Source organism: Lonchura striata, chromosome 4 (assembly GCF_050655825.1).
Source record: "Lonchura striata isolate lonStrDom1 chromosome 4, ASM5065582v1, whole genome shotgun sequence".
Classification (NCBI taxonomy): Eukaryota; Metazoa; Chordata; class Aves; order Passeriformes; family Estrildidae; genus Lonchura; species Lonchura striata.
The window spans coordinates 30,585,148-30,729,326 of record NC_140706.1 but is presented as its reverse complement, the minus strand read 5'-3'; the positions used below and the strand labels follow the sequence as shown (position 1 = coordinate 30,729,326).

General features: G+C 34.6%; 1 long non-coding RNA gene across 1 annotated transcript; it reads right to left on the bottom strand.

Moving 5' to 3' along the window:
* Positions 1-53,071: 53,071 nt before the first annotated feature.
* On the bottom strand, positions 53,072-119,960 carry LOC146767574 (uncharacterized). The gene is made up of 2 exons (XR_014954772.1): positions 108,574-119,960; positions 53,072-104,950 (listed from the first exon to the last, which is right to left on the bottom strand). It is a non-coding gene; the product is annotated as an uncharacterized LOC146767574 (long non-coding RNA).
* Positions 119,961-144,179: the final 24,219 nt, after the last annotated feature.

Sequence of the window (144,179 nt, the reverse complement as noted above, 5' to 3'; positions counted from 1 at the left end):
TGTTTTCCTTCCCAGTAAGACTGTGAACATTGCAAACAAACAAAAGCTAAATTGAAGCTGAAATGACTGCAAGGCAAATTTGACAGAAGCTTTTCATCTGAGCTAGAAAATTGTGAAATTTAGATATGAGAAGGCATTGTCAGTTGTAACAAACAACATTACTAAAAAACCCATGAATTTCTATGTAATTCCTAGTTGTAGTGGAACACATCAAGCCTTTCACAACTAATTTGGTTGCTATTAGATGGAAATAGTTTAATAATAAAAATTAGGGATTTTTAGCATTTTTGGAAAATGGAAAATAATTAAAATTATTAAATAATCTTAAAATGGATTTTGTGCAGTCCTGAGTAAAAAGGAAAAAAATGGAATTTGACTGTTCTGAGGACTACATTTAAGTTCTAGTGGTGTCAATGTAACTATAGAAATATTTTCCCTGAGAATGTTTTTTTCAGAAATCTATGCTTTTGACTTAATGCTTAACTTCATGGTGATGATTTTGAATCTATACAATTAAAATTATATTTCTATCAGATTTAGCAAACATTTTCAAAAAGGCACATCAAAATGGTCATCTCACACCTGCTGACTAGAAGCAGATTTATACAGTGCTTGAATTATAGTTTCATTTTGCTTCCTTCTAGAAAATATTTATGCATGTGTTTTGCATGTTATTTTTCCATTCAGTAATTAAAATATTTTATTAAGATCATTTAAAAAGCTAAACAGCTGGTGAATTATAAGAGTCTAAATAAAAGGAAACATTTTTCCTGGATTTTTAATAAATTTTAAATATTTTTTCATGTTTTATGGATTCTATTGAGATTTGGGTCAGGTGGCATCACGATTGAATCACTGTCCCTAAATTCATTTGAAGTTAACATCAACAGCAATGCCAATTGCTTCCAGATGAGGTTCTGTTTCAAAACTGGATTCTGAGTAATATGAGTTTTGGAGAAGGTGCATAAAGAATGACACAGATAGATCCAAGTTTAGCAAAACTGTAACTTTGTCCTCCTTCTTATGCCTGGTTGTACTGTATTATCAAGATTGCATTTAGTTTTGGTGCGGATCATGAGTGAAGTGCTCACGATAGAAATTTGGCAATTACAGCATAGTACCTATTTTCAGAACTGTAATTGATAAACAAGGTATCTCTAGGAGACAGGCTCACTCCATCAACAGATCTGAGCATGAGGTTTACAACACCTCAGGCTTAGTAGGCAACAGAAATCTCTGAAGAGAGGTACTCAGGAAATTTTCCCTCTCTCTTGGACTTAAGCACCTAAAACTAGGTCTGAATAAGGTGCTTTGTGAAACTGGAATGCATAACCCTTAGCTGCTTTTGAAGCAGAGCAGAAAGCAAAAAAAATCTTATTTGCCTAATCCTTACAGGCCTGGGGCTTATAAACATTCCATGTTGAAAGTTTCACATATGCTCAAGAAAGTTAAACAAAGGTTATATTAGTCACAGAAGTAGTTCTTCAGACCTGTTAAACTCTACATGAAGAAAAAGAAAGACCATTGGAACAGAGTCCTTAGCCTAGGGCCCAGAGCAATGAACTTGCAAGTTTCATTACTGAAAATATAGGGGGTTTCCAAAACTCCAGAGTACTGGAGCTATTCAGCTGATTTTCTTATTCTGAACAAAAGAAGGAAAAAATTGACTATATATTAAAAAAAAATCACAAATTATCAACAACAAATTCAAAGTAAAATATAAATTTCCCCTTGTCAAAAATGTTGATGTCTAAGAGAAGTTCATATTTATTTTTCTAATATTTCAGAAAAGTTGAAGTAACTTGCATTCATTTTCCCTTGTTTAGTTGTCTGGAGTAATTTTTATTCCTTGTCAATTTTTGGATTACCATGGATAAAGGAGTATTTTCCACAGGTACTATCCAAAAATTTTGAGCACAATGTAGAAATAACCAAAATGTAGAAAAACTGGAAGAGAAATGCACAAGAAATAAGATGCTACATTAAAGACGATTGCGTTGTATCTCAAACATGTAAATGTTGTCTCTTTTGTACTGATCATTGCATCAGGACTGATAGCCACTTGGAACTAGTGTTATCTAAATTCCAAATTTTGCTATTACTCTCTGAAAAAATAACCCTTAGTCTGCTAAGAATTGGTCAAGGAAAGTGAACTTGAGGGCTGAATTTTCAAGGAGACTTACGATATCTGATAAGATGAGAGAAGGCATTGTCAGTAAATCTGGTTCATTTTTTTCATAAATTATATATTTACCTTGAGATATTAATACATATTGATACATAGCAGTTAGAAATATTCATAAATATAATTTTAATAATATAAACACAGATTAATTGGCTATGATGATGCTAAGATTAGATGCTATTAATTAGATGCTATGATGAATATAGTAATATAGGTACACATATACAATCTACATTCTCTTCTATAGTTACCACAAGAACCTACTTGACTAATTTATGGATGTAATATCTATCACATTTAGGCATAGATATTTGTGCCTTAGTGCAAAGAAAATCTGTGCGAAACAGCTGCAGTTTTCTGTTCTTAAAGGGTACAGCATGTACTACTTTAATTGTATGGATGTTTTCTCTCAGGTGAGATTTTGACATTTGTATCTTCATAAAATCACCAGGACAGGTGATAACTGCTGCTCTGAAATAGCTCAGAGAAGCTGTTTGGAAGGTTCTCAAGAAGACATCATGTGGTGGCCAAATGAGCATTTTGACATCAGTTATTTTTTCTCCTTGGAAATGTCTGAGAAGAAGCCAAAGACTTGGCTACATTGTGATCCTTTTGGTATGAGCTGAAGGATGATGCAAAGCAAATGTCAACTTTCCTTTGGAAACCAATCCTGATTTCTTAAAGGAAACTGTGTTCTTCTACATAGCTTAGTATAGCAGTTTATTCGTGTATATTTTTATTCTGTGAAATCTGGTTTTGATATATACAGTACATATTATAAAAAAGTTAATATTAAGGACCATTAAAAGAGAACTTAGAGAGAGAAACTTAAAAGACATCCAGTATGAACTGAAGTTTGGTTTTGCCTAAACAAGTCCTAAGACTGCCAGCTCCTTGTTGAAAGTGTCACTACCTCCTTTTGTGCAGCACTGAAAGTATTGATGCAATTCTTGACTTGATGACTTCATACCATCAAGGTACCTTCCACTGCAGTGTAGCAACATGCTATTAAAATAATAACTATTAAAATAAAACACCACTCATTGTTTTTGTTTTAATTGTGCAAAATTAAAACAAAAGGAAGGAAAATGAGCTGGTTTAAAGACTGAAGGATGAAGTTAAAATCTTTGTATTTTCAATACTTTTAAGAACAACTAAGATAAAAGTTTCATTAATGGCAATATTTTAATAAAATTAAGATATAAAAGAAAAATAATGAAACTAAGAGAGACTGGATTATTTTTGGGTTTCATTCTCCTTTTTGGTTGGAAGCACTTTGAAAAATTGATGTTGTAAAGAATCTAAAAGACTATTTTGAATATGTCTCCTATGACATCCAAGCAGATCACACTAAAATTAATCTTTAGTGGGGAAATTTCAGATTTTTTTAAAATCGTCTGAATTCATAATTAGATTAATGTGGAAAGTAGAGCAAATAGAAAATTCTGCACAGGACATAGTAATGGAAAATATCTTGTTATGTTCATAGTCTCATTAAATGGTTTGGTTTGCTTTGGTTTGCTTTGGTTTGCTTTGGTTTGCTTTGATTTGCTTTGGTTTGCTTTGGAAGGGACCTTAAAGGTTGTCTGTTTCCAACCCCACCTGCTATGGGCAGGGACACCTCCTACTAGACCATTCCCTGATCTCTAGTGATGAGAAATACAGCACATAAATCCTATATGGTAAAAGAGAATATAAAAAAACCATTCTTATCTTTATATTTTGGAAATTGCTTTTAATCCTCTGAACTATCCATTACTTTGGGAAATCATGGAATCTTAAAGATTATATTAAAATTTTTGTAAGTATGTTAGGGAAAATAATAAAATCAAATTCAATATTTATAAAATGTTAGGCCTAAAATAAATAATTGAATTTTAAAGCAAAACAGTTTTGATTATGTATTTACATAGATGATGGCACTCAGGGCAATGACATGGATAAATTATACTTTCATCCTGGTACTTTGCTTGGCAACTGTTACTTTCACAAACAGACACTAATAGCTAGTTTTCAAGATGAACATTTATTGTTTATACACCAGTGTAAATGATTCTATGATATTTTTTTAAGCTGTAAAATCACACTAAATCACAGGTGCTCACAAAATGCCTTTCCAATGTGGCAGAATTTTTGCACAGATAATTGCAAAGTGTTCATAGCAAGAGCAATATTAAAGACATATTTCCCACAAATATGGTTTTATAATTTCCCCTATTACCCGTTATAGTGAAGATGTTTTCATATTTTTGGTTGGGGTTTCTTAATGTTCTTATAAAATAAATAATTTAGAGATGGCTGAATCTTATAAGGTGGCTTTCATAAAAATTCTTTTAAATTGGAAGTCAGATCCATCGCATATTATGCATCTCCTATTTGTTATCACTGGTTTTTCCTGTCTGTGTGATGAAATCTATTTGCTTTTCATAGCACTTGAGATAGAAATGTTGCTGGGTAAGAGCTAAACAGAGAGACAATCTGCTACAAAAGCCAACAGAAATTGCAGCAGCTAGAAATCAAACAGATTTGAATAAGAGAAGAAACATGCGTATTTTTCTGAGTTTAAACAACAATCTTCCATCTTTGTCTTCCACAAGGGGGTTCAAACTCTTATCTTTGACTTAGAGGTGAACGAGATATGGTGTAATTCAGAATTTCAAACTCTGGGGTCAAGATACTTAACCTTGAGCTCACTGAGAGGATAATCAGGTACTTCTGATGAGGCTGGCAAATCTGACATATGGCCTGTGTGAGAGAGATGAAAGGTGGGAAGAACTCAGAAGGAGTTATAAAACAACAGGAGAATAAATGGTGCTGCAAGTGAGATGTTAAAGTAGCATTATAGCAGAAAATGTACTGAGATAAAAATGAGGAGCAGCTTAACCAATCAGTTGCTTCAGAGGAGGTCAGGGGAAAAAAAAATAAATACCAATCAAACTACAAAGCAAAAGAGAGATGTATTTATTCTTGGGTAGGAAAAGGTGACAGACATTCCCAGCATGTGAGGTAGGCAATTAATCTTAAATTTCTGTTAAGTACTACCATTGCTGGCAGCCTATGTAGCACAAAAAGAGAGAAGGTCACAACTCCCCTTGGGAAGGATTTCTGCTTTTTTATCACACTGGAGGTACCAGTGTGATTAAATCACACTGGTACCTCCAGAGCTCCACTGATTCAAGAAAATAACAGGTGAAGAGAAGGGGGTATAGGGAAAATCAGAAATTTCAAAAAATATTTGCTGTGAATTAAGCCTTTTCTCTCTGTTCTCTTCTTGGCTTATGTGTGTTTGTTACTTTGACCCTTTAGTGGATGCTGCATATAAAAGGGACAGAATTTCTCTTAAGAAAATTGATGTACAACATGAATAGGATTTTTTTTTTCTCCAGCAGAAACAAAGTTCCACCTATTAGAAATGAAGAATGATAAGGATCAGGGAATTAAACAACATCATCTTCCAAAACAGAATTGTGTTTATTGTCAGCTACTTTATACCCAGTTAGGAGACAGTTCTGGGAGTCTGAGAGTTTTTTAGATCTGTGCTTGATGGAAAAAAAAGGACACTCTTCTCATTCTTATTATTTCCCCATTTCCCAAACCAAGAACCAGTGACATGTTCCATATGTGCAACAATTGCAAAATTCCTAAAATGTGTTCATAGTACAGCAAAATTCATCAGTGCATCAGCACTGCAGATACAAGGATATTGTTGCTTATGTTGTGTTTGGAGAACATTTGTCATAAAATAGAATAAAATAAGATTGTTTTCCCCTGAGCATTTTAATTCAATGTCTCATTAAACTTACAGTTTTCTGCAAAATTGAGTAATCAGTTTGAATACTGAAAGTCTATTCATCACATAAGAAGTTACATTATGTTTTGTGGAAACATATTTCATTTGGAATTGGAAGTAATCTTTCTCATCCAAGACATAAATATATTTCAGGTTTTTATCATCTGAAAAGGTAAAATTTTCCAAGCCTACTGAATTGTAGTAATAATCTCAGAGTACAGAAATAAGGGTTAAATTCACTTTTGTTTTGAATAAGTAAATGAAAATATTTTTCATTATCAAAACCTGCACATTTAGTAATGGGAAATTAAGAGTTCTTTTCAGAACAAAATACTAATTCCTGGTTTAGAACATATTTTCCTTAGTGGAAAAGCTTCCAAAACAGAATGGGACAGGTGACTAGCATATGATTTAAAGGTACATTACCTTATTTTATGAAAATAAAAATATGCTTAAATGCCTTAAAAAAAAGATAGGAAAAGCCCTTTACACACTACATATTTTTCTTCATTAAATATATATATATATATATATATATATATATATATATATATATATATTATAACTGTTTATCCTTAGTGATATACCTTTTTTCTGTTCAAATCTCTAACAGAACCACAGACTTAGTCAATACTTAATTCAGTCCTAGTTATGTACTGAATTGATTGATGCAACTCAATTAGTCTTGCTTAAGAAAGAACCAGGCAGGACTGTGTTATGGAAGATTAGGAAGAGAATATAATCACATACTGTGAAGACATTGTCAGTGGGCAACTGCCCATTTATAAGGGCAGTTTATAATGGCCATAGACAGCTTTAATGGATATAAAATACACATGAAACAGAGCGCTTCCTGTGCAATAATAAACTTACTATGAGAAACTAGAATTAAACTAAACATTATGAAGAATAGGAAAAGAAACTTTACACATATGCCAAAAAAAAAAAAGTATTTCCAGTTAATCAGATGCTGATTACTGTGAAAAAAAAAATTGTAATCCAGGGAAAATGGATTTTTACTCAAGGGCCAGTCTGGCATAAACACATTCCACTGATATTAATGCATTTGTATAGAATACATTTGATATAATGAATAACAAACTGTCTCTCTGCAAGTATTACTTAAGTTCTAAAATAAAATATTCATCTCCATGTCTGTGTCCCTTTTATGATTGCTTTCTACTGACATCTCAGTAACAGGTTTTCTTCCAAGAGAATAATCAAAGAAAATGGGTCAGCTTTTACATAGCCCTCTTCACAAGAAAGTACCAAAACTCTGCATGATTTCATTGCCTCTCAGAACAATATTTATTTGCTATTTTATAGTAGCAAAAATTGAATCTAAGGAGTCAAATGACTTATGTGGTATACTTAACAAGTTTGTAATTGCACCTTTAATAAAAAAACAGCTCTTACAAAAAACTTTCTTCAACTCCACAACAGATAATCTAACTTCCTTCTATCTTATCAAATGGATATATGATCAAACACTAGAGCAAAAAGTGCTTTTTTTCCTGCACAGTCTGTGGAGATACATTTGCAAGATTCCACTCCTGAATGAGAGTGCTGCAGGAGACTCGTGGCTAAAATAATCACTGAAAGAGTTTCTGTGTATAAAAAACTAATAACTTCATAAGGGCTGACTAATGGCAGCTGAGATAGGACTAAAATACATGTTAATAAAAATATCAGCAATTTACCCTCAATATTGGTTGAGTCAGGCTGTTATTTTGAAGCAAAACACATTTTTTTCATGTTGTTTTTCTCATGTACTAGGTGTTTTTGTTGGTATTCTTTCACAAAATCAAGATGCTGTGAGTCATATACATTCTGTGACTGTAGACAGCAAAATGAAAAGTCACGTTTCTCTGAAACATATCTAAATATTTATGTAGATAATTTGCTGTCTATCCTGAGGCTTATATGCGCTGCTTGAATATATACACATGTGCAGCTCTCTTAAAAATTGGTTGAAGACTAGAACAATAAAAGGAAGCAGTAGATGAATTATAGTAGGGAGTTCAAAATGCTTTATGGACTTGGAAAGGGCATTTGTTCCTTATTGTGTGGCAAAAATGGAACACTATACTTTTTCCCTAAGAAGGTGGGTTTTCAAACTCCTGGCTTCAATGTATTACAGCAACTTGTGAAAAACAATTATGTTTTGAATGATTAAAAACTAGTAACCAATTACAGAATATAAACTGACTGCTATTTTAAAAGAAAAGCCTCCAACACTGGGGTTTGGATAAGAAGGGAGAGCTCATGGCCCTGGTACATACCTAAGACTATATTGGAAAGTTCACTAACTGCTAAATATTCTATATGCTTATCTCTGCCAGTGAATGTGCAGTTGGGTATATCCTTGGCAAACTCCACTATTACTGTTTGTTCACTGGCCTGTAGTATCAGTAGAAGGGACAGAAGGTTAAAACAGGCTTTTTTTTTGCAAAACCATAAAACTCTAGGCTACATGTTCAAACAGGAAATGGCAAAAAGAAGCTGGTGACAATAATCTCAAATATATTTAGAAAAACCTAATAAATGAGGAAAGAAAATAAGGGCAGAAATAAGGACTGATCTTGCAAAGCATGTGTCTGGTTCACATGTCAGTAAGTACTACACCAATGGGTCTTCCTGGGCTTTACAGTGTAGGTGATATATGTTACCAACACCTCTGTTCCATTATGCATTGTTGTACACTGTGATTCATTCCTTGGGCCAGCCTCACTCCTTGATGGAGTTATACCATCTACTGTTTAACTACTGTAGGTATATTTTCCAGCTTGCAAACTATTTTACTAGTCTTTAAGACCAATATTTTATTATACTGACATTTTCTTAAACTTTCTCATATATGGAAAATGCATAATGGTGAATGCAGTTTAATGCAGATCTAATCACAATCATGATCATACAAAGGAACTGAGTGGGCTCAAGACTGTGGTTAATGATTACACAGCTGTCTAATCACATCAGCTGATTAAAAAAGCAAAAAGCAAATCCTTTCTGAAAGAGGACAAGGAAAAATAGCTCAGAACACATGAACTTCAAAAACGAGAAACTCCTTTTGTCTAAAAATGAAAAGTTATGGAAGGAGATTTTTTCCATTTCATTTCGCCTAATTTGATTTTAAATAATGTTAAATACTCTCAAAACTCTGGCTAATACACTCATATATTTGAATCTACCTTAAAAGACATTTATTTTAAAATATTAAGATTTATTAATATTTATTACATTTACAGTCACACATTTGTGAGCACTACTTGGGATGCCTTCTGAGCCATTTATATTAATAATATTCCTCTTTAGGTGATCGTGAGTTTGTTGGGAGATCGGGACATAGGGCTCTCCTTTTTAGTTTTGCTATTGGAGATAATTTCTTTTTCTCTAAATGGCTCTTTGATGTTTTATGATGTGGATAGTTTTCTTCTCCTCAATGGCACCTGAGCCTTACAGAGTCCCATTCTCTACTGTTTCCAGTTCTGACAATATGAGTGTATAGTTGGCAATACATAGAGTTTTGTTACTTCAAACATTGTCAGTGCCAGACCATCATTTGTATATTCAGAATTTTCAATTTGGTAAAGTCACCTTATTTTTCTTTTCTACTTTAAGGATCTCCAGCTTCAAGAAGTCAGATATTATGTTAAAAAGAAGACATAGAAAATTATTCCTGAAAAGTATGATTTGAATATGTAACATATGTGTTTAATTCTTTAAAATTAGCTTTCCTCCATCTCCCCAAAGTCATTTACCGTATCCTTATGCAATAACCTTTATGATGTCATCAGCAAACAGGAGCAAGAACAAAGTTTAGGATTCCTTTCCTGCACACCAGGTATCATAAATGGGACAGGTAAGGCCTGAGGCTTATTCTGGGATTTCAGTGTGAGAAAAGATGACACATTTGATACTAAACCTGCTGTTGTCAGTCTTTTTGGAATTGGCTTAAACAACTGGGCTACAATATAAACAGTTTGCAGAGGATTGCTTAATCTTTCAGTTATCTCCTTTCCTTTCTCTTTTGTTCAGAAAACCTGATGCTATCATTTTAGCAAATGGAATGTCTTTTTGTGTTCTTATTGCAAAAAGCTATGAGAATAAATCCTTGGTTACAGCCACATGGAATAGTTTTTCCTTGAGGTTTCTACTACAATTCTTCACACCTATTCATTAATATTCTCCTTAGCTCAGATATATTTTCAGCCAGAACAAACTGGTTTTTTGTTTTACTTTTGTGGGTTTCTCTGGGTTGGTTTTTTTTTTTTTTGGTTGTGGTTTTTTGTTTGTGTTTTTGTGGTTTTTTTTTTTTTTTTTTGGGGTTTTTTTTTTGTTTAGGTACAGCAATTTAACAATTTAACACAGCTAACCAATTCAACACTGTCACAGAACACTGTCAAATTCAAGGAAGTTCTTGCTATTCACTAGATGTAGATATTTACAGAACTAACACAAATTCCATTTACTACCTCTATAAAGAACCAAACAAGGACAGAATTTGAAAAAAATATTTATGCATTTATTGATCCTCAAAGATAAATTGATCATGAACTCAAACTATTTATACTTAAGGAAATTAATGCAATACAAGAAAATTTCAGCAGCTTGCAAGACCAATTCTGAGTGGACAAAATACACAAAACTTACAGAACAGAGGGAGAAATGACAACATCAGCAGACATTAATTTTCCTGTTTAGAATGATTCCTGAAATGAAGTGCTACTCAACAAGAGGAAGCATTTCAGACTTAGCCCGTTAGTGTTTGTGGAAGGAGTGACATTAATAACCCTGTCTTCATGGGCTGCCTGACTTCATTTACAAAGGCCTGTACTGAAGCCTCAAAGTAAGCTGTTAGGAATTGAGTGGGAAGCAGGCAGAGGCTGCTTTCTCCTCTGAGGCTTCCTAGAGCATCTGGACAGACATGCAAGACAAGTTGCTGCTACACAAGAGAAAGTCCAAAGTAACTTACATGCCCCATGGGGGAGGACAAAACGGTGATGTTCTGAGTCATTCTCTGCTCCTCAGGTGGCACAGCTATGTGTCACTTCTCATGACAGGCAGATCATAAATTTAAAATTTAGCTCATACAAATACATCATTTCAAAAGCCTTCAAGCTTTTCCGTGTGGTCTTCTTCTAAAGGAATCAAACTCTGCTGAAAATCGTTCATCTTGTCATAAATCCATCTTTGGCTTCCCTACTGAGACTGCTATAATTATTATCAGCTGTGATTTCAGTGGTTGTTATATAGTCATTTCTTACCAAAGACTAAACCAGTACTATCAGCCCCTTTTACACAATGCTCGGACTAGATAGAAGAGAATATATCACCTACATGATACATTCAAAACAAATATATTTATTTTATTAATACATATTTTAAAATCAATATATTTAAAATTGAGTTTGGTAGTTAACTTCCTTCTGTACTCTAAAAAACATGCCCAGCATTGGTAAGAGATTATATAATTTTGAAAATTAGTCCTTCCCATTTCTTTAAAGGATTTTACTATTTGAGGCAATGATTTTCAGGAGTTTTGATCAACCAGTTCGTTTTAACAGTTCTGTAATTGTCTCAGGTTATAAAAAACACACATTAATCTTACAATCATCTGGTACAGAGGCTGAGTAATTAACAGCAAAAACAAAGAAGGTATACTGAAAAGCATAAACTACATTTTATTAGACACTTAAATTTTAATAGCAATACAGTAAGAGGGTCAGGCAATCATTATTGTTAGAAAGAATTAATTCATATGAAATCATATAATATTTAATCAAGATACATTTTAAGTGGCAAATATATTTAATCTGCTGGGAGGAATTTGGATTATTAATAACTGGATGATTTTTCTTTTTTTTCCTAATGGTGCAATTACACTGAATGTTTTGTAAGACCTTTGCACATTGTGTGCGCACGTGGAAATCCAGTTCTGGGCCCCTCACTACAAGGAAGATACTGAGGCACTGGCACATGTCCAGAGAAAGACAAAAATCCTGGTGAATTGTCCTATGAGGAACAGCTGATGAAACTGGGGTAGTTTAGCCTGGATAAGAGGAAACTTGGAGGCTTTTATCATTCTACAACTGCCTGAAAGGAGGTTGTGGTGAGGTGGGGGTTGACCTTTTCTCCCAGGTAACTAGTGGCAGGACAAATGAAAATGGCCTCTGGTTGCACCAGGTGGGGTTTAGGTTGGATATGGAAAAATTTCTCCATGGAAAGAGTTGGAACAAGCATTGGAATAAGCTGCCCAGGGAAGTGGTTGAGTCACCAGTTCTAGATGGATTTAAAAATACATGTAGATGTGGCACCGGGGTACATGGTTTCATGGTGGGCTTTACAGTGCTGGGTTAATGGCTCACAGAATCACAGGATATGCTGAGTTGGAAGGGACCTACAAGGATAAATGAATCTAAATCCTGGCACTACAGATCACCATGCCCAAGAACCACACCAATGAGAGCATTGTCCAAACACTTCTTGAACTCTGTCAGGCTTGGTGGTGTGATTGCTTCCCTGGGGAGCCTTTCCAGTGCCCAACCACCCTCTGGGTGAAGAACATTTTCCTGAATTCGAGGTAAACCTCCCCTGACACAACCTCAGGCCATTGCCTTTCTCCTGTCACTGGTGAGATCAGTGCCTGTCCCTCTTCCCCCTTCCGTCAGGAGGAAATTTTAGACTGCACTCTCCTCTCAGTCTCCTCCAGGCTGAACAGAAAAGCGACCTCATCCACATCTCACATGGCTTCCCCTTAAGGCCCTTCCACATCCTCACCGCCCTCCTTTGGACACTCTCTGACTGTTTCATGTCTTGGTTGTATTGCATTGCCCAGAACTGCCCCCAGCACTGGAGGTGAGGCTGCCCCAGTGCAGAGCAGAGCAGGACAATGACAATCCCCTCCTGCCTGACTGGTGATGCTGGGCCTGATGCACCCCAGGACACGCCTGGCCTTCCTGGCTGCCAGGGCACTGCTGACTCAAATGATATCTGCCAACATATATATGTTGGACTCTGACATCTTAAATCTGTTTTCTATCTGATATGATTCTTGTTTCTATGATTATTTATTTTCTCTACCTTTCTCTTTCACTGTGTAATGCAATCAAGTTAGGAATGCATATATTTTAAATATTTTAAAATTTTTTGAGTTTTTGTTTCTTATACTGTGGATGTGAAGCACTTAGAAAGTACTGTGTTCCAACAATATTTTCCCTTAATATTTTTCCCTGAGTCTGGAAATCCTCTTGAGTGTATTCATCCCTTTTGGCTAACATCCAAATCTGTAACAGGCAGTTGAGCAGTTGTGGACATATTTTATTTTTTTTATATTCATAACAATAGTCAGTGGCTAGCTTTTATGTATACAAGTAGATAATATTTATAAATTAAAGAGATACTCTAAAAGTCTGCATTAAGAGACTTCATAAAATAGTTTTTAAATTAAGTTCTGCAGGAATGAGGTTATTTAATGCAATTTTTGTCATTCATGAGGGAAGCATAAAATAGAACCATGCCTATTTCAAGTGTTAATGTGGACAGATAGTAGATTTTTGTAGTTCTTTTTAAAGCAAAATGACAGTTGTCAAGAAGATTAGAGTGGAGGTGGTGGTAGACAGAAAACAAAATTTAAACACTGTATAATGCAACATTCATTTCTGAAATTTTAATTTTTGTAGATGCCTTGATAAAATTAAGAACTTGACTTTGAGAAACCCCAGATTTTCACAAAACCATTTTAGGCCAGTAATTTCAAAGGGAAGTTTAAACTAGCTCTGTAATTCAAGTAGTTATGTAATACTGTGACACATATCAGCCAGATAAGCAAGAAAGTGACATTGTCCATGTTAATTTCCATTTCTATTGATAGATACTGAAGTATAAAACATTATAAACAAAATCTTAGATTTTTATTACGGATTAAAAAACTGGATTGTTCATTATAAGTCTCCATGTAGGACATTCTTGCTTTTACCATGTCACAATGTCTCCAAGCAAGATTGTTACATTATCAGTGAGTGAGGAAAATGAAACAAAATGAAGCCTAAATTTAGGCTTTGCATTGGAATATCTCATCCTATTTTGGCCTTTTCAATGGCCATATTCAAGTCATTCATATTCCCCAAACCAATTTTTATGAATCATGTATATGGAAAAAATGTATTTTTTCCTCAGTATTTGTGAGACTTTATGTATAGTTTATATAGATCCTATTGTTCCACTAATGAATGCTTACACATGTATCTTGACCCATAAAGTGAAGCTTGGATTTTAACTCATTTCAGAGAGAGAGTTTTACTGCACCAATAAAAGTGAGCCCTTTTTTAATGGTCACACATATAAAAGTTCATTCATTTAACTAGACTGTCTTGAGCAGCTTTTTACCTGAGACAATGTAAAAATCACCTCTTGAACAACTTTTTTTAGGTGTTGCACTGTCTTTACTGTTTGAAATTTCATTATTATAGAGAAACTCATTATTTTCTAAATGTTACATGGAAATAAGATGGTATTAAGTGTCCCAATAGGCAACTAGAACATGGTTGTCAGAGCCTTTTAAAGGTCTTTGTCAGTGTCTGAAGTTTTGCACCTCAGTGGTGTCAGCATAAGCTGCTGTACAGCACACTAATGGGTTCCAAGGGGGTCTGTCAGATACTGCTCACTTTGTGATCCTTGCTATAATTAAAAAAAGACCTTTGATAATGATGTTTAAACTCCCATGTTCTGCCCTATTGCACCGAGACTGAGCTCTCAAAGGCCTGTTTTTGGCTACAAATATATAATAAAGGATTGCTTTCCCTATAATTATGAAGAAAGAAACAGTGGCTAAAATCCAAAGAGTAAAACTAATTTCGTTATGATGAAAGTTTAAAAGGTGATAAACACTTTGAAACAAATTGCCATTTTTGCAATGTACAGGATTTTGTTTCAGACATGCAATTTTTTGAAGTGCTGTATCAATCTCCATATTTTCAGTTTATCTGATTTCTGACCATGATGCTAAAATATCATGACAGATAGAAGCAAAGCATGACTTGTCAAAAAGTAGTATCAGACAAAGACTACAAAAATTCCTTTGATGGACTTTGCTAATGAGTGTGGGATTAAGTCAGCAGCTGAAGATACTCTCCTGATAAATGCTAAAGCATCACAAAAAATAAATGTTTTCCACTATATACAGAAGACATATATAGGGGATGGTCTCAGAAGCAGAGGGGTTTAGATACATCAAGGAATATGTTGCAAATATATTTCTTTAACTTCATATGGCACCTCCAGGAGCTTTGCCTCACAAAAACTGCACTCATTTAGCCCTTGCTACTGCTGTGCCAGCATTTCTATGATGAACCCCTATTTCAGTGGTTTATAAATCCCACTCATAATTTCATTCCAGCTCTGCACCAGACCCACAGTCTAACTTTGTGTGTTAATGATCTCTTTATAATTTCAAAAAAATTCTTCCTCACAGAAATATACTTTTTCTCTGATTTCTCTGTGCAAACAGTGAAAAGTTCCTTTTGATCACTTGAATATAAAAGGTACTCAACTGAACCTGCTTCATAATATATTCACATAAAGTACTGAAACAGTTTTGAAAAGCACCACTATCCTTTCTTCTTGAGAGAAGAAACTAAACCACAGCTTCTGGGGTATCTTCAGTTCATGTAGACTTATCTGAACTATTTAAAACTCCCCAGGGCAGTTCTCTGCTAACAGCAAAATCATGTCAGTGCTGAACACAGTATAGACTGCAAAAGTTACTGATGTCCTAAATACTGTTCTATTCCAGCATGTTTATTGTCCGAACAATCCTTGATTTGGGAGGTTAACATCTCTTTGGGGATACTTACAGGCACTGCAGAAGAAGTATCCTCTATACAACACATATTCAAAACCCTTAGCCACCTGCCTGAAGTTTAAGGGAGTTGTTTCCTTCACTAAGAGCTAAAATAAAGAAATAAAGAGCAACATGAGGGAGTAGTGTCAAAATTGATTTGAATAATATGATTTAATAAAGTCAAGACTTTATTAAATTGCTATTAAACTGCTACTTAAGGGAAAATTACCGTATATAGTGGAAACACTAAAAATTGTTTTGTGCCTTAACTCTGTTGGGCTCTGGACTGAACTTGAACATAATGATTGCTATTTGGCTTCTTTTCAATAAACCTTTAAAGATTATATACAACTAACAAAGCCTGTGTTGGTCAGGGAGTTAAAACAAGAACAAACTACCAGAAAAAAACCTTAGAAGTGGTTAAGCTGAATAATGCTGAGTGATGAAACATTTACTGTACAAGTATTTGACTATTCATGAACAAAGGCAAATAAATAAAAGCCATTTTATGCAAGCATTATTTAAGTAGTATTATTGAAAGCTGAGGTACCCACAACAGACCAAAGAAATATGTTTAAAATTAACTGAAATTTGTTAACTAACAAGTAAAATATATCTATATATATTATATATAGATATAAATTTATATTTCCTATAACTATGAGCCGCTACAGATAAAATCTGGAAGCTAAACATTAGGGCAAACCACTATTCTTCTGAAATAAGAACCAGCTGCGTGAATTTTGACAACAAAACTTAGTTCTCAGAGTGATGAATAAACCATTAAAAAATCTGTCTTTCTTTGTGCAAGTGTTGCCTTTGCAATACAAGAAGCAGTAGCAAGTAATCTTTTGATTCTATTTCTGGAAGCTTTACCTTTTGAATCGAAAGGGATAAGTTGGCTACTTTTTCGATGATTAGCAAACTTATTACATTATAATTCGCAGTGTTGGAACAATGTACTGCAACAAATGTAAGCTTGAGCACCAGAAAAAACCTAGGAATATGCAACTCAGCATGATCTACTTTGTCTTACAGAAAATATTTACACTTTATCAGTCTTTCAGACTTTTAGGATGACACACATATGATGATTTTGGAACCTAAGTTAAGATGCTCAATGAAAATCTGTGTAAATTTGCAATGTGCTAGAGCTCTCTCTATATATATATGCTCTAAAATAAATCTTTATTTCAATTCTGTTTTCTTTAAAATGTTATTAACTTTTAATCAATCTTATTCATATCAACATGTTAATTTGGATATGCACTACACATTCCTGCTTCACTAGTCCCAGATTCACACTTGGGCTAATATATGATAGTGAGTTCTATTCCTTGAAATCTGAAAACATTTTCACATTTCCATTTCCTGGTTGAAATAATTGACAGCTCACAGATGGGCCAGTTATTTTTTGCATGCTTTCTATTCATTAGCTGAAAGTTAGACCAGCTCTTTTTGGAACAGTGCTTTAATTAATGACCAACAAAATCATGTGTGAGACAGGATGCAGTTGCTTCCCCTCACTGACAGTAAACATAGAGGCAACTACTGTAATTATTTTCCTGCTGCAACTGTAAGAAACATACAAATACCAGGCTCAAAATTATTTTCTTGTCTTCGTGCATAGTCAGAGGAGAAATATTCCATGCCTGTGTTTAGTTAATGTTCTATTTATAGACAGTCCTGTCCACATTTTGGCTGCTTAACAAATTGTATAGTAGACAGATAGTTTGGCATTAGCTAGATCCCTGATGATGCAGCAATATATGGGTAAATGGAGTCCTAATATTCATGGAATGTTATTGGTATTAGGACCAGAGTATTTCCCTTTTCTTCTCTTGTTTTTCACCCACAGCAGGTACAGGATTAGCAATCAGTCATCACAGTGATTTGTGGGCACATTAGGTTGGTACACTGAAACAACTCTAAAGGGAGTGCATATGCTTTACATAATTATAGGTGTGAGCAGCTTTTGTTATGATATTCTAAAATAGGAAAAAGAAAGATGAAAGGGTTTTTATAGAAGTGCCATGTCAGAAAACTATCATAAGTCTTAAAAAACAGAAGGGAAGGCCGGCCCCTTGTGTTTCTGAGCTATTGAACTGAAAACTAATGCTCCCGGTGCTGCTGGTCTTACTTAGTCCTAACAGTAGTTGCTCACTAAAACCTCTCTATATGCAAAGTTCTTAAAGGCATAATACAAAATCAGTGAACGATTCTTAAAAAGAATACTCTTAACAAGGGTGGTTCTTCCCACCATCAGAGTAAGAGCTTAACTTTATGTCACACTTTAAAATGTTACTGCATTTCTCTCTATACCAGTGCCATGCAAAAACTTCACAATCACTTTTCACTCACTGGAAGTCACACTCCACATTAACCTAAAAAGCCTGGAGTGGGCAGTGTCTTAGCATCCACATTGCTGCATGATGGAAATTATGGATTACTGCAAATACCAATCTAGCAACATAACCAGGGGTAGAAAGAAAACTTTCATGGTGTTTCACTTCTCTCCCCAGAAAAAAACAAAGGGTAATGTTGGAAATACTTTGAAATAACTGTCTGATGTTCTGGGTTTGAGAGAAAATTCTGTCTTTACCCTAATCAGCCTGGAACTTGGATGAATAGGAGGATGAAATAGGCACAGATTTGAAATAAAATGACTGAATAAAAAGATAATCTTCTCAGTTAGGGCAGGCACCTCTCCAGTTGTCACTTTCTTGATTTTTCCTCAAAATGAGAGTGCATTTCTGTTAGAAGCAATTTCTTAATCTTCTTTTCAAGTGAAGTATTTTTAGGGCATGCAGCAGCAACAGAATCTTGTCTTTGTATGACCTCCCTTGTGTAAGTAGCATTTTTATTTTGAGTTGTGTTGCAGTTTACTTGCCACAGTTCTTTGGAAAACAAATGTCTGCTTTTGAACATCTCTGGTTTCATACAGAAAACTCAGTAATAATATTATAGTTAAACTTTGATCTTATAGTTTATACTTTTACTGTGCACAGCTGTACATTGAACTGTTGGGGAAGTACTTTATCAAGGCATAAATTATGTAGCTGCATTGAATCCATGTGTTCATTATCTCTATCCTACTAGCTACAAGAACGGGTAAATGAATTCCAAAAACACAGCAAGGATGTAGTTTCAAAAGTGTCTCTATTAGAAATGCATACTTTTTTTAAGGGGCAGGTTTGCAATTGTATTACGTGGGCCAAAGAATTTAATCCAAAAAAATACAGAAAGGAGATCCAATAAATATTTTAGTATGTTTTTAAAATTACAAAGGCATTTTGCTAAAATGGTATTTCAGATTCTGAAAAATAAGTCAGATGAGGGGGAAATAAATGTAGTTTAAGTGATTTAAAATTTAATTTTATAAAGCAACTAAATTCAGAAACCATGGAAAATATGGACATTTTGACTGGCAAACACAAGCAGATAATGATCTTAGCTAAGCATTGAATTTTATAGATCAGGAGTGCTGATTTTCTGTTAATCTTGGAAGGCTATATAGAAGGGGTAAAGGTAATATTTGACAGTACTAAAAAATATGTGATTCTGAGAGTAGCAGTCTATATATTCTATATATTCTATATATTCTATATATTCTATATATTCTATATATTCTATATATTCTATATATTCTATGTATTCTATGTATTCTATATATTCTATATTCTCAGCTGTATTCATTGCACTTCTGATTAAGCAAAATTACATGGATCTGTCACATACTCTTTCTCCCTTAATGTTTTCCTCTTTGAGAAAAGTATGCAGTTTAGAATATCTGCATTTGGCTTACTTTAAAATGTGCTTCAGTAAATTCTTTTTACATTTTTTTAATAAATGCAAATGTGGGAAAGGGTAATACATAGAAAACTCTCACGTTTTGGATCCTAAGTGTATTGTAGTGATATCTCTGGTTTCTAGAGGCATTCTGGGAAGGGAACATTATCATAGATTACACATCTGTTCATGTGATACCCATTCTAAGCAATGCAACAAATTGGTGAGAATAGGCTTGAGGCCACAGAATCAAAGCCAATTGCATTAATTTGAGGAAAATGGAACTTCTTAAAATCAACTTGAAATAAGAGGTTTTGTTGATAAATAAAGATAATCAGGTTTTAATGTACTTGGATTTTTATGCAGCTTCATATCATATGTTAATTTAATTGTATATTAAAAATACTCAAAATTATGAGCTAGATCTGGGAATATTTGTCATAGCTTAACTCCAGCTGGCAACAATGTACCACATAGCTATTTGCTCTCTCCCTGCCCCATCCCAGTGGGGATGAGAATCAGAAAAAAAGAAAATCTTGAGATAAGAACAGCTTAATAATTTAAACAAAATATAATAAAATATTGCTATTACTAATGATAATATAAAGAATATTAGAGAGAAAGGTGAGTAAAACACAAGAAAAAAAAGTGATACACAATACTGCTGCTCACTTGTTGCTGATTGATGTCCAGCTCAACCTTGAGTAGCCACCTGTGGCTCCTGGCAGCTGCCCTCCCTTCATGTACTGGGTCTGCCCTTCTATTTTATGGAATGTAGCACTTAATATCCTTTGGCCAGTTCAGGTCAGCTCTCCTGGCCATGATCCCTCACAGCTCCTTTTGCACTTCATCACTGGCAGAGCCTGGGACACTGAAAAGTCCTTGACTTGTGGTAAGAACTGCTTGGCAAAAAACAAACATCAGTGTGTTTCCAACATCATTCTCATACTGATTCCAAAACTCAGCACTGCACCAGCTAGCAAGAAGAAAACAAACTGAAACCCCGCTGAAACCATGACCAACATAAATGGGACATTTTCATCAAATGAAATATGAAATATGGTGTTTCTAGTATGTCTCTGAGATCAGATCTTCATTGTGTATTATTTAACATTTCTATTAAAAAATGGTGTGAAGACAAAAAAAAAGAAAACCACAAAATCATTATTGAATGAATCTACAGATGACAAAAAGAGAATGTAGACAATAAGGAAGCAGATAATCTCCAATAAAGAATTGTTAGAATATTTTGGGATACAAGAAGCATGTATCCCTTTAGAGGAAGATGTGAAGTGTTGTGCATAATGTGTTGATAAATTAATTGCTGGGTGAATTCAAATGATAATATCATATAGCAGATGGTATGCATTTGGCACTCCTTTTTATTGCTGGATCTTGGTGTTCAGATTTCTGCAGCTAGGAAGGGTATAGAAATAATTTTCTAACTCAAACAAGAATGATGAAAGTGATCAAAAGATTGCAAATTATGCTTAATTAAATATGCCTTTAGTGAACAATGCAGGCTTCTCAGAGGAATAAATGGGGGTTGGGTAATATTGTCACAGATTGGGAATACTGGTGTAGAGAACAGAAACAGGTCATTGCCTGTGTAACAAATTTTAATAACATTGACAGGATCAAAAAGTTTGTTTCAAATAAGGCCTTCTTCTTTTCTTTGGGTTTTTTTTTCCCTTTTCCTCTTTTTCAAAGAAAAGAAAAAAAAATTAGGAATGACTTACAGTGCTTCTTCGAATCTTTAGATCAAGGCAAAGTGGGTTTTTTCCAAAAGTTATTTTATTTCTGACTGGATTTGTTTCAGGAAAATTTTCTGACATTTTTAATGTAAGTAACTCTTTATCATTATCATTACTGTTATACATCAATGTATTCTATCCCGTGGCCAGTTCTGTTTTACTTAAGGGCACATTAATCTTGACTATACAAATGTATGTGCATCTAGAATTATTATAATAATCTCATTCAGCTGCACTGAAGAAATGTGCATGAATCAGCTAAATAAAATAATAATTAAATCAATGTAATATTAGGCGAAAAAACCCAAAGAATCCAACATTAAAGACTGAATTAAAAATCTTCCTTTTAAGAAATATAGTACAATATTTTTAATTTCCTTTCTGATTTTTTTTTCTAAAACTTATAGGATCAACTTCCTTCATAAATTGAAGTTTAGAATTTTGCTCTCACAAAGGGGAAATATTAAAATTTTGATATGCTAGTATGATTTAATATATTAGGTTTTCTTCTGATGCAAGGACCAAAAGGCAAAATATTCTGTGTTTAAAGAATATTGACTAGAGAAGATTGAGATCCAGTGTCACGTCATAAGAATTCCACACCCAGATAAGTCCTGCAACAATGCAAGCAGACAAATTTAAAAGGACTATAACAAAGAAAATGCAATTATGTGGATTTATATTCCTGAGTGAATTCACGACATCATCCCTTACTGCTGGTTGAACCTGGTCCTCTGACATACGCATTCAAAGTATATATATGTGTTTTTTTGTGTGTACTAATGCCATAAGAACTACCATAGATGCCTTAAATGCAGTGAAGTGCAAAATAGCAAAATCCAATTTAATTCTAAAATTCATCCTTTGAAAAATATGTGTTTTTCTCAATCTTTCTCTCTTTCAATGTTTACAGTTTCTTCATTTATTGTTACAATTTTTTATAAAGTTCTGAATTTTTTCAAATATTTAAGTATGTATTCTTTGTCACCTTCAGTCACAAAGTTGAATGTTCTCAGGGAAGCTAATTACATATAATTCCACATACACATACTTCTATATTTTGATTTTATTTGTTTCTCCTTTTAAATGCTTTTGGTTTGGTTTGGCTTGAATTTTTTTTACATATATTACATTGTTATGTGCATACACTACATATATTTAACTCATATACCACTAACCTGGGGCAATTTGCTTCTAGAGTGTCACTCAACTGTGAATGAAGCATCCCATGCAAAAATTGTTCTTTAGTCTGTTTTCACAACCCCTTTTGTTTCCAAAATGTTTTATCCAAAACAGAAGTTCAGAAAGCTAGTATGGAAAGGTTCAAACAAATACTGACGTTAAAAAAAAGAGCTAGCTTCAAGAACCTCAGTTTTTATGCCCTAAGATAGAATTTTTTTATACGTAGTCTCTATCTTGTGAAATTTATTTTTAAATTCAATGAAATTAAAAGAAATACTGCAAATCAGCTTTGTACACATGTGACTACTAGTTCAGGTGAAAAGGAGTGAGAAAAGGAGTGAGATTTGATCCACACATTTTTGTATATGGACAATATTTCTGAGGACCAAGAAAATGCTCTGCAGAATACTTGGACCATGGCAACAACTCCAGCTATTTAATCTAATGGGAAGCATTTTCCTGCTTCACTGGCAGAAAGGGTGAACATTTTACTCTGCATCTTAAGTAGGATGCTCTGCATGAAAATGGCGTTAATAAAGGACAATGGAAAGATATTTTTAGGGCAAAAAGATTCTTTCCTAGTTTTTTTGAGAAGTTTTGCTTAGTTATTTTACGCCAGTGGAATTGATAAATTTGGTCTTTGTCAGCATTTGGGACATTATATTTGTCTAGAGTGATAGATTTAAGGCAGGTTTTTGTGTGGTTTCTTGTTTTTTTGCATTTCCTGGGGGTGATTTTTTTGTTTGCTTTGTTTGTTTAAGTTTTTTGTTTGTTTGTTTGGCTTTTTGGGATTTTGTATTGTTTCTCTTCATTGCCTGTTTGGTCTTGCTATCAGAATGTGAAGAACTTGACTAAATGACAGAAACAAAATAGCAATTCTACAACATATTAAATACTTAAACCACTTATTTTAAGTTGCAAGAAATGCTATTAAATCAGACTGCAGCTTCATAACTGAAGGGCTTGGAGGGAGGAAAGGATGAGAAGACTTCCAAGAAAAGGATATTTTATCTGCTCCTCACAGGGCAGACATAAACTCTAACTGAGCCTTATCCGTTATACTTCACTACACTCTCTGGGAATGTCATTTTTGCTATTAAATAACATTCAGCATATGCACATTTTAAATTATCTTATTAGATGTTAAAACAAAAAGTAGTTCTTCAGGTAAGGACATTGACTCTAACCTTTTTACTTAAGACAAAGCCAAGAATTAATATGAGGACCACAAGATTTTTAAAGCCTCTGCCCTGCCTCCTCCCCAGCTGCTTTCTCCACTATGTAAAAATTCAGTGATTAAGGTACAAATCCTCCATTTTATAAGGATCAAAAGAACATTTTTCAGACATTTTCCTGGTGCTGTTCAAATGTGATGTCTCCTACAGCATTAGACACAGGTAGGTAGAGGAGGTGAAAACACAGATCTCATGGAGGAATTCTAAGTAAAATACCTGTATTTAAAGTCTTCTGCTGATTGTAGATTTTCATGTAATCATCTTTATCATGCTTCCACACAGAACCACAGTGAAGGGGCACGTGGGTGCCAGCCTCAGGCATTCAGTACAAGGAGATATAGCTCCTCTAAAATTAGTACAGTTCTTTGGCAGTTTTTAAGCAGGATTGAGGCCTATATGATTAAAATTCAGGTTTTAAAACACCACCAGGAACTTAGCTCATAAATAAGAGCTTCATATGTACCTGATTTTTATATATTAAAACTGCTACTGAGTAGGTTACAGAAATCTCATCTTGGACATCAAGGAAAAGCAGACTGGTACCCTGCTGGAATTAGAAACAATGGAGAAGTTCCTTGTGTAACAAAAATGCACAAATAGATCTTCACCCCTTCCATACAGATGAGCACTTCAATCACTGCACTTTGATGCCATGCTCCTTTTTTGCCCTCTTGGAAGAAGATCTTTCCTGTCTGTTTGGTTTGTTGGGTTATGAACTGTGGAAATTCAAAAGGGAGAGTCGAGTCGTGAGGCCAGTACAACTCAAAATACCTGCAGGCAGTCATAGCAGTACACAAGTAAAAGACAATAGACTGAGCAGTCCTGAAGAAGAAGAAGGAACTAAACATAAAACTTCACATCCCAAGCAGGAGCCTGTACTAAATGACTTGTTGCATAATTTTAGTAACAGTTCCACCCTAAAAGAAAAGATTAAGATACTTTTCTTTAAAATGCATTCTTTGCTTAAAATTTTGCAGGGAAAAAAGTGAGAACTACATAATGATTTTTTTCTTAAAGCAGATGGAGATATTTTCTTGTATGATAAGATCATGACTTGCAATTCTTGATAATGTATGAAAACGTTTGTAATATTGAGGTGGAAGATAAGACATTTTGCCATCTTTTGTATTTTCTTACCTAGTTAATAAAGTCCAACTAAAAAGTCTGTCTGGCTGTATGGAGCCTGTCAAACTAGCACATAGCAATTCTAGGCATTTAACTAGGGTTTTTAATTCAGAGCTAGGAAACAGATGATCTAATCTTCCTTTGTAGTTTAGACCTTAATGGTTTTCCAGGACCACAGAATAAAAACAAACAAAGCCAAAAAACAAAAAACAAAACAAACAAACAAAAAAAACCAAAACCAAAACCAAAACCAAAACAACAAACAAAAACAAAAACAAAAACAAAAACAAAACAAACAAACAAAAAAAAACTAAAAAAAAAACCACAACTGGGAGCTTCAGCCTGACAAGCTATTTTCCTCTTCTACTGTAGTACAGAGTTATGTAGCATTACTGCAGTCATGCAGCTGAGACATGCCACTCAAGATATGAGTGGATTTTTATTTTTGTTTTCCTGAATTCACAGAGGTTTTCTCATTTTCATGGTCTTTGCCACCCAGACATTCAGGCTAACATGAGTTAATGATTGCCTTGCCTTCAAGTGCACTGCAGGTACCTCACTGGGTAAATCTGCCTGTTCCCACTGCACCTCTCTCAAAAATAACTGAGAAGAAGGGTTTCCATTTAATCTTTTTTTTTTTCTCTGAAAATTAAAGATAAATTATTGTTTTAAATGGATTTTAAAATAGCTAGTACATGCTACTCTTGGGTACTGTAGGAAAGACGGAAGTTTCAAGAAAAGTTCAGGATGTGATCTTGTAAAGTTATTCAGTGATTTATACTTTAAAAATGAAAGTGTGCGGAAAAGTATAAAGTAACCAGAATATTCAAAAGTAATATTTTCTAATTTTGCTTTTAAATAATAAGCTTTGAATTACATATTGTTAATTATTAAGATTCCTTGTTCTGTACTTTCATGTTTTGCTGCTCACTTTGTGTCATATAAGGGATGTAGTTGGTAATGTATTTTTTTTATTTTGTACCTAGCATGTTATTTTGTTTGGATACATAATATACTAACATAGCCTGACATGTCAGCTGAATATATAGACACGTAGATGAAATGTAGATATCAAATTCTACAACAAAAAATATAACACACAAATAAAGAATGTTGTGTTTTGTTTTTTTTTTCTGTTTGTTGTTTATTTTTCTGTTTTAATAAAGAAGACTATTGCATAATGCAAAAAATCTACAATCTTAGAAATTATACTGGTATTTGATTAATTCCTGATTAATTAAGAATCTTTGATAGATTAGGATATAATCATAACTACCTGTGTCTTCAAAGGAAGAAGATCAAGAAAAACACTTATGTCCTCAAGATTAAAAAATAATGTCCTCATGTCCTCAGTAAAAAAATAAAGAGTGTCAGCATAGATAGCAATGTGTGTGAATACGTGAACACACCTGTTAGTTCAAAAGACAAGAGAAATGGGGTATGGACACCATGTGCAGTCCAGGTGTGAATGTGGAGCTGGAACATTCGAAGTACTCCCACATCTTAAAGTTTCATAGCCTGTAAGGATTTTTGTCCATCAGAAATAATGAGTAAACCTAAAGTAACAAAGATATTATCAGAAGAATAATAGTAATAAATAGACTAATACAAATAAATAGTTCTCAGTAATTAAGTCATACAACACTTGCCAAACACTGTTTCTGTATTCTGCCTATTTGAAATATTTTTTTTCATACTTTCTTTCTTCCTACCCCTCTGGCAAAAGAAGTAATCAGAAATAATGGTTCTAAGAAAGCCACCCTAGGACTCCTGCTCAGGACATCATGAAAGAAAGTTAGAAAAGACATGAATCAACGAAGCATCACAAACCATTCTCTATTCACTTTTTTGAGACTATTAAACACTTTGTCATAGGTACACAGCATTCAATAAATTGACACATATGTCTCTTCATGTGATCACATCATGGCAGTCAGCTTGCAATGTTCTTTCTTCCTGAAAAAATACTTTATTTGTGTTTCTTGGGGTAAATGTGTCATTCTTGTGTATTCAGAATTACTTTGAAAATCAATGGAAATTAAGAGAATATTAATGCAATCTTATATTCATCTCATTCTTTGTCATACGTAGTTTACACTTATTTCTCTGGCTTTTTGCACAGTATAAAGTGAACAAAACTATGACAGGATGAATAATAGTTTTCACTTTTTAAAAAAATACTAAATAATTTATTATTCTTTTCAAAAACATTTTTAAAGCATTTAAAAACATTTAGATGCTTTTCCTTGCATACAGAAATAGCAAATACAATAGCATTGTATTCTTGTATATTTCTATAAAATTCCTATTTGCTCATAATAAAAGAACTCTGTGGCATCTCTCTGCAGCAGAGGGTTGTTTTGGTCTTTGAAGATATGCAGAAACTATTTCTTCTCTTTAGAATCCTTTTTTAGTTTTCTAGTTTCAACATTTTCTTATGTCCAAACCATCACTCTCAACCAACTATCAGCCTGAACCATCTCAAGCTAGTTTGCCACAGCTTGCCACACAATGCAAAAAAATGACTGTTTTCCCTTGCAGAATCACAGAATGGCCAAGTTTCACTCACAATAGTTGAATAAAAATAAAGGAACCAAAATTATATGTTCTAAGAAAAAAAGCCCAAAATTATACATGTTGCTGTTTAGAGTCACATAAATAGTCTTGTAAGAAGTTCACGTGTGTTGATAAATTGTTGAGCTTCTTAGTTTATCTTGTTTAATTGTATACCTTATTTATGGATATCAGTAAACTATTTTCTAGAAAAAGTAATTTACTTGTATCTGTTGCCTCAATACTTCATCTATGATAATCACCTCAGTAACAGTATTGTTTGTTCTTTCCAGATGACTGGAATATTGACAACAAAATGAAGCAGAGTTTTTTCATTCTATTTATACAACAATGAGCATTCTGAGATTGTTGACATTTTCATAAATATCCAATGTAAAATAATATTTTTCAACAGCCTTGACAAAGACATAGCCAAAATTTAGTCACACTTTTCTGTCTCTAATCAGCAAAACCAACAAATATCATCAATTTAAGTGAAAAAAAAAATATAGGTTTTAAAGTATTACTTGCTTGAAACACTTTAAATCTCTTTTTGTTTAAGTTTTTGTTTAAGTTATGTGCTTCACTTGAACATAGTCTTCACACTAAACTGATATTTCCTACTTCAGTCCCCAGGTTGAAAGACCAGAAGATTTGTTATAATTTTTTTCAATGCTGACACTTTTCTTGACATTATGAATTTAACCGTGACTTTGGTTTCCCAGAACTACAAGTATCTATAAGTGTTTTCTGGAATTCCTTTTTGATTGTTTGCAATTTGTTGGGTTGATTTTTTTGTTGTAGTCTTGGGTTGGCGTTTGTTGGATTTTTTTGTTTGATTTGGGAATTTTTTTGGGGGTTTTTTTTGTTTGTTTTTTAAGGGAGTGGCTAGATTTCATTTAAATACAATGCAATAAAAAATTATGAATGGAGGACCGAAATGGTGGAAGACCTTACTGGCATTCTAATGTGCTGAACATAGTGCTCCAACACTCTAACGACTTTCCGGGTTTGCTTTGCACATGTAGCTAATTTCAGAATGTTGAAATTCAAACAGCAGGCAATTAGAAAATGTAAGTTTCTTACATCACAGTCTGAGAATATTGCCTTTTACTCCAGCATTTTTTAAAGCTTGGGAAAATTATGCCTTCTGTGTTCTTGTGAATCATAATTTAAATGAAGTGTACACAGTATCTGCATGTCAACAGGCTAGATAATGACAGTCCATATTTTTTTCTAATATCTGGATCTAATTTAAGCACAGCATTAAGTTCTATATTTAAATGTAAATTTCTTACATTCTCCACTCTTCTTGCCATGACTGTCAAGTGGCATAACAAGTTATGCTTAAAATCAAATTCTCCTTGTTTCTCTTGGTGGAGTTTGGTGCTTAGACATTCATGTAGGGAAGATTTGATAGTAAGAATGATGACTTCTAATGTACTCCTTTGGCAATGAATTAAGGAGGATTTAATTAAATTCTCTGTCTCATTTGTCTATCTGTCATGTTGAACTACTATTTTCTCTTGATGTCTACAAACTGAAGAATTTTGGAGCATGCTCTTCAGCTTAGCATTTTTAAACAAACAACCAAACAAAAATCCAATATCTTATCTCTTAGATGAAATTTGTAAATGTGATCGTGTAGGTTACGAATTCTAAAGGGTGGATTTCTATCCTTACTACATCAGATATTTTAAAATTTCAGCTGTTTTTTCCTGCTAGAATGACTTCATGGAAGTTGAAAATGTGAAAAATCTACATCATAAATATGGGGGGGGGGGTGTAACAAAGGAAACCCATATCAATAGTTTTTTGCAATAGAACAATCAGGTAACATTCTTTTCCCATATTTAATGGATATGGATTAGTCCCTTCAATAACACTTATTACTGTAATGTTTTAGAATGCTGTAGCTTTCAACAGATTCAATGAGAAGTAAAAGTATACAATACACAAAAACTGCAGGTCTAATTCTAAATTAAGTTACAATGAAATTAAGAGAACCTATGTCAACTGGAAAACAAAATTTTACACCCCAGAAATAGCAAAAAAAACCAGGCTATATAAGTACCAAACTTTTGGAAGATTAGTAATGGTACATGTCTCTGTCACATTCTATTATTAACACCATCCTCAATAATAGGATACAATATGTATCATAGTGAAATTACTTTTGCATTGATTAGTAACCCAAGAAATGCAGTCTGTGGCAACAGCAGTCTATGTATCTTCTATGTATATTGCTTCTATCAAATTTAAAAGTTTATTAGTATCATTAATATATATTGATTTAAACTGTAACAGTAGACTAATGGTGAGCTTTTCTGATAATGTCATGTATTTTCATCACTATCTTACACATTTCATGGTGGATTAGACTGTATTCATTCAGCATAAATGAATTTTACAAGTCTAATTTGCAAATTTCTAAATATATTGGGTGACAAGAAATGTGTACAGAAGGCTTTTTTTATCTAAATTAAAAATATTTTTTTATCAAATAGTAAATTAACACCCTAATAGATTGTGCTAGTTTGCATTTATAAGCAAGGTGTAAACATGTATGATTATTATACTTGTAGATGCATGACTGATGATGAAAATCTCTCCTAGTCTCTCACGATGATGATCAAAGGGATTGGTTAAATGTGTATCTGCTCAATAAAATCTAAAATATTTGTAGCCATCAGATGTATAAATGTGAAGATTAATCTGTGGGTAAATGGGAAAAACTAGAATTATGTATTACAATTTCAATCTGCTTCTACAGAAATTGTATTTCCTATCTATTCCAAAAAGCAGATTTTAATAGGTGGTTGGAAAAAATACATTCTAAGGTATTCTACTTTGATTTATTATCTTTAATGCTTGTTTATGTAGCACATATATTCTCCAGAACATTAAAATTGATAAAACCTGTAGTCAGGAACCAGCTATGAAATTTAGGCATTAAACAGATTCTTAGATTAGCAGAAATATATAGAAATATAAATATCTATGCCCTTAACAAATATTTTACATACTGAAGAAAATTTAAAAACCTAAACCAACAGAAATTTGATGAATGTTCTTGAAATTAATTAAATTTGTCATTAGTGAGGTGTCTTTTTCTAGCATAGATTCCCCAACGTTTTATGCATGATTCTTTCCCTAAGAAAAAAGGCAAGATACATAATGAATTCTGATATGGAGAGGTTTGTCTCTGTGCTCATTCAAATTAAAGAGAAAAGAAAACAATCTGGGTTTTAGGATGGTTTTATCAGACCAGTTGTAGATGGAACATTTTGCAATCACACAGTGTGTTTAAATCTAGGGAAATGCATAGATACTCCTGATTATTCATATTGCTCTGTCCCATTATGTAAAGCCTTTGCTTTGCCTGTTGTCACCTTCAATAGGCAAAACCTAATGCACAGAGAGGCAACATCATTTTTAGGAGAAAATTAATATCTGAATAAATTGAATTTAGTTTCGTGATAGTATACTCTAGGAACAATTTTGGCTTTATTCAAAAGTTCTACCTTCTGAAATAGATCTATTTGTCTTTATGGGGGAAAATAGAAAACTTTCAAGTGGCCTTTATACAGTGTAGAAAATCATTCCAGCAGCAGTTCAGTGTGCAGACTTAGAAGCATTTCCATTATAAACTTCTGCTTGCTGAGATTTATAACCAAGCTGTAAAATTCACTCCAGACTGGAACTTGGCATGAAAATTCTCACAATCAAGTATTGTATTTTTAGCATACTTATATAGAAAAATACTTCAAAGAGAAATTGCAAGGTACTAAAGAAATACTGAGGCTTCTTCATAAAGTTAAGTCAAAGCCAGTTTGCCAGGTTAAAAACCCCACCCCAAAACTTTAAAAATACTTGAAAATTAAATTAAGAACAATATTTACAGAAGGGAAGATATGAAAATTCTAAACCTTCTGTTTGTGCAGGAATTATGTAACAATATAAGAAGAAGCAAAATTTTTAATGTGTTGATATCCTGTAATTCAAAAACAGTGTCTAGCAGAGGATTGAAAAGTGAAAGAAGGGAAGACAGAAAAAAAGAAGCCTTGTCTGAAAATGTTCCTTCAGGATTTGTTTAAAGAATATCTTCCCTGCAATAACCAGTCCTTATGTATCTTGGACCCAAAACACCAAGGTAAAAGAATGTTGGAAGCAAGACTTTCCCTTGGCCAAGGAGGATTGCGTTAGAGAACACCTAGAGAGACTTGACATCCACAAGTCCAAGGGCCCTGACATAATTTGTCCAAGAGCACTGAGAGAGCTAGTGGACATTATAATGAGGTGGTTCACAGTCCTCTTCGGAAGGTCATGAAGAAGGGCAGTGCCTGAGGACTGGAAGACAGAAAATGTCCCACTGAAGGCAAAAAGGAGGATCAGGGAACTACCAGCCAGTTGCTCTCATTTCCATCCCTGAAAAGATGATCTAGCATTTCATTCTGTAGGCTATCTTTATCCACATAAATGACAAGAAGGTGATCAGGACTAGTTAGCATACACTAAAGGTAAATCATGCATGACCCACATGTTGGCCTTCTATGGTGAAACAAGTACCTGGATGAATGAGTGGATATTGTCTACCTTGACTTCAGCAAGGCTTTCAACACTGTCTTTCACATCAAAGTCAGGATGTATGGATTAGATGAGTGAGCAGTTAAGTGGAATGGGAACTGCTTGAATGGCGGATTCCAAAGGGTTAAAAGCATCAGCACAGGGTCTGGTTGGAGGCCTATAATTAAAGGTGCCCCCCAAGGCTCAATACTGGGCCCATTGTTTATCTATGACTTGAATGAAGGGGTAGATGCCTCCTCAACACATTCACTGATGACAGAAAGCTGGGAGGAGCAGCTGACCCCCTAGAGGTTCAGCTCTTCAGAAGAACTTAGACTGGAGATGGGCAGAGAAGAGCCATCTGAAATGCAACAAAGGCAAAAGCAGGGTCATGCAGCTGGGGGGGAATAGCCTTCTACGCTGCACAGGCTGGGGATTGACCTGCTGGAATCAGCTCTGCAGAGAATGACCTGGGGTCCTGGTGAACAACAAGCTGTCCATGAGCCAGCAGTGTGTCCTGGTGGCCGAGAACACCAATGGGATTCCAGGGGGCTTTAGGAAGAGCACTGCCAGCAGGTCAAGGGAGGTGATCCTGCCCCTCTGCGCAGCGCTGGTGAGGCCTCACCTGGAGTGCTGTGCCCAGCTCTGGGCACCTCAAGTACGAGAGCCATGGAGATCCTGGAGTGGGAAGGAGAGGCAGGTGGGGGAGGGAGGGAGCAATAAAGATGATTGTCCTTATGACAGAGGGCTGAGGCAGCAGCACCTGTTCAGCCTTGAGAAGAGATGACTGAGAGCTAACCTCATGAATAACTATTTGAAATGTAGATATCAAGAGGGTGGAGCCAGGCTTTTCTCAGTGGTGCCAAGCAACAAGACAAGAAGCAATGGGCAGAAACTGATTCACAGGAAGTACCAGCTGAACACAAGGAAGTACTTCTTTACTGTGTGGATATCAAAGCACTGGAACAAGTTCCCAGAGATGTTGTGGAGCCTCTCCCACTGCAGACCCACTGGAGATATTCAAGAACTCTCTGGACACCATCCTGTGCCCTGTGCTCTAGAATGACCCTGCTTGAGCAGGAAGGCTGGACCAGATGATTCAATGTGGTACCTTCCAACCTCACCCATTATGTGATTCTGTGATTCTGAATTTCTTCTAAAAAAAAGTAAAACAAATAAAATATCTTCTTATTTTTTTAGCAATATCTGGTAGATTAATTCACATGTCAAGTCACCTGGGTGGGTGATTTCATTACAAAATTGCATCGGTGTGATGTTAATGACTATCATAGTTTAAAATCAAATACTAATGAAAAAATTAGAATCAGTTGCACAAACTTTCCTATCAAATAATTAGAGGAGTGAGTAGTGAAAGTTTTGCTGAAGTTAAAGGAAAAGTAAGACTTTATTATGAAAGATTCCCATTATTTAGGGAGAAGAAAAAAAGGAAAACTTAACATGAAGAAAAACAACATAAATCAGCTCTAATACTTTATTCACCTAAAACTGAGCAGATGTTAGCTCATTTTGGAGTTAAGCTAGCATTGAATATTTACAGAACTATTCATATTTCACAAACTACAGGAAATTAAATTCTTTTTATATAGCAGCATTAATTGCACCACCATTACTTTGATTGTTGGTGAGTTCCTCAAAGGTTTAAACTTTAAAAAGATTCAATGTATTTTCTAAATTCAATAGTATTATCAGTCATTATGTTTCTAATCATGCCATATGTGTACTGCAGCATAGTCATGGTGTGGAAAAACAGCAAGGTGTAGTTATCTTATGCTTTTTTGTCGTGTGTTTTGAAGACTGCAGAAACAAAGGAAATTGCTGATAAAAATAAATTCCATTAAACTGGTTTATATGAAGATATTGCTTCCTTTTCATTCATTTCAAATCATGAGAAGAACCAGAATTTTGTGTAAAAGAGACTGGAAATAGGAAGTTCAAACTTCAGTAAATTAAAGGTAAAATTTCAAATTTTTGGCATCATGTGACTAAATATTAGTTTCTAAACTATTGTAATAGTCTAAAGAATAGTACAGGTTCTAATTTATTTGATTTAGAGGTGCATTTAATTTATGCTGCATGCGAACCTTAATGAATCTTGAATGTACTGTCAGATAGTCATAGTGGCATTTTCACCTTGGTATTCAACTTTGCATCATGTTTTCTGAAGCAAGCAGCTGATGCTACTCATGGAAGATTTAAACAATGCCATAAAAAGAGATAAGAACAATTACGATATCATTAATGCAAAAAAGATGTCTACATAAAAAGAAAAGCAAAAAGCAAGGCCTTTTTAAAAAGAAGAAAATTAAACTCATTTAGGATCTGAAGTTATCTCTGAACAAAAAGAGGGAAATACTGATGCTATGATGGCACAGATAAATTTTCTGCTTTGCAGATTCGTTTTTAGGTGGTATGAATCAAATATACACTGAGAGAGCAACTTCGAAAAACAAAGGAATAGTTGGCAAAGAGACTTTTTCACCAACTTGGCAGAACTGAGCCTATCCACAATGCTTCATCCTAGCTGAGAGTTACTTTGAAATTTTTTCAAACTAAGTCTCTTTAGCTTCTCCAAAAGGAGATCGCGAGCTGCAGCTAGTGTTGCAGGAAATGTCACCTGCCTTTCCGAAAGACTAGCAATCAAATAGACCATTTTGTTCAGCTAAAATAACCCAAAACATAACTTTACAATAGCTCATTCTTTATTTATGTAGAGTAAATAATGCATAATTTTAATGCAATTAATTTATTTTCATTTCTTCTTGTTTACCTTGTAAGAAAAGGGAATGTAATGAAATGCCTTTCTGTTTGTGTTCACAAAGGAGTACAAATTCTAGCTAGAGGAAACTAAGTGATGCAGTTTATTGCAGCAGGGATTGTAGCTCATGTAGGAGTTTTTAAAAGACATTAAGGTTTCAGATATTTCTCTAGCCATTTTTCTCCAAAAGAATAATAAAAACCCAGTAAGAAAACAGGGGGGAAGAAAGATCATTCTCAGATCCCATATTAATTCTCAGAGTTTTAAACAAGTAGAAACAAGCCTATGAAATGAGCATAGTGGGGATGCTTTGTGTCTGCTTATTTGCTCTTCTCCTGTTTTAATCATCTCTCAAGAGACACAGGTAATAAATACTGCCTGTGATGAGAACATTTTATCACACCATTGAAAGAAAGTTATCTCCCTTGAGACAGTCCTTGCCTTGTGGGTATTTATGTGTATGGTGATAATGTCACTTCCAGCAAAATTACGATTAATTATGTATCATTGTTTGTTATTCTAAAAAGACCAGGGAGACTAAGATTTACACGATTATATATTTGCAAAGGCAGTTTTCTCTGTCTCCTCTAACATTAACATTCAGGGAATGTTATGATGTCACAATACATAAAGGCAATAAAATCTACAGGTCAGAAAAAATACACTTTATGCTTTGCTACTAATGTAAAATATGCACCTGAAATTTTCCATTCAGAAAAGCATCCTTATTTAGAAAAGCTAGCCCAGCAAGTGTCTTAGATTTGCAGAACACCATGAGGCTAATGGTCATGCTAACAGGGCTGCCTGAGCTCAGCTTCAGCGTAACAGGCCAGGTGCATTCCATATTGACTTGCCCTTTCTTTTAATAGATTTGCTACAAAGACTAGCAGAATTGGAAAGCAGTATTTGTTGGAAATTCTTCTCCTTTTTTCTTCCTTTCAATATGTTAAAGATTTGATTTAAAACTTGTGAAAGTCACATGGAATATAGAGTGGATAAATTATCAAGCAAGGTTTGTAAATGTTAAATACCTTGGACTCTTATAGTGTTTGGTCATCATCAGTTTTCTGACAAGAATTAAGATTCATCCAGGCTTGATCTCTGGATAGTATCAGAGCCATTGTTTGTAAGTATAAATGCAAGCAGCCACTGACACCGCCCAGTTTGTGTACAAACACACGCAGGGATAGCTCCCCTAATCCCGGAGATGCAACTTCCCAGCCCAGGGAACGGCCCAGCCGGAGCCCTGCTCAGACGCTGGGGCATTCCCAGCGAGCCTCACAAGCCTCTGCATCCCCAGCGCGCTTTCATCTCCCTTCACCTCGGGCTGCAGATGTGGGAGGCAGCCGGGCGACGGGAGTTCAAAGCAGCAGCCCATGAACAAGCCCATCCAGCCTCTTCCAGCGGGGAGGCTCCTCCCGGCAGCGAGGCCCCCTCCCCGAGTGCAGCGGGGCGGTGCCGGGCCAGGTGCGGCTGGCGGCGGCTGCGGGCCCTCCCCGCAGGCCGCGTCTGGCAGGGGCCGCAGCGCTGCGGGATCAAAGCGGGCGGCGGCCGCGGGCTGCCCGCCCCGCCCCGCCCGCTGCAGCTGCGGGCTGCCGCGGGGCGAAGCGGGCTGGGCCCGCAGAGCTGGGCTTGATCGGGAAAAGGGAGGGAGACTGCCGCGCCCCTGCGCTTGGCATCCCGCGCACCGTGGGTAAAGGGCCGGGAAGGGAAAAGAGGCGGCATAAGGACGAGCTGTCGGCTGGGGAGGTGGACAGTGCTGGAGGAAGACCTGAGGAGCTGCAGCCCTGCACCTCTCCTTGCATGGTGGCGTGAGAAGTACGCTACAAGGCGGCATGAAACTCGCTGGATTTGGATATCCAGCCAGGCTCGGTATGAGAGATGGGAAATGCTCAGAAGAGTTTTGGACATCTGAGCCCTACTCGAATGACGCTTTGTCATCCTGAGTGGAGCACAAATTACTCCTGCTGTTTCCCTGCCAGAACATATTGCCTTACTTTATTTAGCCTCTTATGTTTTGGTAAACATAAGCTACTCTTGTGTAAAAAGTAAAGTAAATCTCAGAAAGTTTTATCTTTTTCAGGTAAGAAAGTTCAATATTTGATGTCAACAGAAGAAATGGATTTTGCAATCTTTTGAAACTTCAACACACAGCTTGCAAAGACCAACAATAAATATACTGGAACTTTAAAAATGTGGAATGAATTTTTTTTTTTTCTAACAAAGATGGCTTGAGTGGAATTTTTTTTTTTTTTTACTTTTTCAGTTTGTGAAACCCTGTGTAGGTTTCTACAGTTGGACAGACTGAAAAAGTAAAAATACTTTTACATTTTTACTGTAAAAATGTAAAACATTACATTACATATTACATTCATGGCAGTGAGCATTTGAAAGAGAAATGAGATTTTGGTCGAAGAAATAAAAAAGATAACACTGAACCATGGAAAAAAATTACTTAAGCATTTCAAAAATTTCCATTAAAAACAACATCAAATGTACACAATATGTCTTCTCTAGATGTAAAAACTCTAAGCAATTAAAAAAAAAAAAAAGAATCTAAAAACAATCCCATACAGCTTTCAAAGGCGCAAAAAAATCCTGGTCTCATAAAAAAAAATAAATAAATACAACTTTTGCAGTGTTACAGCAGGCAGAAGGCTTATGTATAAGAGTGAAAAGGTGAAGACATTTAAAATTGAGCCTATTCTCAGGCAATGCTTTTTTTTCCTATTTTTCTCTTTCTCTCTCATTGTCTATTTTTTTTAAATAAGTGCTATTACTTTGAAACTCTCCTGGCATTTTGCAAGCAATATAAAAGGCAAACAGTGTTCTTTTCTGTAAATTGCTCCTGTCTAGCCCTCTGTGTTCTTGCTTAAATGGAATATGCAACTACTTCTAGTCTGCTTTTTTGAATTTGATAATTGTTACATTTGCAGGCAAATAAAGTCACCAAAACTTCCATAAAGGCAAATGAACAATTGCTACACAAAGAATGCTTCAGACATTTTTCTTTCATATTTCATATTTCATCCTTTTACCTTTTGGAAAACATTAAACTCTCAGACAGAAAAAAAAGCTATATGGACCTTCCTCTGATTTTGATAAGATTAGTAATATGTTTTTCTTTAATTAATTGCAGCAATCACTTAATATTGAGGCTACTGGTCTTTTCTTTAGATAGTATCTTGGCCTACTTTACAAATCAATACCTAAGTTATGAACCAATCCCATTGGTAATAATCCTTCAGTCATTTAACAACAAAAAGTAGACTGACATAAAGATAGCCATACTCATTATTTTTCAAGAGAAATGTTTGAAAGTGTTCTTTATGATTTGAACTAGGCAGTATAAAGACTTGCTTTCTTTCGGCAGTGTGGTAATGATAGTTTTCCAAAGTTCCAGGACAACTGATCTCAAGAGAAAATATTGAGTTCTCTGACATCACAAGTTTCTTAGTTAGATAACTCCAAAGAATGTATCTTTCCTGCACCAAATGGGCTCTTAGCAGGCAAATATCTAGGCTGATCACTTACCCCTTGTACCAGGTTGCTTTTCACCCTCTCTGTGTTTCTGGTGGTAGCACACCTAGCCAGCTTCTTGGCATCCCTGCCTCCCCTACTAGAGAAGTAAACAATTTTCTATTTTATCCCCTTGAAACAAAACTTAATTTAAAAATGTACATGCAGCCATAATTTCTGCATTATTTTTTCTTTCTGCAAACACCAGTTGCAAGTAAAAGCAGAAATAGAAATTTTGTGCAGAGGTTTGCAAAGCTCCAGTAAATATGCTGCTGTCACTTAACAATTTTATTTTTTCCACTTTTTATATTAGAATGTCAATAAGTGGAAAACAGTATACTCCAGCTATCCTTGAAATAAATCTTAAAGAAATCCCTCATGAAACAGACTTAATTCTATCTCCACTAAAATAGCACAAAAAAGAAGAAGTTTGCTGCAATAAGGGTACTGATTTTCAGGTAGGCGTGCAGGTCTGAACTCTACTTCTGAAGAGGTTTTCCAGAGCAGAGGGTTCATTTGGGCTTAGCTTTAGAAAAATATTTAAGGGGTGCTGAAGCACATCAGTAAGTGACAAATGCCTAAACACAGAAGTAAATGTGAAAACATTTAATATATATTTAAAATTAAATCTGTTATACTTAACTGTAAGGGGCTTACAGCTAAAACTTTAAGGATCTTAGATGATTCAGTAATTCACTATCTAGCTAGCTTCTGAGTTTGATCAGTTGCTGAATCAAAAACTCCACACTTTGTCAAATCAAATAAGTCTGTACTTTATCAAAGAAAAAAAGTTAGAAATTTAGTGTTTAAAGGACTCTCTGAACTGTCATTGCTTACTTTGGTGATCTTTTGCAAGAACAAGGAATGTTCTTGTACCAAAAAAATCATTCTATTAAAATACTTTATCGTATTGTTTCTATATTTGCTTGTTTTTATTTTCTGATCTCAGGCAAAATAAAAAAAATTAAAAACCAGACAAAAATAAAGAATAAAAACTTTACTTTCCTACTTTAGCATAGAGATGCAACTATTCAACATCTGACCAACCTTATATGCAATTACAATAAAGTAAGATGCACCTGTACTTTGCATCTGGCTCTAATACATACAAGCAAGGATGCAGTCTGAAAGGATATAGAACCAGGTGGAAAGAGGGGGAGGAGAATAATGATCTAGATGAGATGAGTTTTGTATCTGTCCTCAGCTGGTTGAAAATATATAAATTAGATTATTTTAAACTTTTTTAATTACACAATGTGTACTTAACACCTGCAAATCTATAATCTAAATTAACACACATGTATGTATATGGACCTAAAATAAAATTAAAAATATAATTTAAATAATAATTGTTGTAATTCACAATGCTTTCTAAATTAAGATCTCTGCTTCTGCTCTTCCTTTCAAGTACTTGTAGTCTGTCAGGATCTGTTTTTGGGAGCAACCCCTCACCATTACAGAACAATCGCTTGATTACTTTAAATGCTTCATTACTTTCTAAGTATTTTAGACCTTATTATCTTTCTACTAATTTAGAAGGTAAGACCTAACTCAAATGACATTGACATTAAATTCCCATGAGTGGGTATTTCAATTGAATTTGAATTTTAGCTCCTATAAAAGACTTTTTATATTTTAATATCTTTTTGGGGGACTTTTTAATGTCAGTTCTTCTGAAAGACTTGACCTCTAAAATGACAGGGTATTTATAACTTTTTAGAAACAGAAATGATTCCAATAAATTTTCCTTGTCTTACATTCCCTTTCACCATCCCCTCTTACAGACTAACTGTAGTAGCAAAGGTTTTATTTGTTAATTCTTCAACATTTACTAATGCTCATGTGATTTCAAGACAGCCAAAATGTACAAATAGGAAAATATGACATTTCCTGCCTAAACCAGTGTATGCTTTGAACACAAGATTTTATGATGGCAGGCCTGAGAGACTGTGCTATATCATAGCCATTTGAATTAATCTAGCCTTAAGAATTGATTAATGCATCAGACCTCAGAGAGTGACAATACTTTGGTGAGTGTAGGATATCTAATTAAACAGTATGTGTGGTAACATCACTTCTATCATCCTAGTGTTGAAAGTTAATTTCTGTGCATGCTGTTTCTTTCAGGTATCATTTAGTAAGACATGAGCTGCTTGGTACACTGTGGATCTGTTTTATGAATGTGTTAAGGTGAGTAGGTCTTAATCACATTATTATGCAATACTGTTCAGAAAGGGTACCTTACACCTCCCAACTTCAGCTGTTCATCTTTACCAGAAGTCTGTGATCAGGATTTATCTTCAATTGTGGGTTAATAAAGAAAAAAAAAATCTTACCTGATATGTTTCTTACTCCCAGACTTTTTAGCAGGGTTCCTTGTAGGTTAACTGAAGGCTAACTTCCAAAATAGGGAAGAAAAAAGTTGAATTATTTTATAAACAAAAATACTTGCTCTACACATAATATTTGCTGTTTTCACTTCAAATTTTTTGAATCTGGAAAATATCCTTGACACATAGAGAGCAATTCATATGGACTTTTGTATTTGGAAATATCTAACTCTTCTGTCATGTAGAATGTGCTGGGAGCATGTTCTTGGAGTTTAGCAGCTCATATATGAAAGAGGCAGCTCACATTGCTCAGGAGTGTTATTTTGAACTGCTTGGGTGCTCTGAGTCTAATTCTGTCAGGCATATTTGGAATACAGGAACATGGACCTCATAAAATGAGTGCAAACTTTTCTAAGCTACACATACCTAGCTTCCTTAATCTCAGCTTCTACAAACTTTTAAAAATGTTTAAAAACTTTAAGAGAAGGTGACTTCGAACTGGAAAATGAAGGCCTGAAATGTGTTCCTATGGTCTATATCAATTATGTCCTGTAAAATAAATGTCTTAAAATTATGTGCTGAATATGCCCTGTGGCTGATGGTAAAGTGTGGATCTGAAAACACTGTTGGCCTCCACAACGTCCTTCTCTGAGACTCCTTGTGTATGTATAGACCTGTGACACTTAGTCCTGTTCTGAATGTGCGTATATGTTTGAGGTTTTTTAGTTTACATTTCAAGAAACAGTCACATCTTAAACATACCTGCTTCAATAAATATTCTTATTTTAAATTTTAATTATGCCAATTAATCAGTGGGGCTACATTCTTGGTGGCCAAATAGACTAGCATTATGTCTCTTCCAGAAAGAAAAGATGTACTGCAAATTATTTGTGACTGATGCAGTTTTTCTAATTTTCATAGAAAAATAAATACTATATTAATAGAGTAATGTTCTGAATTTTTATAATATTTTTTATTATTTTAGTTGGGCTTCCCCATGCCATTAGCATTTACAGTGTCTTATAATATCCTGTTCATGGTATTTAGGTTCAAGATAAATTTTATCCTTTATCAAGGACTAATTTGTGCAACTTATAGTACAATAGACTGAATTTTGGAAACCATTACTGCAGACATACTGAAAGACATATTTTAGTCTCATGAGAAAAATGTGATTCTGCTTCAAGGTGCTTGCTTATTTGTTTTATCCTTTTTTCACCTTACTAATTTTAATTTTTTTGGCTTCAAGCTTTCTTGTATTGAATATTATCCATTCTGAAGGGACTGATTATTCCTCAGGGACTGAATATACTGTTATAAAAATCAGGACAGGGTCTGGACTGGCTGGTGTTTTCAGAAACTGTGAAGAATACCTGTTTTAATGTTCTTTTTAGGGTATAGTAAGACATTTGAGCATCTGAATCCTTGTTTATGTGATCATACAGTTGGTTAAAGTCAAATCCAGGCATATTAGGAGGCAAAACTGCAAAATATCTAAGAGTAAAACCTTAAATTAGGGTTTTAAAATAAGTTTGAACAAGCAAAGAAGTACCATATAAAATAAAAAGAATCAGATACATTTACCAAAGGTTATAAAAAAGTTTTGTGTGAATGATGATTGTGATGCTACTCATACAACAGGCTGATTTAATATCTGAACTTTGGGTTGTTCCTTTCAACTTCATGAAATCTGAGTTTTCTCAGGAATTGTCAGTATTTATCATAGAGATGTATTCCAAAAGAATGTTTCTATTTCTTTTGTTCCTGCTAAGCCTTCTAATTTTTAACCTTCTGTATTTTCTTGATTAAGGCATATTTTTGTTTATTCAATGTATACAGAAAAAAAATAAGTGAGGAACAGAATATGTTTTCCTCATCATTTAGTTCTGAGCAAGGACAAAGAATTCTTTTATTCTCACACAAAAACTCATGACTGAGGTTTTATCTAGTTCAAGAAGTAGTGTGAAGCTACCAGAGTGAATTTACATTATGTATGAGAGTTTTTGTTTGATATCTATACTGTCCATGTTTTATGGGGAATTTACTTCAAATTACTCTTGATTGGGTTCCATGGTCTAAGACCAGATATAGAATGTAATTTGTGCTCCTGAGCTCCATCTTTTAGTTTTATGTTATCTGTAAAATATCCAGTCTGTCTGTCTCTTTCAAGTCTGTTTCAAGGGTGCACCATGGAGTCAAAGAACAGAAGCAGATGTGACTGGTTGTCTGATTTTAGCTGAAGAACAGTTAATTTTCTTCACAGTTACTAGAATGGGGCTATGTTTTGGATTTGTACTGAAAACGGGGTTGATAATATAGAGGTGTTTGTGTTATTGCTGAGCAGGGCTTCCACAGAGCCAAGGTCTTTTGTGCTTTTGGTACTGCCACCCTGGAGAGCAGACTGGGGGTGTGTGGGAGACTGGGAGGAGACACAGCCAGGACAGGTGACCCCAGCTGACCAAAGGGGTGTTCCAGACCGTATGGCATCCTGCTCGGTATGTAAAGGGGGGACATCTGGAGTGATGGCTTTGTCCTCCCAAGTCACTGTTATGTGTGTGATGGAGCCCTGCTCTCCTGGGGGTGGCTGAACACCTGCCTGCCCGTGGGAAGCAGTGAATTCGTTCCTTGTTTCACTTTGTTTGTGTGTGTGGCTTTTGCTTTCCCTATGAAACTCGACCCATGATGTTTCTGGTTTTTATCCTTCTGATTTTCTCCTGCTGTTGGGGGACTGACTAAGTAGCTACATGGGTCTTGGCTGCTGGCTGGGGTGAAACCATGACATTGGGACATTCACTTCAAGAGCATTGCTGACTCTGAAAAGCAAACAGATGTAGTTTAACTTCAGAGATAAACAATAGAAAATACTGCCTGCCTTGTACTGAAGCAAAGAAAAGATGTGAGTGTTCACCAAAATGTCAAGAGTTCACTCCAAGTCTATTGTTTTTTTGCTTCTGTTCTTTGCAAACCAATGGGTTAAGAAAGAGGAATCATTTCCTTCTATCTCTGTGCAATTTTCTTTTCTGCCAAGATATTGTCCCAGTTGCTTTTCTTTTTTGTGGGATGTTAATCGATTTTTCAAGTCTCAAAGCTTTAGAATATGAACAGAGATCTCATGGTTTTTATCTGGATTTTCCTAGTAAGTGACAAATCTGGTAAATACGTTTAAGTGTAGCATATAATTCAGCATGCAAGGCTGTATAGTGATAAAAGGGGAATTGGAACAATTCAGCAAACCATTTATGTTACATGGGCTTCCCAAGCTTTTCAAACATGTTATCTGTGCTCTATACAGGAGTGCCCCAAAAAGCCCAGTAGACCTTTCACTGTAATTAACACAAAGTGTGGAGACATGTCAGACAGGAGTCAGGGGAATTCTCTGAAAAGCTAAAGCATCATTGAGGAGACAAATGTGCCTTGGTAAAATGAAGACACTAAAGATGCCACTGTCAGTGTGGTACGTGACCATGCAGCTTCTGTAGTTAAATATGGTAGTAAAATATAACATACACATGGCAGTTCAGGTAGTAACAGAGAAAGAGATATATTTCCAGAGAAACAGGAATATATAACCTGTCTTTAGAGCAGGACTGCTATAGCAAGCTCCTTCATGACCAAAAGATAAATAGATATCTGGTTCTATATTTTGCATATCTGGTAAGGAATTTAAGACTGATTGACCTGCATTTCTGTCAGCAAGATACAGCTGAGAGATTATTTCAAAAGATCATGAGATATTTCTAGGGACTTCTTGTACTGATACTGCATATTGAAATTGTGAGATTTTGAAACTCCCTTGGGAGCATATTCACTAAGACATCTTGGGCAGATTTAGAGTAAACTAGAAACAAGGGAGATTAGCACCCTTCTGTGGAAAAATAATTAAATTTTTATTTCTATACTATTATACTAAATAAACAATAAAATATATATGATCCACTAGGCAAAAAGAAAAAAAAAAAACCCTGAAATATAGCTAAAGGAAAACCACCTGAATTTGAGATTATTATTTGCAGACAATTTTTTAGAAATCTAGAAGCACACCATGCAAGTAATGGAGATTTGTAAGCATCAAAGCCCATGAAAAAATAAAAATAAACTTGAACAAGGACTTATTTTTCATGATCTGTTAAAGATTGAAGATATTACTATAGCTGTATAAATGCCAAAGATCATTTTATTACAATTAAATACTCCTATACACAAAATCCAAGAAGACTTGTCTCTCACCAATTTGAAGCTTAAGAGAGTTTCAGTCTCATAAAAAAAATGCCAGCTGAATAATACTTGAGTTCTTCAACAGAACTCCTACTGGACTTAGTGAAATAAAAAACAACCAAACAAAAATTAACAAAACTCAAAACCAAACCAACCAATAACAATAACAAAAACCACAAACAAACAAAACAACAATAAAACCAAAAAACTAAAACACTGAAAAAACCCCAAAACCCAAATTACTAAGAAGAACTTCAGAGAATTATTAATAAAGACTGTGGTGGCATCAGACACCAAATACTCCCATGCAACAGCTTCAAGAACATAAGGCCATAAGAAATGCTGTTGAATGTGCTCAAGTATTTAGATAATATGACCAAGATGCAGTGTGTGCAAGTTCTATTTTTAGATATGAGATCTTGTACTAGAGTCTTCCACATATTGCCAGCATCCATCTCTGCAGAGAGAAAAATGAGATATTGTTTAACCACTGTGTTTTGGGCTGTCATTTCTTAATTTTGACAGTTCCTGAAAGAAACTGGGGTATTGGTAAAAAGAAAATTTATTCCACTTCCCTTAGTTAAAACACTTATAGATAAAAAGATATTGTATTTTATTAATCCCACTGGGTTAGAAAACAAGTTACAAAAGCAACACATTTTATGTTCCTATGTTAGAATTTCATTCATTATCGTAGGAGTATGGATCAGCAAATCACAATGGCTTCTATACAAAAGCAAAGTTATAATTTACTTTTCAGCATGAAAGGTTACTCAAAATATCAGAATAGAGAAAAAATATTATATAAAATAACGGTTTTGAATGTCTTCATTCCAGCATAAGTCTGTGTTGGTCTCCTAAGACTAAGATCTTAGCTGCTTTGATGTGAGCAATTTCATAATGCAAATTCTTCTGATCTCCCTTTCTTGTGTTCTCCAAGCTTCCCTGCCTTGTCCTTTCTTTCCCCAATGTCCTGCAATCTCTTTATCTTCCCAATATTCCTACTCCTAAATATAACTCCTTATCTTTACCTATGATTCCTTCAAGAGTACAATGAATATATCTATTCATGCTTAAGATTTTCCCCTCAGTATCTGACTCACTAATGCACTTCACCTGTTACTTTCCCTTCTCTATTCTCTTCATGGTAATTGCTATAGCTTTTATTTTTTCTGAACATTTTTTTCATTTTCTTTTTGTACATCTATTGCATGTTCTGTCTGTCACTCTCAAGAATGTAAGAATAGCTGTACTAGATGATGATAACAATCCACTTAAATTAGTGCTGAACAGAGGACACTTTAAATGCACAGTATTTGTTCCCATGATAGTCTTCCAAATTCAGTATATCTCACAGCTCAAGATGATGTGTCATTCTCTGTAAACCAGGTTCTCTGGTGGATGATTCTCTGTAAACCAGAAGCTGTGTTTTTTTGCAGAAACACTGCAGCATAAATGAAAAATTGTCCAAAATCAAATTGTTTTTTGGCCTTTTTGGGACGTTTGGTGGGTGGGTGGGAAAGATGCTTTGAGAATACTATATTTTTCAGCCATTTTTGACACTCAGTACTGTAAACATGTAAGTGTGACATGTTAAATTAAAATTGCTCTAACCCATGTATTAATGCTATGGTATTATCTTCTCATAACCCAACTGGCATGATATTTCTACTTAAAATAAGTGAAAAGGTCTTAGAATGGAATTAAGAAAAGGGAAGGTATAAAATCTGATGCATTTTCTTTACAATTGCTTAGGTACAATCCTTTAAACCCACCAAGTGGTTTGAAATTCAGGTCCATGAATATGAAAAGTTGCTTTATTATCTTTGCTGTTCAATGAAAATTATATTTTTCAAAGTTCTATCTCTGAGTTTTTCAAGTCAGATTTACTTAAAATTTTGGTAACCTTGTTCCAATGGTGAGGTTAAATTAAAACACACACAAGCAGAAAAACACTACAAGCAGAAAAAACCCAAGTAATAAAAATAATTTAGAGTCCAGAAACATGCTTTCTTGTCATTCCACTCAGGAAGTTATGAAGACTTCCTAAATTTCTGGCTGAAGCATTTTATATTTGGCTAAATTTTATAGTGTTCTTTTGGCAAAAGTTTTCAGACTTGTATCATAACCACTATTAATAAGCTTTGTATACTTAGTATAACAAACCAAACAGTGGTGAATCCACCTATTGAACTGCCAAATGGTGCCGGTGGTATAATTATTATTGTGATTGTCCTGATTTCATCTTGAATTGAGTTGATTTCCTTCCTAGTAGCTGGTATAGTTCTGTGTTTTGGATTTAGTATGAGGTTATTGCTAATAGCATGATGACTTTTTTCTTGTTGCTGCATTGTGTTTACCCTAAGTAAAGGATTTTTCAGTGTCCCATGCTCTGCCAGCCAGGAAGTGCAAAAGAAGCTGGAGTGAGCATGACCAGGACAGGTGACCAAAGGGATATTCCACACTACAGAACATAATTCCCAGTATATAAATGGGAGCAGAGTGGTTTCTCAGCAAGCAGTGAGCAATTCCACTGTGCCTTACTGTGTTTTTAACTTGAGATTTATGTCTCTTTTTTTTTGTTAATTTCCTTTTTGTTACTAGTAGTAGTAGTAGCAGTAGTAATAGTATTTTATTTTATATCAGTTATTAAAATGGAATGCTACTAAACCCATGGATTTGACCTTTTTCTAATTCTCTGTCACATCCCACATATTGGGGAATGGAGGGGCTAGAGAGGGACCAGCCATGTGTTACTCTGTTGCTAGCTGTGGTTAAACTATGACAGAGGTCTTCAACAGCTGAGAGTGCAGTTAATGTAATTTCTTAAACCTTAAATTAAAAAATAAAATCAGAAACAATTAACTTCTGCTCAAAACAGATCCAGGGCCCTGACTTATCAGTGAAATTTCAAACTCATATAGCCTTTAGGCATTTGTATTCTTCTTTCCACAAACAGATTGAAGGCATTCACAGACCTCAAAAAACATCCAAGGGGTATAAGCAGATGAATGAGACAAGTGCCAGCTTCTTTCACTCAGCCTGTATGAACAGTATGAGGACTCTTAGTTCTCTGTTATTTCCTTTTGTTACCTGGGATCATTTAATATTTATGCATGGACAGGGGTGCATACACAGAAGTGAAAGTAGCTGGCAAGAGTTAATATCCACAGTCCTGTACCTGAGAGTAATTTGCTAGTCTACCTATTTCTTACTCATATCAGAAAAATGTCCTTGAGTCCCTGAAGACACAGAACCAAAGTTATCTTTCAATACTTCTCCCAATATTTTATTTTAGGACTACATACCAAACTGCTGAAAACACAGAATTTTAAAAAACGGAAAAAGTAATTAATGCTTTTCATCAAGACAACTCAGATTTAACACTCGTGCTCTTTTCCTCGTCATGCTTGTAAGCCTACTTGAGAAAGTAGGCTAACTGCCACAGACAACACAGGATGTAACAAGTAGCACTGTGATTGAAAATACAAAATTACCATAATGACCATGTATTTATTTATGTCTTGGCATCTGCTAGTATAGTTAGATAAGCTCACCTCAAACTGATAGCTGTACATGGTCATGAATGTTCTCATAAATATGATTGATGGAAAGGTAAGATATACATAGCTATGCCTGTGAGTACATTGCCAAACACATGTGCAGAGTCACAAAAATAACAGTACAGTGCCATGTTGTTGAGAGTGAGGCTGGTTTTGCTTGATAGAATGGTGATGGATACATAGAAGAATTTCTTCATGATCTGGAATAAAATTCAAAGCATTTCAGAGCTATCTCTGCTGATTTGGAGGTTGCTTGCTCAAAGCTTAGTTTTCATCCAATTATGGGCTCACTGACAGTGAGGAGAGCAGGCCCTTGCTCAAACCCTTGCCCTGGTAGGAGCTTTTATGGCATTTCTGGCAAAGCATGTAATCTCAGCATATTTTCATTGTCAACAGAAGTGGGAAAGAAAAAGCAAAACTGATTCCCTTTGTTACTAGGTGGTGGTTAGTAGTTTATTTGCAGAAGTTTTCAGCTCCTAAAAGTAAGAGCATTTCATACTCCAGTGTAGACAGTTGTTGACTTAGAATGAAGGTTTGTGTCTCTGAATGCAAAGTGAGCTGCACAAGGGTGTTCTAGACGTAAAGAACGGACAGCAGAAACACAACTCAGTGCCCTCATTAAAAACTGGGTATATACCAAATTAAGCTGGGGTAAACAAAGCCTTCTCAAAGTCCTTTCTGCTCAAAAATCATAAAAGGAGCATAAATTGTATAGCTTTGATTTTAGGATGATAAAATTGAATAATCTGAATCAAACATAGATGTTTCCCAATTTAAGTGTTTGTTTCCCTTCTTTTCATGAAATGCTAAGTGTTTTCAGGTATTAGTCACTATGACAGTATTTTTAAAATATTTTATTTTTTGAAAATGATAAAGTATTAATTGTGAACCTATTTGAATCTTAGGTGTTGCTTGTGTATCTTCGAGTAACCATTAGCCATTAATACAGAAGTAAGGTCAAGAGAAAGAGCTGAGAAGAAAATTGCATACTATTTCTACTCTATCCAAAAACAGTTATATAAAACTTTAGGCTGAAAGGGCAGTATGAACCAATAACAAAAAATAAATGTTATGTCCCTCTCCATCTCTTTGTGCACAGTAGCCTATTCCCAGATTGTTGGTGCCAGCAGTCAGTTTGAGGTTGGAGAACTGGAACTGTGTCAGGGAACATATTCAAGTTCAGAGGCTTTGCCAGTTCAGCCCGGCCCAGTGCCACCCTCAAGCTGGTGACAAGCATTTCTAAATCCAGACATTGGCTTCAGTTTATGCCTAACGTGTAATGCTATCACCACAAAAGGGAGCAACATATGATCTCACTGTGTCCTATAGCAAAGAGAAAGTTAAAAAAGTAGAAGTATTAGCTTTGGTACATATATTCTAAATAAAAATGGGAGTATTTTTTCAGGCTTAAAAGAATATTGAAGTGTGTCTTTTTTGTATGCCTGCTTTCTTTTTAAAATGGGAGTTCTAAAATATTTGTTTATGTAGCCTTACCTTTTTTCTCTATTATAGCAGTTTCCTGGTGTGTTAAGGAAAAGATTTAGTTCAGCTTCTAACCAAATCATTACACTTATCTGGGGATATTTTTGCTGCCTAAGGGCAGCTGTATTGGTTACCTGCAGTTCAAAAATCCTTCAAGTATATGTGCCGATCTCAGACACCGAATTAAACAGCAGTACTGCCCTTTAAAGAACATTCACTATTTCAACAGTATGAATGCACAGATGACTATATATACTTTTCAATAAAATTCTTCCTCTACTGGCAGCAAAAACACTTTCTTACACTTAAACTTGATTTGTTTTATTGCTTGTTAGCTTAGTTTATATAAGATTCTACAGCATTTTTATTGTCTCATGGGTTTATTGCATTTTTTAATTGTGATATAATGTGCCAAATCCCTTGGCAAGGAGGAACTACATTATAGTTTTATAATGCTTTTTTTTTTTTTTTTTTTTTTTTTTTTTTTTTTTTTGTTGAGAGCAAAGGCTAGGAGGAAAGAAAGTCTATGCCCCAGGGCAAAAAATGGTGACCTATTTGTTTCAGCAACACAAGACTGAGGAATCTGAGCTCTACATTTTTGTCTGAACATCTCTTTTTTTCCTCTGAATTGGGAAAGTCTGCAATTAAACATTTATTTTTATAAACAACAGTCCTCTAAGTTGTACCTAGAAGAGAGTCTTTGTTGTGAATCAGAAAACACTCTCACTCAAAGGGCTGTAGGAATAAATAGATAGTTAAATAGATAAATAGATAGATAAATTGCAGTTTCTTTTGTAATTGCTGCAGATAGGTTAGATATGCTCCTCTGAATTTCCATGATGCACTTTTAAAGTTGGGAGACATAAAAAGAGGTTATGACTAAGATCTAAATAAAATCTTGAATTTCTAGAGTAAGACTAGCCTCTCTCTATGAATCATAGAATCATAGAATCATAGAATCATAGAATCATAGAATCATAGAATCATAGAATCATAGAATCATAGAATGTACTGAGTTGGATGGGAGCCATCAGGACCATCGAGGCCAACTCCTGGCCCTGCAGAGGACTGTCACAAGAATCACACCATGTGGCAGAGAGTGTTGATCAAATGCTTCTTTTGAACTCTGTCAGGTTTGGTGCTGTGACCACTTGCCTGGGGAGCCTGTTCCAATGTCCAACCTCCCCAGGTGAAAAACTTGACAGACATCCAACAAAAACCTACCCCAACTCAGCTTCATACAATTTTGTCGGGTCCTGTCACTAGTCACATCTGAGTGAAGACATCTGAACCTGCACTCTTCTTGCCCTCAGGAGGATATTGAAGTTCAATGCAATGAGTTCTCCCCTCAGTCTTCTCTTCTCCAGGCTGAACAGACCAAGTGACCTCACTGCTCCTCATGCAGCTTCCACTCAAGGCCCTTCACCATCCTTGTGGCCCTCCTTTGGACACTGTAACAGCTTTATATCCTTCTTATGTTGTAGTGCTCAAAACTGCCCCTAGAACTTGAAGTGGGGCCACCATAGGGCAGAGCAGAGTGGGACAATCCCCTCCCTTGCCCAGCTGTGATGCTGTGCCTGATGTGCCCCAGGGCACAGCTGGCCCTCCTGGCTGCCAGGGAACTGCTGGCTCATGTTCAGCTTGCCACTGACCATGACCCCCAGGTCCCTTTCCACAGCATTGCTATCCAGCATCTCATTCCCCAGTCTATACACACAGCGAGGGTTGCCTCTCACAGGGACAGAATGTAGCACTTGCCCATGTTAAACCTCATACAACTGGTGATTGTCCAGACCTCTAATTTGTCTCTGAATGGCTGCTCTACCTTTGAGAAAATTGACAGCTCCTCCCAGTTTAGTGTTGTCACCAAACTTAGTATTCCTTTGTGTCCAAGTCATTAATGAAGATGCTGAAGGCACCTGGGCCAAGGATGAAGCCTTGTGGGACCTGTTTAGTGGCTGATGTCCTGTTCCTGACCTGTGAGCCAGTTGTTCACCCACAACTTAGTACAGTTATCCAGCTGTATGCTGGATATTTTGTTCCAGAAGGACACTGTGTTCAATCATATCAAAAGCTTTGCTGAAATCCAAAAACATTACATCAGCTGTCTTTCCTTGATCAACTGGTGTGTTACCATGTCATAAAAGAAAATAAGGTTTGATAAGCAGAACTTTCCCTTCATGAAGCCATGTTGCCTGTGATTAATGACTGTGCTGTCCTTCAGGTGTTTTTCACAACTCCCCAGAATTATCTTTTCCATTATTCAACTGGGCACTAAAGTAAGACTGACAGGACCCTAATTTCCGTCTTTCTCCTTCTTGCCCTTCGTGAAAACTGAGGAAACCTTCTCCAGCTTCTAGTCAGCTGAGACCTCTACCAAGATTACCAAGCTTGTTCAAAAATCGTTGAGAGAGGCTTTGCAATGACATCAGCTAGCTCCTTAAGGATTCTTGAATAAATCCCATCAGGCCCCATAGTTTTGTTGGGATTCAGCTGGAGCAGCAGATCCTGCACAATTTCAGGGTTGACCATAAGTTGATCATTCCTACAACCCTGATCCTCCAGTTCACAGCACTGAAACTCCTTGGTCCATTATCTCTGTTGAACACAGAGGCAAAGAATGTGTTAAATGCCTTTGCCTTGTCCCTGTTCCTGTTTGGGAGGTGACCATTCACATCCTGTAACAGGTCAATGGTATTTTTACATATATATATATATTATATATATATTTACAAAACGGTATTTTAATATATTTGAAAAAAAAAATCTATATCTTCAGCTACAGGGACACAGAGTCAGAAAAAGGTCAAAAGTCATTGCCATATCTATGGTATTCTACATTTAATTTCTGTTGCTAGTTTTGGGGGATTTTTTGGTTGGTTTTTCTTTTTAACGTAGTGGAAATTGTTTTTTGTCCAAAACTGTACACATGAAAAGTTATTCTATCCTGAGTAAAATAATGCTGTTGTTATTTTGATTGTGTTCTTATTTCTTTTTCTCCAGCTCCTCTCCTCTCCTCTCCTCTCCTCTCCTCTCCTCTCCTCTCCTCTCCTCTCCTCTCCTCTCCTCTCCTCTCCTCTCCTCTCCTCTCCTCTCCTCTCCTCTCCTCTCCTCTCCTCTCCTCTCCTCTCCTCTCCTCTCCTCTCCTCTCCTCTCCTCTCCTCTCCTCTCCTCTCCTCTCCTCTCCTCTCCTCTCCTCTCCTCTCCTCTCCTCTCCTCTCCTCTCCTCTCCTCTCCTCTTCCTCTTCCTCTTCCTCTTCCTCTTCCTCTTCCTCTTCCTCTTCCTCTTCCTCTTCCTCTTCCTCTTCCTCTTCCTCTTCCTCTTCCTCTTCCTCTTCTCTTCTGTGTTTTGGTTTTGTTTCACACTACAACTCATATTCTGAAGACAGTAAGGTATCTAGAGGAATAAACCCTCTTTCTGTACTCATTGTTGGATTATCCAAGGAATACACTTGCTACGGCATATTAAACAATGTAAATGAAAATAAGTTTTCTAGATAAACTTTTTCTTTTTCGTACTAAAAGTTGGAATTAAACCTGACATTGCAAGGTGTCTTTTCAATGCTTGTAGAAGTTAATCTGCAGTCAATCAGTATGTCAGCTTATCCCACCCCACCGAGCTTCCCAGAGAGACCCTGAGCTTTGAGTAGTAGCATCTCCATCAAAAAGCATCGTGACATGTCAGAGATCCTTAAGTAAGAATGTTGTAACTTTTATACTTTTTGTTGATGCTTAAATACATCATGCAGGAAAAGACATTTAAATGTATTCTGCTCTTAAAAATATAAACTGTGTATTGTGTTATGCCATTACTACTACTTTTACCATGATGTTTTACTTTAAAGAAAAATATTATCATGAATAAAAGGAATACATATAGAGTATATAAAAGGTAATTAAGGCAATTAAAAATAGCTATAGTGGCCAAGACATAAATGAAGTATTTTACAAGTGAAGTCCTCTTTGAGGGTACCTGCCAGATATACAAGATACTCCCAGGACTCACTCAGTCATTACTGCATTCTAACTAAAATGAGAAAAAGTCATAAAATGCTCAACGTGAAGTTTCTATAAAGTTTTACAAATATGTTCTTGTAATAGTAGACATGGATGTCTTAGAGAACATATTTGTTGTTCTTATTCTTCATGCTCACCTTATACCACATGGTGTCTAACTAACTTGTGCCTTTTCCTAATCAGTGGTCAGGGTATAATTCATAATTTCCTTAGGATGAATTCTAATTCAGCTTTCATCATCCAGGACAGATTCAGCACAGCTATTTTTAGAAGGAAGAAAAAAAATCACTTGATTACTGCTATTTTGGAAGTGCAACAGCTGTCAGCAGACAGAAACCTCTATTTTTCATCCAGAAGATAAAAGTAGGTCAAGTAGCCTTTTTTCATTCAGACAACATTCAGTAGTTCAGACTGGGGTGAGAGTTTGGCTGACACTTGCCACTCTCAACACTTCAAGCAAAAGCCAATTTTGTTGACACTTTTCCTCACAGTCCTTTAATGCCTTCTTATTAATGAATGCACTTGTTCTTCCTGCAGCAAAATGTATAATCTAGAAAAACTCTGCTGACATATCTATCTCTATGATAATGTTCCAAGGGATTTGCATACTGGAGGTATATAACAGTTTGGCATTTCATTCCAGGCTGCCTCACAGCTAAACAGAGTGCTCAAGTTTTGTCACTGAGGTCAGGGTCAATGTACTACCAAGTGCTTGCTGATCATTTAAAGGGCTGGCTCCATTGCATCTGACTCCCTGAATGCCTGCTTTTGGCCAGGCACAGCTTTGGAAGACTCCAATCCTACATCCAGCAGTTAGTAGGGCTGCACTCAAAATGATCCAGCAAAAATGGCTATTTCCTCTCTGCTTTTTTGTCCAACTGCTCAGAAAAAAAAAAAAGAAAAAAAAAAAAAGAGGCAGAATCTCAGAGTCATAGAATGGTTTGGGGTAGAAGGGAACTTTGCCATGTACTCCAATCCCCCTTCACCCTTCACTGAGCAGGATACTTTCAAGTAGATCAGGTTGCTCAGAGCCCTGTCCAACCTAAAGCTGACTGTTTCCAGGGATGATGCATCTACCACCTCTCTGGGCAGTGGTTTCAGTGTTTCACCACCCTTCTTATAAAAGCTTTCTTCCTTATTTGTAATCTAAATCAACCCTCAGTCTGAAACCATTACCCCTTGTCCTGTAACAACAATCCCTGCTAAAATATCTGTACCCACCTTTCTTATATGGCCTCTAAGTACTGAAGGACAGAAATAAAATTGTGTGTTTTCTAGTGTTGGCAAAACCAGAAATAATTTATGTCTTTCTAGCTCTTTTGGTTTATTTGATTGTTGTAATTTCTTTTTTAAATAGCAGTTAAACGTCTGGCAATGTTATTTGTTTTTCTGTGCAAAAATTTGGAAGTTGTTAAATTTTGCCCCAAATAAATTTATTCTAAGGGGAGTCTGTTTTCATTTAAAAAGCTTGATTGTGATGGAAAAGTTATGAAGTTCTGCTCAATTGTCAAGATCTCAATCTCACATCACAAATGTGAGATCACAGCTTTGCAGCATCCAAAATAAGCAGCTATTTCAGGCTAATGAGTTCCAAAACAAACTAATATTGGTCTTTAATGCTATAACTTTTTTTCTATTTTTTTAAAGTGAGATATATTAGGCAATGGATAGATTACATTACCTTGCCAATACTGTCTACTGTAATCTATAACTACTCAAAGAACTCCTATACGACCCTGTTGTACAAACAAACCAAACACCTTTTATTTGAAAGTTTTCTTTGAAAAAGAAGAAAGAGCAGTACAAAAGATCCCCTCCATCCCTTATATTTATCTGTATGTAGCAAAATATCTAAAGGGAAAAAAAATTGGTTTTTCACTTGCTTATTTGATACACAAAGAATTTTTCTTTTAAATCTTACATCCATTTGCTGTTGGGACATTTCCAGTCTTCTGTGATGTTGTTGGAAATGGGGAAGTGTAAAATGGAAGCTTCTGTTCTAGCAACTCTATGACTTGACACAGAAATAAAAGCCTTTTACAGGCAATCCATTTGTATTCACTCTGGATTTCAAAATTATTTCCATCCACTGACAGCTCTGGAATAAGTGTACTTGTAAATGCAAGATGTGCAGATGTCAGGAGAGGCTGCCAAGAGTCTGGAAAAGCAGCAGAAGCTGGTGTTGTCTGGTTTGATCAGGAAGGGGTTGACAGTCAGACAGTGAAAAGATCCATTTTGTGTGACAAGAAATATTTCCATATATAGAGCATCAATATGTGTGAGCCTTATTTTTTCTGAAACTTGAACGCAAGTGTGCCCATGAGGATTTGTCTGCATATTTAGAATGGAAAAAGGCAGTGCGGCCTGGAAGATCAGCAAAGAGGATGTCAGGGAGCTGAAATAATAAACACATTGATGCTGGAATTTTTGCTTTGTTTCTTCATTCATATTCCACTTGGTATAAATACAGCACATTTTTAAGCATGGAAAGTAGGGAACAGTTTGGAAAGTATTTTATATAGAGGGAAGACATCATTTCAGCACAAGGGATATGCTGCAGCCATTAGTTTTGTACTTGTTTCAGTTCAAATAAGTAAGTACAAGAAGTACTTGCCAATAAATATTTTCATATACATTTGTTAAAAAGTTAGTCTGAAAATATATTACTTAAGATACTCAATACCTAGGGTTTTTTTGTAGTCTAATGGTGTAGACAACTAATTTGGAAATCTTACAAGATTTTTTTTTGTTTCATTAGTGGTTTACTTTCCAAATTTTGTGATCTATCGCTTTAGGTATTATTTTAGTTTTTCTTGTGTGCAAATAGAGCTGCCTAGAAAACTTGTGAGCTTAAAAAGAGGCCTCTTCATTTTTTTTTACTCTCAGTGACATTTAAATTACAGAATTCAGAAAGTAATTGGAATGAAATGGTCTATTACCTAAGTTAGCCTTGCACAATGATTCTTATTAGTCAGTAAGGGATGGCAACATAATCACTGGTGTGCAAAATATCTGAGGATACCTATGTATAGTAAAAGTTTGTGTGTTCCTTCCATGAGCTCAAGTATGGAATCTGTTCCTAGAAGAATGGCAAGAGGAAACTGGAAGGAGGATGGAAGGTGAAGGCTGGAAGTGAAGGTGCTGCCTGGTACCAGGAAGAAGTCTCCTGCTACACCTAAACATTTGCAGCTACTGAAGAGCTTCCCTGCCCTCAGGTTGAGGAGAAGCTGACTGTGCTTTCCTGCAGTGCATATGAACCCTGGACCACAAAGGAGCAGTAGGAGAAAGCAACAGCTGACAGCCGTGAATGACTCCCTGCTGCAGAGGCCAGAGGTCCCTGACCTGTTCTAGAGAAAAGTTTGCTGCTTTCCAGGGGCTCAAGTTTGGGTTGCTTTATAGCAACTGATGAAACTTAACTAACTCAAAAATCTTCTTGCAGTAAAAGTCTTATGATAGTTTTTGTAAGGTTAACTAATAATACAGCTTATTCTTTATGCACTTTGACACAAGCTTCCTTACCTTGTGACCAAGGCTCTTGCAGTTTGTTTTACTGAGTCAATTACTTTTGAACATTTGACTGTAGTTCAGAACAATCTTGCTTGTAAATATAGGCAGCTTGAGTGATTGTGCCCTGAGGTAAAATAGAGTGACAAACTTTTCTCACAGATAACTTATGGCATTATTGATTACAGGCTTAGACTGTACTACTACTATTTTTCCTTATTTTAGGTATTCATATTTTTTTAAATTCTTGCTCTTCCTCAATATGCCTGAATTGCAATTTCAGTCACCAGAAAAGAAATAGAAATATTGAGACATACATTTCTTGTGTACAAACTAAAATGAAAAATTTGTGGTGGATTGAGAAAGAATGTATGTGCATATAGTTTTAGGACTTTCATGGTTTTATATCATCAGCATACTCTTATAGAATTGCCAATGTACAGCTATAGTATACCATTTCACCAATAGGTACACTGGTTTTACTACATAATACGTAGGAGTTTAAAACAAAGGATTGTGCAGTACAAGCATTTAAAGGATTATTTTCTTTGGTGGTTTGACGATATGTGTATTTACCAAGTAAGTGAAATAAACATTCAAATTCAATCTTTTTTTGTGTAAAAGTGATGTTAAATTATACATGTAGCATTAATAATACAACTTTGCAGAAGAATAAACATTTTAGTTTGAAAACACTCCTACACCCTGTTTAATATCTAAATGGGGATTAATAAAGTTCCAAATTTTTGCCAGCAGCAATTAGATGGGTTGACCCGCTTACTTGAAATATATCTTCATTTAGTTCTTGCTTGAATTATCTAAAAAACCAAACAATTTATACTGGGTATAAGAGAAGAAAGTATTTCAATCATAAGAGAAGAAAGTATTCATCCTTTCTGAAGACTGATTCATTCCATCTTTGATAGCAGAAGAAAGAAGAAAGTGTTCATCCTTTCTGAAGACTGATTCATTCCTTCTTTGACAGCAGAAGAAAGAGTGAGAAGAGGCATGGAAAAGAATACCCACCAACCTGAAGCCTTCTTTCTCTTGCTCTCTAAAGGTGAGACTTATAAAACTCATACTTGAGACAGTAGTTGGTCTAATGGCAGACTATTGCTGTTTCAAGAATGATGAATTTGAACTTTCTAATGGATTAATCGTAGGTAAGATTTCTCCCCCCACAAAAAAGAAAAAAAATTACAAACTTTTAAACAACAATAAGGTAAAGATAGAAGAGTAAAAGCATATTATGGAAAATGTACCTTTTGAAATTCTTTCTTCCTTTTATATATTTAACAACCCCCTTTCTGGAGTGTCTGAACTGTATAGAATTTTCCCTACTGAAACTATAGCTTGTTGTCCATTTCCCTGGTACAGGAAATACATTTCAGTATATTCAAGGCTGTTACAAGTAAGTTTTATTATTTTTAATGGAAAAAGTCTTCCTAAGGCTTTTATATATGTACATATAAATATATAGAGATTTATATTTGAATATACACATAAAAGTCAATAACTATGTGTACAATTATTTATATACATATAATTTTAAAGGTTCATAAAAGGATGTAGGATGGTTTAATTGTGCTTTTTTCTGCCTATAAAGTTTAGATGGAAGGACTTTTCTCTTGGCAGCTGAAAAATAGAGAGAGATAAAAGAAGTAGCTGTACTGCTGGCAAGCCACTCACATTTATCATCATCCCGGGCTGACATTGTGGAGGAAAGTCTCAATACATATTTAATTAAACTTCTTGTTCTTCCTCAAATGAGGGCTTAGGATACAGGGAAACATAAGATGAAATGTGTGCTACAGCTGAATTTAGCATAATGCATCTATGACTCTCAGTTTTGGAAGGACTCCAGATCTAAATAACTGGCAGCTAAAAAAAATGGGGGGGGTGGAGGGCATGGAGGATTATCCTGTTTACCAAAAAGCACTTTTATTTAAGTGAGATCTGAAGTTATCTTTTATTGCTTTTTATTTGATAAAATTAAAATCAGAAATGAAGATTTAATTTACCTTAACATAAAACAAATTAATGAAACTAAATTAGAATAATCATAAAATGATAGTAGCAATGAAAAAAGTAAGGAAGAATTATCACTCTGTGAGTAAAAGAGCTCCTTTATGAACATCAGAAGCAGCACCATGTCCCAAAATGAAACAAAGCATATAATAAAAAAGGGGAAATTATGCCGGCTTCAGTAGAAATACAAATATCTTGTGACATATTCCAGATTATCACAAAAAAAGCAATATAAGGGAACAATAATTATGGACTATCTAAATACAAAAAATATCATGTTATGCTAAAGGTAGAGAGTTGGTCTCATAATTTTTCCCTTCAACACCTTGGATTCAAAGCTTACAAAAACCTGCAGAGGTAAATGAATTTTTGGCATATTTCTTGGCACATATTTTCAACACATAATTTCAAAAATATTTTCCATTAAATTAGAATTCTGTACGTATGCTGGAATAACCAACATCCTGAATAAAAAGTTGAGCCTATTCTCAACTTGTTAGCACCTGCTGCAGTATAAACTGTGGAAAATTCACTTTCCTTTTCCTGGTTGAAGATATACATTATATAACATGGTTAATGAGCACTTTGACATTTCCTTCTCCTCCCCTAGATGGTACGAGAAGCCAGTGTTTTCTGTAAAGTGTTTAGATTCTTGTGTATGGGAATGGATGCTTATTGTTAGGTCTATGTCTGCACAATTTTCTCTCATCCTTGAGACTAGCAGAGAGGTTAGAGCACTGTCAACTCATCACAATATCCTTCACCATGCCTTTTCTTCTTGAGAAAGACCTAAGTGTTGACTTTCAGATCCTTAGGGGTATTTCTTAGATGTGACTGCCACTCCAGAGAACAAGGAGAGCTACTAGGAATGACTAAGTGCTTTTTTTAAATAAAAAAATTAGGTGTGTTTTTAATGAGGCTTTCCCGCATTAATAATCTGGACTATTAAATTGAAACTTGAATGGGACTAACAACAAATTCTTATCTCTTTGTAAGAGTTGTATTACTTTTGATGTTTAGAAGATTTGGAAGTACAAGAATATTTTTGCCTACTTTTCTAAGTACACAGAGTAGACTTCCTTCCTTACAGTATAACCCAGCAAAAAAGCAATTTTCCATGGTAAATGCTATATGGTTTGTGATTATGTGATTATATACACTTTAGATAACTTTGGTTGAGTATTTCCAAGCTGAGTGAAGCATTCCAAGCTAATTTGTAGCTCATATTTCTTTCTTTTTTTGCTTTTGAATCCTCTAGTACTAAGAAGAATAATGAGTTTGGGCTTCAGATTTGATCTTCCCCAGGAAGTTTTAGAATGAAACCAATGCAACTGCTGTGATTCAAAGAAAGCTCAAAGCTTATTCATGGTCTGAGCATGACTATCGGATTGTAGTTACCATGAATTTATGTATCATTTAGTCCTTTTCCAGTTGATTTGTGAATTGTGATGGAGCTTAGTCAATTGCTAAGTGCCCAGGTGCTCAGATGGAGTGCATGTGTGTATACTTGTTGGTAGGTAGCTATGGCACTTGCACTCAGGAGCCAGTTCAAGTATTTATGTGTAGATACAAGATTTAATAGCTGAGAAGCAGAGCTACTGTTTAATTTATGCACTGTCAGGCTCAGTTTTAGACAACAGCCTTCCTAACTCACTCAGTGACCAACACAACATACCAAATCATAATTTTAAAACTTAAAACACATAAATAAACATTAAACAGAATCTTCATATAAAATTTTGATTTTCACCTGCAAGGAGAAGATAGCATTAGATAGCATTACAATTTTGACATGTCTTTTGAGTAACTAAAATTATATTTGTTTTATGTGCATGTGCACATGCATGTGCCCCTACACATATTATTTGGTTTCTTAAAATAGTTGCCTTGATACATGCCATATATATGTAGTAAGTAGCTTAAAGGTACTATGGCAAGAAGTGGCCCTCATACAGCCGTAGAGAGATTCTCTGAAGAGCATATAACACTGCAAAACCAAATCAAATTTAATGTTGTTGTAACTGATTTGGAAATTAATTTTTTTGAGAAAATTATATTTTGTTTGGAAAAGGTTTCTTATGCGTCTGCAGACAGAAACAGGAGAGACTGCAGAGCATACAGCTGATGGATGGCAAATGTCTTTGCTCTGCATTAGAATCTGCTCTCTGATGCCTGAGCTTAACTCAGAACCTGTAAACAATGGGGGCAGGACAGAAGGACGATGGAATTAAATGTACTTTCTTACCAAGAAGAGCTTTATTACATTATAAGTTTTCCATAGGATAAAACAAGAAATGTCTATCATTTTGATAAGTGTCCTTCTGACTCTTGGCCAGGCAAAAATCTCAGTGAAACAGTGCATTTGTCTACTAGTTTAAAGGCAGAGTTGCTATTGTAGCATGTATTTATAATCTCCGTGGTGGCAAAGGAATAATACAGAAGAGACAAAGGCAAGAGGAAAATCATAAAAGAGAAGAAGTGCATCACAACAGTGGTCAGCCAATATTCTAAATGCTACTTCACTGTTGTGTGACAACATGAAAAGCACCCTGTCAGCTCCTCAGCTCTTATCTAATAACCTTTCTGCTTTACCACTGTGAAAAGCACTCAGTAACATTGTCATGGTAATTGCCAGAGTACAGCACCATCAATTCCCACCTCCTCAGTGGAAATCTACTTGTTGATAATTTGTGAAATTGCAAATTCTAAGGTGTATAAAATAACTTGTTGATAGGAGAGAAAGCAATGACACATCAGCAAGAAACACTACTAGGGTTTTCATAGCCCTGAAAATGCTTTCTCTAAAAGGCATTTTTTTGTTAATTTTGTTTCCTTCCAAATTTGTCTCAAACTGGGACAATATACTCTAGTTCAAGTAATAAAACTCTAATGGATCTTAACACCATCATAAAGAGTTCTTATATTTTAGGATTTTTTTTGAACAATATTTTTGTTTAAGGAACCCGCTGTTTCGTACACCGGCCACTTCTGATGTGCATTATATCATGATATAATGAACAGAACAGTAATTTTAGTCAGTGAAATTCCATTTATCATTATCTCACACACATTAAATTCTTACATGGCTGTGGAATACTTCGTCTGTTAATCTGACTCCAGACAGTTTGGAGGTGAACATACCCATAGAAGTAAAACGTGTTCACAGGCAGGAAGCTGCAGTAAATATAAACAACCAGGAATAAATTTAAAGTGGAAGCAGAGACAGTGCAGTCCCACCTGTATTTACCAGTTTTTCACTGATGTCATTATCTCAACCTCTTGAGCTATAATAATAGCACACTTAGCAGAATTGTGAAAACAGGAAATTTTATTTTTAAACTTCCAGTGCTTTCTGAACTGGCAGTTGGATTTTAATTTTCTACAAGACTCAGTCACTTCTGAATTATCTTATTTTTCTCCATAATATGCTCATTTCCTGATATGTGCTGGCACCAGCTGACTATCTGATGCTGCACACTCTGGAAAAATCAGACATATAATGAAAAATGTTTAGTTATTTTGTTGTTGTCACAAAATTTTATGCCTGTGTTACATATTTTTTATTTTTTGCTATTTCATATTTTTATACAACCTTAGACAAATTGTGCTAAGTAATTTAAAATCAAATCAGAAGTTTTACTGTTGAAATAGAATTTCATAAATTCCCTACATAATTTCTTTTAACAGAAAATTTTGATGATATAATATTTATTGTCCACAGAAAGCATAGTCATGTAATAAAGCTTTTTTATTCAAGATTAATGCATTAAGTTCAACTACACTTAAACATGTGCTAACTAAACATTTATAAAGCATTGCTGATCTGTGCACTTACTGAGTAGGCAAATTTAAAAAAAAAAGTTGTGTAAACTAAGAAGAGGAAGAAATCATATCCTTTATTGTATACCTAATACAAGTATTTGTGTATATCAGAGTATTTCTGTAATAAAAATTTTTAAAGTGGGACCTAGGGTGAGAAATGAGACATATTAAAGGACTCTAAAAGGTATACCATTATCCTGATTTATATGCAAATATATATTATTCATTCAAATTAGTTCATATATATTTTTTACCTTGCTGTTTGTCTTTATACCTTATACACGTGAATCTCTCTGCATAGGCAATAGAAACATGTAAACCTTAGATGAGACTCATCCCATCTTAAAAAGCAATGTTTCAAGTATTTCAGATGGACTACTTATAGCATAACCTTGAGGATAAGTGGAGTACAGCTTTCAGGTGAGTTTCTATGGGATGACAATATTTAGGTAGTGTATTTCTAGAATAATAACTCTCAATTCATTATGACTGAGAAAAGGAGAAGGCACATCTTAGAAGTGCAGAGATCTGGACATCCAATCTGTCTTTGGGTGTCTGTGAAAAATAAGATGACACTATATTCAGAAATTAAGCCACACAAAGATCTTTTCCCAGAAGACTGTAATGAACCTTTGTTCATCTGTACTAGAGTTTTACTAATTTCTAGGCTGTAAATATGAAATATTTATGACACGATGAACTTATTGGACAAAAAATATGTTACCTTTATCTATAAATATTGTAACCAAAAAATAAGGAATGAACTGATCTGAACAACACAAAATAAGATTTTTAAGGGTAAATTTTATATGATTAGAAATAAGTATTAAAACAAAAACCAACCAACAAAAAAAAAAAAAAAAAAACAAAAAACAATAACCAAAACAGAACAAAAAACCCCACAAAAAACCAAAAACAAAACAAAAAAACCAAACCAAACCAAAAAACCATATTAAAAAACGTCCAAAAAACACAAAAAACCCGCAAGACACATTATCAGTTTGTACAAAAAAATCCCCTCAGAACTGTCATGCTTTTCTCTGCCTTTGTACATAAACCAGGGAATGGCCAACATATTTCTTCTTTTTGTCCTTTTTAATCTCAAAAAACAACTTGTTTAGAATTAAAGTGACAAGCAAACAAAATAATCTGTCTGGACTAATAATTAACAATAGTGTTGGTATTCTTCAAGGATGAAATGAAGTAGTATCCAGAGTAAAGGTAAGAATGTATATTTTTATATTCCAAAGGAAGGAATTAAACTGGTCAAAAAACTTGACAGTTTTTGTAAAGCCCTTTTTTTTTCTTTAAATAAAATTCCTCAGTAGGTTTTAAGGATTTTAGATCAGTCATAAAGATCCAAAAAGCAAAATATTATCATCAGCCAGAAAGTCCCAGAACTGCTGACCAATGTTGTCTTTTCTCATTCCTTCAATAATCAGACTTCTCATTTGCTTCCATTTTGAGGTTTATGTCAATCTGTGTGATTTTATGCACCGTTGGCTAAGTTGATACATTTTAATGAAAACCACACAAACATTATAAATTTTAATATTTTCCCTATCAAGACATTTATGCATTTATTTTTTTAATTAGTTGAGTATAATTTTAGATTTCTAGAATTTTAATTTTACATCTTTGTTTTTACCCCTTTCTGAAACTATGTAAAATATGTAGTCAATCTTTTCCTCTAAAATAAACTGTTTTCCTACTAAGAATATAATAAAAATTTCAGTTTTGTACACAATTATGTCACCACATTTTCATTTTTTTACAAATGGAGAATATATTATTCTTAATTATCCATAATTTCCACAATAATCCCAGACTTGGCAATAGGTTTATTTTCAGAAAATTAGTTCAGAGTTGTCCCATTTTTCTGAAACCCTCCTCCCTAGGGCTCTGAAGTCTGTAATTTATGCCCTAGTTTGGTGCCACATTGCTTTGTGACCTTGGCCCAGTCTTACAAACACTTAAATTGTGAGAAAGTCTGTGAAAGGAAGAGATATAAAACAAGTAAAAGCACAGACAACAAAAGTACAATTGCTGAGACAGTATTAGCAACACAACGATTCACAAGAAGAAATACTGATGTGAAACTTTACAAAAATTCCAAGGATAAGGTCAAAGAATCAGGAGGCAAGAGGTCAGAGCCCTTGGCAGTTTCTCCTGACTGGCTGCCTAGCTTGCAGACACTCATCAAGGATGGTGAACATAATAATGCTTAGCTGAGGAGTTTGCTAGTCCTTGTGGTTTAGCGTATCTCTTGGTCAATAAATACATTTGAACTCTCAGTTGTGTATATTCTGTTTACAGAATGTCCTTCAGAATGGTAAAAACTGTCAGAAGGAGGTGATTTGGAAAGGAAACATTACCATATTACCACATAATTGCAATTTGTGTATTTCAATGTAAGACAAGGATTAGAGATATCACAGAAACAGGTGTCTGTGTTACATTGAGATAGCCCTTTTGGTAGCAGTATTATCGCAAAACATATGGATGTAGAAACCAGCTCTCTCTCTTCCAAAAATTTCCTCCAAGTCCAAGTTGAAACATACTAAAGTATTATGTTTTTACACAAGAAAGGTTTAATATTTAAGTCTAATTACTGAAGTCTTATTTCCTAATGAATACCAAAGTCATTCAAGCCTTCCAATGACATCCAATACTTGAGATCTAAATTTCAAATGATGCTGAAAATAAGGGAGAAAATCTGGAATCAGAAACAAAACCATTGCAATAATAGGTTTGTTATTTAAATGTGTCCTTAATTTCAGTTTAGGTCCAGATATGGTTAATAGTCTAGACCCTATATTTTGGATGTTGAGGAAGAAAACCAAATTCCTTTTTTAAGGCTATTTGTAACAATAAAATAATATCAGTATCATAATGAACAATCAAATCATGGAAAGCCACAGTAAAACTTGTTTAACATTTTACTGCTCTACTAAACTATATGAGCAATAAACACGATCTTATTTGCTTTGTACAGCAAATTATAGATTCCCTACTAGAAACTAGAGTGTGCTTTACTTAAAAAAATGAAGACTATCTTGAAAAATTAAATGAAGAAAAATAGAACTAAAAAGGTTTCTATAACTATATGCATTTCCAAGGATGGTCCATGAAATTTTGCATGTCATTTATTCTGCCTGAGCACAAGCAACAGGTTCTCCAGGTTAGAGGTTTAGTTAGAAGCCCTACGTAATCTCTTAATTTTATGGTTACAAATGTATCCTTGTAGAAATGTTACCATCATGTCCATTTCTCTTGTTTCCATGTCTCCATATCTACATACAGTACACAACCATCCTTGAAACACATGAAAACTGGTGAAATCTGAAATTGGTAGGTACAGAATCTCTTTCTTAACTTAGCTATTATTATTTTTATTATTATTAATAATGTAAAGTAATCCAAATATTTTAGATTAAGCAGTATGTAATTACCCTGAACACACAATTAAGCCTTCTAGACCTTTGTGATCAGAGGCAATTACACCTAAGTTTACAAAATAACAGCAGGTATTCACAGGTGAAAAAAAATAGGTAGAAAATTCACAGTTTTGACTGTAACACCATAATTATCAAAATGCATTTTCTTTTCCATTTTCTTTTCCTAGAAGAAAGAATTTCTTTCTTTTGAAATGCAAAAAGAAAAAAAAGTCTGTTTACTTTTCTGGATATACATATATTAAAAAAAAATATTTCTCATCCTCATCAGAAATTCAGATCCTGTGTTTACAAAGTGCCATGTAATTTCTGCCCAGTAAGTGCAGCAAGGAGATAATTTTCTAAACCAATTATTTTTTTAATTATTTTCAGCAGATGTTTTACATTCCTTCATCCATCTGAGGAGCCAAGCAGCTTACATGAAACCAACACAGCTCTCTCGTCTTTCAAGACTCTCTGAAGGTAAAAGTACAATCTTCCCCCTAATTACTACTTATGTAAGATAAAACATAGTGTAGTTTTATAGGGTTTTGACACACTGAAACTTAAAAGGCTCTTAAATGGCTCTGTGCTCTCTTTTTTATAAGGTCAGGTAGTTTTCTTAATCACTTTAGTTGGTTTTATTAACCTTCAAAAACTTCTTCTGTTTATTGTAGTTAGGATAGTTAAACCTCTAAAGGCTAATTTATTCCCTGCTTCCAGGCAATCAGAATCTTGCCTTGTTTTGCTAGGCTACATCAATTTAACCTGAGTGTGAGTTTGACCTATTTAATATTACTGGAGTGTTGATTGACCTCTCAGAATGAAAAGTTTTGTTCTTCTAGTACTGAGTGGCAGGTAGAAAATAAACTAAGAATAAAGCAAAACAAAGGACAAATTAAGAAAAAAAAAACCCCAGATTTTAAAGTGTAAGCCCAGGAACTGGAGCTAGCATTCAAATGCATTTAGAAAAGTCCTGATATTTTATAAGTTTGAAGAGTCATTGGATACTACCTGTATCAGCTCTATTACCTTTGCCTGGATACATGAGATATCAATGGATAAAATTAGGCTTTATAGTCACTGGAATCATATGACAGAGCTCCCTTCTCCTGGGGTGACACCAACAGAAGGTTGATTTTATGAATTTATAGGGTATCATGCAAAATGTGTGCAAAAGGAAAGAGCTAGGTGGGAAGGGAGTGAAATTTCAAAAGGAAGTTCTGTAAATGAAAGCAAGTTTGTATGTGCCTGCAGTGAAAGAGGGCATACAAAAAAGCCTGCTCTTTTTGGTATCAGGAAGCTGTGTGAAGCATGTGAAAACAACCATGACTCCAAAACCAAAATAGTAAAATTACTAAAGAATAAAAGAGATATAATAGAATTTTTCATTTAAAATTCACATAGTCACCTCTTGTCTAACTACTTGATCTCTTCAAGTCTGACCAAAAGTTTAAACATGTTTTTCAAAGGCATTGTCCAAATGCCTCCTGAACACTGATAGCCTTGGAGCATTGGCTACCTCTCTAAGAAGCCTGTTTCAGTGCTTGCCCACCTCCTCAGTGAAGAAATACTTTCTAATTTCCAGTCTAAATCTCCCAGTGTGCAACTTTGAACCCTTCCCACACACTTCCTACCACTGGATAGGTACCAAGGAAAAGGGACAAGCATCTCCCTTTTCACACCCCTTCCTCAGGAATCTGTACAGACCAACAAAGTTGTCTGTCAGTCTCCTTTTCTCTGAACTACACAAGCCCGAAGTGCTCAGCCTTTCCTCACAGCGCAGCCTCTCCAGCCCTTTCACCAACTTTGTTGCTCCTCTGGATGAATTCAAGGACCCTCACATCCTTCTTAAATTGTGGGGCTGAGAATTTCACACAATACTCAAGATGAAGCTGTGTTAACACTAAATACAGAAGAAAAATCATCTCTTTTGACCAATTGGTTAAACTGTGTTCATTGCACCCCAAGATGAAGTTTGCCCTCTTTGCTTCAAGACCTACTAATGACTCCCAGTGATTCTGCTGACTATCAGCACCACCAGATCCCTTTCTATCAGACTGCTCTTCAGCCACTTCTCTTCCATTTTATAATATTTATGGGGTATTAAATTATCCCATATTGCATCCAACATTCTCCCGGTAGGAGAAATTCTCTAGGCCCATAAAATCTTCATGGCTCTCTTCAGTATGCCAGTATTTCTTATACTGTGGAACTTGGAACTGGACGTAGTACCCCAATATATAGCACAGGGAAGCTCTTGGCACAAGGGCACATAGGTGGTTCATGTCTGACTTGGAGCCATGGGAGCCAGGACTGCCAGATCCATTTTTATCAAGCCACTTGGTCACAGGGTATAGGCAGCTCCTGTGTGTACTGGTGCAGTGGATTGTTCCTCTCAAGGTGCAGGACTCTAAATCTGTCCTTTGTTGAACTACATGAAGTTCCCGTCAGCCATTTCTTCATCTTGTTGAGGTTCTTCTGGATAGCAGCATGATCCTCTGGGATAGCCCTCTTTCCAGATTTGTGCCACCTGTGAACTTGAAGAGACTATGTTCTGTTCCATCTTCCAGTTTATTAATGTAAATAAATGTAAATTACATTAATGAAAATTACATTAATGTAAATTTTGATCAGGATTTAACTCTGGACAGCCAGGATCCCTGACTACCCTGATAAGCAGTTACTGGCCTCCAGTTAGACTTCATACTTCTAATTCTGTAGTTGAAAAAAGAATGTCTGTCTTCCTTCTGTTTTTTGAAAAAAAACCAAAACTGAATTATTTATTTTGTAAAGCATCATGCTATTAGGAAAATGCGAAACATCCCAAATGCCTAGAGATGGGTCAAATTAAACAGATTTAGGTTAAAAAAATAGTATTGTATTAACAATAAGCAAAAGAAAGCACAGACTGTTCCAGAAAAATGAAAGTAATTCCAGCAGACAAATAAGAAAATACTTCAAATAAAAGTAATGAAAACTCTTCTCAGAAAAATAATTCACATGGAAGAATGCACTCATTTTTTTACAAAAGTATATAGAAATATAGAAGAAACAATGAATGAAACAAAAATGTTCATGGATATAGAATTGGACAGTGTATTCTGCTTTTCCCCATAACCATATGAAGTGTAGTTTGAAGAACTGTCTGTGTCTGGGTAATATGTCAAACCAGATTTTGTCACAGGTCAAAAAATGTGTATGACTGAGAAAAAAGGCTGACATTGCTCTATTAAGAGAAAAGGGCAATGTTACTATGGAATGAGTCAAGGATCAAGAGATAGGATGCTTTTCAGCAGATGTTTGTTGTTTTCTTTTGCTTTGTTTTCTTAAATTGAGGGATGTTGAAAACTGTTCAGGCTGTAAGATAAATACCCTTTGAAAACTTTTAGCAAGAGCTCTTAATCAGAAATGGGGAGGGAGGATGCAATTGGAGAAGGGGAAGGTGTATGTGTATATAAACAGCACATGAGATTCACTGGTTTCACACTGGAGATGTAACAGGTACTAGTTATGAGAACCTAGAACTATCATTTCTTACAACAATAAGACCATTTTAATCTATGTTCTTGTAGTCAAAATTCTTATAAAGTGACTAGTAATTGTCCTCTTTTATCTTAGTTCTTAGATCATCTAGAGGGTTTTTGACTTTTGCAGTTTTTAATCATTTAATATCTTATATGAATATGAAAGGATCATGGATACTATGCAAAACTAATCCTAAAACTGGTTTCAAGGAATTTCTATAGAAACTTTCCTATGAGCTAAAAACAGTCACTCCAAAGCTATCAAATAAATTGTGATGTTAGTTTTTAAGGCATTTCTTTTCTTTCCATTTGGATGAATCCATATTTCCTTCAGTATAATTAAATACTTAGTGGGCACTGAGTATCTTATTGGAACCTAAACAAATAATTTTTTTTTTCACTCAAACTACTGCGCCTTTAGGACTGTTTGCAGTTGGATCACCCATGCTTCTTACATTTGCTCTCTATAGCCATGTCAAGTAAACTATTTATGACCAGTGATTGAGCAGTTACATCTTCAACAGCTTAGACTGTCAGAGCAGTCAGCAGGACCTGGTTGTCAGCAAAAAGTCCCAGGATAGAAAACCTGTTAATTATCAATATTCAACATGCTTGAGTTAGTGAGTGAGTTAGGGATCCTATATAATCTTCATCATAGCAGAAATACTTCATAACTTCTTGAAGTGATAGAACATCTTACAGAAGACAATATATTTAATATATATATAATGCAATATAACATGTATATTGTGTGTTTTGGTGACTGAAGATTCCTCAATATTTTTGAATATCTTTACAAAAATGTTAAAGTAGAAATATATTATAAATGATATGTGTGGTTAACTTGTAAACTTATTTGTTTACTTTTCATGTTGGAATAAATAAGCAAGAGAAACTACAACATGTTATCATCTAAAAGTAGATTTATTTTCTTTTCATGCTAATAAAATCATTATCATCAGGAACTAGTATACCAGCATTATATTTTCAGTGTCGTATTTGTATTACTTTTTTGAAGGATACAAGGAGAAGCATGTGAAGGAAAAACTAATACCTTTCATATAAATAGACAGGGTTTTAAGGAAGTCTTTGCTGAAGGTATGTCTTGGCTTCTTTCTGAAAAGGCATTGGATACACCAATACAGCCAACAATGGGCGCCTTGCAAAGTCTGCTACTATCCACATCAGCAACACCACTCTGTGTTTCTTTTCTGCCTCAGTAACTAGAAACTCACAGTAACAAAATTTTAGCAGTTTGTGGTACAGACAAAATGCTCTATCTCTATGTACACAGTGGCAAATTCTTGTAGAGCTACAGTTACTGAATTGTGCCCTCTGGTTCTTGTTCACATAGTATCAGGGGAACTATCTGCTCTTGTCTTGATATGCATCGACTTGCATTATGTGTAACAAGTATATGCACAGATGTAAATTTTTGAAAAAAAAAAAAATAATTATTTTGTTTCATTTGGGCTGCTGGTTCACAAGTGCTTGGCAGAAAACCATGTTGCCACAAGCTCAGTGTTGTGGTTTAGGAATGATACTCCCCAGTTTAGTGCTCCCACTGAGACTCCAAAGCAGGTACCACTTGTGCACTCCCTCCAAAAATAGAAATAATCAAACATTAGTTCCCCAGTTGATTTCAGATTGTGCTAAAATATGATTAAAATTTAAATGAATTTTTCTGTATTCTAAATCTAAAGGAGAGGATTTTGCACTTTAGCTGAGAACTAAGAAAGGACCTTCAGCTGGTGGTGAGTTTCAGGAAAACAAATGTGTGTGTAGTCATAGGAACTTTGAGCTGGAACAGTGTTTCATATCTCACGAGGAGCATGCACAGACACTGCCTGCGGGCACCATTCCTGCTCAGGGAGGTTCCACCATTCAAGTTGCACAGACCAGGTAAGTACCAGTGAGTGTTCAGGCAAATATGTTTAAAAGATTCTTTTCCCAAAAATAGACATGTAAGAATCAGAGAAAGAAAATGAATGTGTTATCGGTACTTAGTCTTTTTGCAAACAGTCCGTATTTAAAATAATTTCAGTATAAAGTTAGATCTGTTTACAATGAACAGAGTACAGTTAAGACTTTGTGGATACATTATTTAAGTCAGTTTGCAGGATTTATTTAAGTTTTAAATCAAAATGGCAGTAAGCTCTGGGAGCATGCCAAACTCAGTCTGGTGATTGCCAACTCCTGCAATCAGTTCCATCAAAAAGTTATACAGGAGAAAAATAATTTAATAAAGTATAATTATCAAATCATAAGTTTGCCCAATGTTTTATGAGCATAGAGAAACTAGAAAAATAATTTTTAATTTGCACAACAAAAGAATTAGGTTTCCAAGTGAAATGTTAGCAGAGTACTGTAAATTATAGTGTCCAATTAGACCCTGGTCCCTAACACTGTCTTTCACACTGACTATCTTCACAGGTATAGCAAACATATGAATTTTATTAACTTGGTCACATTATTTCTAAGATTTTCGTAGTAACTTTGAAACTAGCAAACAACCAGCAAATGTGATCCTAACATTTAAGCAATCTTAGTTTCGCTTTGAACAAGTGTTTCAGTATAACTGATCCACAGAGTTTGAATACTTAAACACTTTAACTTAATTTTCAGAATTGTTCTTTAAATCATGGTTGTTTCAACCCAGAATATACTGTAATATCTTGGAGCTGTATGAACTGTGTTCCTTTTTCAGCGTGTGTAACTTCAGCATCAGTCACCATAATATTTAGAAATCTACGTGTAAATTAACCTCACTCTGGACACATCACAACTGATCTTCAAGCACTCAGTTCTCACGTCTAGGAGGCAGAAGGTCTTTGGTACTGTAACAACTCTTTGGATTGTTTTGATAAAGGTGATGTCTGAACAATTCTTCTGGTACTACTTCTGATTATTAGAATTTTTTGCAGTTTCACTTGGACTCAATTTTTCACCCTTTATTAATACATAGCATGGTACCTCAGACAGCATTTGAAAAACCTAGGTAATTCACTGCCTTTGTTTTTCAGCAGAATTCATTGCAATTATTATTGTTATATTAGTTATATAATTTCTATTAAATTTCACAATTTTCAAAATCTATGCCAAAATTGTGGAGTATTCAGTATGATATATAAACACTTTATCTTTTTTAGTAAGAAAAGAGTAAGGTGTTTTGAAAAGGAATATTGGTGAAAAGACCAAGGACATTTTGATGGCTAAGCATAGATAATTTTGTCCTTAAATCACTTTCAAATGAATATGGTTGAAAAATGTACCAGGTTGACCTGCAATTTAAAATTTCTGGTAGAAGTGCATAATACTAAACTGAAAACAAGAAAATAATTATAATGAAAAACTTATATATATATGTATGTATGTATGTATATATATGTAAACATAATATATATATGTAATTTATAATTATCTATAGCTACAATCATTTTCTCACTTTATTTACTCACAAACAAAGGTCCCAAGTACTTACAATATAATATAGAATATCTGAAAATATCTTCAATTACAAAATGTGCTATTTGTTACAATTTTGACAATTCCAGTCTAAAAAAGATTTATAATTTCCTCCTTGACAAAGTTTGATGAAAGGAAATCTAGGCATCATATCTTATTTGTCACAATTGCTATTTATATTGTTTTTCTTTGTAGATCTTTCTAGATTTGACACTATATGACTGAGGAAAAGATCTGTTGAGGTGGCTGCTACTTTTACTGTTCTAGGAAATAATTACTTAATTTCAGGACACAATGTGTAGATAATTGTGGGATGTTTTTGCTGTTTGTGCAGTAAAAATCTGATGAACTAAGTAAAAAAAGATAAAAATCAGGATTATGGTGTATTACTTCAAATTTTGGATTTATTGTGATTACGCAAATACCTGTGTGACTTTATCTATCTCAAATAATAAAAAGAACTACTAAAATACTGTCACAGTGCTTTCTTTCTGCAATCATCCTATATCTATTATATTAAAAACAGAAAATCAATTATATAAGAGGATACATTAAAGAATTATTTTCTTCTCAGTTGAAAAACAGATTTATAATAAATGATTTAATGGTTGGCTGCATAATTTAGATCTTACATTCTTTATTTCCAAATAAAAGTGTATGCAGGAAGAGGACAACTCAGTCAAAAATGTTTAAAAAATATACAATATCCTTCTTTGAGGAAAAAATGTTGACATCATCATTCAACATGTATTCAAAGGAATTACTTTCTTCTTTGAAAAAATACAGCACTCATCCAGTTACAGAAAAAAGCAAGGATTTGTGTATATTTTTAAATTTCCTGATTATTTTAATATTCATACATGTATACTGCCTTTGTATGTACAGCTGGGGCATTACATTTTACTTGGACCAAAATAGAAAATTGTTCTTTGTGGATTGAGCACAAGAGTAGGTTACTGACATTTTAAAACAGTTGAAGACCTAGAGATAGTTCTTGAATATTTCACTCGAGAACTTGCCAAGGTTTCCTTTAGTTTCCCATGCCAGACCTATATTTAAAAAATAAAAAATTAAATATATGTATATAGATGTGTAAACCATAGACACCTTATTGTTTGCTTTTAAATACAGCTTCTGCTGTATGTAAAAGAAATCTATTCCTTGTTATTCTTTCAGGTTGTATCCCTCAGACAACGAAAGATGTTTCTGACAAATATTTTGTGGTTGACCCTTCATGAGGAATGAAAGTGGAGCTTCTAAATTAATAATTATTCCCTACTACTGCTTGTTGCTTTTATAATGGAAATTGATAACACAAATGTTACATGCATTTTGCCTACTTGAAATGTGCCCAACAGTTTCCTGGTGATAGCAATTCTAGAAAAAAGCATGACTACTAACATGAGAACACTTCACAAAAATACCCCAAATTTCCAGAACTCTAGAAGTCTAGGAGGATGATCTTCCTTGCTAGTCGGTTGCCTAAAAGGTTTCCTTGGAAATAAGCCATCAGCTTTATTTGTGAAAAACAGGCAAAACAGCAACTTTGAGAAAGAAGAACACTATCTAACCTCTGAGTTTAAGAAAAAACAGTTACTGAATGAATGCCTTCTTCAAGTGCCTTTTATTCTGTTTTTCACAGAGACATCTTAAAAAATAAATTATAATAAATAATAAGCATGTATTTGAAAGTTTCTGATTTTATTTTAGCATCTGTTGCTTTTATTTTTGGTTATTCTTCATTGCCCTCATATGTGGTAATCACATATCTGGGGACCTATGTTGACACGCACACACTAATAAAAGTATGCCTTTGGAAAGTCTTCCTCAGGATTGGTTTATAATGATAAATGTTTTAGAGACTGCTTTTGGTCATTGTTTCCTCCCAGGCACCTGAGTATTGAAAATAGCAAGTCACCTCTAAAGATGAGCCAAGTGACCGTAGCTGATTTGAGAACTCTGTGTCATTTTCAGGTCTGCGAACACAGCACTTTTCAGCTCCGGTGGATGTTTTGGAAAGGGATCAGCCCACTAATGCCACAAAATTATACTCAGAATCCTCATAATTAGACAGCATCAGGGTTAATATATATTTAGTACACATTTTTATTAATAAATGTCAGAAATAGATGCAATCTTCGGAGGAGAATGGTATTTTGATGCACTGCAAATTCTCAGACAGTTTGCACTCTTCTGAGGTAGAAAGGCACTTGAAAAATTACTTATTACAGAGTTTTAAGTCATGCATTCTACAGATTTGTGATATCTACTTTCTGCATCTCAGGCTTGAGCTACCATTTATGTGTATTGTACTCTAGCAAAATACTGTGTAAAACCCACATTTGCTTGATATTTGAATAACCAAAAACAAGGAAGCTAAAACTGATATTTAGAAAAAGTGTTTTTATATTTAGAAATATAAAAAATTAGATTATGACTTCTCAGGAAACAAGAAAAAGTGTTTCAATAATCGATTTTTTTCTTTTAGTCTTGGATTATAGTTTTTCCTCTCATTTCTCCTGATTTGCTCCTTAACTTGAGGAGATTAAAACATAGCAGGCAGAAATAATTTAGATCTTATCTAAGAGAGGGATTTTTTTTTTTTCCCACAGCAATCATTTCTCAGACAAGCTGGTACTTCCATGTTCCAATTTAAGCAACTGCTTATTTCATTGCTAGTGCATTTGCAGAAAAATATTTTTTTTAAGCCAAAGAATGTAGTAGGAGTTTATATCTTTCCTATGGTTTATATTTGCTATCCAAATTTAAAGTATCACTTAAAAATAAATGCTTATTTTAAACAAAAAGTTATATATACTGCACAGTGACTTAAAACATGATTTTAACATTATGGAGTTCCTGTATTTGAAAGTCTACTAAAATGCAAACATACTTTTGAATCCATAAGATTATGTTACCTTTTTTAAGAGCAAAAATTGTATTTCTGTATTTCAAACATTGGCACAATATTTTTATTACATTTCACTTACTAAATTCTCCAATGAATTTTAGGTTTACAGCAAAATTACAGAAAATTTCTAAAGACTGAGGATTTGACTGATTTAAACTGGTGACAACAAACCAAGCTTGAGTCTCTCACACATGTCACAAGAACCCTTGGACCCTCTCAGGTCTGATGCTCTTGTGCCACTTCCACAGTGCAGAGTAACCTCTTCAACCTGCAGACACTCGGGTAACACAAGGGGTAAAAGAGGACTCCAGATTTCCTGTGCTCTTTCTGAGTTACCCAAGTGAGCCCAAGGAATGAGCTCTCAGGCTGCACCCTGTAACTGGGACAATTGCAACTCTACTTGGGCCTGACGACAAGCACTCCATTTTCTTTAACTATTAATGTAAAGGCATACTCTTTCTTTGTGTAAATAAGAATTTAAAATGCCTAGTTCTAGTTCTGCAAATTGCTCTTTTGATTTGGCATTTTCGTAGAGGTTTTTTTGTTATCTAAACCCTGGACACCAGAAGAAGAGCAACTATTTTGTCATCTGCAAAAAATGGGAATTACTCATCACAGAAAAGAGCCCAAGTGTGTAATGGAAGGCATGCAATCTCTTACATCCCTGAGTGAGGTCATCTGATAGCTCATTACTGACTAACTGAACCAATACTAAATACAGCTGATGCAAAAAAATGTGCTTTGGAGTCACATTTTTCCAGGTTTTCTCAATAAATGTCTTACCTTTACCTTTAGTAGGTTGCAGTTTGCTGCTCCTGTAAAGGACTCAAGGAAACCTGACCTGATCCTTAACTGAATCAGTCTTGTTTAATGGGCTTTCATTTCACTTTGAGTCCAAAATTTCCACTCTTGAGTTTAAAAGAAAAATCAAACAAATAAACAAACCACAGAAAAAATACTTAATTTGTCCAGGAAGAAAAAGAAAAGTGGAAGTTAATTTTGTGGTTTGTTTGTTTTTTTTTTTTTTTTCTTAATGTGTCATACACCATAAAAAGGAACACTTCCGTGCTATGAAATGAAATATTTACAGTATATTCAGGATGAGATATTAGTGAAAATCTTTTATTTCTTCAGTGGAATTTGATTTTTGGTTTTGTAGACCTCAGTTCATGATGAATTGTATCTCAGCAAAATAAAAGTTTATTCTGTCCATATTTATCTCCTTTGTCAATCGGTGTCTAAAATAAATATATATTTGTTCCATGTTGCAATAAATAACTAATGGTACTCATGGTTGAATTGTAATCTGTATCTATGTGTATAATAAGCCTTCAGATATGTTTTGGATTATTTATTTATCTGTCATGTCTTTAGGAAACATTGTGCATTATGTGTCTTTGTGGTGCTTTATTTGATTCTGCTATTTAAAATAAGAGGTTACATACTGGAGACACTATTCAGGCCTTTCTTTGATATTTGTTCACAGAAGGATTAGAAGGCTACTTCTATAAAGAAGTTATCTCAATGGGCATTAGCTACCAGAATAACTGAGCTCATATCTATTTGTAGTAACAACTTAAAACACTGTACATACTTCTTTATTTAGTCAAGGATTTCTGTGGTTTCTTCTTCATTCAAGCTTATCTAACTAGAGAGCTAGTTCTTTGTACCTCTTAAGGAAATCAAACTATTCTACTGAGAGACAGATGAATTGGCCTCTGCCAAACGAGTGACCCTACAGCACATTCTTGGAAAAAGAAATATTTTAAAAAAGGAAAAAAATAAGAAACCCACACACTATGTCCTGAGTTGAGCAGACTAAGTGCTATCACGAGCTCAGCTTCATTTAAAGTGGATGAGGTAGATTGTGATTATATCCTTTCCTTAAACCCCTATAACAAAGGGAACTGAGAGAAAGTGCCTCTTGTAACATCAGAGCTTAGTGGCTCCTTCAGACTTGCAACACCAATCCTGCTATTCTGCCAAAAGAATGAATTCCTATTACTTTATGAGCTTTATCAACAAACCCATCATTTTCTTAGGAATTAGACTGAGTTCAAATTTTTTATTTCATTTCTTGAGATCATTGCTGCACTCATGAGTAACATTTCTCCCACCTACGCTGCAACACAAAACCCACTCAAAAGCCACTCCCACAGCATGTATTTTTTTTTTTTTTCAGTCACGGTACAACACTTGTGCTGTGGGAACTGCATCTCTTCCTGGAGTTTTTTGCATGTTCTCTCTTTCCCATCTACCAGGGAGTAGTAGGGAGGAAGATAAGAGAGGACCTGTGGCCCTGGACAATGTTACCAGAGAACTGCCTGTGCTTGAGGGATGCAAGCCTGGAGATATTCTCAAACATACAGCATACCTGGGGCCTTGCTGCCTGCAGGGTCAATTTGGCAACCTCACTACTCTCTAGGGATGGTGCAGATTTTTGCTGGCAGGTTGCAAAAGTAGGCACTGCAGCAGAGAAATGGCATTTACAGACTTGAGGACAAGTTCAAAGAGAACTTATCATCATGGATTCAGCTGCTTGTATGTGCCTCAGGAAAGAGTCAGAGAGGGAACTGTATCAAGCAGGAAAATGCTTTTCTTTAACTCTTCACTTCAGAAAATGAAGTTTGGGCTGCTTTTTTGAATGCAAGCTTGCTTTTTGCTCGTGTTTTTTAGCCTTATCAATCTGAATTATTGGAGGTCTTGATGGTTTTAGCTCACCAGTTAAGTTAGGAGAAAAGGTAGTAAGAAATACAGATAAAAAGGGGCTGAGTGTCACTCTAAGGTGTTTTATGTTAAAGAACATCACTAAACCTACCATTTGTCATCTAGGTTACTATAATCATATAAAGCATATCTCTAGACTCATCTTTGATGGCAGTGTTGGAGTCATTAAGTCACTCCTGAAAAAAAACATGGAATGGGTTACTGAAACTAGTAGTGGGAGGAAAACAGTGAGGGCTACAGCTGTGGCATATATTTTCATGAGTCAGAGTCCCTGTGCATGACTTTGGTTGCTAAGCATTTATTGTTTATTTTCCTACTTTTGAAAGTGAATGAGTCAACAGGCATGTTGCTGATTAATTCCTGTCTCTACTTTGCCTGGTGAGAAAAATAGTACCCCTGAGTAAGGCACCCCCCTTCCCTACTGTCATCTCACAGTCTGAAATAGATTAGCTGTAGAATTTGAAAGAGTGTATATCCTTTTGTTGTCACAATGATATGTGCAAGGTAAATGCTGATTAACCATTATTTTATGAACAAAACCTTCAGTCTCCAGGCCCTGCCCTGAAGAGTGTTGATTTTGGGGGTTAGGGTTTGTGAATCTTAATTCTATTACAGAGCTCTCTAATGAGATATTACTTGGATAAATTGGAGTTATAATAAACATCCCTGGCAGACCATAAAACTGTTGTTCAACTTGAAATACCTCATCAAGCTTCAAATGGTAAAAGGGAAGATAGTAAGAGCTTATTTCAACATAAGCTCCATCCATTTATTGTGACTTTTTCTGTATGTGGCAATAGCTGTGTCCTCTTGCAGTCAAATAAATAACCATCATCAACTGAAAATTAATGTTCCTGAAGCTTTTTCAAATAACTGATAGCCCTCTTTAGAGTCCCACTAAACACTAGGTTTCAGCTTCACTAATAGTTAGCAAGTTTTTTTTTTGTTTTGTTTTTGTTTGGTTTTGGTTTTTTTTTTTTGTTTTGTTTTTTTTTTTACTTTCTGATAGATTTTTGGAGTCTTTTTACATAGATGTGCATATGAGTAATGCATATCCAGGAAAATAAACCAGACACTTGCAAAATCAATATCACTTATCTGACTCTGATTCCTGTGCTCTTTGCAGACATTTAGAATTCAGTCTAAAAATGCCAGGTTTCAATTAACTAGAAACAGTTTATCTTAATTAGAGTGAGTTACAATTCTAACAAGAAATAAATAATCTCAGCACTGAAGGTAAGTTTCATGAAATGCTAAAGACCATCTAAAACCATTTTGTAAAACAAAGGGCAACTGGTAATTTAAGTGTTGGAGCAATAATTTTTGCTACTTCTTTATTCTAAGTATTCCTGGTGTTAACAAAAATTGGTAAAAATTAAAAGTCCTCAACATTAATATATACATTATCTTTTAGATACATATTTATTGATCTTCACTGAATAAATATACATATTATAATAATTTTCCTGAAATCAACTGGGCCTGTTGCTTTCAAGTTCTTCCTACTGAATAGGCATTCTGCAGTTTCATCCATAGGCCAGCAGTTTTTTAAAGACTAAGCACTGTATTAACCCACCAGGAGCAAATGATTTTTTTTTGCGTCAACATTGGCATTGTGGAAAAACTGAAAAACTAGATCATATCCCTGTATTATCTTGAGGCCTACAAAAATAAGGATCACTTTAATTCACATCAATATTCAGAAAATAATTAAGGTCAAAACTTCCTTTGTTTCAATTATATTCAGCTGAGTGTGAATATTAATTGTAAGTAACCCATCTAGCAACTAAAAGCTTCTGGCCTGCTCTCTTTGTCTGCTCCAATATTCACAAAGAAAAGAGGGCATAACTGATAAGACTAAAACAAATTTTCTACTTTCCAGGCTGTCAATAAGACAGATTCTTTTTTTTTCTGATCTTTTCTCTCAAGTTCCTCTCCCAAAATTATGTTTGAAGAAATTTTTGTAAGATTAAGAAAAGGGGAAAACTCACCTTTAATGTCAGCCAAAGCCATTGAACCTGTACCTTTATATTTGTATGAAGAGAGACATTAATCAGCTTCATTATAATAAAGTCTGTGGATAAAAACCGTAGCTTATTCATCATATTTCTCTCTTTTTAAGCTCCTAAAATAGTTCACAAAAATCCTTGTCCTGTGTTGCCTGTTCCTGGAATGAAATGTAGTGAAAAGTATACCCTGCAGCTGAAGATCGTATACAGGCTTACACTTAGAAAATAGTCTCTAACATGTCATTCTGAGCTTATTTTAAGACCTGTGGTGCTATAATACAGGGAAAAAGAAAAAATTTACAACATTTTTCACTCCAAAGAAGGCCCACCTTGTAAAATACCACTCACAGTAATCAAAGAAAAGGTGGAGATGAAAAACCTGATTGCTGAATCAAGACTGCCATTAATCCAACTGGAAGAAAGCACAGTACTTACCCTCCTGAAGGGATGGAAATGATGGGAGAGTTTCATGTATCAAACCAGAGGACTATAGTGCCATTTCAGATCTATCTGGTATTTCCATCTTTCATGATTTTATGCAAGATCTGAATAAAATCCATGTCATTCTTGAGAAACATCTGGATACATATAAATGTTATCATGGCATCACATGATTCTGCATTCTGATGTTTTTATAGGCACTAGGAGCCAGGAAATTACACTTGTCTGACTGGTAAAATAATGGAAGCGATCTCACATCTTGAGATACATATTGTGATATTGGTACTGAAAGTTCAAATTAATTGAAATAGTAAGTTCCTTCTTATAGATGTCATACCTTAAATCACATGGGGCACTAATATCCATCTGGATGTAACAGGGCATTTTTAAATTCCCTTTCTGCAGGTATTCTGCATAGAATGAATGAAAAATTCTTCATCTTTTCTGAGAAACCATTTTGGGCACTGATGCGTATTTGCTTCTGCTTACATCCTTATTCCTAATTTCTCTTTTACTTTCTCTTCCTCACTTTTCATTTTTTTTTCCAATCCTGAAATTCCTTGCCTTCTGTTAGAAATAACTTGTTTGCATAGCTCACAATTAATTTTCACAGCATCTCTGGGAGATTAAGAGTGAAAAGACAGATAAAAGATGGCTTAGGAATTCTGATATTTGTACAAATGTGACAGGCCTTTGAGAATTTGACAACATCTAAATTCTGTTTTTCCTCACTAGCACAGCTGTATGCTAAGTCTGAAAAAAAACCAAAAACAAACCAACAAAATTCAAATACACAAAAAAAACCCCAAATCAAAACAACAGTGCTATCTAGTTCTTTCTGTATTTATGTAATTTTATCATGTTCTGTATTTATGTAATTTTATCATGTTTTGTCTTCAAGAAAATAAGATGAACCTCAAACAATAGTAAAGACAATAGCTTTAAATACACTTTAAATACCTGTTCCTTTTTTCTAAAGTAAAATACCTTATTAATACCATTGAAAAACCCATCAAATAAGTCATTTTCATTTGAAAAAAAATCTCGTTTTAAGGAAAAAAATAAAGAAAATTTGTACTTACTGATTTTTAAGTACCTTTTTACATATCATGCACATATGTAGCTTTTAAAACACACACAACATGTTAACTGTCTGTTTCTTGCATTGGAATGAAACACAGTAATCAAACGTATTCAAAACCTGAAAATTATTTATGGTCACAGTCATACATCACTCTGAATCCCACTTACTTTACCTAAATATGATACTTATATTTGCAGTACCTTAACTAGTTACCTACACTGCTTTATTAATTGGTCTGCAAAGCTACAATAGCTCGCAGTTTCTGGGATTGTGAATAGAGTGTGATTGCAAACATATGAAAAATCTTTGATGGCCTTTACAGTGTATAACCAACCAATCCTTGTTCTTGCAATAAATCACTTCAACAACTGACATTTTTTATAATTAACACAATTTGTCACCTCTCTTTGACAAAGCAGCTCTGCAGTCATCACAGTGTCATGGGCTTTAAACTCCAAAGCAAAAGCCAAAAGAGAGAGGTGTTTCATTGTTTTGCAGAACTTACACACTTAAAAATGGAATGGAAAATACAATTTGAAGTGCTTAGGTAACACTGGGAAACTCAAAATATTAACTTTACAAGAGATGAAACTGAAATAAATTCTAATTTTCCAGCCCTGGATGTAATAACTTCTGTTGTTTTAAACTGAAACTAATATATATATATATATATATACTAATAATAAATCCTTTCATCTTAAGGTCTGCAAACATTTTGGATACCATTATTAAGTTTAAACTAACAGTTATAAAGATTTTAATCCAAAAACTATAATTGTTCTGCTGTAAAAACAGAAATAGAATCAGACTAAAATAAGACATAAAATGAAAGCACGTGCACTTAAAAAAAGCATCCTAAATGTCACATCTGTCACATTTACTTATTAATATGGCATGCATTTTTTTCCATTTCCCATGGAAAAATGAAAAACAATAAAGAAGATATGGTGCTTCAGATGTCCATCTTACAACATGTGATTTATAAAATAGTATGACAGAAAATAAAATTTTTAGAAAGAGCAGGAATCAATCCATAGTTTAAAACAAAATAAAACCACAAAAACCCTACTCAAAGAAGATTCAGAGAATCTAAAGAAAAAGGAGAATCATCTCTGCTATATTTGGGTAAACCTTGATTTGCTTTCTTCTTTTTGGGAAGCAAACAAATAAACACAATAAATGAAGATGTCAGAAAGCCACTCAGGAGAAACCATTTCTGGAACTGAAAACTAGCAGGGAAGTCCCAAATTCCTTTCCACATTTTCGTCAAGCTAATGGCACAACTAAATTATATTACTGCTATGAATAATTTACTTTTTTCTTTGGGAACTGAAATCCCCCTTTTAAACCCTTTAACTCATCCTGAAAGAGAAAGGAAATATTAAACTGGTCATAAAATAATTATCTGTTCACATACAGGCCTTTGTACACTCCTCTCAAGAGATCTAAAAGGGGCCTTAAGTACAAAGGACAATCAGATCCATGTGGTTTGAATATGTGGAAAAAATACCAACTTCAGCCAACATAAAATCTGTTTAGAGGAATTCTCTACAGTATCATGCTATTTTTATTGGAAAATAAAGTGATACAAATGTTCCAAATTTTGTGATAGCTATGTGTTTTGGGTTATTTCTTTTAAAATCTGCGCTGCTACAATCTTGGGAATAGGCATAAATCCCAGCCTTCATTAAAAAGGCCAAGTTGACCAAGTTTGTACTTTTTTCTTATAAAAAAAACAAAGTTTGAAAATTGATCCCATGAATCGTGAGAAAAAAAAATCACAAAATCAACAGGAAAATCTTAATCGAGTAGTTTTAAAATAATTTACGTAATACAAATCAAACTAATAATTTATGAAGATCTAATTTATTATTTTCAGTGGCTTGTGATTCTCAATCCTGTTACTACCCTAGGATAGGAAGATTGTCATTATTTGTTGCAGGAGCCAAAATAACAAGACTGGCTTTATAACACCATAGGGAAGATTTTGCAAAATATCTGTACAGAGATGACATATGTATGGCAACCTCCCTGTTATCCCAGAGTGTTCATTAAAACTATAAGGAAAATATCACCCAATCCAGGCAACCTGTATTTCTGAATTATCAGTCATTTAGTTTCATTTAGGTTGGATTATTATTCTTAGGCTTCATTGATTATTGAGAGTGAACTAGTTGGGATTATTTTACTAACACCACCATATGCCTAATAAGTGTTATAGTCTAAGGGAGACAATATTTCTTATATGCTTTAACCCACCACTAGTACCAAGAAACAGGACTCTCATTTTAAGGCTGAAAAAATGGTTCTACTGAGGCATACAGAAAAAATAAACCAACAAAATTAAAATAAAACAAAACAAACAAACAACAAAACAAAACAACAAAAACCAAAACAACAAAACAACAAAAACCAAAACAAAACACCCAAACACATTTCTAGGACACAACATAGTAAGAAAGAAGGAATTGCTTTTACCAAAGGAAGGAAGTACCAAGTGACTGAGAGGAGTCCCCTGATCAGTGGTCACCTGAGAACTCCTAAGTCAAAAGATGTGAAAATGCAAGCACTTCTTCTCACATGCTGTGAAGCTAGCAAAAACCCTGAAGTACCTTACACATTAAGCTGGATTTTGAACATGCTCTTATAAGGATCAATGGAAGTACAGGACACAGTGCTGGCAGAGAGCAGAGGGGAAGGGAGGCCAGAGGTCATTTGGTTGATCTGACTTTGGAGAGCAATTGCTCTCCTCTGCCCCGTCTTGAGACTTATTTGTACTTAGTAATACTGACTCTGCAATTCTCTCAGACAATGAAATTGAGTTTATGCCATCTTTCTGTTGAAAAGACCATCCCCATGTAGGTGGGGACCATCCAAAACAGGTAGATGAGATGGTTGATCAGCAATAGTCTTTTAAGTATTCAAAGTTTGCTGCACCCTTTGTCCCCTTGGACTAATTAAGACCCATTTAAAAAGATTGTTGTTCTTGTATGTCATGTTTTCCAAGCATTTCTTGTCCTCTTGCCTCTGCATCACCCCAAGGTAGACATCTATGAGTCTTCCCCATGTTGAGAAAGAGTAGTTTCTAAGTTTTAAATGTCTATAAATCAGTAAGATTGCATTATTCACATATGAAGGCAATTTTTTGAAACATTCCCACCCCAAGACACATAGTATGTATTCCTCATTTTCTAGTTCTCCTCTGCAATATTGTTACATGATTGTTACCTATTGTTACTTAATCCAGCTGTTGCCCACTTTAAATTCATGCACTCTTTATCTAGAGTTGGTTAAGTAAAAAGCATTAACAGAATGGCAGGCTAAAAAGACACAATAGAAATAGGTAGAGAAATAATTGAAGGAATGTTAAAACTGGAAATTGCAGAAGTGCCTTCTGTGTTAACAAATGATACAGATTTTTTTTCTTCTCTATCTTACACATATGCTGGATTTTTATTAAAATTTAAAAAATCATACAGTGAAACAAGTATTTAAACTATTAAGATGAATGCCACTGTTTTATAAAGACACAAATGTTCTTTACTATAATGAACTCAGACAATGAGATGACTGTCACAGGAGGAGAAAGGGAGTAATCTAAAAGGTATTTCAACAGACCGTTGTCACTCATGTATTCAGTAGATCGGGGTTGCCCTTGTATGGCAATGGAAAGTTTGTCATGGATAAGATGATAAAATGTTCCAGTGTGATAAAATGCTCAGACTTGATAAAAATTTGGCAGCACTCACTGCTTCCCTTCCTCCAAGCATAGTCTCTCTTCTGCCTTGTAACAAACAAGCAACACCCTAACGAGCTCAACATTTGCTATTGGCTTCACGAGAATGTGGTAAAGTACAACTGCCTCTGAGCCCCTGCTAAAGGAGTTCATTTTCTCCAGGAGGAAACAGGTAACCCAAAGGAGCAGAGCACAGCTATGGCTGGGACTCGCTGACAGAAATAGCTGGCACAGAGAATCCAGCTCAGTAGCTGCACACAGAGCAGTAGCTGCATACAGAGTTGAAGCTGCCAGACTCCTCTGTGCTCTCTGGTAAGCTTGAATCCCAGATCTGTGTTCACTGAAGATAAAGTTTCAAAATCACCAGACGTTCACAGCTTTGCAAGCTTTCAATATACAGAGCAGGTGAGAGACACTCACTTCAATTGTGTGTTTTGTGTCAGTAAAACCAGCTCACTCCAAGGAAAAGTCCCTCCATGAATGGAGACTGCAGAACAGGTTCATGGTTTAGACTGGAAATGAAAGTCAGCAGAATCTGAAGAATTTTCTGAAATTCACAAAATCATTTGTAGTCACTTTACCAACTATACCACTTTTCTTCTAAAAACCGGGTAGCTGCTTAAAAACACCTGGAAAATCACAGAAATATGTCTTTCATGATTTTGTAACAAATCATAAGAGTCGACTTTTTATAAAGACAAGCAAACAAAAATATGCACCTGGCTTTCTGTTCCCAGACAGGAGAAATCAGGAATCCCGATCTGATCCCACACTGGAATTTTCTAATGCTATACTTGGCAGTGCTAAAGGATTTTAATGTAGTGGAGGTAATCTACACACTAGCCAAATCCTTCAATGTATCAGCAGCTGACACAGTTCATGCCTCTGGAGTTTCATTTCAAAATACCATCATTTAAAAACAGAGAGGGGGGGACTTAATTGCTCACAAGTTTTGCTTACTTCTGAGGCACACAATAAGATTTTTATGAACTGAAGAAGGAGGCACAACACTGCTTTTTTATGACCTTTCAGAAGAAAATCAGTTTGCAAAGCAAAGAAACTAATTTCTGAGAAGTGTGTGAGCCTCAGGGAGGTTGAAACAGGAAGAGAGATCTAATTCATTGAAAAAGACTTTTGGGATCAGCATTTTCAGAAGATACTGCAGTGCACTCACCATCTCTCAGCATGTGTGGTGTCACAGTCCAGCTTGTGGCTGTTTTGTGGCTCTTAGAGAAAGAAATTAATACATCAGGCATCTCATACTAATTTCAAGTAGAAATCCTGTGGTAAATAATCTGAACTTTTTCCCTACCATTCTGCTCTGTCCAATGCTATGAATAGATGTCAGTGGCCAATTACTTCTACATGGGATATTTGTAAAGATTAAATTTATTTTAATATTAACATATCTATGAAAGAGCAGTCAAAGTATTCTCCTGTAGCATCAAATTATACTGAGTGGTTCCACAATTTAAATAACTTTAGCTAGATTGTCTTTGCTTAAATAGATCATGTTTCTGTGCCATTTTACTTCATTGACTGAAAATATTGCACTAATTTCTGAGTTTCTTGGGAACAAATTAAGTATAAATCTGTTTAACTGCTAGACAAGTTAAAGTAATAATCTGTTGAAAGTAATTGCAGTGGAAAAAATTTTAATTTAAAGTTCCAGAAAGCAATACCTACACTTTTAGCATCATCAAATATGTGTCCTATTAATGCACATAATCTCAATTTCCATTAGCTGACATAACTGTGAAAATAGAAAGAAAGTATATAAGGCCAAAAAACAGGAAGAAGTGACTAGAAATGGGATAGGTACTTTAAGAGAATTTAAGTAACAATACTATTGTGTAGGACTCAGCTGTCACAGGAGCTCTAGCAAGATAAAGCAATAGTCCACTAGGCTGCTATGCTGACAGAACATTTTTAAGACTACTCTTTACCCTGATGCCTCCTTTTTGTTAGTGTTCTGTTATACTGTGAAATTGCAGACTGTATTATGTCTGCTTTTCAGCAAAGCAATGGGAAATAGAATATATGCATAAATCTCTCTCAGCTTAAAAGCAAGTGACCTGCTGTTATCCATGGACCGCACAGTTACCTAAAAGGATGTTAAAACTGTGTGTAATGTTTATTTAAATACATGTGGAAAATTTCAAAATTGTCTGGGTGAGATTTTAGAAAAAAAAGCTGTAGAATGAAGGAAAGTGAAATATAAGTTTAGGAATAATATCTGTCAACTTTTCTAGATGTACAGAATTCCGAATAACTCTTAAGTCTGCAAAGACAGTCAAAGAAAAAAAAAAAGTGTTAGATGCTTGAAATATTAACACTTGGGATAAAATTTTGACTTCCACTACCAAAATCTAATATTTTTTAGACAGAGTGGCATGGAAGACAGAACAAAATATACTGAGAGTTTTGCAAGCATATTTTTGATTATTAACCTCAGGAAACTACAGGCTATTACCAAAAATTTAATTCAGATGCTTATGAATTGTGAGAAGCAGATGCTGAGTGACCACACACATCACAGAGGTAATAGGTCATTGTAAGCTACCTGCTTGCAAGAAGCTAAGATTCTGTGGTAAAGGAGGAAAAGTGGAAAGCAGGGTAGAGAATAATTCAACTGCACCTTTCTGCTTCTATTTCTTTGCTTGAAAAAATAAAGCCACTGGGAAACCTAGTAAGGAAAAACTTGTGTCAGCTAAAACAAGTTTAAAAGAATGAGTGAAGGAAACTTCCTAGATGTTGCAAAGTGCTATCATCAAAATTGATTTTTTAACCAGAAAATGAGAGAAACAGTTGCACATAAGTCTATGATATTTTTTGGTGCACAGGGAAAGACCTTTAAGGAAATGTTTCAGGCCTGAAAAAAATATTGCAGTCAGGCATAGGACCTCTTAGAAGTGGATTTAATGAAACTGCTGACACTACCTGAGCTGTAGTTGAATAAATTGCTTCTGTCCTGGTGTAATGAATAACCTCAGCATCAGGGAGCTTTCCTTCCATAGAGAAAGGGGAAAAAAAGTCAGCTTTCCTATTTTTAAGCTTCCTTTCACCTATTCATCTTTCTTTCTTTTTCTTTATGCATGGTATCTGCATAGCTTAATGTCCTGTTATTCAGAAGTTGTGCAAAAGTCCTGTGACATTATACCTCTGGAGCAGTACAGTATATAAGACCTGTCTGGTTATCATCTATGCCACCCAACAGCTTAAAGTGTTACTCTCGTTCCAGACTCTCAGCACACAGCCATTATCTCAGCTCACGTGTCCTACCTATCTATCTCGCATTCACTAAATATATGGGGTTCCAATAGCATGAGAACAGTATAAATAAGGGCAAATTGGTCTATTTTCTTAATCACTTGAATATCATTCTGTAAGGATCTGAAAAGAGCATATCACCCAATGGCCGGATTGAGTTGATTGTGTGTAATATAAATAAGGTCTGCAAAAGCAGCATCAACATTTCTGTCATTTCAGATGAGATATTTTGTTTATTTTGGTTTTATAACATGGCTATAAACACCCTTACAGAAGGAAACTGCCATATGGTAACTTCTTTACAGGGCCTCTGAGTTTAACTAGTGACTATCTCTTTAACAGTTATTACAAAAAGCCTTACAGGAACAATTAAAATTATTAGAGTAACAAGGTTAATTTAAAGAAAAATAAGAAGTCAGCCTGTAGTAAAGTGTGATAGAAAAAACGGCAATACCTCCTTCATTTTTGGAAGCAATACAAAAGCAACTATTACATTAACAATCAGCAACATTCCTGGAATCCATATCAGTGAATAGTTCCCACTGTCATTAATGAAACTTCAATTGTGTCTGTGGGAAAATTACTTTTTAAGGGCCAAAATATCATCCTGTAATGCCACTTGAAGTTTTTGTAATACCTTGCCATCTCTTTTCATATGTGCTGGATTTGGCTTGGGTAGAGTTAATTCACTTCACAGTAGCCGGTATTGGGTTGTAATTTTTATTTGTACTTGTCAGGAAAATTAATCCATGATGTCAGAGGTTGTTGTCCAAAAAAGGAGACAGAGGAGTCCTGTAATTTTATTCAAATAAAGGGAGAGGCCATGTGGGATCTGAAAGCAATGTTGATAATACAGGGATGTTTTTGTTATTGCTGAGCAGCACTTGCACAGAGTCAAGGACTTCCCTCCTCCTCACCCCACCATACCTGCCTGGAGACTGAGGGTGCTCAAGGAACTGGGAGGGAACACAGCTGGAACAGCTGACCCCCACTGGATCAAAGGGATATTCCACGCCGTATGGCATCGTGCTCAACATAAAAACCTGGAGGAGGGAAGGGAAGAACATTCAGAGTGATGGTGTTTGTCTTCCCAAGACATTGTTATGTGTGACAGAGACCTGCTCTCCTGGAGCTGGCTGAACACCTGCCTGCCCATGGGAAGAGGTGAATGGATTCCTTTTTTTTTTTGCTTGGCTTGCACAACTTATTTTTATCTCTTAAGCTGTCTTTATTTCCCACTTTTATTCTTCCAATTTTCTCCCCCATCCCACTGAAGGGGAGGGAGTGTGTGGTGGGGCTTAACCACAACAGTGGGTCTAGCACAAGATGTGGTGTTTAACACGCCCTCCTAGAACAATAGTTGAAAAAATAGAATTTACTTACAAAACATTATCAATTCAAAGGCATTCTGTGATGTCTTCTTATCTTACCTACACAGAGAGGGTAATGTAAATCAAAATATATATAGTACATACAGGCAGAATATTGATTGGAGATTAATTGGCTTAATTGGAGATCAGTCAAATGTCTGTCCCAAGAGACATTAGAATATGGTTTTACATTGTATTTGGGAGTATCAGAGACTCACTATTATTCTTTATGAAGTCATGGCTAAAACTGGGTATACTCAATGAATAAATTCCTATGAGATCTTAGCTGTCTAGGACTGAGTTCATATGGGAACAGCTATATTTTTTTTCCTCAGAGATGGTTGATTTGGATGAATATAAAGTGAGAGAAAATAATAGAACACCTTATTTTTCCTTTTTGGTGTAGGACCTAAATATGGATGAAGGGGTTCTCTTAGGTCCAGCTAAAGCAAACTTACCTCAGTATAGTATTGTTGTATACTTGTCAAAGTATATCTGTATTGTTGACCTTGTCAAAGGTTTAAACTGGAAAAGCCAAAGGGTTTTTCTCATGACTGAGATTTTAACCTAAAACATACATTTTAGGGGCTATTTTGACTGGAATATAACTGGTACAGACAGCCTTTACAGTCTTTCACATCCAACTGAAATGGAGTGCTTTGCTTCCATTTTTTTCCCATTGGGAGTTTTTATTTTGTCTCTGTAATGAAGAACCCTTACTGAAGTGTGACTGTCAACAACAACAACAACCAAAAAAAAAAAAAAAGATAAAAGAAAAAAAAATCACATCAGCATAATTTTATTTTATTTTATTTTAAAAATTGCCAACTTTGTATTTTATTTCAATAAGTCTTGCTCATGTCTTTCTAATGTGCTACAATTGTATGATTGACTAATACTGCTGAACTAAGACAGCAGCAGCAATTTGTGCAATGCCAGATCTCCCTTCCATGATTAGGGATGGTCTGTGAAAACAAATGTCATTAACTTGTGAGAAAAGGAAGCAAAACTGACAAATCCTCATTGACAAACTTCCCTCCATTTGTTCATCAGTCTTTATTAAATAGCAAATTTAATATCAACATCCATGCATAAGACAAGCTACTGTAGTTTTTCACCATGTAAATTAATACTGTTTAAAATTAAACTTGCCTTTGGGTTTCATTTAAAAATTAGCATTGTAATGCTTGTATGCTATGTTATAAAGCCTGAATTAATGGTAGATAATGGAAATAATAAGATAGCTGCATGCGTGCAGATGCAGAGTGGTTCACACAGTGAAATGTTAATTAAATGTTACCAGTGCTGAGAAATCACAAAATTTATTTCTGCTCTTCTTGTGTCTGCTGCACATTATGAAAAAACATAGAACAGTGATGTAACAGCAGAAGTCAGGGGCTTTCCATGCAGATTGTTCACTTAGATACACTGGAACAAAATATTAAGTTTCTTGAAGCAAATGTGTAATCCATTTCCACAGCTGACTGCATTAAAGCAAGACAAGTAGTAAATCCAGTGAAATCTCAGACAAGTATGTTTAAGAAACTACTTCAGAAATCCAAAGCACAACATGGATTTTCCTAGTAAGAGAGTATGCCTACTGAAGGAGTGGTACTTCCTTGATATCAAGTTCTTGTTAATCAATTCTCTAAGATCTGCAGTATTATCTTCTTTCTGTGAGAGTACACCAAAAAAATGAGGTCAAGTAATACTTTAAAAGTCGAGAGTTACATCAATTTGAAATTATCTGTTATGTTTCTAATTTGAAATTTCTAAATTCAGCATTTTACAAGCATGTATCAACTATTTTCACATTTTATTTCAAAAATAGGTACTGGTATGTAATGAACAGGAAAAACTTTCACCATTATTTCAGAATTGACAAAATGCATTGTCATTCATTTAAATATTGTTCTTTAGGATATTTTCTTGAAAGCATTGGGTTTTTTTTCTTTTTTATACCCATGTTTGCAAGCTTTCAACATACAGAGCAGGTGAGAGACAGTCATTTCAATTGTGCGTTTGTGTCAGTAAAACCAGCTCACTCCAAGGGAAAGTCCCTCCATGAATAGAGACTGCAGAACAGGTTCATGGTTTAACTGGGAAGTAAGAAAATGTTTGGTAAGAGAAACATTCCCTGCTTTAGCTTACAGTCTCTATTCTGGGAAATATAGGTTGAAAGTGGCTGAGCAGGGAACAGCTAAGTTACTGGAATCCAGGAAAAAAATGTAAACAAGAACCAAAGAGATGTACTATTTGATTACAGAATGATTAAAAATGCAAAAAGGCTATTAATGTAGAAAAACGGTCAGCATAATTGTTTTATCAGGACAATATCTTCTTCACAAGTGCAGATGAGTTTTTCAACTTTTCATATGCAAGCAATTCTCTTCCCCTGGAATTAGACCTACGTGCACAAGGAAATCTGCCTTTCTGGAATATCTGTGTGTGCAATATGATTTAATGTCACCATCTATGCTATTTCTTTAACAGACTCTCTGGAGGTTCTGAGGAAAGGAGTGCTCACACTTTCTAACCACAGAGACAAAAGTTTGTAGCTGCTGTGATGCTCAACACTGTTTGCCTAAGAAGTCTTTGCCTAATTGACTAATCAAAACAAAAAGGAATTGGTTGTTACATTGAAAATGCATATAAAATACCTGCCTTTCCACTTAAACCTCTCAGTGACCACAAGTATGTGCAGAAAAAGTTATTTTTCTTCCAAAAGGCTTTGAAACTTCAGTAGAAGAGGAGTCACCTACAAGTCCCAGAACTTCACTATTGATATTTCATACTTAAGTTTGCCAGAGTTACCGGAGTCTATTTTTAGGATCCTACTCTACAGAGTATTAGTATTTCCAAAAGTAAAAACACTAGCCTGATCACAATGCTATGCTGTGAAAAAAGCAGCCAAACAGCATTCTTTCTCCCATATTTTGATTTTCATGTGAAGACAACTCCTCTCTGCAGAACTAAGAAAATGAACAAGAAAAAGATCTTCTCTAACCTGTTTGATGATAGCATGGGAAGTCTGAAATTGTCTTTGTAGTGAGCACATCATAGACACACCTGAAGATGGTTATTCAGCAAAATTGTACATGAATGGAGAAGAGAAATACCAGCCCAAGTAAAATGATGAACATGTGTACCTTATCCCCAATTATTACTGAGTTGGAACCTGAGGGGATGTTTGGGGGTTACACTTTTGATTGTGTACTTGGAACTGTTTGCATAAAATAATTATAAGCTTTGAATAATCACAAAATGACACATACTGAGAAGAACAAGGTTCAGAAAGGGCTGTGTACATCTCTGGAAAGCAGCTTTGATCAAAAGCTGCAAATGAAAATACTTGAATGTTATCTTCGTTTTTAAGCCCAGGAACACAAGTGAACATAAACCCAATAAAGTTACTATTCTCCATACAATCATGAAAACAAATCAGCAAATGCATAGTTTATAGCTTTGTGTATGGGATATTTCTATTTACAAAAATGTACACTAGACCTAGTGGTTCCTTACAATGTTTCATGTTTTGGGAAGAAATATGGAAAATACTGAGCTAATTAACAAAATTAACTATAAAACTCTATGTAACTGTGTCCTTCAGTACCAGGAAGGAATAAAAACTTGTGAATACAGCATGTTTCTCTTAATCTTAACGTGACAAGAGAAAATGTAGCTTTCTTAACCACACGTAAATCTGGCTTCCCTCTCTGTCCTTTCTAGAATGAAGATATTTCTAATTTATGTTAAACCAGAATAGAGTGCTCTGTCTTGTGGAAAAACTGGACAGGAAATGTTTAAAATCTCCTAATTTAATTCCTTATGCCAGCTTGAAGTTTTCTCCATTCACATTCTGAGAGAGTGCTGTGTCCAGTCACCTACAGGCACTCCCATCAAGGTGAATGTATCCCACTGGGGATGAGTCCTGTGTGAAACAGTTTACTTATCCACCGTTCCTCGTGAGAAGTGCATTTCACTTCTTTAAAGTAATTCTTTCTATTCCTTGTTTATTTTTTGATCCCAAACAAATGTTCTGTTCAATTTTCTTCTTCATGCCTCTTCAGTTCAAATATCTTTTGTCACTTAATGTACCTGGTTCTGATGCACAATGACAGCAGTCCACTTTTGGAAAAAACATTTACCAGAGCCTATGCAACGCAGCTCCTATTTGTTTTAAACAAACTTGCCAGAGCTAGTAGAAGGTGAGCAATTACAAAGCATTAGCAAAGTGCTGCCTGGTAAGTGGCCAGTGTTAGCCTCCCTGAGCTCTGTTTTACTGCGAGTGGTTTCAGGGTTACTCAGGTACAACTACAAGAACAGCAGTCATCAAACCCTTGTCTGCAATAAAGCTCTTTTATGCTGCTTTGGCACCACTGGATTGTCATACTATAGTTATAACTGTAATTTACACCTGCTTTATATGTTTTTGTGCTGCTGGTGTTCTGAGAAGCCTTGGTACGTATAAGGATCAGTGAGAATTAGATTCCACTTTTGAAATTACTCCTCTTCTGGCTAGCCTCCCCCTGGTAAGCCCTCATCTTTCTTTTCAGCTGACCCTCTTTAAAGAAGACATGTGACCATTGCACTGCTCAGCACCTAGGAGACATTTTATGTGATGGATTTGTTTCTGAAAAGCTTGCAATCAACATACAAGCAATTAGAGGCCACTTTATTTCCTGGCAGTATTAAGGGCTCCTGCTGTTTGGTTTAGTACTGGCAGATGCAAATACGGCTTTTAAAGGATCACTGTAAGTCATTCAGACTTATGTAGTCCTTTCATTCCCCACAATGCAGTCAAATCCACATGAAAATCTGTCTCACATGATATCGGTAGACAGCCAAAGCTCTGTCCTTAGATTTCTTCATTTACAGTAGAAATCTATTTAACATGAAGAAAAAGAAAAGAAAATGCAAAGCAGTATCCTTGGAGCCCAAATGACAGGAGAGTTGTATTAACATGATGCAGGAGTTTTAATTATTCTGAGCTTGCACCTTTAGAGCTAGCCATTTCTCAGCCTAATTAACCTGTCCTATTGTACAGTCCATGTAAGGCACAAGGCAATTAGCATTTGCATCATAAATAAACAATTAAGAAATGTTTTGATTTCTGGTTACATTTTCTGTTATTCAAACTGCACTGTAGTTTCTGCCTACAAGGAATTTGCTTTTTTAAATACTTCACATTTCATTACCAAGTGTCTCTTGCCTCTCTTATACTCAGAAGTGCATCATATATAAAAATGAAATTAAAAAAGAATGCCATTTCATTGATTGAACAAGAAAATAACAAAAATCACTGGCAAACACAATACTTTAAAAATTTGTGTCACAAAGTATTGTTTAATTGCATCAAATCTTTAAAGAAATAATTAGAATGTTTACTAGTTTTATTCTAGAATTACTTGCAACTAAGAACAAACACTTGCCCGGATCTGCAAGTTGTTTTCCCCATTCCTTTATTAGCTAATATTTGCTAGGTCTCTGAAGCACTATCATTCTAGACTATTGACATACCTCCTCCTTATTAATTTTTCTGATAGCACTAATAGTCCTTCCATTCATGAGTGAATTTTTTAGATATAGGTACAAATTTTTTGGGCAAGGAGTAGAATTTTTTTACCAGTGATAGTTTTGGGTTTTTATAGGTCTTATAATGACCATCACTTTGATTAGCACCATAATTCCTTAATGGATAGCTATAAAATAATTCTAATTTATAGGTCCCATAGGTTATCATTATTATACAAGAATGTCATAGTAGAATGTGCCTCATGGAATCATTCAGGCTGTTAATGGAACTAGTTAATCACATCTATTAATGCCATTTGCTTGTTAATGAGTAGTTAATAATCAGTCAGTGATATCTATTCAGGAAGTTTATGGTACTAGTTTTATAGTGAGTTCCCAGCAGGTAAGTTCTTATGCAAGTAGAACCATTGAGGTCAATGATGTCCTTCACAGGCAGGAGGGTTACTGCATTATATTATTGCACATTATTGTAGCATTACACTACAAACCTGTAAGTGAAATAAAATAAAGGAAAGATTATAAGATTCATATATTTTAAAAATATGCAACTGTCCAAGGGTAAAATTGACTTAGAACTACCTTTAGGTATATGATATCATTATATATGTAACAACCAAAAAGAAAGCAAGTATGAAATGTGTGCCTTGTAATTATTGCAGTATATCCAAGCAGATGTGTTACATTTCAGTTTCTAGTATTCTTTGGTTATAAAATTGAAATCATGAGTGCCTGTAATCTCAAGTCATCTTTATCCAATCATATATTGAAAAACCTTCACAGATCTTGTAAATTCTATAATTCTCTATTAAAATTGTATATTAAAATTCTATACTCTCTCAAATAATAAATGCAGTTTCCACAATTTATGCAGCATGAAAAGTTCAAGGATTATGCTAGTGAAAAAATCAGGACACAAACATTTCTGAGAAAGATGTTTATTCAGGTAAAAAATGGCTTAGGTGTAAATAATCAATGTGAAGGAAAAAGCAAAAGTTGTCAGCAGATGTAACATGCTTCCTAGTTTAACACCATCTTGTATAAAAACAAGACCTAACAGTTTCCTATTGACAAAATGTACACATACACTGTCGATAAAATAAAATAAGCAAACATATTCGCATATCTGTCCCCCAGAGAAAATCTTGTTTCTTTTTGCAGAAGTTATATGATATGAGAATAGTCTGTGCAATAAAATGGCAAAAGTCCCAGTAGACAGATGATATTTTCTGTGAGAAGCTGCCAGTGTAAATCATACCCGTTACAGATTGCTGTGTGTTTATGTTTATTCTCCATGAGCCGTATACGTCCTGGAAAAGGCTTGTATTTTCAATCTAAATTGTCAATGTGTGAATTTCATCTCATGGAAATTTGAAAACTTATAGCATAACATTATTCAAATCCTTATTAACATAGTAGTTTTCATTGCTTCCTAAGTGCTTTCCTACACTTCTTTGTAAGAAAGAAAACCATTAAAATGGTGCCCATCTTTTCTTGTATGATTTTTACTTCCAAACCATTTTACTTCACTCATTGTTTCTGACAAAAAGAATAGAGCACATACACAAGCATCTGAAAATTCCCTGTAGGGTACATATCCTGGGGTCTGAAGTTGATTTTGTAAAAATGAGTGTTTGTGGGAAAGCAGATGGAAACAGGCCAGTATCTCTAGTCTCTACAGCAATTCAGCAGGTGCCACACAATAGTATGATTGTGAAAACAGCAGTCATGTTCAGCAGGTTGAGGAAGTAGTCTTCAATAAATGTTAATGATATTTAATCCAGTAGATAACAGGCTATTGGACCTTAGATAACAAAATGATTCATTCATGAAATGAAGACTGCAACTACATAGCAGAACTGAGAAATTTAAAGATTGGTATGTCTGAAATTTTTCCCCTGTTTAGTAATTTTAGCTCACAAAATGGTATATTTATCCCCAACTATGAAACAGTAATAAGCAAGATTTTAAGAAAAAGTGTCCCCTGTTCTGTCATGTATAAGAGTAAGTATCATGCTGTGAGCACACAAATAGAGACTTTAGTTTGTTCAGTCACATTATTTTGTTTTGCTTCTGACTGATCCAGTGAGCAAGAAATGATGAAATGGTATTCTGTGTGGTTAAGCAGTTACTCTCTATCTTATTTTCCTTTATTGTCAGATATTTTAGGCCTAAGCCCCTTTATCAATTTCCACAACAAAGAGTAAAGAATGGTTGCATTAACCTTAGCAACCAATACATTAGTTTGTCTCAGAAAATTCTAACTTCATGCTACAAGCCTACTCTACTTTTCTACCCATCTTATTGTATTCTGAAACTCTGACAGGCTTGGGGCCATGACCACTTCCTCTGGGGACCTTCTTTCCAGAACTAAACCACAATCTTAGTGATGAGATACCTAATTTTCCTAATACCCAGTTATCCAGTTCAAACTGTAGATGACCAGGTGACATGGAGATTTGATTTTCAAATTTCACACATGCTACTTTACCTTTCACTTGATCAACACAATACTTGTTGACATAAGTGGATCTTGGTTCAAATTCTATTTTACTTCAGTGAAGAGGATCCAGTTGCTTTGAATGACTTTTGGCCCATACTGAAGCCCAGGAAGACACTTGGGCACATGCTTTGTTCATGGGATTATTCCCATCAAAGCCAAATGGGAAATAAAGATGAAGTTATGTTTTTGTACTGAACTGGGGCCTAGATATACCAACAGGCATTTTTCTAACTGATAATTTCTTAATGAGGGAACTGGAAATTAATTTCACAGAAGATCTGCTACATTATTGTGAAACCAGATTTCTCCTAGTCTATAAAAAAAGCTCCTCAGATAAACCCAAAACAAAATCTAAGGACTTTTGATATTGGTTGGTTCATATTGTAAGACTACCTCAGGGCTGTGAGACTCTTCTAATTAACAGGTGCATAATGGAGAGCAGAGCTGGTCTTTTAACTTAAATTATCTCCGAGTTGGTGCCAAATAAGTGAGCTCTTTAAAATCTACATTCTCAGGATTTGATGTAGCATAAGGTGTATAGGCTGACCCTAGAATTCCAACATGTTTGGAACAATAATCAGCTGGGTTATAGGTTTTCCTGAGGGTCTTTTCCTCTCATTAACATTGGCCATGGCATATAGCTGCAATCAAAAGAGGATATTGTAAAGCAAAAGTCAGCAGACAATGACCAAAATAAAATGACATTTGACAATAACATGTAAAATAATGAGCAAGATAAGGAATGAGTACACAACTCTCTATAGTTGAGAGAGAAAAGAAAAGCTGAATAAACTGAATAACTTGATTTGCATGACAATATCAATTCAACTAACATTTCATGAGATAGTTAGATCAAAAATAATATGTGGGACATAGGGATTCCCTTGACTTTACGTAATAATGTCAAGAGCCAGGAAAGATGTGGTGTTGAATGACTAATTTACACTGTCTCATCTGTATGGACAGTTAGTCCACTGCCTATGTCTGTTTCTTGCAGAAAGGCGTGTCCAATGTAATCTCTTTTACTTCATGAAAACATTAATCATTAAACTGGGAAGAGTTGGTAGAAAGGAATTCAGTGGCTGGAAAATTGTTGCAAAAAGACTCTATGCACTCTGGCCTATGAACAAAATGAACAGAAAAAATTTAGAACAAAGTAACTTATTAGAAGCCATGATCAGCAGCTGCTATTTTGCATCTAAAACTAATACACTGACACATAAACTTTAAATCATTATGAGGCACACCAAAAAAATTCTCATGTAAATATTTTAAAACATTGCATTCTTAAATGGAGAGCAATTAAAATATATGCCTAAAGGAATCTGTAATTGCTGTATTGTAGAAAACTTTATTACATATAGTTTCACACTGATCTGGCAAGAAATAGAACAATTTCTACTAATGGATTATTTAGGGGAAAATATATTTTAAGTTATGTTACATTTATATTATGTTAAATATGTCACATTTTTATGTAATTAAAATTTCATCACTGACTTGTGTATTTTACTTTTTTCATTAGTATCTGTTTTAAATTTTGAAACAGCCCTTTAATAGAAATGCAACAATATGATTTTATTATGTTTGGAACTCCTGATTTTATACTCGTTCTTAACAAAAATATGTCAAAATTGACAGTTTACTGCAAAGAAGTAATTATGCGAACATGCAACTTTCTATCTCAGAAAAAAAATAATCTCTAGTAAACTGCCTTCACTTCTCTCCCTGTGATTTATTGTGAATAGATGGAAGATTTTCAAATCTGTCATGGTGATTTCATAATTATTTTCCTCAGCAATTTTTTTTAGGTAGATAAAATCTCCTGTATTTTGGGAAAATAATCTTGACTGAATAGTAGAAGTGAAGACAATGCAAAACAAATCTGAGTTTGGTGTTTCCCCTGTCTTTGCCTAAATAATGGATAGTAATCACTTGGAAAACTTATCTTTCTCTTTCTCATTCATAAACACACACAGTGTAGACAAAGATACTTTTTGTTTTGCAGCTGGAAGAGACAAACATCAGAACCAATACTTAGATAATTAAATAAGAGAAATATTAAAACTTTGGTTAATTTGTATTTGAACTGTCTAAATGTTCAGAATTAATCTTTCATTTCTTTAAGTAAATGGTAAAATGCAACAATGTAAAATTGAATTATTTCTTTCTGTTTTATTGTTCTTGATGTAAAGCCATTAAGAACTCATTGTGAAAGCATTAAACTGAAAGTCAATTCCAGAACCTCTACCCACGAGAGAAAGTATTTCATTGACGTTCATACAGAACATTGTGCAGCAACATATATTAATTGCCAATCAGATTAAGAGTTGTATGGATGGATTTCCAAGGTGACACCTACACTAGCAAGTGGGGTGACATAGCAGGAGCTAGTCTAGAGACTGATGGAGCAGGTGTGGAGAAACAATCATCCAGGTGCCTATGATTTTCCAGATTTTGCACTGTCTCTCTTTCTGGTCACCATTGCAGTTCAAACTCATTTGCACACCCCGGGGAGAAGTTTTGGTTCAGCCTTTTCTGCTCCTGCACTTCTGGAATGCTACACAACGCACAGCAAACTCTAGTCCAGAGTTTCAGTTTCTTAATAGATCTGCATTTCATTTTGTGTAGGGTAGAACTAGAGCTTCAGGGCCTCTTACAGCTATGTAAAATGACAATCACAAGTTAAATCCCTGAGGTTTGGCAGCTCAGCTTGTGTCATTGCAATAATTCTGTTTTAACGCAGTTTCATCTATTTGTATGTGTTGTGCATGTGTGTGTGTGTTAGTGTGCATGCATTTGTACATTTGCATGAGCTAATTATAAGGCAAAACTAATTACAAGGCTAAGTTTTAGAAACAGTGTTTAGATTTTTCTGTTACATTGTTTAAATTATTATCTGCTTTCTGAAATACCAGTGTCAAGGGAAGAGACACAGAAGATTCCTTACCTCCCTCTCACTAAGTACTATGTCCCCTAGTGTAAGCTAATTTCCTAATGAGTGGTTTCTCACTGTGAGTATATGAATTTTTGTGACTATTCTAATATAGCTTATTTCTATATTAATTGCATTTTATTTGTTGCTTTCAACAAATAGGTGTTTTCACCCTATGTCCTGCTTTTTTGACTCCTTTTTCTCCTTGACTCTTTTGACTCCTTTAGGTAAGGCCCTCCCTGCTCCCTCACATGAACCCTCTGTTTGGGACTCTGCTTTTGGCTACCAGCATTTATTATAGCATGGTGATAAACCAGGTGTCATGGCCTCATTTTGTGTTCCTGAGGCTGAGCCACCTGCTTGGATTTGCTGTCTCACAAGGATCTCAACAGTACAATAACCTTTGTTTGTATTGTTTGTGGCTGACCCAACAATTCCTGCCTGAGGCTTTTAGTGTGTCTATAATGAAATGGCTCCTGAATATCTAGGTATGGAAAGGTAGATATGTAAGCATATAAAATATAGCTTAGTGGTAGAGACAGATAAAATTTTGATGAGTACTATGTAAGGAAACTTTTCCTCTCTTATGCTAAATTAAAGTTCACAGTTTCTGTTCACTTTTTTTTCAATAATTTTAAAAAATTATTTTTAATAACCCATGTTGCTAAAATTAAAATAAAGTTCTGAGTAGAAGAAACTGAAACAAATATTCATTACTTAGAATATGTTGAAAGGAGCAAGTCTTAGAATTTCAGAACCTTAAAAAACATTCTTTACCAACAGTTGCATTCCTCAAAGCCAGTCATTCCTTGCAAAAGTCTCTGTTTTGATTAATTTGCTTTTGTCAGCTTACACAATTCTGTAAAACAGTCTTGAGACACTCAGAAATTCCTCACATTTCCCACCAAATTTTATAATAGTTCTGCAGTTTTATGGCTTCTCATGGTTTTTTTTGGTTTGGTTTGGCTTTCTGGTTTTTGGTTTCTTTTCTTTTAACTTTCCAAATAATAAAATATACTGAAAAGTGAAGATATTATAAGCATTGTAGTGTTTCTAAAGTATGTGGTATTTACTATCCAAGCCCTTTAGAAATATTTGTGGAAAGAGGAAAGTCAATGATCCAAAAGCTCATTGAAATCAATGGGAGACTTTCCATTAAATTCAATGGGCTTTCATCCAAGCTGTTTGTAATTATAGGCTGACATTTTCAAAGCTGCCTAAGGGATCTGGAAGCCTAATACTCATTAAAATTAACTGGGCATCTAACTTTACTGGGGTGCTTTGGAAGTCACTACTACTGTGTATATAAATGAGTGACCTGTTTATGACAGTCAGTTATGTTACACCTCCATGAATCTGTATACATGTGTCTTATCTTCCATATCGAATAAATGTTTTTTGATTTTATTGCTGGATAAGGGCCATTTTCCTGCAGAAAAGTATTTTCTAATTTAAAAAGAGAGATGTATATACAAAAAAAAAAAATCATAGAATTAAGCAAAACTGATTCATACAATGGCTTTTTTATCCCCTTTAGCAATTTTTGGGGTTTTTTTAAGAAATATTCTTAAATAACTGGAATTTATTAGTAATGTGGATTAGATCACTATACTGAACAAACAGTTGATTCCATAGATTACCTGAGAGGTTATTTTTCTTTCTGCAGCCAAGAATATGTGATATCCCAACTTATAACTATATTGGCATCTTTATCTAAATCTATCTATATACTGTTTAAGCATCCTAAAAATATTCAAACAGTAGCCTTTCATTTTGAAAAATTGCTTGGACTGTGACTGACAAATCATATAAGTGCTCTAGCATTTCCTATGGATACTGCACCATATTAAAACTATATATATATATATATATATATATATATATGTGTGTGTGTGTGTGTGTGTGTATATACATGTATATATATATATCAGGTGAGTCACTTCAGCTACAGTTGTTTATACACACTATTTAAAATCTAATAAAATTTGTAAACTATGTTGATTTGTTCTAAATGTCACTTGTTAGAGTAGCATGTGGTTTCACTGAAATACTTTCAAGCTATCACTTGTTTTTAATCTGACCAGTATTCTCATTCATATGTTTATAGCAAGAAAAATAGATAACTGCAAAAAAATAGATGATAGCTAAAAATATTATAAGTATTTTTAAGGGATTGGAAATGTTTAAAGTCTTTGGAAGCTAGATATACAACAATTTTAAAAATTGTAAATAAAAGGACAATATTTTCATTCTGAGGGAATCTGAATTATGAGATGGATCAAAATAAATGCAATACCTGTTTAGATAAAATATTTATGTGCACTTAATACATAGTTCAATGGTAAGCTTGTCTTTATTTGAATTCATAATGAATCATAACATTATTTACCAAAATGACTTATAATTACGACTTAATAATGACAGTATTGTTGCTATGAAATCATCTCACAGTCAACAGAAGTGATAAGTAATAGTGTTGTAGCAACAAAAAAAATACAAAGTGGCCAGATGAAAGCTGATCAATTATTTAAACTCACCTCAAGTAATATTGAAATAGAAACAATTTAAAAGTTATATTTGGAGTAAAATTAAAGAGTTTGCATAAGTAGCTGGTCAGTTGAAACCATTCAGCTGGCTCTTGAAACTGTGATGTTTCTTCAGGTGCAATTATGTTCCTGTTTCAAGCAAACAGAATCTTCCTACTTCACTCCTAGTAGGAGATTTTGCATACTGCCAAAGGAATGATGATAAAATCAGATTCCAATAGTATGACTAGCAATTACATTTTTTTATTAGCATCTTGTTATGTTTCCTATAGGTCATTAATTGTTTTCTGCTTTTGAGTTAGCTACCAGCCTGCCTTCTTGTTTTAAGAATTGGTGTCAATTCAAATATAGGTTAAAAGAAAAAGGGAAAGAGAAGCTATTTTTTACAGTATAAGAAGCTCAAAACAAGGCAGAAAATGTCTTACAGTAAAAGCAGTACAAAAAGCAGAAAGCACATAATTAAACTGAATTGGAATGAAATGCAATTCCTAATGTATCTACTGAACTATTTTATGACAATTTCTGTGATCAGAACTCCATTTCTGCTGTGCTGTAATTAGTTTCTATAGGTGCATTTTTTTCCAGTGTTAATGGGGGTGACTGATGTAAAAATGTACATATTCATGGAGGTACAATACCAAAACCACTGTAGGTCTCAGCACAGATAACTGTTTAGATCTCTGAATCTCTTTCTGAAATTCCTCTGGAAATACAGTAGGCTATCTCTAACCCTCCTGTACCTGACACCATTTCTTCTTCGCAGACTCCTGCCTTTAGAGGAACTCATTGGTACTTTTTTCATCTGCTACTTTTGGTACTTTTACTTTTTCATATCTGAAAATACTAACATCAGTCTAAGGACTGACCATGCATTTCATGGTAGCTTCTCTGTGCTACGCTGTTGTCAGTTACTTGTCAGTTTCCTATTTATCCACTTCTCAGGTCCTACCCTAATAATCATCTTCTCCAGTTTAACTAATATTTTCTTATTAAGCATCAAATATTTTCCCAGCTTCCAAGCAGATTATATCTAGATTAGAACTATTTCCCTTGTCTAGAAAAGCAATTATCTTCCCAAAGAAGGCTACCAGATTAGTCTGGCACAATTTGTCTTTGTCAAATTGAGGCTGCATTTTATAACATTTTTTCTGTACCTCTGTGCCTTCATTCTTTCCTGTTGTAAAAACATAGTCCAGACAGAGCCACGATTGTAAGGATAACCCTATTTTAGTGTCTTAAATATGTGTAACATTAAATTTTTTTCTCTATTGTGGCATTTACTGGAACTTGATGGATTTTTCTCCTCTTCTAGCAAACCTGTTACATTGTGTCAGTATTCTAGTGATTCTGGGAAAGCAGCAATCCATCTTAGTTTTTATATATGAAGTAGTAAGTGTGCTCTTCTCCATATCAAATGGTCATTTGTGTCCCATATCACCCCTGTAGCTTCACTGAAAATTGAACATCAGACTAAACTTCAGCATAGACTTAATCCTTATCCCTCTTTCCTAGACACTGTTTTAACTTCATATGAATTCTCCTTTATTTATAGAAGCATCATTATGTTAATTAAAAAAAAAAAACTAACAAAGGACCACAGAAATGAGATCACTTATCCTAAAAGTAGTAAGCTTTAAATGATAATTTTCTAATTAGGCCTATTTTTATTTCCTTTAGACTGTCCATTCTTTGATTATTCCCATTAATTTTTTATTTATTTATACATTCATTAATTTTTATTTTATTTTGGTCCTTATGGTTTCTACAACTTTGTCATCTGGGGTTTTAGTTGATTGATATTTTTTAAAAATTAATGTTCCTTCTATAGTGAAATGTGAATGAAAAACACAGTTTCATATTCTGCTTAGCTTTACTTAAGAGAAGATTATTTTATTGATGTCTTCACTTTGAATCAGAAGCTTTAAAGACTAGTTTGTGGTTTTCCTTCTATTTCAAGTGAATTATCTCTTGATTTTTCTTCCCAAGGTGATTTTCTACAACTATGTTTTTATGTAACATGCTTGTTAGTTACAAAAATATTCAATAACATAGTATGTTTCTTTCTGGTGTATAAATTTGTTGATTACTGAGTGCAAGACAATACAAACAATTTCATTTTAGCATTTGTCTGCAGTATATATCTGGGAAGTTCAAATTACTCTTAGTGACAGTTTCTGGTAGTATTTCCAGATGTCTTTCTATATGTAAACATGAGTTTGTGCTTGTATAGTGGTCCACATTAATTGTTTACACTTTCCCCTCCAGTACATGCAATATTTGCCATCATTTTAAAATAAATATGACAATAAATATGCAATTCCTGCTTACATCTTTAAGAGTATCATGTTCTAAAGTTATGGCACTGCTCTCACAGCCTTACTCTTCTATGTGACAAAACTGCCTAGAGGGCTTATATGAGTCTTCTGTTTTTTTTTTCTCTGCATTTCCATTACCCTTATTCTATCCAGCCTGATAGTCAACATCACTATCTTAAGTTCTTCATGTCTGCATTTTTAAGCTGGAATTTCTATATTTCACTTTTTTGTAGAGATATCCATTAATTTATTTTTAGAACATTTAAATTTAACTGTTTAAAAGCTGCTTTCATTTCTAGTGATCACAAATAATTAACTAAATGAATTAATTGGCAGTTTTTTTAATTTATCCCATTTAAAACTCTATAATAAAAAAGATGAATGTTATATTGTTCCAAAATTCTCAATAATTTTCAATCTCATGATCCTGATATCACTTGTGTTGGCAAAAACCAAAGAAAATTTATACCAACATAAAAACCAATCCAACATTAGAATATTTTCCAAATGACAAATTCGTCTAAACTTTCCTTCTAGCACCAGATGTCATTTATCTCTTTTACTATGTCTCTGTTTTTTTTTTCTTGTAGAATATAGGTTAAGATTACATAGCTGAGTATTTTCCCTTTCTGGAATAATAATTTTCTATCTGTCCCTGTTGAACTATTATTGCCATTTATGTGGCCTCAAAGTCTGCAGCATTTGGGATTTTCAAACACGTGTCCCTTGCAATGTATCTCTTCAGGAGAGTAGACTGTTAAACTAAGTCAGATTCCTTCTCATCATAAAGCTAAATCTTCTTCCCTCTAAGTTTTAGATGTGAAAGAAATATGACTGTGTAAGATCCATGGCAATCTAGCCAGAGAAGAAAGAGGAGAAGGAATATCAGGATTTGATGCACGCCACCATACATAATGTATTGATAAAATATAGCATGAAGTTCTAGGTGAAGATATGGGCAAGATGTGAAATATTTCTGCTTCAAAATGAGTCCATTCTTTGTAGAGAACAGAAATGGCTTTAAACTGGGGCAGACTTGTCCTAAGCTTTGCCTAAGACTGTGTACAACCTGAAGAAATCTCTAGTTCTTCCCTTTCTGCTACTCAAATTTTTTTCTTTAAACCAAATAACCACATACATTAAGAATCAATCATGTCTAAAAATTTTAAATAAAACACCTCAGATGTTTCTTCTTCTAGGAAGATAAAGGAAGAATACTGGATGTACCTTAGTCATTTTCTTGTTGTTCTCTGGGTAATTATACTACAGAAAATCTACAGGCTTTAAAATTAACTCCTGAGTTCTTCACAGTTATAAATTAATCTACTCCAATAACCTTGTCTGGCCACAGCACAAATAGGAGAAGGATTGATGGACTGAGAGCTTTCTTTGAGGCTGAAGTTTCAGCTATGCTTTTCTAAGTAAGGCATGTTTTTTTAGAAAAACTGTCATTGTATAGCTCCTGCTATATTCAAATATCTTCCACTATTACCTTCAGCTGCCACTGGATGAGTTCAAAAGTACTTCTGCAAAGCAGACCACAGTCTCAAGTCAGGCCATGGGAAACTGGTGAATGTATAGCTTGTGGCCTCCTATAAAAAGTTAGCACAGGGTTACTCTGTTCTCCAAGGTGACCTTGACTGAACTAATTAAACCATTCTTCCCACTTTTCCCCATGCCCCTGCTCCATCTTTGCTTCAACTACTTTGCTTCAACTCCTGCTTTAAATGGGGGGATCCAGGTCAAAGCAAGCATCTGTACAGTAAAGTCTTGTTTTGGTCCTCCATAAGGTATGCTTCTTGAAAGGAAAAAAAGCATATTGCTATGTAATAATTATTTTTTCTTCATGTATGCTCATAGTGATTGTACAATTAAGATGGCCTAAGCGACTTTTTCTCAAGTATTACCAAATTTGGATTTCCACCATAACTAATTGCAATATGTCACCAGAAAATTGTCTCACAAATTGATTAAGAATACTGATATCTATGCATGGAAATACTGAATCATTTTACAGACTACTAATAACTTCAGCTAATATAGTAATGGAGCAGGTCAGGGCTGCTGGGGTCCTCTCTAAGTTCCAATGAGACAGTAGATATTTATTGTCACAAATTGTCCTGTCAGTTCTTCAAAGACTTTATTTGCTGAACTTATCATCTTGCAAAGATTTAGGTTCTCACCTAAGACTCATTTCTACATCACATCAAGTACAATCTTTATTCCTTAATTCCTGACACATTCCCCCCAAAAAAATCTTACCTCTTATCCTCTTTTTTACATGATATAGTCCTAGTCTCCCAGGGCCTGATCCCTTTGACGTTGTTTCTCATTGCAGCTATTCTCTGCAGCTCCTCCTTTGCCACTTCATGGCTGATGTAGGTGTTAATACTACAGAACTCAGCAGACCATGTTCACTTTATCTACTTGTGCCACTGGCTTTAAAATATCACAGAGCTACATATATAAGAAAAATGTTACATAGCCATAAATTGAACCTCTCAACTCCTTGCCTGAAATTCTTTGCATACGATATAAGAAATCTTTGCTCAGCCTAAATCTTTTTGTTTCAAACCTTAGAATATAAAGAGACAATGAAAGCCAAATTTCAGTTTTCATCCCACGTTGTTATCCGCAGCTGCCAAATGCCAGTCTGCAGCTTTAAATTATATTAACTATTTAAATAACTTCTTTCCTTATCATCTTCCACCCTCCGTGCTCCTTTTTGAATTTCTGTCGTGAGTTAAACAACGTATCTTTTGACTCATTCTCAGAAATGACTGGATTGTTTTGGCAAAAAAAGCATTCTAACACATATTTTAAAAACCTCAGAGCAGACACTAAGGAACATTTAAGCCCAAATATCTACTAATTGGCAAACTGAAAAGGTCTAAAATCACCTTTTTATAATGGAAAGTGTCAGGGAACATTAATGAGCATAGCTACCAGCCCATTTTTGGCCTTCAGTGGTTTCTTCAGCACTAGCTATAAAGAACACCATGCCTGGTAGAAGCAGCCAGCTCAGAGGCTTTAGCTCTCACAGGTGACATCCTGCTGGCCCAGCTGTGGGGTTTTTTTTTTGTGCTTTGTGACTTTATTTGTGGGAATCCAGCAGGGGTTCCTGCAGAATATTATCACTTCAAGATGTTCTACCCTGGGGTGGTATCAAACCAAGGTCCAACCAACATGTCTACAACCAGAATATTTCAGAAATTGTTCGCTTATACCTTTTTTTTATTAACCCTTTGACTTGTTCATAAAAACAGGAATTTATTCTTAATTTAGATATATACATAATATGATTCAGTAATTGTTATCCAGAGGTCCTATTTGCATTTAAATCTTCAGTCTCTCTCTGCACAAAATTACTTTTGAAGGATGGGTAGAGGGCTGATTTGTCCAAAGGAAAATTTAGTACATCAACAAATTACCATTAATTAACAAATTATATCACACTTTCACACCAGCTTTCTATCTTTAAAAGAATAAACACAATCTTTTGGAAGAGATTTGGCATGTTTGGTAGATAGCAATCTGGCTCCAACCCTAAGTGGTGGATGTTTTCAACTGGACTCATCAAACAGGTGAACTGTCTGAAAAATTACTGAGACTAGGTCAACTGGAATTGTAAACCTAGGGAATCATACTACAAGAATAATTTAACACCAGAGACATAAACAAAACAAAGCATTTGCATCAGTAAGGGAACAGATTAAAAAGGAACTAATTACAAATACTTAGATAGGTTTATCCTTCCATCAGTAAAGTAGTGTTTAAATACAATAGTATTTAATAGAGTTAAAATACAATATATAAAATTTATTTCCAAAGGGTTTAAAAGTAAGATTAGGCACTACAAAGGAATTATTGTCCTTATAGTCTGTGGATCCTAGAATACTTGTAGCAATTGGCAGAGTATGAATATGGAAGGCACAGGAATTCTCCCCTCTGGAAAGAAACACTTTTAATTCCCTGTAGTAGGCAATTAAATATCACTTAATATACATTGACACATATATTATTTGCATTTGATTTGTTTGAAACACCTTCAATTTCATTTTTTGGAGGAGTACAACAAAAATAGCAGCCCTCAAGTACATTTGGGTTGGGAATATAGATGGAAAAAAGTATGAATACTTTATCATCCAAAATTTTTACAGCTGAAAGAGGTAACGATACTGTCTTTTATACTGGGTTTTAGAACTGATATAATATATGCAGCTAAAACTTTACTAACCCCACATTTTATAAAAGTGATTATCAGTTGATTAAAACAGCATATTAGAGACCATAACTTTAAATTTGTATTCACATCGTGCAAAATAGTGAAGAATAAGAAGGAGTCATAAGAAGTTATATTACTCACCAAATATTGCCCTCATTTCACCACATATTACAAAGTAATTGGAAGAGATATAGATGTGGTGTCCTTCCTGACTGGGACAAATTGATGGTGGTCTGAGACGGGAAATGCAACTACGTCCAAACACTTCTTTCAGAGTAAGTTGATTCTTAACATTAGGGAGGTGGCTCACAGCAAATATGGGAACTGTGACTCACAGGCTGCTTTGGCTTGCAAGGAACAACAAAAGCTTTCCCACACTCTTGTGTTTACCCTAAGCATGTAAATTCATATCTTGACTTTCATCACTTGCTCATGCAAAGTTCCTATCAAAGTCAGTGGGAATTTTGAAGATGTAGAGAATAGTTTACATCTTTAACTACAATAAGTTTTTTGATTAAATGTTCCAAACCTCCCTTCCCACTATTCCCAGACATGAATAATAAAATTTACTTAGTTGTATTAATTTTCGTGTGATGAGGAATTGTTACCCTTTATATCACCTAAGTCTGTGTTCCTTTTCCCTGATCCTATCTACCATCTGCATGTTTGAGCTAATGCAGAGCAGACAGCATAGTTCAGGGCTGCCAGTTGTCAGGCTTTTCCTGCTGCACAATACTACTTCCACCACTTTATTTGGTAAACATAATGAACTTTTCATCTCTTTGCCCTTAAATATGAAATGTGTTCAAATAGACAGCATTTTCTTCCCATCCTCACTTCAGCAGAAAAGGAAAATATAGAGAATGAACTATCCCTTCTTCGCTTCATGAAATAAATTACTGCTAGAAGAAAGTGTTTCATGTTATCTTTAATCACACCAGAATAGGATGAAAACATGTTGTATTTTCTTTCTTTAGACAGAACTTTCCAGAAAGTAGTGATGGTGACAGTGGTGAAAGAAACTGTCCTTAGCAGAAGCTCACAGGGAACCCCAGTTAATTTTTGAAAAATAGAAGTAAACTAAAATTAGGTTCCCATAATTAAAATCAAGCACTGAGAATTGAAACAACTTCTGCATTATTCACATCCCTTTTGACAATTGAAGTCATGGAACTCAATACCCCTCAGGGAATATTTGGTCTGAAGGCTGAAGATGACTCCACTTCTTTGTAGGTTTTACAATAAACCTGGTAAAATAATATATAAACAATTCTGATGAACTGGAATTTAAAGGTACATGCCTACAATTTTATGGAATAGCAATGAATCTGAGCAAGTGGCAGACTAAAGCAGGTAGGCTAAATTTCCAGAAGAACCTTCTCTACCAACAGTACATCCCTTCAGACCTTAGAATGCCTCTTGCAACACTGCATCCCTCATATCTCCACCTAGAAAAAAGTCTTTCTGCATGAATAATCCTTGTTCCCTAGCAGGGAGCCTCTTTTATCTTTTCTGAGTAGCAGCAAGGGGCAGATGTTGTCCCAAATATCAACCTTGCTGTGTGGCAGTTGTTATATTCACCCTGGTCAAAGCCTTCCTCCCAGAGGGTGGAAGGACAACATTTTGTAAAGGGAAGTAAGAAGAGGAAAGAGGGAACTTCTCCATGACTGAACAAGATGTGCATTATATTACAAGTAAATGGAATCATTTTATGTGCAGTGGGGTTGCTTGATTTTGAATGGATAGTTCACAGACCCCTTAGTTGTTCTTGTAAAACTGTGCATTTACAGTTTAGAAGAGTTGAAAATGAAATGAGCTGCTAGTTTTGGCACAATGGTAGAAGATATGTATACGCAGAGCAATCTTATAATCAACAACTCCTTAAAACGTAATTTTCTTTTATGATATTGAAAAACCTTATATGGCATTTTTCCTGTCTTTTTTAACTGGGATGTAAAATGAAGACATACCTTTTTTTTCATTCAAGGTATATTATGTATTTGACCCATCCTAAAAAGTGTGAGAAGTGGGACATTAATGGCAAGTAGCTCATGAAGACCAGTTTTACAGCCTGGGGAACTTTAACCAGAGTGCACATGGAACGAATGAAAAATTTACATGGAAAGAGTTTAATAGTGTCTTGCACTGGGAAGATTTGCTTGTATCTTTCATTCTCTTCTAGATGCACATATTTTATATTGGTTGTACTGCAAATTTATATGCATGATTGAACTCAAACATTATGCAGCCTTAGCTATTATTTCAATATTTTGAGTGAATTCTAGTGGTAGACTGTTCAGGCTCATCTGCATTACATTGATTTGATTTGTTCTGCACACCAGCAGATTTGTTCTGCACACCAGCAGAGGTATTTTGAAGTAGTTTATAAATGTTTCTAAGTATTCATAGTTATAAGTCCATGGTAAGTGGATCTTCCTTCCCTTAGTACATTTGTGTTTTTTCTGCTCTCTGAGAAGATGGTTGATTAGATCCCATGGGTGAATACTTTTGGAGACTGGTTAGTTTGTTGTAAATCCATGTGGTGCCTGATACTGAAAATAATTGGAAGCTTTATTTGTTAATAGTGTACTTATTAAAAAAAACTCAAAGAGTTTCAGAAAGCTGATCATGAATCTATCTCAGTAATCCATTCCACTTTTTCCAGTCTCCTTATAAATATGTGAATGATACAACTTTACCTGTTAGTCTGTTGAAGTGGAGAGTCTCAATTTCCAGATTGGCCAGTCTCTGTGTATTACTGTCTCTACTATTGCACTGAAGAAGGCTGAAGCTTGAAAGGTCATTTAACTATATCAAACCACCTGCAGGTGTGTAAGAAAAGAACATCCTTCCTGGAGCTCTTCTCTATGGCTGGAAATGCTCTGGCATGAGAAGTGCTGAGTGTGGGTAGGGAGGAACCTTGCTGCTGCACAACAGAAGTGGAAATGCTCCACACAAGAGAAAAATCAGGCAGCAGCTCATGAGAAAAGAAAGACCCAAAGTGACTCATGGTAGTTCTCAACCATAGTCAGTCAAAATTTTACCTTTCTCCTTTTTAATATTTTATTTTAGCTATAAGTCAGTGTTAGCATTTTGAATAGATGTTTTGGGTAACTGTGCAGCCAGATACAAAAAACAAAACAAAATCTAGATGTCTAAATCTCTAAGCATATCAGAAAGCTAGAAGTCATGCAGAATACTGTGGGAATAACTTGTAATACTTAATTTTTAGTTTGTGAGCTTGTTCTAGGCTATGAAAAGGTGAATTGTATTAAAAGACCAACAATTACTGAAAATCTGAAGGGAAGAGTAAATGTCATGTAGAACATTAATAAAGTTTAGGAGGAAATGAGACAAAAATAATTTAAAAAATCATGTTTAATTGATTGTTCATTTGTTATGCATTAAAAGTATTCAGTGACTAATGAAATTTTTACTATCTCAGATGGACAGCACTAGCAGAAGAATTAATGAAATTATAGACAGCTTCAGCAAAGTGCTAATAGTTATAGTCTGCAATTTTCATTTTCTAATGACCTAATTGATTTTAAAAATAAGAAATAAGAAAGCAAACCCTGTGTCATGCTTTAGTGAAATATGTACATAAAGTATTACCTTAGCTGCCTGGTATGTGCAGTTCAGCCAAATTCTTCATTAATTACTCTTGTAGTGAAAGGAAACCAACATAATTATTGTAACAACTAGAGAGATTGTGGATTTTTTTCCACTAGCTCTTACAGTGATGAATACTGTCTGCTGTGTTGGACTGATTTCAAGATTCCAATGTAAAAATAGCACATTAAACAGTTAAAATAAATAATTGCAAAATTAAGAGTAATTTAATTACAGCTAGTGTGTTGCCAAATTTTATGTATGCATGTTAAAACCTATATATAAGTACTTTTATAATTACTATCACAATATTTTTACATTTTAGCATAATTCTGAATGGGGTTTTGAAGAATTTCTTAGAGACTTCTCTTAGATATACATATATTGAAGCAAAAGGTTAATGTTTGCTAGAGTAAATGAATTCTGAAATACAGATCCATAAGGTGAGTTTACCACTGAGACTGTAATCATCTCTCTTATCAAGGTTTTTCAAAGCTTAATAATGAAATCAGAATCTGATTATGTTTGCTGGGACTTGTGATCCTTTAGACTTTGCCAGACTTTCCTTCAGTATGATCAAGGATGAAAATTATATGAACCTTTTAACATTACTCCCTCTTTTTGCTTTCTTCTAAAGCCTTTTCTTTGTCACCCAAGATCTTTATCCCAAAAGGAAGGAAAAAATCAGCAGATCGGTCCACCATGAGGAGATGTTTTCGCATGGGGGGTTTGGCCAGGCCTTGAGCCCATTCCACCCGGCATTTTTCAGCTCCCGTTAAGGGCCGTGCAGCCAGCATTCCTTCCATGCCCTGCAGGGCTCAAGCTGTGCTTAGGGTGGAACAAGCCCCAGCCTTGTCCTCAGCATCTGAGTGGCAGTCCAATCCAGCTCACAGATATCTACATTCTGTCCTCAGATTCCATCATTTTGCTTGCTCAGGCAGGTTTTAATCTGAACTATTCACTCATTCCTGTGAAAAAGAGGGGTCTATTAGGTGAATTCAGGCTCAGGGAAGATAGACATGCAAGCCAGAAGAAGCCCAGTTGTTTTACTGTAAGTTGTGTTTGGGCACAGTAATTATGTGAGCATAACTTAACCTTCCAATTCATTTTTTATATTTCTGAATTCAGAAAAGTGAATTATTGTTAAAGTTCTCCTTCAGTGCAGTGCATAACACTGTAACAACTTGTAGGAACAGTTAAATCCATATTTCAATGATTTATTTGTTTTAAAAATGGATGACAGATGTGGAAATGAGAGATATGTTTATCATGATGAATTCTTGTGTTGGAACCAAGTTAGCTTTCATCAGCTACTTTGTACCCTTTTATTACACCATTGATCTGAAATCTGATTTTTGTACCTTGACATCAAATGAGGCTCAAAATATGTTTTCAATATTACCTATCTATAAATTCCATCACACTGGTCTTATTTTGATTGTGGTAAGACCATTTTGAAGTTGCAATTAATATAAATTCATGCTGTTTTCTCATTTTATTTCTATTTCCTCCAGCAATCTGGAGTAATGATAGATGGCCACTTCAGGATGTTTTGTGTTCTCTACTGTAAGCAATGTTTTCCAATGACTCAGAGATTGAAGTTTGTTTTACAGTATTTTATTTGGAACACTAGATTATCTTTTATTACTTCTTGGTTTTTTTCCTCTGAAAAAAACTAAACCAGCAAAGAATTTGGCCTGTTTCATGTTTCTATTGAATAGGCAAAATTATCCATTAAGTTCAAGACCACGTACTTTAGTTTTCATGGTGATATAAGACAAAAGAGAGATTAGTTTACGGAACACATAACATTTGTACTCGGAATATTTAAAAAAAACATATTAGGCAAATGAGAAAATCCATGAGAGTTTACCTAAAGAACTTCAGAGAAACCTACTGAATAAAGCTGCCACCAGCTAGCTTTCAGACTGTCAGCTCCTATTCAATCTGTCTTGGCTCAGCTACTTGAACACAATCCTGTGCAGACAACTTGCTTGCCAACTACTCCAGTGTTTTGAATTTAGAACTCTGAACTTGATAGAACACTTCATTTAGACAAATTGATAGACCATAACAGGAATCCTCTGGCTGTGATCCAGCTTTTTTGTCTCAGTTACCTCTGACATAAAACGAGGATACTGTCTGTTTATAAATCTTAGGTAGGTGTATTAAGAGTTTGTGCATTCACTACCCTTAATGGTATCAGTCATGAATAATAGAAATAATAATAGAATATTTGGAGCTCATTAAGCTCATCATGCCTTTGCTTTATTTTATTGAGGTGCAAATAGTCATATTCAGAAGCAGTTGACACATTTAAAATAAAGATTTATAGTCAGATCCACTATCAGCAAGGCACAATAGCACCTGATACAAAATCAGCTTTGTTGGGCAAATATATGACATCTCACATCCTTACAACTCACTTTCACAAAATCTTCCCTGGTAAGCTCAACTTCTCTGATATTCGCAAAGAGGGCCCATCTTTCCTGTCTAATGAATTCCAGTTTCACTCATGGGGCATCCCTACTCATGTTAACTAGATCCATTTTGCTGCCAAATGCAGTGTGACATTTGGTATTTTCTAAATACAGTGGGCCCCAAGCTTGTCCCCAGTAACCAAATTTCACTTCCATTATCCCAGAAGTCAAGAAAAAATTATGTGTCCATGGATTGAAAAAATTAATGTTATGAAAATAAGAGATCTGAGGTGGAGAATGGAGCTAAGATGGGAGAGTGCCTCTAGGCAAACTCAAAAATGTCAGATAGTTTGGGGATACTAGGAGAGGGACTGGGAGAACTCAATGAGATATTTAAGCTTGATGAGGGGGAAAAGAAATGCCAGGGTTTGGAAACTGAGAGACAGTGGGAGGTCTGTATTTTGGGTGAATGAAGGTACACCTTACATCCCCCATGCTAAACTGGTCTGATCTCTAAGTACAGGTCTCATTTCCTGAATGCCTTGCTAGCACTATGCAGCTGGGTATCATGTGGGCAATTAGACTGCTCTTGGGTAAGATGAGAGGAATAGAAGTAATTTCTACTGAAAAAATAAAAACACAAACCAACAAATAAAACCAGATCAAAACAAAAAAACCCCCAAAAAACACAAAAAAAAAAAAATCTCCAAGTCCCTAAAGAAACCCTTACGCCACACATCCTTTCTAATTTCCCAGTACCCTCCCCACTACCCAAACTGTCTGTTTTCAAATTACCTAGTCTATACAACTTCTTGCATCACGAAAATAAGGAGTAGGAGTAAAGGACAGCCCCCCCATGGGATGTTGCTCTATGCAAACATCTATTTTTCCTACATCTAAGGGCAGCACCATTGCCATGTGCTGAAGTTTCAGCCCTGTTCATGACTATTTAGAAACATTGAAAAGCTTGCACAAGAAATTACAAATGCAGTCATGGGCTCAACCAATTACACTTTTCAAAGTGTTTCTCCTAGCTCAGTGAACAAGTAAAGATTTTTAAGGGAAAAGGTCAGTCTGTTGGCTCCCTGTTTTCATAATTTAAATCAGTTGGTTTTCTCTGAGTAATTCAAAACAAAGTCTAAGGACTGCAGGAGAAACATCTTAGTAGAAACAGCAAAAATCATAGAATTTTTTTTTAATACAGTTTAAATGTAACTTACTTCCTTCTAATGCTATGAAAATGTAGATAAAGATAGCTCTTTTAAAACTGTAATGCTGCACAAATACACTTATCTTCAATTTTGACCTTCTGTGCCTCAGGTGTGCCTTAATTTCAAGAATTCAAAATTAAAATTTGTTAAATACATTGGACCAGTCTCATTTCTTACATTTGATTGAAGTCACAGAAGTACTTGCTAATCATGTTTGATTCAAGTAAGTAATTTCCATGAGGCTTAGTTTCTCCATTGTTGGTGTTTTGCTTTCTTAGTCACTGTTAAATTGCCAATTCATTTTTTTTTTTATTCTGTGACTTGCGTGCTCAAGTGAGTTTTCCTCATATCAGGACACTAAACATATTTTGGACCAGTATGATGTTCCCTTGTTCTTTGGAATTCTACTTTTAGTTTGCATAACAAACCATGCTTGGGATCTGTAACCCCTATATAGATAGTTGGTAAGAGAAAATCACAGTAAAAATCTTCTGGGTAAAATGAGGAATTTTCTCCTGGCCTTATGTATGCAGAAAAATAATATCCCATCTTATATATACATTTTAATACCTAGAAAATAGTTTATTATTCCTTTAATGAAGCAGGTGGATTTGTCTCACCACTGGAAATATTGTAGTACATTTACACCCAAAAATTAATTCCTACAAGTGGATAATTAATTTCCCTGATGGTTTGGTGGCTAGTTCTTCTCTAAGGTAACTGGTGAACAGCTAGGGATTTTTATGTTTCTGGAAAGAACAACAACAGCATACAAAGTTTTCTTTCTTGCTGTTCTTCATTGTTTTCATAACAGGTACTCCCCCAGGTGGAAACCCATGTTTTGTAATTCAAGGTCTCCAGAAAGCAACAAGGGAATTATTCATGGAGGAATGGATTTGCTGAATTTGAACTCATTTTGTGAATTCATAAAATATGTTCTAAAGTCTGTGACATTTGGGAAACAGTGAACATTAAGGAGCTTTGGTTTCTAGACCTTTTTTAAACTTTTATGCTTAGCTGACATCCCCCCTTCACAATTGTTAAAAAGTCATGAATTTTAATTATTTAAACTGAGTAGACTATCAAAATAATAACGCCTGACATAAAAACCCCCATGTGAATATTTGTTAATATTAAAAATTCAATTTCACATTTTTCCTTAAAGTTAGATGTCTATTTGTGATTCAGATTCTTGAATTAGTACACCTAAATTATTTTATATACCTTTAATTAAGATACAAATCTACTTCATATTCTACTTCACTAGCATTTTTTATTTTGAAGAGGCTTGGGTTTTGCTTTAGCCTTGGAACAGTTTAAGCTGCTGTCAATCCCACATGGTTCTACTTTTATTTCAAATTTGATCTTACTGAAAATCTATGGTTGATTTGCAAAGGAAGGCTAAAGGTATATATATATATATATATATATATATATATATATATATATATATACACACATATATATATATATACACACATATATATATATATACACACATATATATATATATACACACATATATATATATATACATATATATATATATATATACACACACATATATATATATATATATATATAGTGTCTCTTTCTTTTTCTTCCTTTCAGTATTGTAGAATTGGGTGGTGAGTAGCATCAATCCTGTATTGGCAGTTGGAAGAGAAAATCAGGCTGATACAAATTTCCGAATCTGTCTTGTCATTTATGATGGCTGATGAGCCATAGCTGCTACTCATTGCCCTCAGATGCTATTTTCTGTTTCTTTTCCTCATTTAAAGAGGCTTGCACACTATTTTCTCATTGAGAACAAGATGCGTGCAAACCCACAGGAGATTTCCATTATATGCAAGGCAGCTTCTTAATGGAAGGGAACTAGTTGTTCTGTCTCTTATTTATTCATATTTCTCATTTATCAAAGTTGTTTTGTGCCTTAGGGGTAAAAGTCACAGCTTCTGTAGCATAAAATCAAGCTGTGTTCTTCAGAGAAAATGTTGGAGAGAAGTTGAGTTCTGCCCTGAAACAATTTTCTTGTGATAGGGAAATAAAAGTTTTGAAGCAAAAGTTGCTTTCTCATGGTCCTTTCTACTGGCTGCTTGTGTAGTTGATATGGATGTATTCCTGAAGATATTTACCATGAAATAATATATGCCCCAGGTAGCATGCTTACATTCATGCTTTCTTTGGATTTCTCAGAGCCCCCATTCAAGGTCATAAATCTGTTTCCTTTACAAAAAAATATCTAGTCAATAAAATTCCTTCTACTTGCTTCAGGACAGCATATATTGACAAAGGATTAGTGATTTTATAGCAGTATATAAACAGCATAATATTCTAACTCAGCTCTAAAACAGTGCTATTTTAGCTTATTCTATAAGGACATTTTTAGATATGAGTGTAGTAAGTATGGATAGAAGGTGATGGAAGTGAGAAAAATGAGACTGATTTTTACCTATGAACACTTCTGGGTTTTAATCTGGTGTTTAAGTCAAAAGATAAAGATCAATCTTTAGTCATCTCAAAATGTAGCCTGGAATCTCCTGATTTAATAGAAAAAGAACTAAAGTTAACTAAGTTAATGTAACTAAGTAAGTTTAAAGAACTAACTTAATTAAACTTAATTATTTTTCCTCAAATAAATTATTTAAATCTAGGAAAAAAGTATTACAAATGCTACCAGTCCCTGTCCTTACATCTCTTTATAAAACTCTTTGGTAAAAATCTAGCTACTTTTTACAATTAAACTGGTACTAAAAGGAGTGGAGTTCTCATACCCACTAAATCCACATGTAGCAAATATGTTGTATGGAGAAAGCATTTACAGAGAAAAGTAATTTTGTTTTTGAGGTTGCAAAAGGTTATTATAAATTGTGGTAAAATAATTTCACAGCTATAAAAATCAAACTGACAGTGCCTTTAATAGTAACTAGCCATTTTAAAACAGTATTTTCAAGTATTTAAAAAATGGTGATAGACATTTTTTAAGTGTCAATGGTGGCAAAAAGATAAATAAATTCCTTGCTACATGCACATTCAGTATTCTGATTCCTTGATTTCATTGTAGAAAGTTTTTTTTTTGGATAAGGGGGAAAATGATGCCATTGTGTTAAACAAACAGTTTTAATATCTGAATGCAAATAAAGCTTTAATAGCTGCAGCTGCTGATCCATGGTTGAAACAGCATACAAACTGCATGTGGGGGAAATTCAGATACATGAAATATTGATGATTCTAAGATGACTATACCTTTTCAAACAATGCCTAATTTGTGGTTGTGCTGTCAAAACCTTTCTATTTCCCACATAATTGTCTGCTTCTGAATTAAAATAAATATGCTCTATTTAAAATGCATGAAACCTGAGGATAACAGTCTACAAATTTACTCCAGATGCATACTAACTGCTAGAATAAACATTTCAGAATATGGTTTTACATAATACTCTTATCTGTTTCATTTGGCTGTCCTCATAAAGTCACTGCTCTCCAAGCATAAACAGGTTGTTAAGTACATTTAAGGATTTTAGAATGAACAGCAGAGCTGTCGTTATCATTAAAATGAAGTGCTGATATTGGAGTCAGGCCATACGGAAGTGTTTACCCAGCACTGAACTAGAATTTCAATTTTTTCCTTCTCTTAGGTGCTGCAGCATGGATGGTTCTGATATATCAGCTTGAAACCTATTATTTGAAAATTGACTATGAGATACATATAAAACAACCTAAATGTCCAGAAATCCACTTCCATATAACAAGGCACAACAAAGTTGAACTGGTTAGTATGAATTCTCTGGGTCCAGGTTCATTTTGCTTCTAGCTGGATGCTGAATGTTAGCTCTAGTTCAGGGTAACATGGATACAATACTCCTGTCATGTCTATAACTTTCTGTTTACTGCATGCAAAACATCCTGTATTTTATTTGAATGTTTCAGATCATAAGACTGAGATAACCTCTGAACATTTTGATGGCAAAAGGAGTGATGAGGCAGTGCAGAGAACAAGGAATAGGAAACAGTGAGTTGATTGTTAATGTTGATCATATTTTTATTTCAAAAAGGAAGCTTCTGCTTCATTTCACAAATAGTATCCAAAGCCATCATGTTGACTCTTGATGATTCTGCCTAATGAAGCTTAGTCAAATTATTTTTACAAATTATAAGTTTGAGTGAAGAAACAGAGAAAAGAATGATATAAGTTATTATTTAAGGGTCATTTACTAGTGTAAAAATATCATACATTCATACATGTAAACATATGTAACTGGATTTATGATTGATGGTACCTCATCTTTTCTAGTCCACTTTCTAAACAGAGTTCTTTATAAACCAGAGATTTTTCAGGTCAGATGATTTATATTTTTAAGGAACTGAGTAGTGTAAATAATACATAATTATACATATAAACATTATAATGGGAAATAGAATACAATATACAAAAAAATACAAAACTGCAGATCATCAAGAAAAGAAAAAGCACATCAGTAACACCAGCTGTGCAATGAGTTGCGTTTGTTGTCTCAAGGCTAGGGACTCACCTACCTAATATTCTTCAGGGTGAGAAAAAAATCCTGGCTCTTTTTCAGTATTGTATCATCCTTATAGCTTGTATTTCCTGCTGCTACTGGGCTAGGTCCTCCAAAGTTTTTCTTTGATGGATGCTTTCCATTTCTCTACTTATTCAAGGGTCAACTAGTTTTATTTTAACAATAGACCATAAAATAACATGATACACATGGTAGTAGTTCAGATATGAAACTACAATTCTTTTAAAGGAAAAAAGAGGAGGGAAAACATGAGGGGGAAAAAAAAGAAGGAAAGAAAAGCAAATAAATCAAACCAAAGAAATCCCACAAATAATTAATACAATGTAGCTCAAAGATTCAGCAGAATTCAGCAAGGGTGAAAATTGTAGGAGAGACATGCAGGGTATAGGGAGATGTTCTCCATTGCCAATTTATGGTGTAATGTGGAGTTGAATGTGTCAACAGAAAGGAAGAAGAAAGGAAAATGGAAAGGAAAGCCCAGAATGGAAGAGAGAAGGAATGAAAATCCTTAAATGAATCACAAATTTGAAGGGATCACTGGAGGTCCTCTAGTTCCACCTCACAGCTCAAGCAGAGTCCCATAAGTAGGTTATTCAGGATTGTGTCCTGGCAGCTTTTGAATATCTCCAGAAAAAGAGACTCCAAAACCTCTCCAGGCAATTTGTTTCCACACTCAGTCATCCTCTCAGTAAAGAAGTTCTCCCTCATGTTCAGGTGTTCCAGTTCATGTCTGTTGCCTCTGGTCATCACCACCATCAAGAGTCTGGCTCCAATCTCTTGGCAATCTCCTTTTATCAATTCGTTATATAAGATCCCTCCTCAGTCTTCTTGAGGCTAAAAAGACCCAGCTTTCTAAGACTTTCCTTATAAGAGAGATGCCCTAGTTCCTTAATCATCTTCATAGCTCTCCTCTGGACCCTCTCCAGGAGCTCCATATCTCTCTTGTCCTGCAGCACCCAAATCTGGACGCAGCACTCCTGATGTGGCCTCACCAGCGCTGCGCAGAGGGGCAGGATCACCTCCCTTGACCTGCTGGCAGTGCTCTTCCTAATGCACCCCAGAATCCCATTGATGTTCTTGGCCACCAGTACAGCTGCTGGCTCATGGACAGCTTGTTGTCCATCAGGACCCCCCCGGTCATTGTCTGCAGAGCTGATTCCAGCAGGTCCATTCCCAGCCTGTGGAGGTATAGGGGGCTATTTCTCCCCAGCTGCATGACCCTGCTTTTGCCTTTGTTGAATTTCAGATGGCTCTTCTCTGCCAAACTCCAGCTTGTTGAGGTCCTTCTGAAGAGCTGCACAGCCCTCTGAGGCACTGGCCACTCCTCACAGCTCTGTGTCATCAGTGAGAGCGCTGAGGAGGCATCTGCCCCTTCAGCCGAGCCATCGATGAGTAAAAAAATAGTGCTGTGCTCAGTATCAACCAAAATAAGTTGAAAAAGGAAAAATAAAAAGGAGGACTTTGGATTAAAACCAAGACTTTATTTTTAATTCTGAAGTGACATATAACTTGTACTATCCACCTGTATCGCTTTTGTAGACATCAGGATTATAGATAATTCAGATATCAGTGCTGCTTTAGCAAACCATGAAGTGACAAATACACAAGCTATCTTATGTGATAGAAATGTGATATATTTTATTAGTGCCTGTGAATCTTCATTAGATTTGGGACATGCTGTTTTTTAAAAAGTATTGTCTTTCCCTAGGTGTAATTGATATGTTTGTGATGGTATTTTCCCCGGGAAAAGTTCTTTTATATAAAATCCTTCCCTCTAGAGACCAACTAGGCATATTAATATAGTTCAATGCTTTGCATTTTTGCTGACATTATGGACTTTTACATTATAACACATCCTAATAAAATGCATACAAATATAAATCTTTAAATAATATATTTAATTTAATTTAATTTAATCAATTTATAATTTGTTTTGTAGTTGCTTGTACTACTTTTGGCTTACTGACCTTCAGGCATTGGTCATTTACCATGAACTAAATCTCTCAAAGAGAAATTAAATGAAAATGAAAGTCAACAAAAAAGAAAATTGCATTTATTTTCCTGCTTTCTTTGACACATAAGATGTGACAACAAAACATGATAGAACTGCAATTTAAAGGTTAATTTCCTTAAGAGGGCCTCCATACTTATCATAACATCCAGACATCTATTTCAAATGCTGAAAAAACAGTCTTTACAGTGGATGAATGCACACAGTATATTTTTGTTAAAATACGAGTGAAAAATTATTTCCATTATCTTTTTAATGAAAACACTCTCCTTACTGGCTGATGAAATGTTTCTTGTTTGTATGCTACAGACTTCCTACACATTTCCTCTAAAAAGTGCAGAGTAAAGAAATTTACCTGAGCCAATGGCAGAGAATTAGAAGAACTTCCTTGCAAATCTTAACTGAGCTATAAATCTTACAAAGTGATTAGTTTTGACACTTTAAGAGAGTAACCAAAAATGAAAAGAGAATGCTAGGACAAAGAGAAGAGGCAGAAATAATGGCTCTAATATAGTAAAAGGTATGTAATATCTGCACACCTTGTGTATTTGGAAAGTTTCTGAATATATTATAAAAAACTTTATGATTGTATTGGTCTTCTCTACTGTTCCTTAATCTAAACAAAAGAAGCTCAAATTTTTATATTCAAGGGATATTTCTAGTACTTCTTGGCAAACGTTAATATGAAAATACTTCCCTTTTTATTGAAATCCATCTTCTCAGATCTTAAAACTGAAAAACTTTAAAACACCTGTTTATGCAAACTTTGCAATGTGTTACTTTTAAAGCTGAAGAATCTATTCTTCCATTTGGAACAATAATCCTTATTAAGTGATAAAGGATGAAATCAGAAAAGATAGAGTCAGGGAACTTTTCAGAATGTTTCATCCTTATCTGAAGCAAATGGTGTAAATAATTTTAATGGCTGGTAAAATGGTAAATGATGGCAAATATTTTAATTTCCATGGTATAAACCTTTTTGCATAAATTGAACTTTAGATTGCAGAAATTCTGGATAATGGCCACCTCTATATTGGTGTCTTGTTTGAGACTACAAAGGGAAAAAATATAGTCAGAGGGAAAAAATATAGTTTAAAAATCTTCTATAATTCTTGAATTCTTATTAAATGCAAAATGGCTACTGGCTCTTTTTTAAGATAATTAATTTGCTAAGAGCAGAAAAAGATGTCTAAATAATATCAATAATGTTCAACAATTGCTGATAGCATCCTAGAGAAATGGATGTACAAATTTGTTTTGGACAAATATACATCATTCTGTGACCTTTTAGTTCTTTACTAATATCACCAACAACAATGTAAAATTCTCTCGATATCAGATGCTATGTTTTTTCTGGGATATGGACAGCAGTCACAAGGAGCTCAGCCGAGACTAACAACTTTTTTAGCATAGGTCGCTGAGAAATTGTGAAATGCTCCAAAGTTCCAGTAACTATTGAGAGCAGAAGATTCAGAGCAGTGAGTTAGAGGTGAGAGACTTCATAAACCATTTCCATTCCACTAAGTTATCCAGTCTCATCCTCTGCTCTTTTTCATTATATTTGACATTTTTTAGATTTGATCTTGGTTCCAGACTAGTAGCTTGTAGCTGTGGGCTGAGCGGATGAGACTTTTCTTAGCTGCAGAACATATTGAAAGGGAAAAAATATGAAAGGTATGTGGGAAATGCAGGCCATGCAGAGTTTAATAGAGTTAGTTGCTAAGCACAAGCATTTTCAGGAAAGAGTTCAGTTTTTATGTTACTCCCAATAGCCAAACCAACTTAGTTACAGGGAACTGCTGCTTCAATAACTGTGATTCCTCTGTGAAACAGTGTATGACTTTGGCACCATTAATTGTCACTGGGTTGTAGTCAAAATTGCTGAATTTTCTCCTGTGTGGGGAAGGAGTGATTATAGTTCATATTATTTCCATAATGGGCCTTGTTTCTTCAGATGAACTCATTCTCCTGGGAGTTCTGCATGTTTGGAAACTTTCAACCATAAACTTAAGTAGAAGGTTACAAAGTATAAACAAATGCCAAGATATGCCTTCAAGAAGCAAAATAAGAGTAAACAAAGAAAAACATACAATTTTTATTATTTTTAATTCATCTTTTAAAACAATATGTATGCACTTATATAAATTGTTTTAAGATGTGAGCCTTGATTACAGAATAATTTAACTTTCAAGAGATTCAGAATGATCTGGTAAGTGATAAGCTAAGGCTATATTTATTTACACTTAAACCCAAAACCTAGTTGATAATTCCAGCTTGTCAGTTCTACAGAAAAGCAAATGAGGCAGTCCAGACTGCTTAGGAAACGCCAATAGGCAGTTTTCTTGCAATTACAAAGATCTTCTTAACTGTTAGACGATGTTTATGCACATGTGGTTTTACAGATTGATTCTTTCTGAATGTATATACATGCTCATCAATATAGATGTAAAAAATAAAAATATGGATTAGAGAAATATTTAAATAGGTAGGTAGTATGTGATGTATTTGTGTGTATCTTTATTGCCAGTGTACCTGTAGTTAGATATAATTCACACTCTATAACTGTGCATGTATATTTTTTTTACAGAAAAACATCAGCAAATTAAGAAATCATAGGTATATGTGTACATATTTAACTTCTAGAAAGACAAGAACACAAATATTGCAATATGATTTTATACTACTTGAGTATTCTTGAATAATTTAAGTTAGCACATAATGCAAAATAGGCTTTAAAATACAACCATTTAGATATAGTTATTCAGATACTGAATTTTAGGTAACTGCATTGAATTCATCTGGGGTAAGTGAAAACACATTTGATCTATTATTGTGTGTCTGTTACAGAAACAGGATGGATTTGAAATACACGTACTGTATTGCAATATATACTTTATTTCCATCCTAAGAAATAAGAACCTAGCAAAAGACAACAATTAATACTACTCTCAACCTTCCCTGCTGTCTACATAATGGTTAAAGATGCTATACAGACAGAAAATGTCTACATTTGTATGGCTGGTAGATGTTTGAATATTTATAGTTTTCTGCAGTGCTGAATCTTGCAGGTACCTTATGTAGAGAGGAGGACAATATTTTAAAAATATTTCTTAATTAAAATTTTCACTTAGTGACATCAGGATTGTGCTTCTATGTCAGAGGATATGCATACAGCCATATAAGCAATGGCAGTCCATAACATAAGCTCTGTTTTACTTCTTTCTTTTTTTCACAGAGATGTCTTTAACCAAAAGCAAATTAATTTCCCCTCTTTGATCTGCATTATTACAGGCCCCAGGTCTGATGATTGTTATTAAGATATCCCAAATCTTTGCTCTCTTTTGGGTGTTGGGCAAAGGGACAAAATACACCTGACCTGGGCCCAGGCTCTCTGTGCCCATTCCTTGAGCTGGCAGAGGGACATGCAGGCTTTGGAGCTGCCACTGCCTTGTACCAATCATTAGCCTGACCAAGCCTGCAGTGACAAATGGGTCACAGGGCCCCTAGATCTGTGCTTTGGAGAAAATACTGGGAGAAATAAAAATATAAAAAAAAAAAGTTTCTGGCATTTGTTTTTAAGACGTGGTATTATGGCAAAGTTTTCTCCAGCTTGACATTTCACTGTAGCTCTGACAGAGAATGTGAATGTTAAAGTATGTATATTTTCTATGGATCACCAGGCTGATTTAAAAACAAAGTCAATAAACTTGCCCACAACAGAAATATTTCTGGTTAATTTTTTTTCCCTTTATTCCTCTGGCACTGCTATGAAAGGCAAAATATGCATCCAGCTCTGTGACCTAGCACACAAACCATGCAATCTCAGGTTTCCTCTAGGACAAAATCTTTCAAAATGTGACTTTATATTAAAAAATATGAGCATGATATTAAACAAGAAAATATTTTAAATTATTTCTGTTCTGCAACTAAAATGTCTCTGGATTATATTTCTAAACACTTCCAAGGTTCACTTCTCCAACCTGCTTCACCTAAATTTTCTTTGACCCAGGAGGATAATATCACATAAGAAAAAATAGAAATTAATGCTGTCCAAAGACAGAAAAATTTTCACATGGAGAAAAAGAGTAAAAACTTCTATAATCCCAATAATTAATCAAATTACCACTTGCTAAATTAGTTAATAAATTATCTGCCACACCAGTTTATAAACTGAGAAAGTTGCTGAACTATTCCAACATTTGCAGCTCTTGCTTTTTATTTCAAATCAATCCAAAATTTATCCACATCAAATGTATTCCGGGATAATCAAAATAAAACTATGTGAAATTCATAGTATTTTTTCCCTTAGATTATAAAATTTCATGTGAGATCCCTCTAATCTCTAGCTTTTGAATTACTCTGGTTATTTGTTAGTCATAGGTATATGAAAACAAACCGAGAGAATGATTTATGAGCTGTGGTTAATAATATAATAACAATGTAATACTTTATGATACTGTGTGAACAGGTTATCTGTCATATAATGTTTTTCTTACAGAAATCTAAAATTTAATTAGTTCTCAAGTGTACCTCATATATTGACAGGTGAACAAGACTTGTCTTTTGAAAAAAGCAAAGGTGATAAAGGACTTAGTTTTGTCTTTAAACTGGTAATACATGCATTTTAAAATGTACCCTATATGACGATCATCTTCATTTCACAAATACATGCATTTTTCCTCCAAAATGTATCTTCTTCTGCGGTTTGGGGTGATTAAGGTAAACTTCAAAATTATTTAAGAAGAAATTATTTTTTCTTCTCTGTTGACACAATGCCATGGACTTGGTGCACCTTCCAACAGTACCACGCACAGGTCCATGCTGAGCCTTTTCTTGCCAAAGGATCAAGGCTGAGTTCGCCTCCGTACCCCTGGGTAAGCTCATCTTCCACCTGCCCCAAAAGTCTGCAGGTTGAGTTTATCCCTGTTAAAGGAACTAAACAACTCACCAAAAACATAGCAAATGTTTCTATAAAGGTAATTGATATGACGAGTAAAAATCATCCCCTCTGACACCACTCTCACTGACATCAGCGTAGTAAAAGTTCAGCAAATTTTATTGAATTAGGGTAGAGCAGTAGGAAGCTGAAGTGGTTTATGTTTTCCTCTGGATATTTAATGGGTTGCAAACTTTACTACTTGTACAATTCCCATTGGTGTCAATAAGAGAAATGTGGCTAAAATTCAGTCATTTTTTTCTGAAAATGTTAAATGACAAAGGACTTAAATTTATATACAGCAAAAAAAGTTTTATTTCAATGAAAAACATTCCTGTGTTACTTTGTTCCCCCAAGGTCTAACCTAAACTTTAGATGAAAGTTTACTGGTTACCATGGGAAAATGTATTTTGTGAAAATGGAGTTTGTCACACAAGGGACAATTTTACTAGAAAGCAGCACTTAGCATCACTGGTCATAAATAACTCAGCACCTAATTGTGCAAAAATCAGACAAAAAATGCTTAATACTATAGCTTTTTGAAAGGAATTATAGATGCATAGTCCTTACATGCAGAAGAGTAGAGACTGAGTGCAAAATTAGAATATTAGAAAGAATACTTCAGAAATTAGATATCTGAAGTAACATTTAATCTTTATGCCAAGAACCCTAGCAGATGCTAGAAATTGAGAGCAGGAAACCAGTTGGCTTCTAAGCAACATTTCCCATTTACTTCAAAATTTTAGTCTAAAATTGATTTCTGGATAAAAACTGTGAAAAAGTAAGGGAATTAAATGGAATAAAAAAATACATGTACTAGTTTGTCAGGTTGTAATCGTTGGTGGTTGCAACATATATAAATAATAATAATATTGCTGAGAAATGATCAGTCATTCACTGAGATTTTGGGTTTGCTACAGATGTTTATTAATTTATATATGTGTGATCGATCAGATGAATGAATTCATTACATGAATCCTTAGGCAAGTGACAAAAAATATAATCCATATATATACTTAAATTGATCACAGAATCTGTTCAGTTTGCTCTGAATAGCCTACTTTTTAACAGTCTTATTCATGGGCACTTATACAAATAGTTTGTAATTGGCAGTCTTAACCAAATGCTCACCTTTATCCCATTAATCGCAGTGGTATCTGAGCCTAAAATACCAAAGATAAAGTTTCAGTATCAAAACTGATTATTAAAATTCAGAGCACTTTAACAGGCAGCATGAGGGGGAGTGTAAAAACAGAGAAAACCGGAAGTGAAAGCAGCAACAGCAAAAGCATGCAGAATGCAGGCTATATAAAGAATTGTGGGAGGAAAAATAATTTTTAACAGCATATTCCAGTTTGGCAGAGGCATGCGGATTCAAGAATAAGAAAATTTTGATTTGAATTGACAATAAGACCAATAAATTATTCCCATTAAAAGAAATAATTAAACATCTAATTTTGTAAACATGCTCATGATGTAAACTTTAGAAGCCTGGGAAATCTCCATTATACATTCACTTTTCATTCAAAGATCAGCAGAAGCTCAATTTTTAGATGTCAGTGTTAAGAATTTATATTCTGCCTGGAATTAAGAAGTCATGACATGTTTGCTTGAAAGGAAATAATGGTATATTTTGTGAAAATGCAGAACACGTCAGAATAGCAAGAATTTATTTTTTTTTTGTTTCAGAGTGTTTCTTCATTTCTTCCAACTGGCTTCATACACATTTTAAAGAAGTCATTGAAATTAGTTAAATTCAACATACAATTGCAAATTCCATACATTCATTTAGGGCTCAAAAGAAAGAGAACCTGACAATGGCAAGCACATGGACCATGCTGGTTGCGGCAGGTATGTTTTGCTATTTGAATAAAACTGCACTTTGGAATTGAGGCATAGTGGCCAACTGAAACAGTAACATAAAATAAAAGTGGAAGATATGAAATTTTGAAAAAACTGAAAGAAGAGACTTCAGGGATGGAAGAGCGGTCAGGGAGTTGCAGACTGGTTTGCATTTAAATTTTTTCTTGCAGTAACACAACTGCCATGAGTAATTGAAGTCCTGCCTTATAAGCACCTATGTAGGCACATAAATTCTTGTATGCTTTCTGGCAGTCTTATTTGCTTAGTTGATTTTTTGCCTTCAGGATCACTAGTCAGTCTGAGTAATGATGAGTTTCTCTAACACACTTCTATTTGAAGCTCTTATGGTGAATTTTGAGATACCTAAATAAATTTCCTGTAAAACTTCACAAGAAGGTTTCCCTATTCACATGTCTGCTATATACAAAAATGTACTCTCATACATCTTACAACCTCCTGTTCCAAGGGAGGGGCAAAAATCTCACGCAGAACTGATCCCCATGAATTTGTGAAACCCAACCTGCTGCCTAGTAAGTCTTTTAAGCTACAGAGGTCCTGGGGAAAGGGTTTCTCTTCACTCCAGAGCCATACTCTAGTCTCTCTTATTGTTTGCAGTAATTTATTTTTAAAAAGATCTTTCAACAGCCCAAAAGCATCTGTGAATAATAACCAGGGACAGGCAGAATCTGTAGGCACTATTAGAAAAATTTAAAGGGCAGGCCTAGGACAGTTTAAAGACCCCTCTCTTCTACTCAGGTTTTTGAAGTGAACACTAAGCAGATACTCAGAGAACAAGTAGCAGAGCACATGTGTGGTTCCAAGTAATAGCCTTCAGATAGTATCCAGTGCTGACTTTAAAACCAGTCAAAATGTAGGTGGGTAGCTGCAGTAACTTCAAACTACTACTGAAGCAATTTTATACAAATCTAATTCCTCCTGTATGTATACCTCAATTCGCTCATCAAATATAGAGACCACAGCACTTTTCTATTTTCACATACTTGGAATTTTGAATTATATCTTGCAGTTTCAAGACCTAATTCACGGTTATTTTCCTTTTGTTCAACATATTGCAGATCCACGGGGTAATAAAAAATGACCACTATTTATTAATGGATCACACCAGGATTTTATATCCACTATAGGATTTGTTATGTTATGTGGTCAATACACTAGTTTTTCCATGCCCTGAGTAATTAGGTAATAGTGACATCTCCAGTATGTGTCAGGCCATTTTGTGTCTAAAGTCATATGGTAAACGATAATAAATTTTTAAGCTGACTTTTCAAAAGGAGTCAAAATTACTGTAGGAACTCTGAAGACTTTTTGTCAACAGTGTATAAAGGAGATATATAGGTAATTTATATAATGTTACAGAAAACTTGGAAAGCAGAATAGATTCATTATGCCATTAGGTTTATATGAAGTATATATGACAAGAGTAATATTCAGCCTCATACACATTTAAACTAGTTGCTTAGAACTGTAAATTTAGAGGAACTTTCTTCTTCAGTTTTACTTAACAACAGGAGATTCTGTCTTCCCTGAACTGCAGGGATAGTTAACTGCTTGTATCTTCTCTCTTGCCTCAAGGCAGCTAAAGTGATTTTGCAGCAGGACATGAGTGGTAAGACAGGCAAATTACATTTGTTCCGATTTCTTATTTCCACTTTGATATTTCAATCCATTTCCCACCCAAGGCCAGAATGGTGAAAAAACAATCACTCTTCTTAATTCTTATTTAAGAATATTCTTTAACTCTCTGATTAACAGTTTGCAAGAAACCTGGACACTCAATAATTATTTTGATCCTTTCCTCAGTGTGTACTGGCAGGAGGCAGATAATACTGACAAATATTTTCTCTGCAGAATCTAGATAAATTCCTGCTGACTTGTATTGCATTATTAAATAACTAAAAAATAAATGCATTAACCAACAGCTATTTATAGGAATATTATTATAGAATTATTTGTATACTCCTTTAATATAATCTTCATCAGAGAAATCATATATATTCTATATAATTCTATATATTTTTAATTGAACTGTTTTACTTCAAAATCGCCAAAATCTGATTTGTAAAGATGTTAACATGCAAAGATCAAAATTATTTTTTTGTAGCACGTTAGTTTTAAAAATTGTCATCATTTTGAAATTGATAAAAAACAGCTATAACCATTATCAGTCTTCGTGACAGATGGAAACATAATTTAAATAACTTCCATGATATCAATTTTCCAGTTATTACTGCGGTGGGCTCTCTTTTGAAGATAGAACTGGGAAAATATTAATGAGTTAGTGTGGTCTTGGAGTGTATGAACTAGATTCTTTTTTAATTAATGTAATCTACAAGATGTGTTTGTATTGTCAAACTGATGCACGCCGCTTGCAAATGGGCGTTCAGTCCATGGAACACAGCTAGGGTTCATCTACATGCAGGGCGAAAAAAAGAAGAAAGATTATATGATAAAATGGGTACAGAGTCTTTGAGTCAGGACCTCACCATCAACTGAAACATTCACTAAACCAGATGTAGGCAAATATCCTAGTAACACAGGATTTTCTTTTTTTGTCCTTTTCCCTTTTCCCTTTTCTTTTGCAGCCAAGTAGCAAGTAAATTGTTCCCACTGTCAGCCACTTCATGCGAGAGTCTGAGAGCCCACTGTTAACCTGGCATAATGATGCTCATAAGTCACAAGCTAAATTGAATATTCAGCCTTGAACAGAATATCACTTTATTTCTCCATTGGGAGTAGAGTGTCATAAGAAGTTACCATGGAAGTATTTGATGAAGTTTTGTAATGGCTGAAACAAACTAATGACTAAGTTTTTCATATTCACTGTGGTTTTCCACTGAATTCAGGCACAGGAAAAGTGCTTCATTTTACAGAACTTTCAGTTCAATTAATGAGTTGGACAAGATTCGACCTTCTTCTCTTACTGTTACTAGTTTCCAGTTTTAGACTAAGCTACTTAGGATATAAGGCTGAAGAACAAAATAATGAGATAGTTAAGTTTAGGTAGAGTATTCTATCTTCAGGTCAGAGAAGACAATCATTAATTTAAGATGGGACTACTACTAAATACTTTGAACAGGCACAAAATTGTCTTTTGAAGCAATTCAATCATTCTGTTCATTACTTTAATCATTAGAAGTTACATTTTTTTAAATATATATGTTTCAGAACAGCACCTGCATATATTCAAATTTAGAAACAATAACAGAAAATGTTACTCTTTATTCTGCTTTTCTGCTTGAAAATGGTATCTGGTTCTTCAGACATAGATACAGAGATTTTGTTAATGATTAGCTATAAAGTACATAACAGATAAGGTTCTTTTAAGTCACAGATTATCCCCTTAAGCCAAGCTGTTAGAATGTTTCATAACTTATAATGAACATTTATCAAAGCACTGAATTTTTTCCTTGGGTTTGGTTTCTCTTACATCTGCTTTTCATTTGATGATGTCCATTGTCTATTCTCACAATTCAAGCTCTGGATTACAATTTCAACCATGAACTTCAAAAGTTTTGTTTTTTATCAGTAGCGCTTTCTGTTTTTATTATAAACATTATCATGAGAACTAAATAATTTTCTGTAATTCACTGTTCTTATTACTAATTCCTGCACTGTGAATAAGACATTAAAATTTTCATGTCCAATATATTATTCACTTTCTTAAACTTTCTTCTGTATTTTAGTAGGCTGGCAATTTTATCCTTTTTTACACTTTATCAGGGTGGTGGAAGCAAAAGTTAGCAGAGACACCCAATCAAAATTCCAGAAAACTGACAAGGTCAAAACTCTTCTACCCTGTGCAAAGAAATGCACAGGGTAATTCATAGGAAAATGTAAACCTAAATTTTAATGAAAATATTGTTGGGAGGACAAAAATATTGTGATATTAGAATAAAATTCATTGATTCAAATTACTTTTTCATTCCTGCTTAAAAGAATGGTTTAGCACCATGTGGTGGTTTCCTAGACTTAGCTGGTGTCTTCAGTTTGCATTAGTGGTAAAAACATCTCTTTATTTTTATCATTTTATGTTTTTTTATAAGCCCTTTACTTCATGCTATTATTTGTGAAAGACAGTTGACAAAAGAACTGGAATTAATATATTAGAATAATATTTCAGTCTCTTATTTGCCCAAGACATGTTAGCTTAAATCTTTTAGTTCTTTAATCTCTTTACATTTGTAGGAATGTATACAGTGGCTGATGTATATAGTGAAGATTAAGTGAACTGTTAAGTAAAAAAAAAACTGAATCATTATTTTTTAGATTTTCACCTGCTCTCTGGATGGGCTTATAAACAAGCAAATGCTAAATTGTGGTATTTGACTCAATATTTTTTACTGAAGTTCTAAAATGCATGTGCATATCAGAGTATATTTTATTGCTAGAAAATCTAGTGCTAGTTAATCCTTTGCTCTTAAGCAAGTCTGAAAAAAAATCATAATAAAGCAAGTTCACGAGTGATCAAATGTTATTTTACGATATTATATAATAAGAAAAAAGGATTTAAAAGAGCTCCCAAGCTCCGTTATTTGAATATTTTCCATCTTTAAACCAAAGGCCATAATATAAACCTGAAAAAGTAGCTAGAATATTGTAAAAGAATGTCTTAAATTACATTAATATTGTAATCCAAGAAAATTAATTATTAATTTTAATTTTTATAAAATGTGTGATTCAAACAAAAGATAAAAATATTATTCTAATCTTTTCCTCATATTTATCCCAATTAATAAAACCCATATACCATATTCAGTAACAAAATCACTAGAAATATTGGTTTATTTTTCGAAGATAGACTCAGGACTAGATGAATTGTAAGGGAAAGCAGAATGGATGAACTGACTGCCAAATCTGGCTGTCATGGCTTTCAAATTATTTTGTCTAGCTGTGATATATATATTTTAGAAATGTGCGGAAAGTCTAACAAACTAATAGCCAAAGTAATTAAATGGAAAGGCAGTTATTTTTAATTCTAAGATCTGTGTAAATACCAGTCATGAGGTTTATATTTTTGCAGGCTTTTGTAATTTTCTCCTAAGTTGAGAGTTAATTAATCAGATTTCTGCTTTAACAGCATAAAGTAATATCTTACAAGAAGAGTTGTGTAATTTGTTTTAAGTTATGCCTGACAGAGAAGGAAGATATGTGATGTGTATTTAAATACTAGTTTGGAACTATAATGGGCCTGCTAGCCATAGTCTGAAAAACAGACAAAATTTTTATTTATTAGTAACATCCATTGTAAGTCATATGATTTCTTTTGAAAGACAGACTTGAATTTACTACTGTATTCCTGCCTTCCTCAAACTCTTAAGGATTCTGTCTTTCTCAATGAATTAATATTTAGAGAGCTGAAAGTTTTATCTTTCCTGGGGCAAAGAGCAAGATGCAATATCCCTGGGATCATACAGTCTGGTTGCTGCTTGAAAGAAAAATTGCTTAACAAACATTTTCTTGAACAAGGTGTGCATATATAATGCACTAATATTCTGTCCAGTTTCAATCACCTTGGATCCTTTAGTATCATATTTTAATTATTCTGTACATCAGTGACTTTCGTAAGATACTTGATGAAGGATGAAAGTATCCTGGAGCAGGGGAACAAGTTACATTAAAAACAACAACAAAAGAATCAATTAGGCTTTATTTTTATGGCGAACTTAGAGACCATGCAATTATTTTTTTTATTAATATTTAGGAATCCAAATATATAATGGTAATGTAATATCCAACACCATTCTTAAAAGTCTTTCAATAAAACCCTATGCATTTCACTCTAAGAGGCTTGGGATTTTTATAAAAGATATAATAAATCACCAGCCTAGCAATTGAAACTCTATTTCTTATGGAGTTATAAGGAAAAACCCAAGAAACTGTGAACTGGAGAAAGTGACGGAAGGCGATTTAACAAAAGAATGAGCCCTCTGCTCAAAGACAACACAACAAATCTAGTTTTCTATGGATAGTATATCTAAGGCAAGTCACCTGCTGTCTCTCCTGTGCAACTCTATCACAAAAGATCACTCATTATCAAGATGTTCATCCTAGCAGAATACATTAAAAAAAAAACAAAACTATTCCTTAGGATCACTGAATAATGGTACTATTTTTAGTTAAGTTCCTAGTTGTAAAAATGAGGTGGGGGAAAAATTCTGTTGCCTCCATGTCTGACTGATCCTGGCAATGTGATTTAATATATTTCTTTCTGCTAGTGGGAACTGTCTCACTTATTTTACATTTTTGGCTTTCACAATTATACTCCAATTTTACAAGGGAAAATTAGCTTCCCTAAGGTAAGTATTCTCTTGTTACATAAGAGGTGAGATCCAGACACTGTGAATTCCTGGCAGAGTCCTGTACTTTCCTGTGTTTTCTTCATTTGGTGAAATCTGGTTGAATACTATTTTATATTTTGGACCAGAAATGACATAAAAAAGTTTTAGAAGAGGAAATGTATTTCCTTCCAATCAGAATTGTATTGTTCCACTAAACCTAAGATCCAGCCACATAGTTACACGCACCCAGAGTTTTAGAATACAAGTTATAAATGTTTCAAGGGTAATTTGAAACTAACTATAATTTAGACAAAGTCTTGTGTCTTAAAATGAGTAAAGTTAGCTTAATTTCTCTTTTCTCTAGACTTAAACATTGATTTAAAACTCTGATATTTGTCTTTTTATATAAATTGCTCAGGGATGTTGTATTTACTTACTTTCTGTTTATTGAGTGTGTAAAGAGTGTACATTCATTTCAAAATAATTCTGCCAATTTAGATTTAATGTCGTGAGCTGATTGTATAAATATGACTGCAATATGTCTTAGTTAAAATAGTTCTTTATTTCTTGTTAATGTTTGCTATTATTTTATCCATGTTCAGTCTTTTGCTCCAGTTACCTCAATAACTTCATCTTTGCAGTTATTTTGATGTACAGTTTTTCTTACACATAAAAGGGCAGAGGTAATATTCTACATTGAGAGTGTGATTTTATCTTGAATTACTTAAGTGATATGCATCTGAATCCTACATTGGTTTTAACTGGGATTATATGGATTTTGCTTAGTACAATCACAGATATAATGCATATCCACATAACTAATAGATATACTTTGGTCTTAAACAGTTTCTCTCCATTACAGACAATAATAAATAGATGATTTCATCATCTTTTTTCTATAAAATCCTAGTCCCCTTTTTAATGTTTTTTATTCTTTTTCTGACTTTTTTCTCTGTTATTTATTTATCTTTTGATATATTTTCTCACTTTCTGTGTTTTTCTTTTCTACTTGCAATATTTTGTACTTTATCTCTTCCCAAGCTCTGCTTATTCTTATTCACCCATATCTACTTTAGTGTAACCTTTTCCTTCCTGTTTTTCATTTACTTCTATCCACATCTCTGCCTTCAGTCCCTTGATTCCCTTCACCTCTGCTCCTTAGCTGTTTTTGAGCTAGCTGGCCATCATTCAAACTTCAGTGGAACACCTGTTCGGGTGGTACATGGCGCGGAAAGAGCAGACTTTGAAAAGCAACCTCGCCCAAAGCACTGCGGGGTAGAGTCTATAGGTCAATCTGCTCTCTTTGGATATCATCTCAGATTAAAAAAAAAAAAAAAAAAGACAATTTGGATTCTGAATGTTAGTGAGGATCAGTAAAAGGAGATCATAAATGTTCTATAATCTCTATTGTATTGCTTTAGGTTTTTATCAGTCAACTGTATATGCTACCTGTAGGTTATAAAGCCATGTCACTTTAAATGCAGAAGTGGAAATACAAAGGCTTTAATGGAGAACAAAACTGAAATTAGAAATCTTTAGAGTAAGCACCATACCAAGTCAAAGGGAGTCCATTCTGTCATATTAATGCAACATTAAAAACCATCCTAAAGCCTAATAAAAATAGGCATGTAAAGCTACTTTCAAAACTCAAGAATCTCGTTTTCAGTGTTAGTCAGGCTACTGTGCAAAAACAAAGATGTTTTCACATATAGAGAAAATATCCCTGAAAAATTTAAATAAGTCTAAGGAGCCTAAAATTGAAGCTTAAAAAATTTGTATTAATATTACTAGCTATCTACTAGATCTGTTTAGACATTTCTGGAGCATGAATTAATAAAAAGATACACTTATGTCTGGAATTTGGGGCAGCAAACTGCACCTCTGATGCTACCTATTGATTAAAGTTTTCTAACATATTTTGTTAATTCTCACATACATCTTGGGGAAAAACAAAAACATCAGTGGCAAACCTAATTAAATATAAATTTAAAAAAAATAATTTCATCTTTTAACCTGAACTTTCTGCTTTGCTGATGAAGTATATGTGAACTTTTACATTAATTGAGCTGTTACTATAAAAATTTGACTTCCTTTACAAGACTTTTCACTAAGCCTCAGTTCCCTTTCTCATTTATTTTGACTTCACATGGGATTGTAGTTTTCTTTCTCCCACCAGCTGCATTAATGAAGAAAGTCCAATTACCAAATCAGAACAACTATTTGCTTGCTCTGATATGACAGTGGAAGAAACACTAACAAAAATGGCAACCTTATGTTACTATCAGAATGTATATTTGGTAATATTTGTGACCTTGTACTTGCTTTTCTTTTTGTGCTTATTTTATCTTTATTCCTATAGCCATCTGTGGTCTTTACATAGAATATAAACAATATAGAGAGTATTTGTGCAGTACAGAACACAACAAGGACACTAAAAATACAGCAGCCGTTAGACACTACTTTTATTCAAACAATAACAATATCAATAAATTCTGTTTATATGGGTCTTTGGATGCTTTACAGTTTTTACTGCAAAGTAGACTTTACTGTTACTCCAAGTATCTGTATTTAACACAGCAGTCAAGACATAAGAGAAAATACGATAAAATTATTCATGATGTCATGTTAACATCCACTAATTCTATTCTGATAGACTGCAGAATTTTTTCTATTTCAGAAAGTCTTTGACAAAGAAAAGTTGCAGAGCTGCAACTAGCATTTGAAACATATGAACTCAACCATGGATTTTTGGTCCAAATCCTTCACCCCTACTTATCTTTCCCTCCTCCCTTCCATCTTCCCTTCTCATTTGAGGCATTTCCACACAGCTGCCCTAAGAAAGGACAAAGCAGTATATTAAAGGAGACAGGAGCTTCTGTAATCATGAAAAGATAAATATATCTAATTCAATCTGTATGCTAAAAGCAAATGCTGTCACTTCTAAAATACATATCTCCTCTTTGAACTGCTTCCCCTTCAACATCTGTAGTGGACAAAAGAAAGACTATGTTAAGCAAAAATGGGAATTCTTACTCCAGAAGCAAAAGAAATCAGCATTTAGGAGTTATGAAGGCTCACTGAAGAAACACTTCTTTCTTCTCCAGGATTGGGAAAGCTGCCCAATATAACGAGCATTTATATTGCCTGGAAATTACATTAGAACATTTGGGAGAAGTTTCCTTGAAATATGGATAGTTTCAGGGCCAGATATTTGGAACTACACATGCACAGTATATTTGAATACTGTGCAAATATTTACTCATGAGTAATATATCAGTAATTTTTGTCGGTTTTGCTGAAGTGTTTGCTGTATAGACATTTTGTTGCTCCGGAAATCTGGCACTTAAGCCATGATAAACCAGTTTTGCAAATCAGAATAGAGTGTTTTCACTCAACTTTCTGTTCTAGGGAGAGCAATATTCAAAGTGAAGACCATGTGATGCAGATGGACAAATTTATCTTCGTGTCACTTTGCATTTTCAAGAATTTAGACAAGAACATATGTAAGTTTGCTTGTGAAAAGGTGTGAGGGAAGATTAAAATGGGGTCACAGATTGCTTTGCTTGGACATGAGTCCAGCATGGTGGATGAGCAGACTGAGGTCCTCTTTACATTCTCTGCCAAGACAGGCAAGATACAGTAAAATTTATAAGGAAAAAGAAATGAAATTATCAAAGGTAATAATTTGTAGTCTTTAGAGGTTAAACATTTTCAAGTGTTCAAAAGGTCAAAGTTTTCTGTTACAGTAGTCATAAAAAATTATTATGCTATGAAATGCTGTATCTGTTTTTCCTAAAGCATAGAGCTCTTTTTCCTAAAGGCAGATGAGCCATCAGAGGCAGTGATTCAAGAAGGTTGCAAAATGTTTCCTGATTCAGTGCATAAAATAATGTCTTTAACAATATTTCACCTTTTTTGTCTAAATTTGTTCACTATTTATTCCTGGCTTTGTATTTTCAAAAATTGTATCCTCATTTCAGCACATAGAATGGTATCAAGTTGCTTCTATAGGCCTGGGATAGACATCTTATATCATAAAGCAGACTGATAGAAGAGTCTAAAAAATTGGAAATTAAAAAAGATATGTTGGGAACATACCTAGTTTGCTTTGTGACTGCTGTTTTATTTCCCTGTAGATTATTTTTTGCATTGATCAAATAGAAACCTGGACAACTTCACTTCTGCATGAATTCAATGGCAAAGGAGATGTCATCCTCTGTTTCACTAGGATCTATTTATTCCTGCCCCCATTTTTATGCTGACACTAGTATGTGCACAGCTGTATCAGGAATTGTGACTTTAGGAGCCCTTGCCAAAAGAAATACGCAGTTCATGAGTTTGTGTGAATCACAAGAAGCCATGCAAATAAGTCGTCCAAATCTCCTCTATTTGTCCTTCTACTAGATGAACACTAAATGAAGTTCAGCAGTTTGTTACCAGCAAACACAGTTTAACACTACCTAATTTCTCTAAGGGTTAGTGCTGTTTTAAGCAGTTGAAAATGAGGTTCAGATAACATTAGATTTTTCCTAAATTTATTAGTGAGACAAGAGATTATTTTCAAAATGCTTCATCCTACATCATGAGTCAAAAGCATTGACAGTGCCAAATCATGTCATTTCAGCTATATATACTGCTAAAAGGAAAATTCTAATGTCAAAAACAGACTTTGTTTTGAAAAAATATATATTCTCTTTGGCTATATTTATAGAATCAACATGATAATTATAGGTTGTTCTACATACTTGAAATAAAAAATGTATACTATAATGTAAATGGCAAATGGTTTAGAGTGAACTAATGAATTTAGCCATAGCTTTATAAACACCATTATTTGATGATGTAGTAGCTAATTTCAAATTTGCATAAAATTTTTAGTCCATTTTAAAAATGATTTTAAAAAAATTAAGTGAAGGGTTTTTTTCCTTAAAAATCTTTACTCAAAGAATTAAAGCCTAACTGACATGTAGAAAGCCCCCCATATACATAACAAAAGAATAAGTTTTTCTGAACCATCTTCCCCAGCTTTATGTTTTTAACCCAATGTGGAAGAGAAAAAAACCCTTTATAGGCAGGGCGAGCTCCCACTTCTTTCAGGATGCACTTCACTGCACACTGATGTTATCAATTTATGATACCCTGTATAAATTGGGAAGAGAGCTTGATCTTACCTAGAAAACATTCATTAAAAGAAAAATACAGCCAGATTATTTGTTTTTGTTATTGCATATGATTTGTTACTTAAGAGAGAAATTCCAGCTGGTCAGTACCTGAGGCAGGGCAGCTTTTCCAGTGATGAGCTCTGTTGATGACCCTTTTGGCCTGCCAGCAGTGCTGTGGGGCCACAAGTCACTGGCAAATGTTCTAGAGTGACTGAATCCTCGGATCATCCAAACTATCTTCTTGCGAAATACTATTCAAGTACCCTAGTAAAATAGACTTCTCTTTCCCCAAGAGGGTCTGAAAACAGTGTGCCAAGTGAGGTGCAGAGTACTGGGGGACTCTCTGGCACTGGGATCAGCACCCCCTGTGTGCTGGGTATGAAGTGTCAAACATATGATTAACATTTTGCTAAGGAGGCTGTTGTGGCTGAGATTTGATGATGTTTGCTGTTCAGATAAAATAAAGATGTCATTAGAAAACTGGAGGAGTCCTGACATCTGAGCAATTGAGTAATGCTACACTGGTGAGGTGCAGCAGGAAGGCAATCACCAAATCTGGAACTTTTTAAATAATACAATTAATTTTTACACCCTGTCTAACACCTATGAAGTATTACGGTGACACAATATAGAATATTTTATGTATTGAAAAAGCCAGAGAAGTCTGGAATATTATACAATATTTCAAAAGAGGAACTACATATTTTATTCATATGGAATTACATTATCTTAGCAGATTAGGTACAATTCTTGCTAAAAAAAGGATATATTTGAATATTTATATAACTCATTAATCAGAGAAGGAAAATAACATCTCC